The following is a 136196-nucleotide window of genomic DNA, read 5'->3' as shown; positions in this document are numbered from 1 at the left end:
AGTTCATCTTCAAATTCCATGGTCGCTTGTTCTGTTTCCCATCACAACTGCATCTGCTAGCAGATAAAACGTAGGGTATTACCAGTTGCTTATAGATTCGACCTAGAAATACTTTCAGCCAAAGTAGTACTATTATTGATTTATTCAATCATTAAAATCAGATGATATTTTCCAGTTACAGCTTTCTTCAAGTTTTCAACAAACTCGAGCTGAGTTTATACCTTTATGAGTTCCGAGTCCTGAGAGCACTATTATAATGAACTGGGTTATTCACACTTAATAATATATTATTGCCATGGTAGGCTACCTAAATTTCCTTTGACTGGCGCTTAATGGTGGCATATAACAGAAGTTTCCTATAGAGAAATTTCAACTTTGAATTAGCCAATACCAACTGTTTGATCATGAAGATCAACACTAATCTATTTTTATTAAATTTTTAATTAAGAGTAGCATAGATTTTATGCATAATTTTATTTTCTAGTTAATAAATAAAACAAATTCAGAATATTGATTTAGGGCTTAAACAAAATATTTGTGCTTGAATTTAGTTTTATTATTGTTGACTCAACTCAAACTGAAGCTTAAGCTTGATTTCAAACATGAATTTAAGTTATTCTTTACCTGGTAAACGAGTTTAATAAGTAAATTTGAGCAGTTCAATTTTTATCTTAAAGCTTAAACTTTAGATATTAAATTTTAATCAGATTATAATCTTAGTTTGAGTTTTTCGTTTTGGAATTAGGGTGTTTTTAGTGTTGCCAATTTATGTTATACCCAAAGCATTATTTCCTGCCAGTTTCCTTCAAATTCTGCCATTGATGCTTGGTCTTCTTCCCCATAATAGATGCCTCCATAGACTTCTGCAGCACTCTAGAACCAATTTTCCAACTCCTGACGTAATTTCCAGATTAGAAAAGGATTAAACGTGTCACTAATATTGTAGAATTCAACATTGACCATTCAATATTTCATAAATATATTCAACCCGTCATCCTTGTTACATCAACAAGATGTCTTCGCATTCTCTTCCGACATCTTCCCTTCTGGCCCTCTTCTTTCTCGTTGTCTTAACCAGAATTCCGACGATTTTATCCGACGACGATCTGCAGTACTCGGCATGCAGGAACCTCACCCTATTCTACGGAATAAATAAAAGTTCATTTAATTTTGTTTGTTTTAGGTTAGCATAGATAGTCAGTGTATAAATTGTTCTTCTAGACCCTCATATAATATTGGTTTCAGTTGAATATTTTAACTTCAAAAAACAGATTTAATGTTGGAATTATCAAATGATTAAAATTGAAGAGTACCCTCTATTGATTTTTGCTGTATATTGTATTCACAGGGTCGAATTCCAAATTGCAGCTGAATCAAATCATAGGTATGAAACAATTTAATGGGTCATAATTAACAAAAGTTTTATTATTCCTTGCAAAATTCCATTTTTTCAATTAATATTTGATGTCACTTGACAACAACATAAATTTTTAAGGAAATTTTCAAAAAAAAGCAAGTAATGGGGTTATTATATAATTTATTAACAAGGTGCAAATTTTATTCACTAACAATATATGACATATAAATTTAAATGATATTAATTGATTTTGTTTTGAGAAATTAATTGATATGGAGAAGTTAATTTACTGTATTAATCTTCATTCATGTATATAACAGGATTGGCAGTTGGTGTAACCGTTGTTACTATTGTATTAGTTAGCTTCATTGTCTTGAGGTTGAAAAGAAAATCATTGTCAAATCATCCCCGCCAAGGAGACAAAGCAACAATTGAGGCATTTATAAAAAATTTTGGTTCATTTACTCCAAAGCGATATTCTTATAGAGAAATCAAGAAAATGACAAATAAATTTCATGATAATTTAGGTCAAGGAGGATATGGCAAAGTATATAGAGGAAAAATGTCTGACGATCGTTTCGTGGCTGTTAAAATCCTAAATGAATCTACGGGAAATGGAGAAGATTTCATGAATGAAGTAGCTAGTATTAGTAGAACTTCTCACGTTAATATAGTGGCTTTACTTGGTTTTTGTTTTGAGAGATCGAAGAGAGCTTTGATTTATGAATTCATGCCTCATGGATCTTTGGACAAGTTCATTTATAGTCAAGGATCAAATAATCAAAGTCGCCAATTGGAGTGGAAAACTTTGTACGACATTGCACTCGGCATTGCTAGAGGACTCGAATACTTGCATCAAGGTTGCAACACAAGGATCTTGCACTTCGACATAAAACCTCACAATATCCTTTTAGACGAGAACTTTTGTCCCAAAATATCTGATTTCGGTTTATCTAAATTATGTGAAAGAAAGGAGAGTATAATTTCCATGGCTTGTGCAAGGGGAACAGTCGGATATATTGCTCCAGAAATGTTTTGTCGAAACTTTGGTGGAGTTTCTTATAAATCTGATGTCTATAGCTATGGAATGATGGTCCTTGAAATGGTGGGAGGAAGAAAAAATATTGATGTTGGAGTGTCTCAAACCAGTGAAGTGTATTTTCCGTCATGGATTTATGAGCATATTGATCAATCTATGAACTTGAATCTCGGAGGAGTAATAGTTGAAGAGGAAGAAGAAATAATAAGGAAGTTAATTATAGTGAGCCTTTGGTGCATTCAATGTGACCTATGTGATCGGCCTTCAATGACTAAAGTGCTAGAAATGTTGCAAGGAAGCCTTCAATCATTGGTAATTCCACCTAAACCTTTTGTATCTTCTCCTTTACGATCCCCTAAAATCAATGAATAAAAAGAGACTTGGACTGATTGGTTGAATCAAAATCTAATGATTAGTATGATGGGTATAGAAAAGTGACTATACATTGAATCGATAAAAAAACGATTCAATTGCTAAAACCCAAATTGGACCAATAAAAATATTTTTTTTTATATTTTCTTTTCAAAGGTGTGACCAACTTGATATTTGATTCTGTTCAACATAGTTCAATCCATTATGTTTAGCTTTTAACATTAATTATATATATATATATATATATATATATATATATATATATATATATATTTGTATTCTTCATGTCTATTTTATGAACTATGTTTGGGGTTTATAACGATCCCTTTCAACAATGTCGTCTTCAAGGTTTGAACATGTGTCTTTGTGGTACGTAGGGATAAAAATAAAGATATGAGAAATTAACGAAAGTTTCAATGTGTGTATCAGTGTCACTTTCTTTAAGGTTCTATCACCCACCTATATTATGGTATGCAAAAGACTTACTAACAAATAAACTTTTGTTTATTTCAAGAATAAAAATAAACTATGTTTTCTATGTTTTGGGTGTGTCATGCAAAAGAAATTTCACTCCTATTTATAGGAAGTCTCATATCACTTCATAGGGACCTAATTACCCAAATAGATAGTCAATCTTTAGCAATAAACATAATTATTTAATAGATATTTATTTGAATAATTATAACTATTTATTAAAACCAAGTGATATAACTTTTGGTTACTTATAATTTTTATTTGCAACTATAGAACACTATATATTTAAAAATGTTTCAATAGTCTTCCTTAAAATGCAACGTGTTTTACCATTATACGCATCACTTATTGATAACATTTATTATATACTTTATTGTCTTATCATTTTCCTATGATTAAATAAAATTGACTTAATTTGGTTGATTTCCTTAGTTTATTCGGAACTTTTACATAATGTATTGTCATGAGTTATAATTCGGATTTGATGGTTTGTAAAAGAATGTTAAATTCAGAGGATTCTTTTGCATTATTTTCAAAAAAGATTAAAGGATAAATTGGAGGAAAATATGAAAAAACATTTTTAAAGAAAAGATAGGAGATTATAATTGTTTCAAAAGAGAAAATTAATTAAACAAATGGTATTAGGAGCTGATCGAAATATTTATCTAGAGAGAGACATTAAATTAATTGATTTACGAGTTAACATCGACCAATTAAATTAATTTTTTAAATTTTTAATAATTTATTTAATTAAATTGATCAAATAAGTGATCGACCAATTTTAAAAATATAAAACTATTTATCTCACTTAAGGATTGGATTAACAGTTAAACCTAATGACCTTAATTCACTTGGATCATAAAACAATTTCATTCACAATACAAGTTATCTAAAACAAATTATTATTTTAGTAAATAAATAATGATTTATTTAAATTTAATTAAAAATATGTTTATAGATAAATATTTTTAATATCTTTTTTTAAATGCTAAATTTGAGCTCACTTGGAGCCAACACAAATGAATTTAAATAGAATTTTCAAAAATAGAGTTACAACCCAATGGTAGAGAACTTGACTAAAGGTGGTGGACCTTAGAACACCAGAGGAAATTTCCTAATCAAAGAGCTTTGCAGAAAAATTGCAACTAAAACTTGACTAAAAAGATAATAAAAGTTTAGTCATAATCCAAGAGCCGGCAATGAAGAAAATGGCAAAGTTTTGGGTTGCAAGACTTTTGGGTCCTCCGCATGTGTATTGACCAAACTTGATAATTTTAATTACCACTCAAATATAATTAAAATATGATAACGTTAACAACATTATTATTATACGTTAAAACTTTTTGCAAAAGAATTTCAAATATATTAATTATTAATTGTTAAAACTATATTATATAGATATCTTTTTCGTTAACAATAATAACATAGTCAAGTGTTGCATTTACACACTCCAAATTTAAATCCAAATCTAAATTCAAATGGAAGCAAAATCTAGTATTCATTAGTATGAAACAATTTACTGGATATATATGTCATTTGATTTTCTCTCTTATTTAACAAGAAATTACAAAATTAAATGAAAAATATTACTAATTCCATGATTAATATTAGTAAAATTTCTAATTTTAATATCGTGAGTCTATTTAATTTTTACTCTAAAAATCAAAGAATGCTCTAAAAAATAAAAGAAAATTTTAGTTTATGAATTCATGTACTATGAATCATTAGATAAGTTGATTTATGACAGATGACTACACCATCAAAAATTCTCAAGGTCTTGATATTGACTAATAAACTGCCTGTCAAAATCTAGTCATATTCCAAGGGCTGGTAATGAGTAAAACAACAAAGCAGATAATGAGTGCTTTTGGGTCAAATTAATTAAATATTGGCCGCATTTTGGGTTCAAGGACTTGTCTTTGCTCACAAAGCATAAAAATAATTAAAATATAACATACTTGTTAAGGAAATTGGATTATATCTTACATAATTCTAGTTTCAATATTGAACACCCAAATTAACTAGAAAACAATAATACTAAATTAAAACTACTCATAAATTTAGCAAATAACACTATTAAAAATTAAAAAGAGAGAGAAAATATATTAAAGTGCAAATAAAACCAAGGCGGATAGTGTTTTTAAGTCAATCCTATAGTATTCGAAATTGTCCTTGCTTCCTTAATTTCCTTGAAATTCATTTGAACTAAGTTGAGTATGTTTAATGGAGGATGCTAAATCAAGCTAGAAGATCATCATGTCTGGAGATTAGCTCTGAGAAATCACCATTTTCTAATTCATTCTCCTTTACTTATCCTTAGATTTGATTCGACTTTGTTGTTGCTTATATTAAGGATCCTTTGTGCAACAGTGTTGAACTAATTTGTTGGATTATTGACTTGTGTTGAATTCTATTATGGTTTCTTGTTCATTCATTAATTTTATTTTATTTTTATATATTTTTGTTTAATGTTTTATTAATTGATTGGCAACCAATTAATCTAGCTAATTGATTTGAGTTTCAGTGCTCAGATTTATTAGTAGAAGGATTCTAATCCATCATCTCTTCAATTTTAAATCAATTAATCTAGCTTTACATCTTTGATGGATTGTTGGGATAGAGTATCTAATTATTTAGAATCATTCTTTATATTTTTCTGTTAGTATCGGGGATCGATATGTATAAACAATAAACAAGAAAATTGAAAAAATTGAATATACAAATATTTACGTAGAAAACCCTCCGAAGAGAGGATTTAGCTTTTCTCTAAATGAGTAAACAAACGAGAGTACAATATAGAGAAAACAAACTTAAATTTACTAAACGTATAAAGTCAAACCCGAAAACAAAGTCTTAACTCTCAAAAGGGCAAACTCGAAAAAGGGTACATAATTCTCTCCATAATTACCATGAAAATTCTCACAAAAACCTATCTGCGACTACGTCTTGCCGCCCCCAGAAGAAAAACCCTGTAGTACTACATCGTTAATTGTCTTCTTAATTGGCCTATCAAAATAGGAATAAAATGACCCCTTAAAATAGCAGAGTTTTGTAACACCCCAAACTCGGCCCAGAAGTTATGGCCGGATCGGGCATGCCACATCAAAAACGTAAAAAAAATTTCCATTCTAAGTCCAGAAAATCGTACTTGATGTTCAAAAGATTAATTCATTAAGGGTTAAAGTGAATGGAAGTCATACACCGGTAGGAAACCGGAAAAGAGGTGGTGAGTCCATCGGATTTGCTAAGTACCAAGCTCCTTCGATTCAATCCTAGACATGCATACCGCCATTGCCACACCTTAACGTCATGGATATTTCTAGGAAACCGATTCGATTAAGTCATTTTAGGAAAAGTGATTAATTTTGGAAAATACTTTCATTGCGGAAGCTTTGCTTGTTGTCGTGTTATTTTGAAATCAACTGTTGTTTTTGAAAACGCGCCTAAAGCTATCCAATTTCAACAGTTAAAATAAGTATTACCTATCTTAGTAATACATATTAAAACCATCAAAAATAAATAAGCGGCCTTATTACATTTAAAAGCCCAAAACCTCAAACGTAATTAAAAGGATGTCCAGTTCACGGAAGAAAATCAAACTTTCGAGCGGGTGGCCACTCCGAATTCCCTCACGACTCCAAGCCCACTATGGTTGGGGATTTCTGCGTGGATGAAAATAAAAGGGTGAGTTTGGGGAAACTCGGTGTGTAAGGAAAACCCATTCAAAGCCCAAGTCAGCTCAAGCCCATTGGGCCTAAGCCCATTCAGTAATGAGTGGTCTGGGCGAGCCCTTTTCAGATTACAATAAAGCGGGCCTTAGCCCTTATTCAGAAATGATATGGCCCATAGGCCCATTTCAAAATACATGCAACATCAAGAAACATATGCAAGCCCATTTGGGAGACTACTCAACCCACCAACCACTACACTCCACCGTACCAGCCATACACTCCATGTGGGGAATAGCTCAACCCACCCAAATTTAACACTCCACAGATTGCGACCTTCTTTGCTCGATTAACGATAAATTGAGGCAAAGCCTCCAAGACGTGGACAAGCCACTTTCAGTACTTCCTCCGTCAATATCCCAGTCCATGCATCGATAATAACAACATGGCATGCGATAAATAACAACGATCAAACATGCATTTAGGTCAATTTAACCTTAGGGGTATTTCGGTAATTTATCTCTTAGAGGTAAAACTGTAAATTTTCTACTTTTAAAGGTATTTCAATAATTTATCTATTTTAGGGTTTTCATGTATATTCCTACCTTTTACGTACTAATGAATCACTACTGAGGGTTCTTACTGAATTGGGCCGATTGGCCCATCATTCCGATTTTGGCCCATTAAGCCCAAAAATATCGAGGGCACAGAAATCATGCACTTTGCAGTCCAAATTTTGCAGCTTACCAAAAACATTAATCGATTTACCTCACGAGCATTCGCACACTCGCAAATTTACAAAATACCGGTTTTCGGCATTTCGGCTTTTCGAGTTTGGCCGATCCAGACTAAGAAAGAGGGTGTTAGTTACACACCTGTTTGCGACGATATGCTGACGAGATCTACACACGAACCGCCTACAATTGGATTACTAACACGTTAATCTAACTATTCAAATACGAACTACGTATTAACCCCTTACAATATTAGGCCAACCACACCTACAGATCATAGTAAGCTTATAAGAAAACAATAAGCAACTCATTAACAAATTTTTGTCAATATTTACCACATAATCATAATTTCACTACAAGCTGTCTTCCTGAGCAACAGTCACTAAATCATTTATAACTAGAGCTACGAAACTCCAAATCAAGTTCTGTTAATTTTCCTTGAAAATAGACTCATATATCTTCTATCCAAAAAAATTTTCAGAATTTTTGGTTTAGCCAATCAATACCAGATTTTTCTCAAAGTTTCCCATATTTCACTATTTGACTAATCTGACCACTCTTCATTACGAATCAAATTTCTCATTCTACAGAATTCAAAATATGTTCTAGTTTATTCCATTTGAAACTAGACTCAACAAGCTTTAATTACATAATTTATTCAGCTTCTAATTCATCTCTCACAATTTATGGTGATTTTCCAAAGTCACATTACTGTTGCTGTCCCAAGCAGATTTATTACCAAATTCACTCTTTCACACCTAACTTGCATGCTTGTTATTTAAACATGTATATCACCAATCAATCATCACATATCTATGATTTTACTTAAGTATAATCTCCATTTCATCATTTTAAAGCACAACATGTTAGCCAAATTTTCCCCTTAGCATCTAAGGCACATGCATGCTCATTTGTTTGGCTCAACTTCACCTATCTTCCATTTTTCATCAAAAGAACATGAAACAACAACCATTTCCTTCATTTTAATTCATGACTAAATGCTCACAACACAACTAAAAATCAAAATATGCTTCAAGAGTTAAGGTAGAATCAAGAAGAACTCATGAACCTCAAAATAGAAGCAAGGTACCAAGAACTTACCTTCAATTTTCCTCCTCCTAATGACCGAATACTCAAGAGCTTTCTCCTCTCCTTTCTCTTCTCTAACTTTCAGCTATGATGAACAAAGATGGACAAAACTTTGTTCTTTCCACCCCTTTTTCTTTTAATAAAACTTCATATTTCATCCATTTAATTCTTTAATACAAAAGACATGAAATTCTTATCATGAAACATTTACCTAACCCATCATCATGAAACATTTACCTAACCCATTATCATGGAACATTTACCTAACCTATTATCAATTTGTATCAATTTGTACCGTAAATTATGGATATCAAGTGTACATTTTGTCTACAACAACATGATGGCTGGACACTTCATGTAAAATGGGAGGTTTGTCATGCAAATCCTCCTATTTTGCACTCCTATTTATTTGGCCACTTCAATTTAGCCTATAGCATTTTCAAACATTTTCACATAGGTTTTATTTCATAATTTCACCCCCTTTTTCTTATGGAACAAAAATTAACTAAAATTACCGGGTTCTATCTTAAGCTTGGGCCTTCTAGAGGCCCACTAACATAATTAAACCTATGCCAACATTCACAGAATTCCCGAAAATTGGGGCGTTACAAGTTTAATTAAGAGAAGAAATCCACTTTTTGTTGGAAATACGTCACCACATCACGTCCCTGTTCGTATCGTCACGACGTCGTTCGTCATTGCAACATCAGGAAGCTTCTTATTGGAAATACGTCACCACATCACGTCCCTGTTAAGTGCTTGCAAACTATCTGATAAATGCTAGGCACATCCCACACTTAGAATTTAATATTGGAACTACTTCTAGCTCGAATTTACCTTTATTGTAATTATTATTACTTAATATATATGCACTTGTGGTATTAAATATTTGTAGTACACATTCCACCCATATCATTGAGACAATCAATCCTTTCTATTTGTTATCATTACTAATACTACTATGATTGAAATTGAAGTAGAATCCTCAAATTCTCATAATTACGAGAGAGTGGCTTGTTTTTATCCATCTTTGTTAGAGTTGTGTGACTCAAATCCCGTATAATCAAATCTGAAAAGTCCAATGTGCAACTCACTTGTTAAAATATAAAATAAAGAGGCAAAATTGGGAATTTGTGGGGGCTAAGGTCTGAGTTAAATCCATATAGAACTATATTTTTTCTATTAGACGTTGATTATAAAAACGACGCATAACCGTATACCTCTTGTACACTTGTTTTCAACATTAGTGAAATTCTCCTCCTCTGTCGATAGTTTTTTCTAATAAAGGGTTTCAACGTAAATTCTGTGTATTTTTATTTTTCTTTCTTATTGCTTTGTGATCATTCCTATTGTCATTATCGATGTATAGTATAACAAACTGGTATCCAAACATTCAAGTTGCTTGTTTCTATCAAGGTAATGGCGAAATTAAAATATGACATTCCGTTGTTAGATCGCAACACCAAATTTAAAATTATTTATTTATAAATATCCAAACAAATTTTGCAATATATCACACTTCATTTTCATCAATAACCTAAATATTTGTGTAGAAATTGACTGGATTTTACTATCTCAAATAAAAGATTCAGATTTTTCGATGGTTGCTATCTTCTCTGAACAAACTCATATATCTTTATATATACTTCATAATTATGTATTTATGTAATATTGTATGATAATTAGAGTCTATTCATATATAAATTTCAGATAAGTAAATCTGAAATCGGATATGAAACAAAAATATGATATAATCATCATAAATGTAACAAATATGAAAATCACGTAACAATGTACACTATTTTATGAATATAATATGCTTAAGATTTTGATACATTGTTCGTGCAACTAGCAATGAAAATAATACAAAATCCAGTATCTTATAAATTAGAAAATACACATGCCTAATCATTAAAAGTAATATATAATATCTGAGTTTTTGAGTCAAAAGTGTAATGGAAAATTATTTTTCTTAAAAGTTAAATTTTAAATTTTTTGGCTTTTACTTTTCAAAATAAAAATTATCAAAATATTTTTTATATTAATTATTTAAAAGGTATATAATAAATTAGATTAATTTATATTTTATGTATCATTATATTAAATTATGTAAATATAATTTTTATTATATTTGAATTTTAGAATATTTTATATGTCCTTAATTTTATAAATACTTTATATTAATTACTTAAAATTTATATTCATGTCTTGTTATATTAAATTCTTTACAAATAATTTGTATTAATTTATATTAATTTTAACTTTTCACTATAATATCTAAAAATAATATTTTAACCTTCAATCATAATTTTGACAACATTAAACGACCTTCAAAATTAATAAAAAATTAAAGCATTTAAAAAAAACACTTTTAAACCCTAATACAAACAAGGCCTATGAGTGGTGTATCGACACAGCAATTTCCAAGTGATGAGAAAGTTGAGGGCAAGTTGTTAAGGAGCCAAAGCGTGTTAAAGTGTCTCCATCTCTTGTTTCTATTTTGAAATTTTGCATGTCCATTTAATCACTGCTACACCCACACCACACCACACGACTTATGGAAAGGCAATCAACCCTTTCTTCCTCTATCTCTCTGCCCTCAAAATGATTTCTCCTTCTTTCTCATCGTATCTGCCTCTTCCTCTGTTTTGTTTATTATTTATCATGCTTGGTGTTAAAGATATTAGTGTTAGCTAAATTGTTAGTCAAGCTGTTATGAGTAGCTAAGTCTGTTAGCAAGTTTGTTAGCTAAGTCTATTAGCTAAGTCTATAAATACTATTTTCTAAATATACAACAACTCTACCTAGGAGCTTGTTCCGCTACCGCGAATCGCAAGGTTATCGGGTGTAAATGGCTTTTCAAGGTCAAGAAAAACCCTAATGGCACTATTGATTGACATAACGCTTGGCTAGTCACCAAAAATTGTTCTCAAGTTCCTGGGTGCAACTTCAAGGAAACATTCAGTCCGATGGTGAAACCTGCCACTATCCAGGTTATTTTGTCTATTGATGTCTCTAGAAGATGGCCCTTTCGTCAGGTCGATATGAATAATGCTTTCTTAAATGGTTATCTAAATAGTGAGGTATTGATGCAACAACCTCTGGGTTATGTTCAGTATGGTTCCAATGGAAAACCTTTTTCGTGTCGTCTTAAGAAAGCGTTGTATGGTCTTCGTCAGGCTCCTCGCGCTTGGTTTGAGAAGCTGAAGCAGTTTCTTATCTCGGTTGGCTTTGTTGGTTCGAAGTCTGATGTGTCTTTGTTTATTCGGGTTAGGGCTGATTCCACACTCTATGTGCTTGTGTACGTCGATGATATTTTTATAACTGGGAACATGTCTTCTTCCATAGATTGGTTTGTTAAGTTGTTAAATGATGAGTTCTAGCTTAAGGATATGGGTGATCTCCATTATTTCCTTGGGATTGAAGTTACTCGCTCATCCTCCGGATGTCTTAATCTGTGTCAGAAAAAATATATATGGGATCTTCTTGGCTGAACCTCGATAACCAATGCGAAGTGTGCTCATATACCAATGGCTGGCTCGGCTGTTATGTCTAAAGATGATGGCGATCGTCTAATGGATCCAACTGAGTATAGGAGTCTTGCTGGTGCATTACAATATGTTGTTCTTACTTAGCCCGACATTGCGTATGCGGTAAACAGGATCTGTCAGTTCATGCATAGTCCTACAACTATTCATATGAATGCTTTAAAGAGGATTTTACGTTACTTATATGGTACACTTGATTTTGGAATTATTTTTGGCCCATCTGATCGGTTATCTTTAGTTAGGTATGCTGATGCCAATTGGGGTTGGATTTTGATGATCGGCGCTCCACCTCCGGATACTACATCTATTTTGATCACACTCCCGTGTCTTGGTGTTCCAAGAAACAGCAAGTGGTTTCTCGGTCCAGCTGAAGCTGAATATAGGAGTCTTGCTGCAGCCACTAGTGATGTTACTTGGTTACTGTCGTTACTTACAGAGCTCCAGGTTATGCTTGATGATACTCTTCATATTTGGTGTGATAGCTCCAGTGCAGTTGCAGTTGCGGCCAATCCTATTGTAACAGGCCTATTTTGCCCGGCCTGAGCCCAAACCAATGAAAACACAAATATAAAATAAAGTCCAAAATTATTAAAGTCCATTTACAACATCAAAAGCCCAAATAGCCTAAATTTCACCAAACCCATTACATCAACCCAAACCACAATTAAACAGACACAAACCCATATCAAACCCAAACCCCTAACCCAATTCTTACAAGCCTAAAAGGCCCAATAGCCTAAAACAATTCAGAAACCCTAGGGTTTTTGAATCACCTTCGCGCCATACCCCCTCCATGTGCGCCTTCAGCATGCACACCGCCCAAGACGGCTCTGCCTGCGACCTTGCACCAAAATGGCAAAACATGCCTTCGTTGACTCCTCCCGTAACCTGCAAACAAACTAAAGAGAAGGCAAAGCAGAAACAAAGCAAGAAACAGTAAAAAGTAGATAGCAAAAATCAAATCACTTGTATTTTTGGCTATAAAAGGCCCGAGACTCGATTGTAATTTTTTACGAATTTTTCGAATACAAACATCCAAAATCAAAAAGGCAGATTAGAAATTTGGAAAGGTTGTTGTTTTGATCTTTTTAATTTCTTTTAGTTTATTGTTTTTTATTACTTTATTTTTATAAATCTATTTTTAATATAAAATGCATAATAAAAATAAAAAAAATCTCACTGGAGTAACCCCGCGGTCACGTTGTCTGAGATCTATTCTCTGTCATCAGAATTGAGCCTAAAGGGGAGGGAGAGAGACCTTTTCTTTCGTATTTTTTGAGTTGGAAAAGCCTTGCTTTCAGGCCCTCTTAAAAAGAGCCAAGAATTCGGTCTTCGCGTGGCTCCAGCCGTCCGTGGTGGAACCACAACGGTTATGATGACGGCGGCGATGATGGGTTAAGAAACCCTAGCAGAAAAGAGAAACGGGGGGAAGAGGGAGAGAATTCCCATTTTTTTCTTTGAAAAAGAGCAAAATAAGCCTTTTTTGGAAAAATTCCAGCTTTTATATACAATCAAAACGGTGTCGTTTTGCACCTAAAGTCTTAGCGCCAAAACGGCGTTGTATAGGCCGTATCCGCGTGCGACCCGACCCGCTCCAGGAAGATCCGCGCGTTTTTCCTTTTGGGATATTTATCCCCTTGGTCCCTCCACTTTATGGGCTGTTCTGATTAAGTCTTTTTTTTCATTTTCTTTTTGTTTTAAAATTTGACTATGAAATTTATCGTGTGCTTCAAATTAGTCCCTCACCCACTGACTCGCTGAGAATGGGACCTGTGTCCAGAGTTTGGGTTATTTGCCGAATCGGGCCTCGATAGTTTAAGCGCGCTTAATTTTGGTCCCTAGTGACCTTTTCTGTTATTTATAATTTGTACCTTAAATTTCTATTTGGTTTCAACCTAGTCCTTGTCTGTTAATTTATTTATTTATTTATTCAGTTTTTTAGGAACTATTTTTGTTTTATTTATTTTAATTTTGTTTTCATATATTATTTATTTTAAATCACTTTATCATTATGCATTTTAAGTTTATTTTGCACATTTTAAACTATTATTCTTTTAATTTTTTATATGTATTATTTATTTTAAACTATCATACATATTATTATTTTGGAGTTTTATATATATACCTTTTATTTTACACTATTTTATATATAATACTTATTTTAAGTTTCCTATATGTCATTTAGTCACATTATTTCACATGCTAATTATTTTAAATTTTTATTATGTATTGTAAACCCTTTATTATTATTTATTCTATATTTCATATATTACATTGTTTATACATATATATGTATCTTTTATATATATTATTTATTTTAAATTTACTTTTCCTCTGTTATTTATGTTAAATTCCTTCATGTTATTTTAAAATGTTTTATAAATTATTTTAAGTTGCCCTATATATTATTTTGTTATCTTGAATATTAATGATTTTAATTATTTTACACAATTTACTATAAATCGTTTTCTATAGTATCTATTTCAAACTTGTTCTCCTACATATTATCCGTTTAGAATTGTCTTATTGTTTATTTTAAATCGTTCCATCATTCATTTCATTTCTCTTTGATTATTAATGTTGATGTCAAAATAACTTGAGTTGTATGATTATTGCTATTGTGTTTTATAATTCTTTATTCATATTTTCATGTCTTTGTGATTCATTATTATAATATTTATTCAGTAAATTATTATACCATGTTCGATATTGTCATTCATTCTCGTTTCGTTAAAGTCATTTCAAAGTTTATGTATTCATCCAACATGGACCGTTTTATTCTACTCTAAACAAAATAGTGCATGTCATTAAGTGTCATGCTTGTTGTTATTAAAAAACGTTTAAAAAATAATAAGGCAATATTTCGCGTTTTAGAATTTCGAAAAAATCATACCCTAATTTACGGAGTTTTGATTTTCTCGTTAAACCTAAATAGCCAAATATCATTTTTGATTCCAAAATACACGAAGTTTCGATAAAAATTAAAGGCAAACTTATTCCCGAAGATTAGAACGTCGTATCCTAACTTACGAGATGTGGCATTTTGTTATCTCGGGACGAGTGGGCCTTTGATGCTCGTTTCAATATAATTCAAACGTTTTAAAATTAACATTCATAAAAAGGGATCGTATTTTAAAATTTCTCTTAAAATCTTTTCAACTTTCGACATTAAGACGATAATTAATCAATTAGGTGCTAATTTTGGGGGTGACGAGGGTGTTAATCCTTCCTCGCACATAACTGACTCCCGAACTCATTTTTCTCAAATGTCGTAGAACAAAAAAAATCGTTGTTTTAGCAAATCGAGATATTTTATTGAAACGACCAAATTTCTAGGTGATCCGATCACACCTAAATAAAAAGGATTGGTGGCGACTCCTATTTTTTTCGTTTCCAAAATCAAGTCGACACTTATTTCAAAAAAATAGTTTCGACACCTATGTTACATTCAAAATTCAAACATGTTGAGCTTGATCTATTTTTTATTCGTGAAAAGGTTTCTGAGGGCTCAATTGTGGTTGGTGAGGTTCTTGCGTGTGATCGGATTGCAGATGTTCTTACCAAACCACTTTCGGTGATGTTGTCAATGTCGGAAATTTCTTTGGGTCTTACCTCTGGAGAAGTTGGATGAATGTTAAGGATATTAGTGTTAGCTTAGCTAAATTGTTAGTCAAGCTGTTATGAGTAGCTAAGTCTGTTAGCAAGTTTGTTAGCTAAGTCTGTTAGCTAAGTCTATAAATACTATTTTCTAAATGTACAGAAACAAGATTAAAGTCTAAATACGTGAATGGAATTTCTTCATTAAAATTGTTTTGCAGTTTCTCTGTTTTGAAGATTGTAGAACTAGGTTTTGATCAAGATTACCAATATTTCTTCACTTGGGATCCCTGTTTCACTAACCACTCCCGAGTATCAGCGTAAGATTGAGCGTGAGTTCGAGAACTGCCGCAATGGAATATCACTGCTGGGTTTCCTTGCCATGGAGGTGATCGAAAAAAAGAATGCGGAGATCCAGATTTAGAGCGTCAGTGTGACGTTGATATTACCTCGATGGAAATTCATGGTTTATGGTATCGCGTGCTTGAGATCCTATCTGATCGTCGAATCCTAGGAGTTTCCAATAAGGAGGTGATCAACAAAGGCATTTGTCTGCCTCCATTTCCAGATGATGATTGGATCCGAGATTCTCGGGTGTTTACTCCTGGTCCCGGCTTTGCCGGTGTTACTCTGTTTTATGACTGCCCCTCTCCCATCTCAACGGATCTTCTATTCTTTCCTTGCAATAAAAATGATGATTATAGTAATGTTTCGGTAGCAATAGCAAATAATAACAATATCCATCCGCAGAGATGCTCAGATAGTGTCAGTGTTACGATTCTTGAAACCTCCTTGGAAAGCCTCCGCAATCATTCCTGGGATTTGAAGGGAGCCTTGAAAACAGGATTCGAGCTGCAATGGAGGAAGAACTATTCAGAAGAATGCTGGAACTGCACTTCTTCCGGTGGAGCCTGCGGTTTCCACATCTTCGAATATCAAACATTCTTCTGCTACAATACGTCCGGTATGTACTATCCCTTTTTACAGCTGAACAAAAACTATTATTATTTATCATTAGTTTATTACTAGCATTATTTCTCATTGGATTAAACTTGAATACGCAATTAAAATCTAACATCAGTTTTTTAAAATATATTTTAATAAAAATAAAACTGAAATTCAGCATTTGATAGATATAGACTTGCATTGCAGAGACAAGACTTTTCTGGTAACATGATGGAAGATTTAATATATATATTACACGAAATAATTGTGGTAATTGGTAGCCTTACTTATCTTAGTTAGTCAAGTATATATTACATTGTTTTAAAATTAAAGTATTTTTTATATATTTTCATAATTCTTTTTATTATTAATATTTTAGAATTCCAATTGTTAAATCTAATAGTAAAACCATAGTTACAATGATATCTCTTTATTATATGTATCAAGCACATCATATTTATCAATATATATTTAAGAAATTAATTAAAAGTTATTTAGACATCCCACAACATCATCTTTAAATTGAGTTTGGATTATCCCAAAAGGAAGGGAAAGATGGAAGTGACTAAAATTAAGAAATCTTTTGTTGGTTCACCTAACAGTAAAACCCACGCACCAAAATTTTCTATTACTACTATTAATAATAAATCATTGGATTCCAATATATTAATCATTAATTATAAAAAATGTCCTCTATTCATCAACCAATAATAACACCTTCAAGTGTGTTGTATATTACTATTGCATTTACAGACTCCAAATCCAAGCCCAAGTGGAAGCAAAATCTACTATTCATAGGTATGAAACAATTTGTTGGATATGTATGTGATTTGATTGTTACTTTCTCTCTTACATACACAAAACATGTAACTACAAAAATCAAATGAAAAAGTATTACTAATTACATATAGCAAATTCCGAATCATTCCAAAAATTTTAATCGATGCATTCTCAATAAAGAGGGTGAGTACATGCAACAGGATGGAACAATTGTAATAAATACGTGCTCTATTCCACTGCCTAAATGTTAAATTTATTATTTTACCCTTTATTATATTTTTATATACATATTTTAATATTTTTATCATTTATACTCATGACTTATATACATTTGAATATGTTATATATGTATTAAAGTATATATATTAGAGAATTTTATAAACAAAATCATGTTCATGAATAAATTTTAGGATATTAAATGGAAAAATCAAAATAAAAGAAGTGGGTGAAGCAATCTGGAGTAGATCAACATTCATGGATGCATACCATCATAGGGCGGAGGTCAATGAGACAATCTCCACCTTTATCAGCTTCATTATGGTCAATAGTTATTTGATATGTTAACAATTAATAAAACTATAGGAATATTGTTTATTTGACTTATTTTTTCAAATTTCCAAAGTAATCTTTTTCAAACTACAGTTCAAGGTTAGATTTGATATTCTACATTTATAATTATTTGAGTATTACTCACCTGTTGTGATATGTGATTGACAAGAATTTTGTTAAGAATCTTGTTGATAGGAACTCGATTTATTAATCTTGTTATTTGAATTATTATGTTTAATTCGATAAGCTTTATCGTTTAAATGACGAACTTACTAAGGTTTATAAAAGCTTACTCGTGATTTGTTGTGCTTTCTTGTAGATAACATATTGTGGGTAATCGGGTGATCGGATCAATTCGAAGAAATCACACAATCTGAGGTTCTTTAGTAAATTATGAATTCGATTTGGCTTATATGGCATTTAATATGACCATTGATCATATTCCGTAATGTTTCATAAGTACATGTAATTTGTTTGGGTTGTGCATTTTGATGTTGTGGTATGAATAGTTAATGTGGTATGTATGTTTAATTTCATGTTTAAGCATAAGTAAACAAGTATGAAATGGTAAGTGTGGTACAAAGGAATTGAAGGTAAGTTATATTTGAGTGTGTTGTGGCTTGTGTAAAATAACTAAAGTAGTGAAATGTTGGGTAATTAGGGATGTGGTGTCATTGATGGCACATTGGTTAGGCGCCTAGGTTGGTTGTTTAACTTGATTTAAGTAATTGAAAATGTATGCCAAAGTCTTGTGAACATGTGTGTAAGTTTAGAGTTAGGTACTTAAGCATTTGTTTGTGAAATGAGCATGTTTTGAGACATTTATAAGCACACATGGCTTGGGAAACAGGTTGTCACACTGCCGTAAACCTCTAGCATGTTATGGTATAGGCTGATTTACATGGGTATAAAGAGTTACACGGCCTGGCGACACGGCCATGTGACCTTATATTACACAAGCACAGTGAGTTACACGGTCTGCGCACACAGGAGTGTGGTTTGTCACATAGCCATGTCTAGAACCACACGCTCTGGGTTCTATCACAAGGCCGTGTGACCCTTATTTTGAAATTTTTTAGTTTTTTCCTAAACTTTATGATTTGCTTCGAATTGGTCCCTAATTATTCCTAAACTATTTTTAAGACCACGTAAACTTGATTTAAGGTCCATAAATGTATGTATTACTCCAATATGAATTATTTATGAAATTCTATTAATTAATTTGGTAAACTTGAAGCTATTTGTTATTGATTGTTCTAGTTTGTACAGTAATATGTCATAACCCTAATTTGGCGACGGGTACGGGTTATAGGTGTTACATTTAGTGGTTTTAAAGTTACATTTTATTCGATTCTTGGACTGAACGTAACGTGTTTGAAGTTTAGAGAATTACATGCCATATAAACTTATGATAGTGTGATATGATTGATCTGATCTAACCTCTATTTTTGTTACAGATTTATAAATGTTAATAGAATTTGATTTTGATCATACAGACCTTGATGAGGTAAATGGCCCCACAACTGATTTTGCAAATGTTTGATAGGAAAATCAAAATGTCCTTTTGATTTAATGAGTCAGTGGTTCACAAAAGTAGTGCGAGCCAATTTACTAGCCCTACAACCTCTACCCCTTGTTATGTTTCCTATGACATCCTTGGGTCCTCTAGAGACTGAAATAGTTCGACTGTTTTGATTAAATAATCAGAAGGTATTGAAGAATTTAGTGGCAAAATAGGCGATAACTCAACTAGGGCTAGATACTGGCTTGAAAATGTCTAGGAATCTTTTTTGATGATATGGCTTGTTTATTTGATGATTATATTAGATGTGACATGTCCTTGATAACAGGTAAGATTTATAACTGGTATTCAACATTAACGGTGGTTGTATCAAAAGACTAGATTAACTAGAATTTCTTCAGATTTGAGTTCAGAAAGAAAAAATGTCATCAAATGTAATATGGACAGGAATTTGTACAACTCAGTAAATATAATCGAGAAATTGTACCTGTGGATTGTGTTAAACAGTTGTCTACGCCTTAGAAAGGCAAACGTATAGGTTAGAGAAATAACACTGGAATTAAATGTAGTGGGACCAAAAAAATAATTGTTGGATCTGAAGCTACTATATCTGATATTATTTCTAATACGTTCTATCTTTTTGATATTATTTATTGTATTTGCACTAGGTGATACTAGATTAACTTACTTATATATTTGCATTGCATTAGTAATGAATAAGGATATATTTCTTGAGTCAATTGAGTTTGATGTTATAGTCATAATCCACTGGGTAGAGTGTAATAGTTAACTTGGTATATCGAAATTATCAGTTGAGAATCTATGGCTGTGATTTTCCTATTGATCTGATATTATTACCATTTCATGAATTTGATATTAATCTGAGAATAGAATGGCTAAGGTTATACGATGCTGTAGTGAACTATAGACAAAAAAAATTGATCTGTACTATAGGAATGGTGAAAGGATTATGGCTGAGTTTGATTAATTCAGATAATACTAATAGAGTTATTTCAATTATCTCTGTACATAAATTGACTTGTAAATGTTTTATATATATATATATATATATATATATATATATATATGTATGTATGTATGTATGTTTACTTGATAATCAAGAAATGGGATCAAAGATTTATCATTTATCTATTATCAGCGAATTTCTTGATTTGTTTCCTGAAGAATTTCTGGGATTTCTGCTTAAATGTGAAAGTTGAACAAATTCAGGATAAAGAATAAATATATTTTATCTAGTATAGACGACTTGTTTGATCAGTTAAAAGACGTAATAGTGTTCTCGAATATAAATACATATTTGGATGCTATTAGCTACTAGTAAAGATTGTGGCATATTGGAAATTGTTATTGAGCTCAATGTTGCCAATATGAATTTTGGTAATGTTGGAAAAGGGCCGAGTCACAATGGATTTTTCATTTGGATTTCTTTTATCACCAGGGAAGAAATTTTTGATCTGGGTTATGGTTGATAGATTGACAAGGACAACTTTTTTATTCCAGTCAGAACTTATTACTCGCTTGAGAAGTAGCTGAGTCATGTAACACCCTCTCACCCATGTTCAATATCGAAATACGGTTACGGAGCATTACCAGACTTATAACACAATTAAATATACATTTCACATACATTTTTTTAATTCCATGTAATCATCATCCAACATCAACTACATTGTCCCTAATACGAGCCTACGATGCCCAAAACATGCTTTAAGAGTAGTTTGGGACTAAAACGATAACTCAGGAAATTTTTACATAACTTAAAAAACAATTCAAACTACAGGGGACACACGCTCGTGTGGCTCGGCCGTGTGAGAAAGACACACTTGTGTCACAGGCCGTGTGGACATTTGAAATTAGATCACATGGTCGTGTCCCATCCCGTGTCTGACGCTGTGTAACTCCCTAACTTGGGTCACACAGCCAACCACACGCTCATGTGACCAGCCCGTGTGCCCTTTCGAAATGGCCTCACACGCCCATGTGCCATGCTGTGTGCTAGGCTGTGCCAAACCTGTAGGGTATACTGACTTATGCCACATGGCCAAATCACACACCCATGTGCTGGGCCGTATGGAGCATACTGACTTGATTTTTAATTCAACACCAGGGGACATACGGCCGTGTAACTTGACCATGTGTCACACACGCTTGAGACACACGTCTGTGTCTTTGCCCATGTGGAAAAAAATAGTCTATTTACCAAGCCATCTTGCCACCCAATTTGCATAAACCTACACCAAACCAAATGACACAATTCATGGCATAAAAATAGGCATTCAATTAACTAAATCAAGCCTAATTCATGCTAATTCTATACCATCATCCATAATACACTCAAGTTACAAAATGGGCCATTCCATTTATATCAAATTCACATTCACAATTCAACCAAATAAACACTTTCAAACATGCATCATTTTGCCCAAACTCACAAGCATATAACTTTTCAAATATCAGCCATTCACTATAAGCATTAATATAGCAATTATCAACACAAGACAAAGGCCATTTGTATATATATTTACACAACTAAATCAATCAAAATAAGCCATCTCTCATGGCTATACACAAAAGCAAATACTTAACATTTACAAGCTATTTCAAATGACCAAATTCATCACCAAACTATATATTAAAATGACCATAATCCTATACATGCCATATATCTATAAACTTAAATTCAAAAGTACCAAAATGATAGTTGGATAATGTGATGAAGTCTCCAACAATTCCCGAATCCGAGCTAGCTTTGATTTCAATATAAAAACGAGAAAATAAACAAAGTAAGCATAAAGCTTAGTAAGCTTGTATGAAATAAACTCAATTAGTCATAAATACACAATTCAATCAATTGAATATATCAACACATAATTCATATTAGCTAACAAACCTTCCACATATTCAAACATAAAATTAGGTTTGAAATTCACAAGTTTCTTCGATTCAAAACTTATACGGTTCATGTACATACCTGTATGACCTCTTATTAGTCTCATACTCATCCATGTCTTTGATATACCTGTTGAACCATTCGAAATACTATCAAATGCTCAAGAATCTCACACCTAAGTGCTACATACACAGTCGAATCTAGCTCAATCTCATATCACATATAATGCTCACTCTCGAGCTATCAATGGGTCTGCTCACACAAGCTGGCGGTCATAACGAAGCTACACGGTACTGTTCACACAAGCTGATGAGTATCCGCAACACATGCTGATAACTCAGCCACCGGTAGGACATACGGACCATCACCCAAATCACATAACCCCTAATGACATGTCATTTGTATCCTAATCTATTCCTAAGGTTCAACTGAGATTTCTCATTTGTCGAATCATCGTCAAATATGTCTGCAAGGTCGATTTTACAATTTATGCAATATTAAAGCATTTAAAACACAAATATAATAATACTTATTACATACGAACTTACCTCGAATGTAAAAAACGACGAAACGAGTCGATTAGTCCAAAATATTGTTCTTTCCCCAATCTAAATCCATATTTCACTTTTCTTGATCTATATGTAATCAAAATTAACTTACTTAATTATCACTTTATTCAATTTATCCAAAATACACATTAAGGTAACTTTACACTTTGCCCTAATATTTCCATATTTTTACAATTTAGTCCTTATTTCATAAAATTACAAATTCATGCAATTCAATCTAAACCCATGCTAGATGAATTTCAATTAGGTCCCTAGCAGCCCATATTTTTCATTTATTTCACAATTTAACCATGAATTTTACACATTTCATAATTTAATTCCTATTTGGACATTTTACTAAAAATCACTTAACAAATGTTGTTTATCTAACAACAAGCATGCATTTTCTATCATTAAACATCAAAATGCACCTATATTCATCAATGGAAAAACCCTAAACCTTTAATAGTTCTGTAAAATAGTCCCTAGGTTAGCTAGACTAAGCTACAACGATATCAAAAACATAGAAATCATTAAAAACGAGACAAAAATATACCTAAATGAGCATGAGAAGCTTGGCCAAACCCTAGCTTCAAAAATGGCTATTTTTTTCTTTGTGACAATCGGCTAAGGAAGATGACAACATAAAAATTTGGTTTTTGTTTTATCTATTTTACTTTAAATAACCAAATTACTTATTTAACCTTAATTATAAACTATTAAAAATACTTAATGCATGCCCATAAATGTCCATTAACATTAAAAATGGGCTAATTACTACATAAGTACCTCCATTATTTAATTTCATAGCCATTTAATACCTTTAGCTAATAGAACACAAGCTTTACACTTTACGCGATTTAGTCCTTTTTATCATATTAAGCATTCAAACGATAAAATTTCTTATCACAAAATTATTTTATCATACTTTAGACCTCAAAATAATAATAAAATAAATATTTTGACCACAGATTTGTGGTCCCAAAACCACTATTCTGATTTGACTAAAAATGGGCTGTTACAAGTCATATGTGTCAGAAATTGTTAGATCGCATGGAGTGCCATTGTTTATTATTTCTGATGTTGATTCGAGATTTACTTCTAGATTTCAAGGTAAAATTTTCGAGGATAAAATTTCCTAAGGGGAGAGTTGTAACAGCTTATTTTTCAGAGGTGTGGGAAACAGTGGTTTCGAGACCACAAATTCGATGAGTAAGTTCGTATAATTAGTATTTTAATTATACAAGTCAATAATAATTTTATATTGAATTTTGATTTGATGAATTTTAACTAATTGAATTAATGGTTAGTATGAGTGGTTGTTCCGGAAGTCAAGTGGTTTTAGAAGATAAGGTATTAGGACCCCGTTTCTATAAACCTAGCTCGTGAATATTTTTATTAAATATTTACAAAGTCACATTATAGGTTATTTGAAGTTTGGCCCGGTAATTTTAACAATTGGTTGCTTAATTAAGGTAAAAGGATTAAATTGTAAAAGAGGTAAAAGTTAATCACAATAGATTTAAAATAGTAAAGGGATCAAAATGGTGATTAAACCATGGTAAAAAACTCCATGCGGTGATGGATATGATTAATCTACTAGCTTTTGGGTTATTTTCTCATTTAGTCCTACTTAGTTTAAGGTTAAATTGAAATAAAGTTTCATTAACTAATAATTTAAATAATTGAAAGACCAAATGTGCAATTAAACCCTCTTTAGATGGTAATTAAACCATATACTTATATTATGGACATATATGGACACGATTTAGTAATTTTATAAGTTGTAATAAAATGGTACTTTAGTAAATAGTTAAAATATAAGTTAAAATTAAAGAAATTAAATGATAATATGAACATTTTCTTTTCTTCTTTGTGGAAGAAAACCCAAATAGCCATTTTTAGGGTTGGGAAAGCTTCGTTCAAGCTTTAATATCTTATTGGTAAGTGAAATTTCACCCGCTTTTAGTAATTTTTATATTTTTGAGCTTGTATTAGCTTGATTTAGCTAACACGTGGACTAATTTATAAAACTGTTAAAGGTTGTGGATTATTCCATTAATGATTTTAGTGTGTTCTTGAATTTTAATGGTAGATTATTAAACTTGATTGCCAAATATGACTATTTTATAAAGTAGTTTTTGGTAAATTTGATGTTTAAGGACAAAAATGTGAAATAGAAAAATTACATATATCTGTTGTGTAATAACAATAAATATGGACTGTATTAGGGTCCTTGTAACATCTCATTTTTGAGTCAAATTAGAACAGTGGTTTTGAAACCACAAATCTAATGTCAAAAAATTATTTTAATATTATTTTCAGTATTTACAGCATGTTATTTGATATGTGCAAAAATTTCGTGAGCTAATTTTATCAATTGGTTGGTTAATTTGATAAAAAGGACTAAATTGCGTAAAGCATAAAACTTTTGTTCTATTAGCTAAAACTATCTAATAGCTAAAAACCTTAAAGTTAAGGTCCTTATATTGCAATTAGACCGTTAATAGCATGGTTGGACATATATGGACATATATTAATGTGTTTTAAATGATTTTTATAAGGTTAATATGGTAATTCATTAAATAAAGGTTAAATAATTAAAACAAAAGACAAAACATTTCATTCATCTTTCTTCCTAACTAAAATTAAGAAAGAAAGAAGCCATGGATAAGCTTTGAAAGTTTAGCTAATGCATGCTTCAATTGTAAGTGATCTTTGACACGGTTTTTAATGATTTCTATGTTTTTGAAATCATTGCAGCTCAGTCTAGCTAGCCCGTACCTTTAATTTCGAAACTATTAAAGATTCTGAGAGTTGCCATTGTTGAATCTATGTGTTCTTTGATTTTTAATGTTGAATTATGAAAGGTTAATGATAGATTTTTCATGTTTTGTAAAGTGATTTTTGATGAAAATGCACAATAGGGATTAAATTGTGAAATGTGCGAATTATATGATTGAAATGTGAAATAAATAAAAGTTTTGGGCTGCTAGGGACCTATAAATAATTCGGCCAAGCTTGGTTTTATTAAAATTATGTGAATTTTGTGTTTTGTGAAATAAGGAATAAATTGTTAAAAGTGTGAAAGTTTAGGGGCTAATGTGCAAATAAGCCTAAATGTATGTTTTGGACTAAATTGAATGAATGGTTGATTAAATAAGTTAATTTTGAATTCATATAGATCAAGAAAGAAAGAATTCAGATTTAGATCGGGGAAAAACAAGGTTATTGAGTAATCGACCCGATCCATCAATTTCGAATACGAGGTAAGTTCGTATGTATTAAGCATTGTAATAATTATGCTTTTAGTGCTTTAATATTGCATATATTGTATATACGGGACTATAGTTATGTTCGACGACAAATCAGCTATTGGTGGCACTTAGTGTGCGAATCAACATAGTTTCGGCTATATATGGCACCTAGTGTGCGAGATATCGAGTATGACACTTAGTGTGCGAGACATTGAGTATTCAACGGTATTTCGTGTATGTATGAACTTGTTAAGGATTGGTACAAGTATGTACATGTATATTATGAGCTTAAAATCAAAGAAGTTACAAAGTTTGTATATGAGCTTATGAATAAGCAGGTGAAAGGTTTGTTAATAATCATAATGTACATGATAATATATTTGGATGGATGAATGTTGTATTTGTAAATAGTTAAGTTCATATCATACGAGCTTACTAAGCTATGAAGCTTACTTCGTGTTATTTTTTTATGTTTTATAGTGAATCAAGGCAAGCTTGAATCTGGGAGTAGTCGGGAACATCATCACACTATCAAACATCTAACTTGGTACTTTTGAGTTATACATTTATGGTATATGGCATGTATAGGCTAGATGTGGTATTTTGGTTGTGATTATAGCCATGACATTTGGCTTGTAAATTGTATATGTTTTGGTTTGTATATATAGCCATGAGTGATGGCTTATTTTGGTATGTTTGGAATGAATGTGGTTATGGTTTTATAGTTGCTCAAATGGTTAATTGATTTGTGGAGTATAAATGCTTGAGAAATGCCTTGATGAGGTATGAATTTTAGATGTTGTGTTGGTTATTTATAAGGGAGTTATGTGTATGTGAATTATGGTAAATGAACTATATAGATTGATATTGTTTTGGCTTGTATTTGGCTAAGTAAATGGTAGTGATTTGAGATTTGGAATACATGAAATTATAATGGTATGAATTGTGCATTTGGTTGATGATTTTGGTTGCTCAATTGTATGATGAAATGGTACCATTTTGGTTGTTTAGGTAAGCATGAATAACAGTGACAAATTGGCCTTGCAAATGGCCTATTTTTATCGACACGGGCATGTGTCTCGGTCGTGTGTGACACACGGTCATGTTACACGGCTGTATGTCCCCTAGTGTTGAAATTGAATTGAAGTCAGTATGCTCCACATGGTTTCACACATGGGCGTGTGACTGGCCTTGTGGTACAAGTCAATATACCCCCTAATTGGCACACGGCCTAGCATACAGGTGTGTGACTGGCCGTGTGGTACAAGTCAGTATACCCCCAAATTGGCACACGGCCTAGCAAACGGGCATGTGACTTGGCCGTATTGCATAAATCAGTATACCCTCCAGTTTTCACACTATCTGGCACACGGGCGTGTACTCAACCGTATGATACAAGTCAATATGCATGCCCTGTTTCCACACGGCCTGTTCACACGGGCGTGTGACACTTGTATGGTTGAAATTTTTCTAAGTTTCCAAAATTTTCATATGTTATCGGTTTAGTCCCGAATCACTTCTAAAGTATGTTTAAAGCCTCGTAGGCCCTTATAAAGGACCAATTGATTGAGAATGAATGATAATTGTATGAATTGATTGAATGTATGAGAAAAGTACAGTAATGGTAAGTGATATGGTTGATTATTGAGTTGTTAATTACCGTTGATGTTGTAATGGTAATTGATATGGCATATTATATCATCATTTCAAACAAAAATTTTAAGTCAAATTACACAATTAACCTCTATACTTTTTATTTGGAAAAATAAAAATAAAAATAATTAAATTCACTCTAAAAGAAAAAGTATAGGGACTAACTGTTAATACAAAACAAAGATTTTTAGTTGTGTGTGTAGGTTGATAACTTGATATACAGAAGTCAAGTTTCATTTCATTCCTTACTTCTAATTATAAAAGGTTATTTTACAATTTTAAATGTAAAAGTTTCTTTTTATATTATAAAAATAAGTAACTTATTGGGTTTCAATAATTACTATTTTTTAAAAAATTTGCATGCACCTATAATTATTGATTCATATTTTAATTAACATTTGATGATATTTTTACTATTTTAGAGAAAATGAAAACAATGGGAGAGGGTCTCATACTTGGACTAGGTATTATTTGGTACCCATTATTAAAGTATGTTTAAATTTTAGTGCAATCCAATTAATTTAGTTTGTTGGTTTTAATTTAGATTGTACTAACTCTTAAATAGTTTTACTTGAAATTATTTGATTCTAACATTAATTTAATAAAAAATAATGCATAAAAACCAAATAACATATCTTTATGAGAATATTTTTGGTGTTTTAATTTTTTAAATAAAATTTTATCTAATTATTTATTTATTAACATTTTCTAGATATCTAACAGACTGTGCATGTTGTTATTATTTCAGTTCTTTCCACTGCTCTATTTTCTTTTCTCCATCTTAATTGTTTCACTTACTTTCTCCATATATTATATAACTAATTCATTGTTTTCATACTCCATGAACAGGACTGGTGGTAGCTATAACCATTCTCATATGCTTTCTTGTCTTGTGGTTCAAAGGAAAATCATTACTAAATCAAGGAAAGAAGAAAGAGGATGCTAGGATTGAGGCATTCATCAAAAAGTTTGGTTCTCTTGCACCAAGGCGATATTCTTATGCAGAAATCAAAAAAATGACAAATAAATTTAATCATAAATTAGGTCAAGGAGGATTTGGCAGTGTATACAAAGGGAAATTGCCTGACTGTCGTCTCGTGGCGGTCAAAGTCTTAAGTGAATCAAAAGAAAATGGAGAGGATTTCATGAATGAAGTGACTAGCATTAGTAGAACTTCTCATGTTAATATCATAAGCCTACTTGGTTTTTGTTTTGAGAAATCAAAGAGAGCTTTAATTTATGAATTCATGCCCCACGGATCCTTAGGTGGGTTCATTTATGATAGAGGATTGCATCATCGAAGTTGTCGATTGGAGTGGAGAACTTTGTATGACATTGCACTTGGCATTGCTAGAGGACTCGAATACTTGCATCAAGGTTGCAAGACAAGGATCTTACATTTTGATATAAAACCTTACAACATCCTTTTAGATGAAAACTTCTATCCCAAAATCTCTGATTTCGGTTTGTTTAAATTATGTGAAAGAAAGAAGAGTATTATTTCCATGGCTTGTGCTAGAGGAACAATAGGATATACTGCTCCAGAATTGGTTTGTCGAAACTTTGGTGGACTTTCTTATAAATCTGATGCCAATAGTTATGGAATGATGGTCCTTGAAATGGTGGGAAGAAAAAATATTGATGTTGGAGTGTCTCAAACTAGTGAAGTATATTTTCCGTCCTGGATTTATAAGCATCTTGATAAATCTATGAACTTGAATCTTAATAGAGTAATAGTTGAAGAAGAAGAAGAAGAAATAACAAGGAAGTTGATTATTTTGAGCCTTTGGTGCATTCAATCTAATTCATCTGATCGACCATCGATGACTAAAGTGATAGAAATGTTACAAGCAAATCTTCAATCATTGATAATTCCACCTGGACCTTTTGTATCTTCCCTGTACAATCTCCTAAAACTTTAGAACATCATCAATCATTTAAGCTTTGATTTGTTTGATGTTGCAAGTTTAACTCAAACTTCTAATAAAAATTATGATTGAATATTACAATTATTATGAAAAACAATGATTTTTAAAGTAAAAAAAATCACAACAATCCGAATATGCTAAAGCATGTGATCGCATGATAAAATTTGGACAATTTCATATGATGAAATAGTTTTCTCTCTCTCTCTCCTCACCATATGAATTAGATTGATTTCATTCAATAATATACATTTTGTTCGATATAAAATTACGTAAGGCATTATGATGGGTTATCAATTGGAACAATGATTATTAGTAAAGAAATAACAACAATGAATCTGAAGAATTCCTTTGTGTTAATTTGACAGGGATTAAGCAATCAACAACATACTTGGTAGAGTGAAAAAAGCGAAAGTATAAGTAGAGAATAATAAAAAATTAAAAGGTATAAATTGATTTGATAGTAGGATAGGACAGAAAGAAATAAAAGGAAGAGAGAAAACTAATCACTTCAAATTAGAATAAAAAAGGAGAGAAAATGACAAGGTAAAAGTTAAGTGTATATTTTACAAAATTATGCAATTTTTAAAATTTATTATTTCTCTTATTTTTCAACTAAAAAGTTTATATATATATATATATTTAATTTTTTTTCCTAGGGAGTTAATATAGGAAAGAAAAAGTTGAAATGCAAAGAAAATTTCCAAATTTAAGAGCTTTGGAGAAAAATTGCAACTTAGACCTTACTAATAAAATGTGTGTCAAAGTTCAGTCGTAAGTGCTGGCAATGAAGAAAACGGCAAAGCAGATAATGAAGTTTGTGGGTCCAATTAATTAATGATTTGCCCTGTCTTGGTTTCAAACATTTCCTTTCTTCACTGGGAAATCTAGTATGTCCCATGTGTATAATTTTGTATATCATATTATCATATATATAAATAATTAAAATAAAATACCATACCAAAACAAAACAAAACAAAAAAAAAAAGATATGAATATATATAAATCTATCAAAATCGATTTAATATGAATTATTTAAAATTTAGAAAGTATATAAAAATATAATACTTTGAGCTTGATTATTATATATTAGATATTTTTATTAATTAAAATATTTTTAATACTTCACACTCTTAATTATTTCAATTAAAATACCTATTCCAAATTTATCACACTATTTTGTTTGTTAGAAAGGTGTACTTATTATATCAAAATAGATTTTCTTTTTCTATTTTATAAGATATGATTTTTAAAATCAACTACTAAATACATATCGCCAACAGGGTGAACCCACCCTATGACACGATGATAAGTGCATTATTTATTTATTTATTTATTTATTTGTGATATTTCTTTTCTTAAATTATGTTATTTATGTTCTTAATTATATTATTTATATTTATTTTTTATATTTAGGGGATAATTGAAGAAAAGTGAGCTTAAAGTTTATTGTTGACAATTTTTTGCATATTAGAATTTCAACACAGCTCACTTTTAGTATTTCGACCATAATTTAAACTATATGACTCCATTTTGAGCTCATAATATACCAATTTGAAGTGAATTGAAAGATTTAACTAAAGTTATTTCATGATTCAAGTTCAAAAAGCATCAAGAAGGCACCTAAAAATGGCTTGAAAGTTTGACACAAAATTGCCAAAATGTTTTAAAAAATTTTGCTTTATTTAATTAATGACACTTTTGTATTTTCTCCAATATATTATTTTTGTCGTATGAATAGACATTATTAGGTTAGGGCTTGACGGATTGAGACTTAGTTATTTTTTGTTTTATTTTGTTCTTTATTTTATGGATTTTTAAACCCTTTTTTCTATAGTTAGAAGTTTTGTCGAAGTTTGATTTAATAAATTTGTGAGATTTATTTGCACTTTAAATTTTCTTTGTTCTTTGGTATTCATGTATCTTCTATTTTAATTACATCTGCTTAGGTTGAATACTCGGTCGGTGTTTGATAGTTTAGTACGGTTGCCTTATCAATTAAAATAATTAAATCTATAATTGTTTAATCCATTCTAATACTAGCGACAAACTGCATAAGTTGTTTATGTCGTAATTTACATTTATGTGGTTTGGATATGCAATCTAGCTTAAATAAACATCGTTGAGGTGAGTTTGTTGGTTAAAATTAGGTCTCTCTCGTTCTTAATGTTGCCAGTAAGTTAAATCTTGAGTATTGAGTTACAAGGTTATTTATCTGTTAGAGAAGTAATTTTAAACAAGCAACCTATTGGTTATCGAACAGGTAATGCGAGATTGGTTGTTCGATGCTAAGTCAACTACTAGAACTAATTTATTATTACATCGATAATCGAATCTCTAAATCAAACGGAGATTTTACCTTTGACTAGAGTTTTCTCTTGATTTTATTTTACTTAAAAAAAAACTATTTCATTGAAAAAATTTTATAATATATATTTTGAAAATTTATCTATAATAAATTTTAGAGAATAACAGTTCAATTTTTCACTAAAAGTCAAAATTATAAATTCAGTCACTATATATAGTTTAAATTACGTTTTGGTCACTAAATTTTAAAAAGTTACAATATGGTCACTAATGTTATCAATATGTTACATTTTGACTACTAAGTTGTTAATTACTGTTGATCGTGTAATGGTAACAGACATGGCATTTTTTTTTTTTTACATTCAAATTGCACTGTCAAAAGAGAAACAGAGCAGCAGCCAAAGCAGAAAACTTATGGCAAAACGCAGAGAAGAAAAAAACACAGTCCAAAAACAAACATAAAAACCTGCTAATTCTTTAAAACTAAACCTCACCACCAAGCTTTAAACAATTGCATCCGATTTACACCAGCCTTCGCCAAAGAAAATGCCATACCATTACCATTTCTATCCGCCAATGAAAAGACAACGTTTCCCACCGTCAACATAGCAGTCTTAATTTCTGCAAAAACTGAATGAAGCGACCAAGGCCTCAACATCTTGTTAAAACATCACGAAAAAGCCACCAAAGAACCAACTTCAATAAACAAAGACTCTTTTGGCTTCTAATTCATAGCTATAAAGACATCTAAAGCAATCTTCACTGCACCAATCTCAGCCTCCTCAGCAATATTTGCAATGACAACACCAGAGAATATTGCTCTAGCCACCCCCTCCATATCTCTCAAAACTCCTCCACACCCTGCTTTATCTTCTAGTTCAATCCCACATATGTTGAATTTTAACCATCCAGCAGGAGGGGACCTCCAACAAAACACGGCAGAATTGGATTTAACAGATTCCATCCGACACCTGAGTGGAGAAATCCACCAAAGATCCTCCTGCAACAAAATTTCATCATGGATAGATCTAATCCAAAATAAAGCTCTCACTTTTGATAGAAACACCAAGTTTTCCATGGAAACTCTCTTTTTATCAAAGATCAAACCATTTCTTGCTATCCAAATTGTCCAGCAAGCTGCAGTAATAGCAATCAACCATAATCGTTTCCTAAAAAAAGCCATTCGCATATTGTTACATAAGGCAAAGAAATCCCAAAAGCCTTCCACCTGCTTCCATACCGCTTCCCACCACTTGAAGATTCTCCCCCAAAAACCATCAATAACATGGCATGTTAATTTCTATACTTTTTATTTGAAAAAGAAAATTAAAAATAATTAAATTCTCCTCTAAAAGAAAAAGTGTAGAGACTAGTTGTTCAATTTGATGCAAAATTTCCTCTAAAATAACAATATAATGCGCCATATTAACTTACGGTTATAATGTTAATTATAGTTAATAATTCAATGAGAAATATAGTAAATCAATAACATTAGCTTTGTGTGGTATATTGTTTGTTATAGGTAGATACAAATCCAAGTTGAAGCTTACATTAATAGGTATAAACCAATTTTTGGATAATAAGGTGGTTTGAATTAACTATATATCTTCTAATCACACACAAAATACATAATTAATATAATTAAATTGATTTTAAATAAATATATACACTCTTTGTATAACTTGTAATGCTTTTCTTTTAAATTAACAATCATACTTTTAACCAAACTTTTATGACGTATTTTCAAGTTTTTCTTTAATTTTATTCGCTGCTTTCTAATGTTTTTATTTTAATTGAATCCTATCTATCGAGTTAGCAAAATTTGATTAATAATTCATAAACAATATGTGTTGCTGGATTTGTATTGATTTCTATTATATGCTTTATTGTCCTAGGGTTTAACGAAAAATCATTATCTTCTTAAAAAAAAAAATGAAGACGATGCTAGGATTGAGTCATCAAACAAAAAGTTTCGTCTTTTTGCTTCAAAATGACAAATTAAATTCAATGATAAATTAAGTTAAGGAGATTTCAGAAGTGTATATAAAGAAAAATTGCCCGATGGTATTTTTGTGGCAGTTAAATTTTTAAGTGAAATGAAGGGAAATGGAGAGTTATGATTTATGAATTCATGCCGAAAGGATTATTGAACAGGTTTATTTATAGTCAAGAATAGGATAATCAAAATCGTCAATTGGAATGGATAACTTTGTATGACATTGCACTCGGCATCGTTAGAGGACTCCAATACTTGAATCAAGGTTGTAATATTAGGATTTTGCACTTTGACATAAAACCTCACAATATCCTTTTAGATTAGATTTTTTGTCCAAAGATCTTTGATTTTGGCTTGTCTAAATTATGCAAAAGAAATACGAGTATTGTATCAATGATAGGTGCTAGAGGAACTGCTAGATATATTGCTCCAAAAATGTTTTTTTTTTTTTGAAACTTAAGAGGAGTTTCTTATAAATTTGATATCTATAGCAACGGAATGATGGTGCTTGAAATGGTCAGAGCTAAAAAAAATATTAATATTGAAGCGTCCCGAACCAATGAAATATATTTCTCCTCATGAATTTATAATCATCTTGGTCAGTCTACGAACTTGAATATTAATGAAGAAATAACAGAAGAAGAAAAACAAGTAACAAAAAGAATTGATTGGAGTGAACCTTTGGTGCATTCAAACCAATCCATTAAATAGGTCATCAATGACTAAAGTATTAGAAATATTGTAAGGGAGCCTTCAATCATTAGAACATCTTCCATGACCCACTTAAGATGTTACAAACATTTTTTAACTTGAATAATTTACTCATGTTGAATCAGTCATAAGTAAATTTAACAGATTATAGATTGTGATCACATAACTTTTTTAATATTTTTAAATATATCTTAAATGTTAATTGTGTAAACATAAATATATCATAAATGATTAAATGCATCAAAATTTTAAATATATATGTGTTTTTATTATTAATTTTGTGTTCATTAAATATCTTATGTTTGTATATTTAATAGAGGGTAAAAGTATTATGGAGGTTCCTATATTAAGAGTCTAATTGCATCTATTTGTTAAAATTTCATCTATTTGTACTATTAATATGATTAACGGAATAATCGAGACAATGACATGTGACATGTCACGTGTACCTTATGTTACAATTAATTTCGAATTCTATGTATCTAATAATTATGCTACTATTAATTGCAGTTAAGCAATTAAGTTGGTTGTGACTTGGTTATTATATTATCATATTTTGATTTAATTAGGAGAAATTTAGCTAAGGAATGATAATCTGAAGTTATCTAATATGACTTTGTTTTCTTATTCAGACATGAAATCAAGAAGTTCAAAAAAAAAAAAAAACTCTACTTTTATCTTATTATTATTTAATAAGAAAATTAATTGTGATGAAATTGTAGAAATCTACTTCCATCCTGTTAACTTGATTTAAGAACTGCTTGATTATGTTGAATTAAGCTCTTTTAGTCAATAAAAAATGAATTTGGTTCCCATGATAGTGGGATACTCGAATGAGACTCCACTAATGCCCAACCTGAATTCAAATATTTTGCATAAATGTCTGGCTTACCCCTGATCCATGTTTTGGTTGCCCAGTTATAGCATACTCCTATCATCTCCCTGCAGTTTCCATCTAATTATCCATTTCAACTTTTTGTCTTCTTCCAATAGCTTATACACAGACTTTGGCAACACTGTAAAGCCAAGTTTCCATGATGTTAATCTAGAAATTCCATGTATCCGCTTCCAATTTCCTCTATATTTCCAGACTTGAAATATCACTATCATTTACTTTAATAAAATGGTTTCAACATAGACCAATGAAAGTTCCAAAATTCTATCTATCTGATTGCAATTCACTGCAATACCGTTAGTTCTGGTTTGTCTAATCCTCTTTGAACATCCTTTCATAAACTTACTCCACGCTGCATTTCTGTAACATCAACGACATGCCTCTCTTCTTCTTTCTTTTTGCAATACCTTTAGTTTCATACTTGTGGTCATTTAAACATATATTTATATTGTACTTGCAACACTTTTCGAAAAAAAATTGTCTTATATAAATTTAGTATTATTTATCAAATAACATTATTTCAACAAAAAAATAATCACTACACCGAAATAGGGTTTTAGCGGTGTTTTTAGCGGCGTTTGAATAGAAAACGCCACTAAAAATCGAATAGATTGAGTATTAGCGGCGTTTTCAGTAAAGCGCCGCTATAGATCCACCTATAGCGGCGCTTTATTAAAAACGCCGCTAAAAGATTAATGTGAACATGTAAGCTTCAGTTCATTAGCGGCATTTTTCGTGAAGCGCCGCTATAGACCGACCTATAGCGGCATTTTTACGTAAGCGCCGCTAAAAGATTAAAGAGAACGACGTCGTTTTCTTAACAACCAATTGCAAAAAACGCCGCTAAAAATCTACTTATAGCGGCGTTTTTCTAAAAGATTAAATACACAATATGAATTAACTATGGGAAAGTTAATTTCATTTTAGTTACTTAATTATGAAAAGTTACACTTTGATAAATAAACTATTTAGAAGTTTTCATTTAATTAAATTACGAAGATCTTAAAATCAATGTTATGGCTTTCTCTAAACCACTACAGCAAAATTGACTTTTAGCGGCGTTTTTTAAGCCTTTAGCGGCGCTTTTAGGCGCCACTAAAACTACTTGCGGCGATTTTACAAGCGCCGCAAAAAACGCCGCTATAGATGGCGCCGCTAAATTTTGTGGCGTTTATTTGAAAAAACGCAGCTAAAGGTTATGAAATTTAAAAAAAAATATTAAAAAGATCATGAAAAATATAAAAAATTAAAATTCATTATCAAAATATTGAGAAGAATAATGTCCATGATTTAAATATAAAATTTTCTATTAAAATTCATTATCAAATAAAAATAAAAATATAGAATCAAAACTAAAATAAATAATAAAAATTAGATTAAATATAAATATAGAATCAAAATAATAAAACACCAAACTTGTATACTGCCCACCATTATAAGTCACTAAAAGTAAGAAAAACAAAATGACTTAATTCATGGAATTTACGAATGTTAACATCAGACATGAGTTTAAAACTTTGCCTTAATTCGAAAGGATGTTCAAAACCAAAATCCACAATAGATCGAAGCAGCTCCGGTTTCAGCAGAAAGTTTCTGAATCCCGAACTGTGAATTCCAAAATACCCCCTACACCACATAAAAAAGAACATTGCTTTACACTAAAATTAGCAGATTATATTAGAACATTGTTTACCTTAAAAATATGTATAAATTAAAATCAACTAAGGCTAAAATACCTGAGGAAGTGCTTCGACACAGCTGCGATAAGTATAAAGCATTGATGCATCTCCTTCCCATCCTGGATAAGTGTGTTCTGCCATGTCATCAAATACAAGATCAGATACTAAAACAAAACACTAAAAAGTTTATCAAAATTTTGCAATTAACTTTAGACTCTTAACTAGCTTGGGCAAAAAAATAAGTATTTATGCATATAAGCAAAAAGGAGAAAAAATAAAATAAATTGACATACAAGCTGATTGAGAGCTTTTGTGTCCTTTGTAAGAGCAGAAACGATAAGCAGAAGTAATCATGATGTGGTTCAATCATTTAGGTTGTTCCTTGACAGCAAGTTTAGAGAGTTAAAAGGAAATAATTGACTGAGGGTGGATGAAAAGATGGCATTAAGCTAACCTTGTTAGTGTTTGAGTGGTAAGAACATAAAGTGGAGGATCAACAACGCTCTCATCAGCATGTCGCAAGAAAAGCAACAAAAATGAGAGGTTTCGGTGAAAAAATTAACCATCTTTAACCAAGTTTTAATAATCATCAGTGTTCAACACAAATGAAGCTGGCAAGTCAAAGTTTTGAAGCAGAGGTGAAAGCATGTAATGGTCAATCTATATTTGTCAAAAAAAAACCCAAAAAAGGATTTCAAGCACTAAGTAAGACCATTTTCACCAATAAAAAGCAACGTTTTACCCTAAAAGACTAGGGTTGAATCATGGTATCTGAAAAAACTTAAAGAAATAGAAATGATTGTAAAGAAGCAGTGAATAAGAACATTACATACTATGAATTTATATTCAATGTATAAGTTTTTTGCGAGTAATATGTAAAAATAACAAATGACCATTACACATGTGACAATAACACATTAAATCTTAAAATAACAGAACTTAAAGACTAAAATTTTCAAATTCCAAAAGTATAAAAACTAAAAATGACTAAATTAAAGTAGAGACTAAATTAACAAATATAGTGTCTGATAATAGAATTTGAAAATCAACTTATTTGATATTAATTTAAGATATGATATGACATATCCAATGGAACCATTTTAGCTTAACTCCATATTGCATTTAATATTGCATTTTAGCTTTACCCAAAAACGCCGCTAAAGATAATGAAATTTAAAAAAAAAAAATATAAACCGATGAAAACGATGAAAACCGAACATTTGATGCTGATAATTAAAAACTCTTTTGGGAGACAAAACAGAGAAATGGAAGACATTCTTGCTTTTTCTACCAATGTAATAGCAACTACACAGTTTTATAACTACATCATTTCCATATCCCATACCCAGTACCATGGTTCGTTTTTCATGCATGCTTCAAGACTCGTTTCTAAGCCAAGGTCACACCTTCAAAAACATTTTAACCCGATTTTTCATCACTAATATTTTGTACATGAAATAGACATGAATCCCATGAGAATGGAAAAGGAGAAATGATCAACGTGTCACTATAAAGCCTTAGGAAACTGGAAGTATTTTCAGAAATGAGAAAAAAGTTATTTAAAATATAAATTTGTACACTAAAGTTATATCCATTGTCCAACAAAATTTCAGAAAAATTTGAACACATATTTTAGAACTTTAACATACAGCTGCAATCTCAAGGCATTTTAATCTCTACTAGCTTAACAAGGAAAATTGCTGCATTAGTAAGAAAATAACTTAAAGGCCGACCACAGTTCTAAGAGATAATGCGCTAATTTCAACAAAATGAAGAATCAAAAACCAGAATAAAGAAGAACTGAGAAAAAAGAATAAAACCAAACATATAAAGGACCTGTTCAGCGAAACTGGATGTGATCCCGGGAATTGTGCATGCCCTCTAACCTGGTTTCAAAAAATGGCCATACCAGAGCTCGTATTAGATTAAAACTGTAATGAATTATACGCAAACTAAAGAATTAACTTTTAGCCAAAAAAATATAAATAATTAATTGGATAAAAGGTGTACAATTTTTCAATAGTTTTAGTTTTATAAATGAGAGAAGTTCTCCTAATTTTATAATTAAGAGAAAATATTCTTATAGTCTTCGAATATAATATACATTAAAACAGCAGTTTAACAAATTCAAAGACTATTAACTTATCACTTAATAATCCTCCACAAAATTTCCAAAGCTACAGTCAAGAAACAAAGTGAATAAAAAAGCTATGTCCTGATGAAACATCACCAATGAAACTGGAAGAAACATAAACAAGTATACCTCAGTGCCAATTAGTAACAACTTAATGACAAAGCTTAATATAATTTGTAAGACCTACAAAGCTTAATATATATGGTGAAGAAGAAAAGGCAGGCTGGGCATCAGCAAAGATTACTGTTATAATCAAAGAAGATAAACCCATTCATAATATTTATAATAAATAGGTCATTTTGTGCTAAACGGTCAATATATTACACTTTCCAAATGGAAATGAGGAAATGGTACTATGAAGCTTTTGCTAATAACAGGTTTCATTTGTTCTGATGCCCTTATTAAAGTTAAATAAAAAAAAGAGAGAAATTAAGAATACTGCATGGTTGTCCATACAGGTAATGCAGTTGGAGCTCCATCATCATCATCATCATCATCATCATCATCTGCAGTTGCTTCACCATTGAGATCAAGATCAGAAGATCTTTTCCACTTAGGAGTTGGAGGGCAGACAAGAGATTCTGGTCTTCTTTCATGATAAAATGCATAGAGGGCATCAATATAGTCTGGTTTATATATTCCTGGTGGGCGTGCCTCAGAAAAAAATTTATTGCTTGCAGAAAAGGTTAAACAAAAATAGTAAATAGTATTCCATTGTGAATACCTAAAACAGATACTGGAAAAGACTAAAAAAACATACCACCACCAACAACAAAAATTACTGACCCGAGTAACAGACATTGGCTGTGTTCGCATGAGATAGTGAATAATCATGTAGCCAGTGCGGTTATGACCATGAGTACAATGGACAAGAATATATTTATTCGACTTCTGACGTAGGAGAAATTGTGACACCTGATAAACAAGTTACATGGAAGTTTCAGTAAATTGGTCACAACATAGTAGGAGCAAGTAGTTCACATCATACCACATGTAGATCAACAACTGTGCTACATGAATGAGAAGAAGTGGGGATGCATTACCGATTATGACATAAGTTCTAATTTATGTTTGTGATTACAACATAGTAGTTTCTTGTTTTTAGCATAACATGGAAACATATAACCCAATGACCAGCCACAAATTTGGTTGTCAATTGATAAATGCATCATGAGAGTTGGGACTAAATCTATCACAGAAATTACATTTTAAGAAGAGATGAAGGCAGTGATTCTAGTAGATTCTGGAAATAACGGAAAAATATCATAGCAAAAAGTACCTCATAAACAAAGGTATTTACAGACGCATTCTCAGGTACAGCATCCCTTCCCCTACATTGTATCTAGAACACAAAAATAAAAAATTAAGCCAAGGCTGAAAGAAGTAAGAGAAGCATTAAACCATACTCTAATATTTTGCTCACCTTTACATGCTTAATGCCTTTTTTCTTCAGGTCTGTAGTTTGATAGTAACGAGAAGTGTTCGTCGAATCAATCACCAAACCAAGCTGAAAGCACGCATAACAGATAAGGTATTGTTTTCAAATTAACAATCTCATTTTAAAAGTCTTATCCAGTAGAAACCGATAACTAACTTATGTTGGGTGACACACACAAAAGCTGAGGCTCAAGTCCTTCAAACAGACACTTCTAACAAAATCTTGAATGATATAGACATGCCCACCACCTAACCTTGTATAACCAGCTTAGCCCCTATATGCTGTCATTTCTACAGTTAGAAAGACCCAGCATTTATGAGGATTTGTGCTCTTTCACAAGGATTTTAACATGACATTTACATGTTTAAGATGATGATAGAAGAGATCAGCTTTGCATTCCTGGGAGAATCGATGAGGTCTTATCAATGCGAAATATGAAAAGATGATGATAGAAAAGAAATCAAGCAACCAAAAAACAACCAATATGCTACTAATAAATTGCATCTATTCGAAGCATATCCTCTTTATTACTCCAAAAAGAGACCCGCTAGTCAAAGTTCCATGCAAATCAAAGTTCTAAAACCTCAAGTCCAAGTACTGCAATGAACATATATTCCATTTTTCAACTAAATCCAATGAAGAAAAAACCCTTAAATCATAAGAAAACACACACACACAAAAAAAAAATACCAATTGGACTGATAGTTGATCCTCTTTCAGTTGAGACCAAAACTGCTGGTCCTTGTACTTCTGGTTGCTCATCCTAGCAAAACAAAACAAAAACATACACCTACTCATCCCGTGCCCTAGATATTCTTTAAGAGCTTAGACTATCATTTAATCGAATAAGGAGAAGAATCATTCTACCTTAACATTCGCCAAAGCAATTATATAGTTTTAGATGAACTATTGCTGCCAAAATTGTGCAAATAATAAACCAAGCTCAAAATCAGAATCAAGAGAAAACAAAGTTGTACCAATTTACGAGCTAAAAATAGACAACAACTATGAAAATATCAGCCACAGAACATGCTTGTTAGATATATCAAAAATCAATAAATACTATCTCCGTGCGGTGATTTTAGAATTAAAAAGAAAATGAGATCGAACATAAAAGATTTAAACAAAAAATAGAGATGATGCTGCATCTCGACCAATTAACTCTAAAACATCCACAAAAGAAGTAGTTTCTGGACGTTTGGGTTGGTTGATTTTTCTTTTTATCAACTCAAACCTAATTTTGTCTTTAACAATCTCATCTACTTCTTCATTGATTTCCTTTATTTTGGTAGCAATATTATAACGCTTGACAACTTAAGAACCTGAAGAAAAGCATGAAACAAAGGGGCATACCTTCCAGTTACGAACAGAAGCAGAGCCAGAAGGATCTGTTTGCAACTGCTGAACTGCAGTTTCCCACTCATCTAATACATCTTCCATGTCATAAGAAACATATCTGAACTTGTCTAACCAAAGTTTAACCCGTTTGTCCACGTATTCTTTCTCCTCTGCATCTTCAAGCTCCAACCGGTGTGCTTTAAAGTTGGTTTCAAGCCTTTTCACCTCTTTCTCAGCACCTTGCACCAGACTCCAAGCTTCGATTGCTTTATCAATGGTGATTGCAGTCATCTGCTCTAAGATTACCGAAACAGTCGCTTCATCCATATCTTCAAACACAGATCGATATATTGGAAATACAAAATAGAGAGTTGCAGTCGACGTTCAGTGGGTAACTAAAACACTGCGTAGAATTGATTTTGAGATATAGGTACTGTAAAAGCAGTGAGAATCAGTGGATGCGAGTGATGGAATGTACTGTGAAAATGAAAATGAAAAAAAAAGAGAATAAAAGGGACTTCGGCGAAAATCAAAGGTATTTTGATTTGGGGATTTTGGGAAACCGATTTGAGGATATCGAATTGGGGGAAGTTTTAGGGGATTTGGAGATTCAAGGTTTGGGGATCCAGACGTTCGGGGGTAATCTGAATTGGGGAAAGTAAAGGAAATTTGGGGCTCCAAAAAACGACGTCGTTTTCAATCTATTAAGAGATGTTTGTGGCATTTTTTATAAAAACGATGGTAAATCATCTCTTTTGCAGCGTTTTTAAAAAAACGCCACTAAGTATGCAGCCTAATAATTTTTTTCTCTTTTATTATTATTATTATTATTATTATTATTATTATTATTATTATTATCATCATTTACTAAAATGGTTAAATTTTAATTTGGTCTCTCTAATATATTTAAATTTCAATTTTTTTGCATATACTTTAATTTTTAATATCATTTAGTCTATATATTTTATAATATTATTAATTAATCCAAATAGTTAATATTATTAACTTTTTGATTAAAACATTACATGATAATATATAATTTGAATATTCAATCTTAGAGAATAGAGATTGAAATGTGGTTTCCCATTTTTAATCAAAATATCATTCAACTTGCACCAACAATCACTTATATACCCAAAAACTTTAAAATTATTTTAAATAATAGTGTTTTAATTTTTTTATTTAAATAAATATTTTTAAAAATTTAACTAATATTTAAAAGAATTAGATAAAATTTGAAATCTTAAATTTTTTTAAAATTTTAATTCTTTAAAATTTGAAATTATTTAATATATAGATTAAAAACAATCAGTCATATACCCAAAAAACTTTAAAATTATTTTAAATAATAGTATTTTAAATTTTTAACATATAATTTTCACACTAATTATCTTAAACCCTAAACCCCTAACCCTTAACCTATGTCCCTTTAACCCTAAAACCCATACACACCTAAATCTTAAACCCTAAACCACATAACTCAGAAACCCCTAAACTTTAAGCCATAAAACATAAACCCTAAACTTCTACCCTCAACCTCTAACCCTTACCCCTATCATCTAAACTTTAAACAATTAAAGTTTAACATATATTTTATAATTTTGAAATGATTAAATCAAAAATTTTCCACTATTCAAAGGGATGAAGTGCAATTTTACCTTTAAAATTTTTAAAATTTCAAAAACCAAAATGGAAAATTTTTCATTTTAGAGGAGCAGACCCTTTCAACCCCTACTTATCCCCTAAATATATATTAATTATATGGTTTAGGATTTAATTATTCAATATGATTCACTTGAGATTAACATACTATATACCCATGGCCATTAAACCTTAAACCATAAAACCCTAAACCATAGACCTTATATATTAAACCCTAAACCCTAAAATAAATTTAATCAATATTAAGTATTGCTTCCATAATTTATTATGAACATAAGCTTTTACATTAATATCTATGTAGATACACATCAACATCCATATGATGTTTTTTAGGGTTTAAGGTTTTAGGGGTTATAGTTTAGTGTTTATGGTTTTTAGGGTTTAAAGGTTAAAGATTAGTGTTTATGATTTTTAGGGGTTTAGGGTTTTAGGGGTTATATGACTTTTAGCGGCGTTTTGACCATAAACACCGCTATTGCTCTGGTTTTTAGCGGAGTTTTTGGTAAAACGCCGCTATTGCTCTGTTTTTAGCGGCGTTTTCCCAAAAATGCCGCTATTGCTCTTGTTTTTAGCGGCGTTTTACCAAAAACGCTGCTATTGCCCTGGTTTTTAGTGGCGTTTTTAGTAAAACGCCGCTATTGCTCTGGTTTTTAGCGGCGATTTTGGTAAAACGCCGCTATTGCTCTGCTTTTAGCGGCGTTTTTGGTAAAAACGCCGCTAATGTACAATTTTTGCAACGTTTTTTTATAAAACGCCGCTAAAAATGCCTCTAAAGCCCTATTTTCCTGTAGTGAACCTTAATTAACCCCTAACCCCTAAAATCAATAACCCTTTTACATTTCAAACCCTAAATCTCTAGTCATAAACCCTAAATTGTAAGCCTTAAACCCTAAACATTAAATCTTCAATCCAAAACCATAAAACCCTAAACTATAGACACTAAACCCTTAAGCCCTTAAATATAGATTCCTAAATCATAAAACTATAAACCTAATATCACTAGACCCTAAATTATAAAACTTAAAACTATAAACCCTAAATCCAAAACCATAAAACCTTAAACTGTAGACAACAAACCCTTAAACACTTAAATACTATATAAATCCTAAATTAACTCAGTAAGAATAAATAATATAAATATGGATAATATATTGATATATATAGATATTAATGTAAAAGAACGACACAAACATATAAAAATGGAAACCACATTTCAATCTTTATTCTCTAAATATTCAAATTATATATTACCATGTAATGTTTTATTAAAAAGTCAATAACATTAACTGCTTAGATTAATTAATAATATTATAAAAACATATAGACTAAATGATATTAAAAATTAAAGTATATGCAAATAAATCTAAAATTTAAATATATTAGAGAGACTAAATTAAAATTTAACCATGTATTAATAGGAAATAATAATAATAATAATAATAAAAGAGAAAAAAAAGGGAGGAAAAATTATTGTCATAATTAGTGGTGTTTTAGCAAAAAATGCCGCCAATATGTATTAATAGTTTAAACTATGTCGTTTTGAAGCTTAGTTATTAGTGGGGCTTTCTAAAAAACGTCACAAAACATCTATTAAAAGAATGTAAAACGGCGTCGTCTACACCCTTGTTATTAGTGGCACTTCCATAAACGCCGCAAAAGGTGAGAATTACTGGCGTTTTATCCAGAAACGCCACAAAAATCTGTCAACAGATTGCAAAATGGCATCGTTATTACCTTGTTATTAGTGGCGCTTTATATAAAAACGCCACAAAACATTTAAAGTGATTTCAAAACGTCGTTGTTTTGTTGTCTTTTATTAGTGGCGCTTTAATAAACGCCACAAAAGGTGTGAAATGCCGGTGTTTTATCTAGAAACGCCACAAAATCTATTAACAGATTGCAAAACGGTGTCGTTAGTACATTGTTAATAGTGGCGCTTTCTATAAAAATGCCACAAATATTTATTAATAGATTGAAAATGGCGTCGTTTTTTGGAACCCCAATTTCCCTTTACTTTTCCCCAGTTTAGTTTACCCCGACTACTTTTCCTTTTACTTCATCTGTTTCAAATTTCCCTTAAAATTTCCCATTACTTTCAAGCCCTAATTTCAGAAATCCCCTATAATTTCCCCCAAAGAGATATCTTCAAATCATTTTCCCCGAAGTCCCTTTGATTTGCTCTGCTATCAGTAGTTTTCCCATAACCCTAAATCAAAATTTTTAATTTTTGGACCCTAACTGCGTCTGCGTCAGTGTCTGCCTCTTCTTTCCGCCGCTGCCATTGGAATTTCGAGTCCTATAGGTATTGTTACTACTTATATGGACACTTTATTTAGTTTAATTTAGTCTCTTTGAAAATGGATAATGAATGTCATCTTTGTGACTACAATGTGATGTTACTGTTTTTTTCAATCTTGTGATTACAGTTGTTGTTATATTGATGTATATTAAGTTACTGTTATTAATAACCTCAATCATGATTGGAATAATTTGGATATTTTCTTCTTCTTTTTTGTGAAAGTAGATTTAAAAATTAAGTTTTAAATTTTGGAGTTTTAATTTCGATGTTCATAGAGTTTAAGTTTTAGGATTTTGTGTTTCTATTTCAACTTTTAAATTTTGGGAGTTGAGGGTTCAGGTTTTGTGTTTCATACATTCCCCGTTTATGTACGTGAAGCTGTTCTACATCATATCATGATGATGTACAATTGTTATACTTGCTTATTTCAAAGAGATATGGAATTAATATTGAGAAATATCTTGATGCTTTCTCGAATATCTCATGGCCAATGTTGGAGGCATCAATACTTTGCTTCTAAAGCCATGATGGGTTGAATATGTCATCTCTCATTGTTGATCGGGGACAACATTCATGGTTTATTCCTAAAGGAACCCTTAAGCCCTACTTTTGGTACTAATTATTTCTAAAAATATTTGAAAATTTTGATTTATCTATGGAAATGTTGGTATAGGTCATTGTATTCCTTGTTTGAAAAACAAGATAATCTTAAAAGTCGCCTACAGCTTAGCATGTAAATTGATAGGTCAAAGTGCACTTATGGAAAGACATATCTGCCTTATTCCCCTCCCTTCTTCTCATCCCTTCTATAGAGTACATGGAAATTGAAGTTATATCCCATAGTGGAAAGTTTTGCATCTCTAGACTGTGCATATCCAATATGATTAAATAAATGTGTGTATATATATCGATAATCGATTGATATTTTTTTACAAAGGCTTCTAACTTTAATGCTTGAGTATTGACAAGAAGATGTTACCATCACTTATTTTAATTTTTGAGAATGAAATGCACCCACTGTACAATAATTAATTATGACTCGCAAATATTTGATTTTCAAATTCATTCACCACTATAATTTATGGTAATCTAAAACCCAAATTCCTTTTCAGATGTGTGAAGTGCATTTGTGTGTTTTGTAAGTGTTTTAAATTTGAGATTGGTTTGTGATAGGGTGAGATATAGTTGGGTGTTTCATGTGGAGCATGTTTGTTGACTTGGACGTCATAGTTGGGACGTATTATCTCCTTGTTTGTCCATTTGTACTGCAAGTTATGGTGTTTGTTCATGGGCAACTTAGAAATTTTAGTGGTTCTCAATTAAATGCAGCATCATCTTCATCATTATTATTAATTTTATATATATAATTTTACAAATATACTATAGTTATACCTTATCTATGAATAAGTTATTCCTTATTAAGAAAAAATAAAAATTGAATAGCGAAGAGTTTAATTTATAATATATTAAGTTTTTATAACTTGTATAGATTTTTAGTAATGATTAGGAACTTTTATTGATACTCATTTATTATTTTAAATAATATTTCTTGGTATTAATAATATGAAAGTAAAATGATATTGTATATATTTTTAGCCATTAATTATATTGTATATTGAATAGTATGACAAGAGCAGCCAGAAAATTTATTAAAATGAATGCAAAAGTAACTGTTACTTATAAACGCAAAAAGCAAAAAGCAGTTGGAAACTGTACTAAAAGATAAAGTTGTATACTAAATATGGTACATATACTTTAATTCCTTGGTACTGATATAGATAAAGTTTTTATATTTGCTTAAACTGAAATATATTTGGTGCTACTCTTATAATCTTACATCTGTTCTAGGTACTATCGAGCACCTGAATTAATATTTGGGGCAACTAAATACACCACAGCCATTGACATCTGTTCTAGGTACAGGTTTCGTTGCTAAATTTTTTTCCTTATTTCTATGCATTTTCACTTTAAATTACTTAACAAATATTACTTTGTTAACTCCAGCCTCTGTTTGCTAGTGAGAGTGGAGTAGACCAGGTTGTTAAAATCATTAAGGTACGTTTTATTTCAAAATTCTAATCAATAATAGTTTTATCATGATGATTTTGGAAAAATTAATATTTTGGGGTTGCGATTTTGTAAAGATTTAATTGCTGGTTCTGTTTGGAGCAGAACTATTTTGTTTCCAAATTAATTTTAAATTTTTGGCTTTTGAAAGTATTTTTAAATTAGTTACATTATAATAAGTTTTTAATTTGATATGTTTTCTTTATTATTTGAAGTATGAATAAGTATGAATAAGTTTTTATATTTGGTTTAACTTAATTATTACTTGATTCAACTTAAGTATGAATAAGTATGAATTAATTTTATTACCATGTAGCTTGCTTGTCCATTAAAATTACAATAATAGCTGACCTTCTCACCAACCTTATTTTAAATATTTTAAAGATTCAAAGTATATAGGCTGGAAACCTAACGGGTTGCCTTATATCGAGCTGTAAGATATAATGGATCCTCCCTAGGTGTAACAACGCCACGTATGATGAATCTTAAAAAATTCAAAAAGACTTGAAAAAAGTTCTATCGAGCTCATTTACTAATTAATTTTATTACCATATAGCTTGCTTGTCCATTAAACTTACAACAATAGCTGACCTCCTCTCCAACCTTATTTTAAATATTTTAAAGATTCAAAGTATATAGGTTGAAACCCGACGGATTGCCTTATATCGAGCTGTAAGATATAATGGATCCTCCCTAGGTGTAACAACGCCACGTATGATGAATCTTAAAAATTCAAAAGACTTGAAAAAGTTCTATCGAGCTCATTTACTATTGAATATTTATATAACCTTAATTTATTTCCAATTTAATTATAAAAATTAAACTACGATTCTTTTTGATATTATTATATTCAAATTACTATTTTTTATATTAATAATGTTTGATTTTAATATTTAATGTAATACCCCTACCCGTATTCATTGCCGGAATAGGGTACGAGGCATTACCGGAGTTTACGAATTAATTTTTTTTTTTTAATTCAACATATTTTCATGATAGATTCATACATTTATATAAGATAACGTCATCACATATCTATAACTGTGTTTGTTAACCATACTAATGGCTAACTTTACATTCATTTCACGTTAACATTTACTTTGTTAGCTTATACATGCCATTGACTTCCAAAATAAAGTTTCTTTATATACCGAAATCCCGAGGTTGATAAAGGTGATGTGTCTCCACCAAATCCGACCTCCGAGCTCTTAACACTACAAAACAGGGAAAAGGAAGCGGGTAAGCACTTTGTGCTTAGTAAGCTCATGTAACAAGAATTATACTTACCTAATATTTTCAATACAATATAATAAACATTCATATATCCATTCAATGCATTATTACCCTAACATGCACAAACTCAATATTCAAGTTAGTACAATAATTTCCATGTATCAATAATATATATATATATATATATACACCATGATTGATGTACTCATCAATACCATGATTTTCATTCCTTATTATTTTCATATTTATCCCGTTGAATTTATCGAATTTCGATGGATTTTCAGAGGTACACTTTTAGTGTACAATTCGGTCCGTCAATTCATATTCATGTGCGACATTTCCATTTCAGAGAGCACACTCATGAACCTCAACCTTGCAAATGGATTACCACCCAAGCTAAATCCTCGCAATATAAACTCATAGAGTATTGTCGATTACCATCAGGCTAAATCCTTGCAACGACAATTACTCTAATGAGCTTGGATCTGAATTACCAGTCCAAAGCTAAATTGAGACCTAATTCGGATTACCGTCCGGCTAAATCCATTTTACACATATTCTTCGGAGGGCTATATTAAGATAGGATCACCCGTCCGCTAGATCCTTTTTACCGTCAATTCCTTTTCGAAATCCATCGAATTTTCCTTTCATTCAAACGGGATTTCTTCCCATTTTATCAAATATATCAATGTTTCATAAATTTTCATACAATGAACATTCAAATCATATTCATATCAAAAACATGCATTTCAAGCATTTAAGAATATAATTCAAGTTACATGAACTTACCTTGATACTTGTTTGTAAACAAGAAAATCTATTAATCCCGAACTTTTCCTTTCCTCAATCTAGCTTCAGTATTTGAATCTTCTGGATCTAAATAAATAAATTTAATTATCAAATTAATACATTTCATGTTCATATGCAACATTCTCTATAATTCAACTATTATTTATAGTTCATTCAAAGCTGTCTACTTGAGTCATAGTCACTAAATTATTTATAACTTGAGCTACGGAACTCCAAATTAAGATCCGTTAATTTTCCATGAAACTAGACTCATATATATTTTTACCATACAATTTTCATAATTTTTGGTTTAGCCAATCAGTACATTTTATTCTTCAAATTCACCCCTGTTCTGTTGTCTAACAGTTCTGACCCTTCTTCACTAAAAATAAATTATCTCTTTATACAGAATTCAAATGATGTTCTTGTTTGTTTCTATTAAAAATAGACTCATTCAGAATTCTATACATATAAATTTAAGTCCCTAATTATTTTTATTCAATTTTTTATAATTTTTCAAAGTCAGAACAGGGGAACCCGAATTCAATCTGACCTTGTCTCACAAAATTAATTATATCTCAAAATTTACAAATCCATTGCTTACAATACTTCTTCTATGAGAAACTAGACTCAATAAGCTTTAATTCCATATTTTGTTCATCTTCTAATTCTATTCCTACAATTTTTGGTGATTTTTCAAAGTTAGTCTACTGCTGCTGTCCAAACTGTTTTAGTGCAAGCTGTTTATTACCATTTTTCCCCTAAGCTTTTAATAAATGATAATTTCATCCCTACTCAATTAGCCTCTCAATTGAGCTTATTTTTCTCAATTAACATTTTATTCTATCACTTTAAACTAGTTTACAACCTTTAGGAATCAGAATTTCAGAAATAGACTTTAATTCCAAATATTTTCACAATTAGGTCCTAAAAATCAATTTCCATTGAAATTGCCTAATAAAATCATCTCATAAACAAATTAAAGCTTTAATTTCATTCTATTTAATCATAAAATTACAGCACTAAACCATGGTGACTTTCAATTTCATCCATGAAATCAAAAACTAATGAATTTAATAGTAGGACCTAGTTGTAAAAGTCTTAGAAACTCAAAAATTACAAGAAAAAGGGAAGGATTAACTCACTTGGTGCAAAAATTATGAAATACCAGCTTAGAGAACCCTCCTATGGCGTTTTTAGCTGCTGGAATTGAAGAGAAATGAAGAGAAATCTAGATATTTCCTATTTAGTCCTAGTTTTATTTAGTTAATTTTGCAATATTCCAATTTTACCCTTAATTTATCACTTTTTTCTGCTGATTTCATACCCTTGCCGTCCAGCCCAAATAACTTTTGGGTCTAATTTCCTTTTAAATCCTTTCTCATTAGACTAATAAGCTATTTAATCACTCTAGCAACTTTTACACCTATTACAATTCAGTCCTTTTCATTTAATTGACTACCCAAACATTAAAATTTCCTAACAAAATTTTAATACCACATTAATAACATTTAATAAATATTTATAAAATTATTTTTGACTCGGTTTTACGAGATAGAGGTCCCGATACCTTATTTTACCCAATTTCTTCAATAATTTCTTTTTCTAACTAATCACTAAATTGATAAAATTTTCCTATCAATATTTTCATACGATTTTCCTATCATATAAATTTTCAAGCAAAAATATTGAAATAAATTTCTCTTTAAATCGGATTTATGGTTACGAAACCACTGTTCCGATAACATTGAATTTACGCCATTACATTTAATATTTTAAATGTCTTTAAAAGTTATAACTAATTTTTATCAAAATAGTATTAATATTGATCATTACTTAAATAAATTACATAACTTACATAACTCATATAACTTACATAATTTACATAACAACTTACATAACTCACATAACTTACATAATTTACATAACAACTTACATAACTCACATAACTTACATAATTTACATAACTCACATAACGTACATAACAACTTACATAACTAATACATGTAGTTTCATCTAATAATTTCCTTAAAAGCATATAGTTTAAAGTTCAAATTTCATAACTTACATAATCTACATAACTTACATAAAACATAAAAATATATCATATCAAGACTTACATAATAAACAACTTACCCGTGTAACTTATTGCCAATTTTAGACTTCAACAACTACGAAATGGATAGGACTTGGATGAATTTCTCAAAGGCAAGCAACGAGTATCAAAATGGAGTGCAATCTTTTTTAGATTTTGCATTTCACAATTCAAGGCAAGAGAATATGATTCTTTGCCCGTGTGAGAAGTGTGGCAATATTTATTGGCATTATCGTGAAGTTGTCTACGAATATCTAATTGTTGATGGCTTCATTCGGGGGTATAAAAAATGGATTTTCCATAGAGAGTGTACACCTAGTGGAGCCTCTTCGACGATCAATCTGGGTTATCCTTATAGTGGTTACCGTCAGTATGTTAGAGAAGATGACATGGAAGGTATGATGCGGGATGCATTTAATATGCGGAGTGAAGGTTTCCAATCATTTCCACCAAACTATGTTGCATCTGATGATTATAATATCGGTGGGAATACTTTTATGGAAACAAGAAGAAGTGTACCAGATAAACAACCGAATGAAGAAGCGGCGAAGTTCTACACGTTACTTGGTGAAATGAATGAAGAACTTTATGAGGGATCAAAATTTTCGAAAATGTCATTCTGTATTCGCCTTTTCCACTTAAAATGTTTGAGAGGGTGGACCGGGAACTCTTTGACAATGCTGTTAGAGCTTTTGAGTGAAATGTTCCCGTTTGCAAAAATCCCTCAATCATGTAAAGACATGAAGAAAGTGATAAAAGATTTGGGCCTTGGGTACAACAAAATTCATAGTTGCCCAAATGATTGCATGTTGTATTGGGGTGATCGGAGAAATCAACAGTCTTGTCATGTTTGCGGTAAATCTCGTTGGATGAATAGAGATGCAAAAGATGTTAATGAGGATGAATATGGGCCACAGTCAATAAGGAAGACGAACAAGATTTTGCGATATTTCCCGCTAATCCCAAGGCTTCAAAGGCTATTCATGTCGTCAAAGACAGTTGAGTTTATGACGTGGCATCATGATCAGCGAACGGATGATGGATTATTAAGGCATCCTACAGATTCTTTAGCATGGAAATCATTTGACAATAAATTTCCAAGCTTTGCAAGTGATCCTCGGAGTGTAAGGCTCGGGTTAGCATCTGACGGATTTAATCCTTTTAAAATCATGAGCACCTCGTGCAAGATTTGGCCTGTGGTCCTTGTTCCTTATAATTTGCCTCCATGGCTCTGCATGAAGCAATCTTCTTTGATATTATCTATGATTATCCCCAGAGAGAAACGCCCCGGAAATGATATTGACATATATCTGCAGCCACTTATTGAAGAGTTAAAACAATTATGGGCGGGTATTGAGACGTATGATGTATTGAGAAAGGAGAACTTTTACCTACGTGCTGCTTTGCTGTGGACAATTAATGATTTCCCGGCATATGTGAATTTATCTGGTTGGAGTACCAGAGGACGTTATGCTTGTCCTTGTTGTGCTGCTCAAACGTGTTCACAGTGGTTATATAATGGGAAGAAGTTCTGCTATATAGGGCATCGTCGGTGGTTAGATGAAAATCATAGCTATAGATTTCAGAGGGCTTTATTTGACGGTACTGAAGAGTTGAAAAAAGCTCCTGAGCAGACCATTAGATCTGAAATCTTATTCATGTTAAAAGATATGGATTTCAGTTACGGGAAGCTGAATCAACCATCTAATAGGCAAACAAATAGACGATCGAGGGATGAATCTGATGATGAATCTGACGAAGAGGATGACCCTAATGAGGCGGACTTGTGGAAGAAAAGAAGTATTTTTTTTGAGTTGCCTTATTGGGAGCATCACATATTACGCCACAATCTTAATGTGATGCATATTGAAAAGAATGTCTGCGAGAACATCATCCAGACAATTTTAAACGTCAATGGTAAATCAAAAGATAATCTTCAGAGTCGACTTGATTTAGTTCACATGGGAATTAGGCGTGATCTTCATCCCCAAGTACGTCCTAATGGAAAATATTGGTTGCCGCCTACAATTTTTGCAATGTCAAAGGAAGAGAAAGAAATGTTCTGCACGGTGTTGAAGGATATAAAGGTTCCGGATGTGTATACATCAAATATATCTCGATGTGTAAGTCTTAAAGATCGAAGACTATATTCATTAAAATTACATGACTATCACATCTTAATGCAAGATCTACTTCCAGTTGCTTTACGGTGCTGTATGTCAAAGAAGGTAACGTCCTGTATAATTGAATTGTCTAATATAATGAAAGCAATTTGTGGCAAAGTTCTGAATGTTGAAGAACTTGAAAAAGTACAAGATCGAGCCGCTTTGACATTATGCAATTTGGAGAAGATCTTTCCACCTTCCTTCTTCACAATTATGGTGCACCTTGTCATTCATCTCCCTCGTGAAGCAATAAGTGGTGGGCCAGTTTTCTATCGTTGGATGTATCCAATTGAAAGGTGCTAATTTATTTCAAAGGCATTCACCTTTATACCTATAGTTACCAGTTTTGATAATGTTGTATATGGTGTTTAGGTTCCTAAGCAAATTGAAGTCTTATTGCCGTAACAAGCGTTATCCAGAAGGATCAATAGCTGAAGGCTACTTGGTAGAGGAGTGTATGACATTCTGTTCTAGATATTTAGAAGATGTTGAAACAAGATTGAATAAACCAAGTAGAAATGCCGGACTCAATGATCCTAGCTTGGCTGAAACTTATTTATTTCAAAGTTATGGAGAACCAATCGGCAAAGTTGAAATTGCAGAATTAGATGACCGATCTTGGATACAAGCACATACATATGTTCTTTTCCATCACGATGCACTTGAACAATTACGCAAGTAAGTTCTAGAATATGATAAATATTCATCTTTTTTTTTTATTTGTTTACTTTTTAACGAATTAAACATGTTTTTAACATAGTGAGTACAAACAAGTCTTAAGATCTCGTTCACGCTCACGAAGATTACAACATCGCGAGATTAATAGGTTATTCGCAGAATCTTTTCATGAATGGTTAAGCCAAACGGTATGAAACTCAACATTTTATTGACAAATAATAATGTTTTCTCATAACATTTACAATTACTCAATTTACTTTTGATTCAATAGGTTTGGAGTGGGAATGTCGTTAATGACGAAGTTAAATGGCTTTCCCAAGGTCCGAATCGAGTAGTAAAAAGATATAGTGGCTTCATCATGAATGGATTCAGATTTCATACCAAATATCGCGAGAGATTGAGGAGAACTCAAAATTGTGGAGTAGTTGTTAATTCTTTAATTACAAGTTACGCTAGTGCTAGGGACAGTAATCCTGTCGAGGGAAATGTGGAATATGACGGACTTTTAACCGACATTATTGAGTTGGATTACTATGGAAAATGGAAAGTTGTCTTATTTCGATGTGATTGGGCTGATGCTAATACTACTCGCAGAATTAAAAATGATCAGTTTAGTTTTACAATGGTGAATTTCTCTCGATTAATTCACACTGGAGAACATTTGATAGACGAGTCGTATGTATTTTTTTCTCAAGTTAAACAAGTTTTTTACTCGAAAGATCCAATTGATGAGGGTTGGTACGTTGTACTCCGAAACACCCTAGAGACTTGTTTGACATGGGGAATGGAAGTAGAGATGACATCGTTGAAAGATCAGAAACTTTGCCTTTTCCAGAACAAAACTTAAATGAAAATATCCCTAGTACTAGTACACAATTTCAATGGGTTCGTCAAGATGTGGACGAAGATATTTACGATTTATGATGTAGTAAGATTTTATGATTTTTTTTATATGTAATGTTATAATTTTAACATTGGTCATGTTATATAATTTAACTATTTTATATTTACTATTGTTGTTATTTCTTACTAAAATTTTAACTATTTTATGTGTTGCAGGAAAAATGCCTAGAAGAAGATTAAGAGATCTTAGTATTGTACAGAATACTACAAATTCGGAAGAAGTAAGTACTGAACAGCAGACAGTTGTTGGATCTTCAAACATGCCGGAGGCATTCGACGAGTCTGTGGAATTTCAAAGTAATGTTAAGTTTATTTTACAAATTGTATTAAATTTTATTACTGATTTACTTTTAAATTTCAATATAGTAATAATATATTATTTTTCAGCTGAAAATGGTGGGACGCGCAGAGGTCGAAGACGTACGCTCCTAACAGATTTATATAACTTAAATTCTGTCGAGAGTGTCAAAGTAACTAGAAACAACCATGGTCAGCCTGTTGGACAAGAAGCTCGACTTTTAGCAGGCTATTTGGGCATTATAGCACGAAATGCCAATATGTTGCCCATCAACTATGAATCATGGCATAACATGCCTGATAGCAATAAAAATCAAGCTCTCTCTAATATTAAGGTAACAAAACGTTAATGTAATTTATAATCCTTTGGTTTAAATTTCATTTATATTTAATTCCTAAACTTGTGTTTTTTAGGAGCGGTTTGCTTTAGAGGTCTCTGATGCCTATATCAAGAAGGCATTGGGTAAAAAATGGAGAGACCATAAAAGCAGTTTGAAAAAAGAATATTTTAAAAAAACCAAAAGCCTCGAAGAAAAATTGCAAAATGTCCCACCGGGAATGCTGAGGTACCATTGGGAAGATGCGGTTCGATTTTGGAATTCGAAGAAAGGAGAGGTATTATGTACTTGCAAACTCTTATAAATTTTTCGGTTTATAGTATTTACTATATACGTAATAATAATTTCATTATGTAGGACCGTGAGCAAGTTGGAACAAGCGGCAGTAAAAAAAAATTTACGCATTACCAGCAGGTCGAGAAGTTTTGCTTGTGTAGCTCGAAGCACGGTACTATGGATTTATTAATTCTATCAAGTATTAATGATTTTTTACTATTAAATAATATTTTTACTACTATATTGTAGGAAGCCTTGTCTAGTCAAAAAGTTGGACGCCTTCAGCTTTTTGACATTACGTACAGGAAAAAAGATGGAACTCCGATGACATCCGAGGTGCGAAATTATGGTATATTTACTTAATAAAATTTGATTCATTATAAATATTTATAATATTTAATTATAATGTTTTAATTAAATGCTTTTATTAGTTTAATTTTAAATAATGTTATGTTGTATTCCTTTTATTGTATATTTCGTTTCTAACTCTTTGGTGATTTATTAGGAGAAACTAAAAGATAAGAAGGCGAGTATGAAGCGATCGCTTGATCGATAGTTCTGTTAATTTTGAGGATATTGATAACAGAATTATTAATGAAGTTTTGGGTCCTGAAAGGTATGGTTGGGTTAGATTTCAAGGATCTGGTGTTAACCCAACCCAATTTTTTGGATCCACCTCACACCAATACATGCCTTCCGGGAGTCAAAGTCAAGCTAAACTTCAGAGGCTAAAAGATCAGATAGTTCAGATACAAGCTAGCACAGATGAGAAAATTTCTCAACTCAGAGCGGAGGCAGCAGCGAGGGAGGCGGAGGCAGCAACGAGGGAGGCGGAGCAGAACAGCTACAGCTTCAGTCTATGATGACTATGTTCCAACAATTTCAAAATCCGCCATCTAAGACATTTGTTTTCTTGTAACTTTTATCATTATTGTAAGAATATTTTGAATATTCATTTACAATTTATATAATATATTTCTCGTATAATTTTGTATTATTTAAATTTGCGGGTTCTGGTTGGATTTCACAGTATATTTGCTATTTTTTGGTTGAATTTCTTGCAAGAGGGTTGGATATAGGTGCAAAATGCATATTGCAAAACTGGGCAAATTAGCGGCGTTTTTTATATAAGCGCCGCTAAAAGTCCTGGTCTTTAGTGGACTTTTTTTCAACAAAACGCCGCTAATTTTAGCGGCGTTACATATAGCAACGCTTTTTGCGGCGCTTTAAAGACAAAAAAAAAACGCCGCTAAAAGTTTGTTTTCATGTAGTAAATACATAAAAACCAAATAAAACAAATAACAAATTTTTATGATACTATTTTGGTGTTTTAATTTTTTAAATAAAATTTATCTAATTATTTATTAACTCTTTTTCTAGATTTCTAACAAATTGTGCATGTAGTTATTATTTCAGTGTTTTCCACTGCTCTAATATTTTACTTTCTCTATATATTATATCTCCAATTAATTGTTTATTTGACCCGATTCATACTCCATTAGCAGAATTGACGGTAGCTATAACCATTGCCATATGCTTCGCTGTCTTGTGGTTCAGAAGAAAATCGTTACCAAATCAAGGAAACAAGAATGAGGATGGTAGGATTGAGGCATTCATCAAAAAGTTCTGGGTTCCTATACATTGTGTTATTACTTAACTTATATGTACCCTTAAATGGGTTAAGCTAGCCCAATTACTAAAGTTGTAAAGATTTGTTATTTAAATGGGATAAACATAAATTTTTATTCAATGTGTAATTCGATACTTAAACTTTGATTTGATACAATTATATACATGAAATTTTAATTACAATTCAAGTGTATAAATAAAATTTAATTTTAATTCAACTCTACATATTTGAATAAATGAATACATCAATTAATTTTATTTCAATAAATATAATTATTTATGTATGCAATATGCTAACGTAAAATGATGTTATATTGATAATTTTGTTAGTAATTTTGAATTACTATTTAATATATTTATATTTAAATTTAAATAAAACATATAAATATTACATGAAAATTTTATTTTTATTTCTTTTAATAATAAAATTAGATTATGGTATATATTCACACAATTTGGGTGAATTTTCTATTATTATATATACTAGAAATTTTGTGCCTATACATGTAGAAAGAACATATTTAAAACATAGATATATGTTTAAATTATAAATAAAATGAAATTAAAACAGATGAATACAATTATTTATCATAGTATTACCATCGAATATCCTAAGTAGATGTTGAGTTAATTTGTAACACCATATCAAATCCCAATCAACAACATTATTAATATGCACAATTGATAGATGTAATAAAGGTTACATAATAAATTTAAAATATATAAATAATTAAAATAAAGTATTATTATTGAGTGGTAGTTTTAAAGTTTTTCCCAATATAATTGGCATGGGTCTAAATTACACCATATGTATATCTTTATTGTTTTAAATTAAAACAATTAAAATATTCTTGAATAATATTATTTATTTTAAATACAAAAACGTATTTTCATAACTTCTCTAATCGAGTTGGTGCTCGCCTGCGTGATTAACCCATGACACCAATTCAATCCAGAGTTTAAATAATAGTAAGTGTATATATATACAATTGATGGAGGCAATAAAATATACATAATAAAATTAGAATATAAAAAATAAAAATAAATAAAGTTTTAGTTGAGTTGTAAATTAAAATTTTATTAATTCAATTGGCATGTGTTCAAATCCTAGCAAATACATAATTTTTTGTTTTTTAAAGTAAAAATATTATAATACCCTCAAATAATAAAACTTAATTTAATAATGGTAGGGCATTTCTATAATTTTCCTATTCAAGTTGGTGTCTAGTTGACTCGTGATACTAACTCAGTCAAGAGTTTTAATTTTTAACGAAAACACTAAATAAAATATTAATTTTTAATGTTGTTGGCATGACAACTCGCATGACAATCCATGTACACATCATGCTAACATAGCGTCATTTATCTTATATGTCACACTAACAAATAATTCAAAAATTATAAAAATTCAAAAAAAATGTAAATATTCATAAAAATTCAAAAAAAATCAGTATAGAGTATATGAGGACTGTCATACAAGCTGTTGCACTTAAAAACTTAACATTTTAGTTAGTATTTCCATTAAAAAACATATTTCAATTTTTTTTCAAAAGGTTAATGGTCAAATTTGATTTTTTTAAAAATTTAGGATCAAATTTAACTAAAAAATAAAAATCAAATTGATAAAAGATATAAATACTAAGGATTAAATTTGATATTATGCATAATTTAAAAGTGATTTGGAAAGAGGATGAGTTATAAGTTGGAATGATTATTGGTAAACAAATAACGTTGAATCTGGAGAATTTGCTTGTATAACTTTGAGAAAGATTAAAGTACGATTTGGAAACTGGATTTATGATACTAACAAATATAATAACTTTATGTCTCACTTTGTGGCTTCATTATCAACACTGTTTAAAATATCATACGAAAAATATATGCAAACAATTGATAAAATTGAAAAAAAAAAGTTTAAAAGTATCAGTGGAAATTTTCTTTAGCTTTGTGTTACTCAAGCCTATATTCTTGCTTCCACTTCTCCTTAAGGTGGAATGCTCCTCTATCGATATATTTTTACATCCCACAGCTTCAGCATATCGTTTAGTCTTGTTCATCTTCGGTACAAAAACACTCGATCAGTGAGTAATTACACACTCTTTCTAGAGTGGCTATTTCTCGATAAACCTCTTAGCTATCTTTACACCTCTACTTCTTTTATTCCTAAACGGTCATTTAAAGGCCTTAAGTGGTGATCTAAGCTATTTCTCTCTCGACGATAAAATTTATCTCCTATCGTCTCACTGCCGACCTCAACCCCTGTTATGACCTCTCATAAAAATGTCTTATCAAAATGGAGTCATATTCCAAGAGCAGGCATTGAATCAGATAATGAAGTATGTCGGTCCAATTGATTAAATATTTGCCTGGTCTTGGGTTCAGACTTTTCTTTGTTCAGTAGGCAGTCAAGTACATCCTACATGCATACTATATATAAATACAATATAGAAAATAAATAATTAAAATATGATACAATATGACAAAATAAAAAGAAATGATACCATCATTGACATAACATATATAATACAAATTATTTACGTTTCAAATTTATTATTATTAAATTTAATTTTTTTATTATTAAAAATATCACATGTGAACTCTTGATATTGAAGATAATGGTAGAGGTTCATAATCTTTATCGAATTATAGTTTAAATACTTGGTTCGGTAAAAATGGTTTAGATACTTAATTCAAAAAGCGGCATAATTTGAGGGTGGCTTATTAAATCAAACTTAATTATTATTTTTAGATAAATATTATTACTATAGATGATTTTAATTTAATATATAATATCATACATAAATTTTGATTTTAAAAATTTTATATATAAAATTTTAATTTAATTTAATTTTCATATATCACTAATAATATATCAAATTAACGTGATATTATTAAATCTGATTGTCAATTATGGATCGGGCCAAGTTGGGCCAAAATCAAAAAAAATTGCCCGAAACTCGGCCCATTTTCTAAACAGCCTTTTTTTTTATTATTTAAACCCCTTTTTTTGAGCTTATATTTTTACCTAAATTTTTTTATTTTCGAATGAATCTTCAAGTTTAAACGGATATCCCAACCTATAATCAGGTTTAACCATGTTACTATTGATTACCCTTTTTGGGATGGAATCTACTGGAAAGTTGTAGCTTTCCAAGGGTGAAGCTAAGAATGGTGATAAAATTAAGTTTTTAGGGTGGACCCACTTATATATTCAAGAACCTTCTGTTCCTTTTTTAATCTGACGTTCTCATCCACCTAGTTTTGTGATATTCTCATCACTGGCTTTTTCTATCAAGTTCAGTCCATCAAATTTATCCTATATGTTAGAGTGCTCGACATGAAATCTAAGAGTCAAGATCAGTTACTCTCACATTACTTATTAACGAATCATTACCGTCTCTTCAAAAGAGATAATTGTGATGTCATGATTATGATATTCATGTAATTTTTGATAAATTAATGATTTGTTGGTATTAACATTCAAGTTAAGTGGTGAAATATTGATTCATGGGTCCGTGAATTGCTAAGCAAATCACAAACAATATTCATTTTAACCAATTATTTAATCAGTTCATAAAATTTAATGGTTGATGTAAATAGGTCAATTTGCCCGGGCCCGAAGAAGAAACCAAAACACAAAAAAAATACAATAAATGAAACAGTCCATTAATTAAAAGTCCTTTTAACAGTCCAAAACCTAAAATTAATACATGACCCTAAACCCAAAATTAAAACTCCTAAACCTAGACCTGACCCAAAAATAGGCCCAATAAACCCAAATGCCTAAACAAAGAAACTCTAGGGTTTCCTCCTCACATTTGCGCCGCAACCGCAGACGATCCCAGCCCTCGCGCCGTACGACCGCCTTCAACGCCTCCGTACGCCCCACGTCAAGTGCCACATATCCCCACAGCTGGCTCCATACCTCCGTACCTGCAAACAAACGAGGCAGAACAGCAGCGAATGCAAACAAAATAGAAATATTGTATTTTTTATTTTGATTTTCTTTTTTTTCTTCGGCTATAAAGCCGAAATTTTAATCCTTGTAATCAGTTACACAAAAAAACAGATATTTACGCAATCCGCGATAAAGAGAAATCAGAATAGAACTAGAAGGTGATTTTTTTTCCGAACGCCTTGTGTTTCTTCTTTTTTTTCTGCATCTGTTTCATCTTCCTTTCGTGTTTCATATGTTTTCTGCATAATATAATAAAAAATGAAGCATACTTTCAAACGAGCCATCGGGGACCATCTCTTCTTCTTCGAAATCGAAGCTTGAGATGGGTTTTCGGGCTAAAAATCTTACCTTTAGAGCTGAGGCTTAGAGTAGGAGAATGAAACGACTCCATGGGGAGCCACCGTCCATCAATTTCAATGGTGGAATGGGGCAGTCGAATGGTCAAATGGGGGGATGGGAAAACCCCAAAATTTGCTGTGTTGAAACCCTAAGAATTGGGTCTACTGCTTATGGCGAAAAAAAAAAGGGAATAGTAAGCTGCCATTCAATGGCTTTTAGTTTCAAATATTAAGCAAAACGATACCGTGTAAGAAGGGTGGGGGGAGCCTTTTGCGCCTAAAATGGTCTATTTATGCAAAAAGTCCTTCCCCTTGCGCACAGCCTTCAATTTCCGTCCAATTTGCCTACCTTGTGTTTTAAATTTAGCCCTGTAATTTGTGCATGTTTGCGCTTTGGTCCGTATCTCTGCTCTGCGTTTTAGAACTTAGGTTATTTCTAGTTCTAGTCCTTTTACATTGACGTGCATCACACGTTGGCCCTCTTTTGATTATTTTATTTATAAATTAGCCCATTCATTTTAATTGTATTTTAATTGAGTCCATTTGATTTACATGGTCTATCATTTTTTTATCAACTTAATACTTTCTATACATGTATATACATACTTTTTTGAATTAACATGATAATATTAGCTCCTGTTTTTATAAAGTCTTTATTTTAAAGTTTTCTTTTATCATATTGTTTTAAAAAATTATATATTACTTCGCTTTTATTCATATAATATTGTGCATATATAGTTCATGGCAAGACTAGTTTTTTTTTTATATTCTATATATTATTAATTCTACGTTACTTTTACATACATAATTCCTTTTAAACCTACTTGTATATTTGTGGTCGTATTTTTTAGCCCATCATATATATAATTTATTCTCAAGAACACATCTTATTATATATATATTTAGAACCTTTCACGTTTTACATAATATTTAAATTGTCTTTCACCATATGTACATGTTTAAGTTCTAGTCATTTTTCCATATTAATTTAAAATTTGTCGTATTCTTCATTTTTAAATTATTTTATTATTAATCTAAGGTTTTCATATATTATTTATTTTAGATATGTACTATTTGTTTTGTGTTGTTACATATTTTCATTTTAAAACTTGATGTATCCTTAAAATCGTTTTATCATTCTTTTAAAAAAAGTTTTCATATATTTTATATACATATTTATATTTTATCCTCATATTCAATCCTTTTATATATATATATGGTGTATATGTCATTTAAATTATTTTTCTTTTTATATGTATATGGTCATTTTAACTAGATACTCCTAAAAAAACATACTTCGTACATATGAGCATATTTCTTTTATATATATTAAAGTTAACTTATTTCGTATATATATTATTAACCCTATATTATTTTATACATATGATTTCTCAAATTTTTCTTGTATTTCATTATATAGTCCTACGTAATATATCTTCTAAGTAATCATTATTTATATATGTATATTTATTGATACCTAAATTTGATCTATATATTATTAAATCCATGTGTTTCATACATATAGTCTTCTTTATATATATATATATATATATATATATATATATATATATATATATAAGCATGTTCTTAAGTCCATTATACGACTTGTTATAAAATTAATTTAAGCTTGTAGGTATTTCTATGTTTTTACAAATAATTATTTTTAAAAGTCATTTATGTATATATGTTTTATAAATCTATTTAGTGTATTATAACTTGCCATATATCTTTATTATTCTTTCATATTATATACATTATTATCATGTATGCGTTGTCGATTTTAAATGCATTTGTGTCTAAAACATTTTACATGCAATTTGATTCAAATTTCCACTCTATAATCCTCTATTTCAATAAATATATATCTTTACTTTTTATGCAAATTGGTCAACCTATATATTATGTGTTCATTTATTCGTCACTATTTTAAAATCATTTTATACCACATTGGCTTCTAATTGTTATGTTGTTCCTCTTTTTACATCTTGCGTTAATTATTTTATATCATGCTATGCACGTCATTTTGGCACATTTTTATGTATTGTTTTGTGGTGTTGTATTGTTGTAGTATTATTTTCTTTATTGTATTGTATATAAATTATTTCCCATGCATGTTATCATTGCATTATTTATTTGTTCATTATTTTATATTGCCATGTTAATTATTCTCCATGCATGATTGAGATTGAACTATATTTCCAAGCTAATTGTGCTTAGTTGTAAGTGTTTGTTAGTTGGTCAAATAAATCGTATTGCCTCCACTCTTCTATTGTCGTATTTTATATGTACATATTACCCCATTCATCGTTTTCCTTTTGATTTTCGAAATGTGGTTTTATAAAATCCAAATTTTATGATTAATTTCGTTTCATTTCAAAAAATGCATTAATACGTTTTAAGCTAGTTTATAAGTATTCACTTAAAAATTCTTTAAAACGAAGTCGAGATTCGACATTTGGCAATTCGCGGAATAGTGCCCTAACGTGTTGGGTTACAATTTCGCATTTGCTCAAAATAATCGAATATCCCTTCAAAATTTCACTCATGCCTTTTAAAAATTCTTTAAAATGGAGGCGATGTGCGATATTTGGCAATTCGTGGAATCATGCCCTAACGTGCTGGGTTGCAATTTCTCGTTTGCTTAAAATAATCAAATATCCCTCCAAAATTTCACGCATGTCTTCTAAAAATCATTTAAAACGAAGGCAATATTCGATGATTGACAATTTAGGAATCATGCCCTATAGTGCTGGGTTGTGATTTCTCGTTTGCTCAAAACAATCGAATATTCCTTTAGGTTTTCACTCATGTTTATTAAAAACCTTTCAAAACAAATGATGTTCGATGTTTGGCGATTTGAGAATCGTGCCATATCGTGCTGGGTTGCGCTTTTTCATTCGCCCTTTACAATCGAAGATCCCTTCGAAGTTTCATTCACGTTTTCTAAAAACCCTTTTAAACGAAAGAAGTGTTCGATGTTTGGCAATTCGGGGAATAGTGCCCTATCGTGCTGGGTTGCAATCTCTCGTCTGTCCAAAATAATCTAATATCTCTCCGGAATTTCACTCGTATTTTCCCAAAGTGAGGCAATGATCGATGTTTGGGAATTCGAATAATCGTGCCCTACTGTGCTGGGTTTCGATTTTTCGTTGGACTAAATAGTTGAGCATCCTTTCGTGATTTTCAAATTATAAATTTTCGAACGTCGAACAAGAAGATTTTTGACAATCAACTCGGGTTATTCAACTGTTATAAAAAAAAATCACATTTCAAAAACATTTTTAATTTTAGACATAAGAACAGTATTTAATCGATTTGGTACCAATTTTGGGCGTAGTGAGGGTGCTAATCCTTCCTCATGCGTAACCGACTTCCGAGCCCGTTTTCTAAATTTTTCATAGACCAGAGTTGTTTTAGTAGATCACAAATGTTTTATTAAAATAACCAAATTCTTAGGTGACCCGATCACACCAAAACAAAAGGATCGGTGGCGACTCCACATTTCTATTTTTCAAAAGTCGATATTTTCATTAAATTTAAAAATTTTAAATAAAAAGGATGGTTTCGACAGCTTGGAGACTCCACTGGGGACTAGAAAGTCGAGCCATAAAATCGATTTATTTGCTGTGTTTCTGTCAAAAATCGAAAACTTGTTTTGAAAATCATAATTGCATTCATTTGTATGATTGTTATGGTTCAAATCTCGTAGAATAGTACTGCATTTCATTGCATGACCGCTGTAGTCACACCTTCTAAGTGGGGTAAGAAACTACGCTTTCGTGAGGTTTTCACCTTCGCATGGGCTAGTGGATTGCTTCCGGGGTACATCCGTACATATGATTTCGTGAGATTTTCTTCTCCGCATGGTCATTGGGAAATGTATCCCCCCCGAACCGAACTCGATCTATATGAGCCTATAATGGGTGAGGATTGAGGAATCTGCTGGTTCAAGTACCTTATCTCTAGAACCGAACCACATATAGTGAACGTTAGGAGTTATCCTTGGGTGGAGCCGCGTCAAGCCTTAGTACTTACCTGTATATGCGTTGTGATTACCGTTTATGTGCTTGCATTTTATCGATATTATCTGATACTAACCTGTGTTTTGTTTTGATTGTCTTTTTGCATGACATTGCATATTAAAGGAGGTGTTAATCCGTGTTCAATTACTAAGTTAGAAAGTTTGACATAGAGAATAAATTTTTTAGTAAAGTCGAGGATAATGCAGCCGTTCGTGCATGGTCGGAGAGGCAACAATCAGAGAGAGGGGATAGCTTGGCAGAAGGGTATGTATCGAAGCTGCAGGATTTCACTCGTGTTAATGTAGTACAGAATGAGCTGCAAGAATTGAGAGATATTTAGGCTAGTTAGGATACCTTGATTAAGCAGTTGTTTTACCAAAGCTATGGTGACATACCCTACCTGCTAGACATTAGAGTGGATAAGCATTTGTTCCGAGCCTTGGTGCAGTTTTGGAATTCTGCGTACAAGTGTTTCACTTTTGGAGAAGTGGATTTGGTACCTACCATGGAGGAATACACTACTTTGCTCAGGTGTCCAAAAATTCAGGTCCGGAAGACTTATGCCCGGGTTTTTAGTAGTCAGACTTTTGTGAAGAAACTGATGAGCATTTCTGGTATGAGCGAGCCTTGGGTCACTGCTCGGATTCAGCAAAAAGGAGATAGCAAATGTATCCCTTGGGAGAATTTGTGAGATTTGATCTTGACGCATCCAAACGAAAGAAAGAGGATCGACATCTTCACCTTAAGCATCTACAGATTGGTAATTTTTCCCAAGGCTTTGAGGCACGTGGACGAAGCAGTCATTGATTTATTCGATCGCCTTGAGAAGGGAATCACACCAGTATCGACGATATTGGCAAAAACATTCAGATCTTTGAGCTCATGTCAGAAGACGGGTGAGGGACGATTCATTGGATGTGCACAATTATTGATGGCATGGTTTCACGGGCACTTTTGGAAGGTAGAAAAGGTTTCCTATCGGGTCTTTTCCGAAGGTTATTCCCCGTTAAAAGAAGAGGCAGTTATACAAAGGAGAGAGGATATCTCGGAGGAGAAATGGATGGACATTCTTCAGAACCTCAAGGAGGGAGATATCAAGTGGAGAGCTTATTGGATGGTTCCTGATGAGATCATATACCGATGTGGTAACTTTGATTGGGTGTCGTTGTTAGGAATTTGGGGAGCTATCGGGTATACTCCACTGCTAGCCTTGAGAAAATATAAATCGAGGCAGTTTGTACCCATGACCTATGGACTTGCTTAGAGTGAATTCTCATTTAAAGATGCTCACTATAAGAAGAGATTTCGGGAGTTATCAGATGCTTGGAAGCAAACTTGTTGGATGAAGAGGTTAGCCGTCGGTTCCATGGTAACGCCCGAGTATAGCGAGTGGTTTAAGAAGAGGATTAATAATAATATTCCTAGGCCAAGCTTAGAGAATGCTCGACCTATCAGGGAACAATTACAAGTCGCCCCATCAGAATTGGAAATTATAAAACAAGACTTCGAAAAGAAGAGTTCAGAGCTTGGGAAGAAGATCGAATAATTGGAGGAAGAAAAGATGCACCTAAGGTTAGACGCTGATGTACAGAGGTCTGAGGCTGAGAAGTGGAGAAAAGGAAAAACTAAGGCCGAAAAGAATCTAGACAGCTTAAAGACTGACTATAAGAAGCTGCGCCTATCCATGAGGACCGCGGGGTTAGGAAAGTCTTCCAAACAATGACGCCATGAAATTCGAGAAGAAAAGGCCAATACCGACCGGTGGGAAAGGAAATTTCGAGAAGCTCAAGCACGAAACGAAGATTTGGAGAAGAGTCTATCGGAGAGTAGAAATGAGCGAGGTGAATTAAGGGCTAGAGTGGCAGAACTCGAGAAGTCTCTGCATCAGTACAGAAACCGTAACACCGCAATAGAGTTGAGGGCAAGCTTGAGCAAGATAGAAGAAATGAAAGGAAGAATAGAAGAGTTAGAGGCATCACTGCAAAACTGTGAGATGCGGATCCAGTTTTTCGAGGCAAACAAGGATCGTTGGAAAGAGCAGCTTCACCATGAGCAAGACTAAGTCAGAAACAGAGATTACCTTATGGGGGAAGCCATAACCTAGATTCGGGAAGTAGCGGACTACTTGCAAACTTTAGCGGTTCAGGCGGACACACTGAGCGTGAAGTATGAGTAGGAGTCGGATCCCGGACAAGAGCTGGCCTCGTTGCTTAGAAAAATTGATGCCTCATTTGCATTCATGCATTTGCATTACATCATATCATTATGCATTAAAGGTCATAAGAGTTTTCTAATTAATTAATTAAAAATTATTTCAGTAACCTGGAAACCAACGAAAACCAACCAACCACACACCCCTACGGTACAAGAAAAAAATCACTGGATAAGAGACTCAAGAAATTGAAGCAGATGCAAAAAGACATACAAGAACAAATGTAGTCCCAGATGCAAGAGCAGCTAGCCAAGATTCAGCGAGAGATGAAAGAGCAAATGATGGAGTCCCAGAGGGAAATGATGAGTCAGTTATCCCAATTGTTGTTGGGAGGAACAGATAAGGGAAAGGGCCCCATGGACAAAATTGAAGAAACTAATGAAGATCCTCAATACCCCCTGGCTTCACTCCGACACATGTACCGATGAAGCCCGAGATTAATCTACCGAAACCATCTATCACGATCATGCCCCAACAAGTTCAGGCCGGAGCTTTAATACCAATGAATTTTCAAACCGGCCGAAGTTTGTCAACAACCCGAACTATCCGCCCGTTCCCGATTGGACGAAGTTGCCGACGAAGAAAAGGCAAGGATAGATTCGTAAAAATAATTGGAAGAATGGTGTAGATGGCTCGAGGAGAAATTCAAAACCATGGAAAGCGCGAATCATCATCAAGGGATTGATGCCAAAGACCTGAGTCTAGTCCTAGATTTAGTCATTCCCCCTAAATTCAAAATGCTCGAATTCGAGAAATACAATGGAACAAGTTGCCCTGAAGCCCACATCACTATATTCTACAGGCGAATGACGAGGTACGTTAACAATGACCAACTATTAATCCACTGCTTTCAAGATAGTCTGGTCGGGGCGGCGTCTAAGTGGTACAACCAATTAAGCCGCTCTAGAATTAATTCGTGGAAGGACCTAGCTCAGGCCTTTATGAAGCAATACAATTATGTGACAGACATGACCCCTGACAGAATCACTCTCCAGAACATGGAGAAGAAATCGAATGAAAGCTTCAGACAGTACGCACAAAGATGGAGAAAGGTGGCCATACAAGTTCAGCCGCCACTTCTAGAAAAGGAGACGACGATGCTCTTTATAAACACCTTGAAGGCCCCTTTTATCACTCATATGTTGGGAAGCGCCACCAAGAGCTTCTTCGACATAGTGATTACGGGGGAAATAATTGAAAATGCTGTGAGAAGCGATAAGATAGAGTCGGGGGAGAGTGCCAGGAAGTCGGCCCCGAGGAAAAGAGATAATGAAGTGAACAACATGAGCACATTCAACAAGGGGCAATCCAAGTCATTTACCGTAAATCAACCCAAGACGGTGACCACCAATCAACAAAGCTCTGTAAGACAAGAACCCAATGCAAGGGAGAACACAGAAGGGCCACAATTCACCCCTATACCCATGACATATAGAGAGTTGTACCAGAACCTGTTCAACGCTCATGTGGTGTCCCATTTCTACCTAGAGCCACTGTAGCCCCCATATCCCAAATGGTATGACATAAACGCCCAATGTGAATACCATGCGAGAATTACCGGGCACTTGATCAAAAATTGCATGACATTCAAGAAAATAGTCGAGAGACTCATTAAGGTGGGGATCGTAAGATTTGATGACTCAACCACACCCAATGTAGCAGGAAACCCACTCCCCAATCATGCCGACCAAGGAGTGAATGGGATAAGTGAAGGTAGGAACAAGAAGACCAAGTATGAGATGGCAGAAATCAGGACCCCGTTGAGGCGGGTATGGAAGGAGATGGCCAAAAGAGGATTGATCGTGTTGGATTCAAGGGAAGAAATCGAACAAGAGAGAAACTACTGTGAGTTTCACGATGAGTTGGAGCATAAAATCCAAGATTGCATGGAGTTCAAAGCCTTAGTGCAAAACATGATGAACAATAAGGAAATTAAATTTTATGAAGAAGCCAAAACCCCCATAAAATGAGATATATGCGCATCGGAAGGAGAATCGATGGCACAGAATCGAACATCTAACTATCCAGTGGTGATCATTTTGAGACCCAAAAATAATGAGGCTGGAGTACAAGTGCCACCGAGGGTCATAATCCAAAGACCTGCAGTCTTCCCCTACAAAGACAGTAAAAAGGTCCCATGGAATTATGAGTGCAGTGTGACGATACCGGGAAAAGAGAGTCCGGTTGACGCTTCAAGAGGGGACCAAGATGGGGGCTCCTATACACGTAGCGAGAGACGTTACAATACAGTAAATGAGGAGGCACAGCCTACAAAAGGAAAAGCCCAGGTGGTCGAGGAAATGAAGGGAAAAGCAACCAAACCTGTTAACGAGCCAGTTAACGAAGAGGAGGCCAAGGAGTTTCTAAAATTCCTAAAGCATAGCGAATACAGTGTGGTGGAACAGCTACGTAAACAACCAGCCCGTATCTCGGTGCTGGCCTTACTTCTAAGCTCGAAAGTTCATCGCAGCGCGCTAATGAAGGTCTTGAATGAAACGTATGTTGCCAATGATATCTCCGTTAACAAGTTGGACCGCTTGGTTAGCAGCATCAGTTCCGACAACTATATCTTTTTCAATGACGATGAGATACCACCTGGAGGCATGGGGTCGACTAAAGCTTTGCATATCACCACGCGCTGTAAAGGGTATACGCTGCCAGGAGTGCTGATTGACAATGGGTCAGCTTTGAACGTCCTGTCATTGACCACGTTGAATAGGTTACCTATAGACAGCTCTCTCATGAAGGAGTGCCAGAACATCGTGAAAGCATTTGATGGCACAGAGAGGAAGGTGATGGGCAGAATCGAGGTACCTCTTCAGATCGGGCCAAACACGTATGAGGTGGATTTCCTCATAATGGATATCAAGCCTGTAATATCCCGAATTAGGGCCTAATCGGAATAGTGATTTCGTGACTACAAATCTGAGATAGAAATAATTATTTTATAATTATTTTGAGGTTTATGATATGATTGAATGATTGTGTGAAAATTTCGTGATGAAATTCTATGCATAAAATGCTTAAGTTGAGATTAGGGACTAAATCAAATAATTTGAAAAACTTGTATTCTAGAAGTTTTTAGTATGAAATTGCTTTAGAATATTAATGAGGAGGTCTTAAATAGCAATTTGACCAATTTCTAAGTCTATGGAAAAAAAATTTGGACATGGATGGAATTTTTGGAAAGTTTAGTAGTAAGGGCATTTTGGTCATTTGGATATTAAATGAAATTATGTAGTATAGGAAGTTGTAGATAAAACGGAATAAAAACGAGGTATCGAGACCTCAAATTCATAAACCGAGCCATAAATATTTTTAGAAATATTTATGGAGTGTAAATAAGTTAGTATTAAAGTTTCACAAGAAATTTTAAGATTTGATGAGTTAATTAGGTGAAAAGGACTAAATTGAACTAAGTGCAAAATTGTGAGATGTGATTAAATAGCTTAAGTATTTAAAAAGATGGATTTAAAGAGCAATTAGACCCAAAGGTTAATGGCTGGACGGTTTGGGTATGAAATAAGCAAGAAAACAATGTAAACAAGGGACAAAATTGGAATTAGCATAAAAGTTAATAGTTAAAAAATGATGTAATTGAAAATCTAGACATTTCTTCATCTTTCTCAGCCAAAACGCTGTAGCAGGTCTCCTATGCTGGTTTTTCATATTTTTGCACCATGTAAGTTCAATTTTTACTATTTCTTAGTAATTTTTATGTTTTTGTGACTTTTACAATTAGGTCCAATCATCTAATTCATTAGTTTTTGATTTGGTGGGTGAAATTGGAAGTTACCCTGGCTGAGTAAGGGCAGTATATGATGAATTATTATGAAATTGAAGTTCTAATTTCATATTAAGGTTGTTTTATTAAGTCATTTTGATAGAAAATGGTATTTAGGACCTAATTGTGAAAAAGTTGTGAATTAGATGTTGGTGTTGAAATTGAGAATATCAAGGGTTGTGAAATAATTTATAATGATAAAATAAAGTGTTAATTGAGAAAAAATAGTTCAATTGATGGGTGAATTGAGCAGGGACTAAATTGTAAAACTATAAATTTTAGGGTAAAAGTGTAATTTCGAAATTTGAACAGCATAAATTGTGAAGTGAAATAGAAATCAAATAAATGCTAATGAGTAGAAATAATTTATATTATAGATCAAGAGAAACGAGATTCAAGTCGTGATCGAGGAAAAAAATAAAGTTTACGAGGAATAGGCTCGATTGCTAATATTTTATATCGAGGTAAGTTCATATGATTTTTAATAATGCAATGTGTAATTTAATGTTTTGAAATGAAAATTTCATGAATGATATAGTATATTATTGCACATAAAATGTCATTAAATTGTGATAATTGTAAAATGATATTTGAATAAAAGTATAAATTAAATGGAACAACGGACTTGAGTACTTTCATTCAAGTGGCTAAGACGAATTGATTTGAAAAGACCATGGTTGGACCATGGCATCATGTGAAATGTGATTTCAGATAAGACCATAGCTGGGCTATGGCTTCGAGAAATGTGATATGTGCTTAGTATAAGACCATATCCTAGATATGGCATCGGTGTGATATGTGCTCTTGTATAAGACCATATATGGGATATGGCATCGTGTGATATGTGATCCGTGTAAGACCATGGCTGGGCTATGGCCTCGGTATGTGATATGTGACTATGTGCAAGACCATAGTTTTACTATGGCATTGTGATAATGAGGTACTCAATTCGTAATCGTTCCCTAATTTGATTATGAGCGAAAATGTAAAATGGCCGAAAAGATTAAGAATTGGTGAATACTATGAAAATGACACGATTTGGAATAAGTTCTTGATACTTGATGACATTGAGATTATGGATCTATGCTTATGAAGCATAATTATGTGTTCTTACCATGATGGATGAAATGATATTGTATGGATTTAGTGAATAATAGTAGTGAATGAATAAATATGGCCTTGGCAGTTTTGGGTTACTGCAGTAGTGTATATTTTGAAATTCACCATAAATTGTGGAAATTGAGTTAAGGGCTGAATAAAATATGAGATTAAAGCCTGATGAGTCTAGTTTCATATAGAGGAAACGGTACATGCAATTGGACTTTATGTTATGAGATATTTAAATTGTTGTGAGACAGAGTCTGAATGACTTCGAGATCCCTTGTTCTGATTTTAGAAAATCATTAGAAATTGTAAAAAAATAATTATGAGTTTTAATTTATATATTTAAAATCCTTATCGAGTCTATTTTCAATATCGATAGACGGGAAGATCATCCAAGTCCCGAATTATGAGATAAATAATTTTTAGTGAAGAGAGGTCAGAACTGTTGGACAGCAAAACAGGGGAAACTTTAATGAATAAACTGTACTAAATGGATAAACCAAAAATTATGGAAATTTTATGGAAGAAAGGTATATGAATCTAGTTTTAAGGAAAATTAACGAAACTTAATTTAGAGTTTCGTAGCTCCAGAAATAAATTATTTAGTAAATGTATCTCGATAAAACAGTTTAAGCTGAGTATGTATAATTGTACAATTGTGGTGTTTTATCTTAAAAGCATGTTGGTAGTTGCTTATTAATTTCATATGGACTTACTAAGCATTTATGCTTACTCCCTCCTTTTCATTCCTTGTAGTTTTGACAAGCCAGCTCAGAAATCGGGAACGGTCGGAGGCCCACTCACACTATCCGTATACCATCTTGGCATAATGGCTTGTATGTTTTGAGTATGGCATGTATAGCATTATAATCATTTTGTATATATGGTCTTATGATATGGATATTGAGTGGTATGGAAATGCTTGGTAATGATTAGCCATTGGAATGGCTAATCATGATCATATTTGGTGTTATGTATGCTAAATTGCTAGCTAATCCATGGAAACCATGAAATAGGCAAATTTTACCATAAAATAGATTCAGACAGCAGCAGTGACGTGAGTTTGAAAAATCATTAAAAATAGTAGAGATATAATTAGTTGATGAATAAAATATGTAATTGAAGAATTATGAGTCTATTTTCATATGGATGGAACAAAACATGTATATGAGTTATATTTTATGAGAAGTTAAATTTTTTGTGAAATAGGGCCAGAGCGATTTCTGGATCCCCTATTCTGATTTTGAAAATTCACCATAAATTGTACAAAGATAATTAGAAGTCATGCTTTATATTTACAGATTCCTTATTAAGTCTAGTTTTATTAGAAACAAACGGCATAGTCATTGAAACTCTGTACAGGGAGATATCTGATTCGTAATACACAGAGGTCAGAGCAGTCGAACCCTAAAATAGGGGAGACTTTAACTAATAAACTGTACTAATTGGCCCAACCAAAAATTCTAGAAAAAAATTTAGTAGATATATATATGAGTCTAGTTTAAGATAAAATTTACGGAATTTGATTTCGAGTTTTGAAACTCGAGATATGAATTTTTTAAGCAACTATGACGCAGTTGGACAGCTTGTCCGAATTTGTTTAAGTGCTCAAATAAGTTTAGTAATGCCTCGTGCTCGACTCCGACGACGGTCTCCGGTAAGGGGGCCTTACAAAGCCCTCATACAATTGCTTGTTAGGGAGGCCCTGGATACATTCAGCTGGGGCCGTGCCTTCCTCATTGCATCAAAAATTGAAGCTAGTATCGGAGGGGAGGTTGATAACGATCAAGGTTGAGGAGGATATCATTGCAACTGTGAGTAATAATGCGCCCTATTTGGAGACAGATGACGAAGCAATCGAATGTTCATTTCGATCTTTGGAATTGTTAACGCGACCTTCATCACCGAGGGAAGTAAGATTCTGGTGCCAAAATTGTCCAAAACCACAAGGATGAGCCTCCAGTTGACGATTGGAAAAGGGGCCCTACCCGGAAGAGGACTTGGGAGACATCTGCAAGGAAGGGTTGAAACGCCAATGCTGAAAGACAAGAGAGACCGCTTCGGCTTAGGATTTAAGCCGGACGTGAAACAAAGGAGGAGGGAGCTAGAAAAGAAGCAAGAAAGAAGGAGAGCACGGTTAACGGGGGAGGAAATCAAGTGGGAACCAATGATATTTCCCCATATATCAAAAATATTTGTGTCCGAGGGAATCATTCATCCCGAGGGAGACACGCCAATGACGGGAGCTATAGAAGAAAGGTTGGAAAGCTTGGACATCAACGTCATGTACGAAGAGGAGACTAGAAGAGAAAAATTATTGGGCATTTGCCGTTACACACCTGGAAGTGTTCTGGACAACTGGACTACGGAAGAGATTCCTGTAGTTTTTAGAACGGATTCAGAGTAATATCCAAAACACACTTATTGCTCTAGGCCTAGGAGTAATAAGAATCTTTTGTGAAATAGGCTGATGTTTAAAACCGTTATTTCAATAAAATGCACGGTTATTATCATTTTTGAGCAAATGTTCTCCCATCCTTTCAATTTCATCCATAACCATACAAATGATTACTTTCGGATTCTTTTATTCTTGAAATATTCTTTCATTCGTCATTCATAATCATACCACGCAAATAAATGTTTCGAATTCTTTTGATTCTTTGTATCTGTCTTCATCCTCATAACAGGTCCCCATATATCAATGATACGAGTGACACTGCTAGTGACTCAGAATTTTCTTTTGAGCGAGATGTGTGTATGGATGATTCCCAGGATTTTGAAGATGACCAAGGTTGTAACCTATCTCCTGATTTGTTGAGAATGGTAGAACAAGACGGGAAACAAATCCTACCTCACAAAGAATCAGTTGAAATTGTGAGCTTGAGAGAAGGACAAGAGGTGAAGATTGGAACATGTGTCACACAGAGATGAAGCGAGACCTCATTGAATTACTTCAAGAATTCAAATATGTCTTCGCATGGTTATACCAAGATATGCCCAGGTTGGACACTGACATCGTGGCGCACCGACTTCCCATAAAAGAAGAATGTAAGCCAATTCAGCAAAAACTCCGAAGAATGAGGTCTGACGTCTTACTAAAAATAAAAGAAGAGGTTCGATAGCAGTTCGACGCTGGATTCCTAAAGGTGGTAAAATACTCAAATTGGGTAGCCAACATCGTCCCTGTCTCTAAGAAAGATAGAAAAGTACGAATGTGTGTGGACTACAGAGATTTGAACAAGGCCAGTCCGAAGGACAATTTCCCACTACCTCATATCGACACCCTAGTGGACAACACGGCGGGACACTCACTGTTTTCATTCATGGACGGTTTCTTCGGATATAACCAGATCAAGATGCATCCTGAAGACATAGAGAAGACCATATTTGTAACCATGTAGGGCACGTTCTGCTACAAAGTGATGCCGTTTGGACTGAAGAATGCGGGGGCAACTTATCAAAGAGCCATGGTAACCCTGTTCCATGACATGATGCATAAAGAGATTGAGGTTTATGTTGATGATATGATCGCTAAGTCTCGAACAGAGAAGGAGCACATACAAGTCCTGAGAAAATTATTCTTGAGACTGAGGAAATTTCAGCTAAAACTCAACACGGTAAAATGTACCTTCAGAGCCAAGTCTGGAAAGCTTCTCAAATTCGTGGTCAGTGAAAAAGGGATCGAGATCGATCTAGACAAAGTCAAAGCCATACAAGAGTTATTTCCGTAGCATACTCAGAAAGAGGTTCAAGGCTTTTTAGGAAAATTAAATTACATCGCTCAGTTTATTTCGCAATTAACCAAGAAATGTGACCCTTTCTTTCGCCTCATCAAGAAACACAACCAAGGTGAATAAGATAAAGAATGCCAAAGGGCTTTTGACAAGGTCAAACAGTACTTATCCAACGCTCCAGTGCTAATGCCACCTAACCCCGATAAGCCATTGATACTGTATCTGGCAGTATTTGAGAATTCTATGGGATGCGTACTAGGTCAGCACGATGAGTCGGGAAAGAAGGAAAAAGCTATTTACTATCTTAGTAAAAAGATCACGGAATGTAAAACAAGGTACTCGCCGATAGAGAAGTTGTGTTGTGCCCTAATTTGGACAACCCGAAGGTTGAGGCAGTATATGTTGTATCACACCACTTGGCTCATCTCAAAATTGGACCCTTTAAAGTATATGATGGAGTCAACAGCTTTGAATGGAAGGATGGCCCGATGGCATATTCTACTTTCTGAATTCGACATAGTCTATGTGAACCAGGAAGCAGTAAAAGGAAGTGCAATAGCAGATTTTTTGGCCAGTAGAGCTTTGGAAGACTACGAGCCTCTGAACTTCAACTTTCCGAATGAAGACCTAACGTTGTTGCGACCGCTGGAGAAGGTGATCCGGAAAAACTTCCTCGGAAACTGAACTTCGATGCGGCGTCAAATGCTGTGGGTAATGGAATTGGGGCAGTCTTGGTGTCCCCAAATAGAGATCATTATCCATTCATTAGTAAATTGGATTTCGATTGCAACATGGCAGAATACGAAGCGTGCATCATGGGAATCTGTGCAACCATAGAACGCAAGATTAAAATGCTAGAGGTGTATGGGGATTCTGCGCTAGTGATTTATCAACTCAAGGGAGAATGGGAGACCAGAGACCCCAAGTTGATCGATTATCGAAAACTGGTCCTGGAATTGGTTAAAGAGTTTGAGGACATTACCTTCCACTACCTTCCACGAGACGAAAATCAGATGACTGATGCTTTGGCTACCTTAGCTTCCATGATCAAGGTGAACAAACAAGAAGATGTCAAACCCATCCGGATGAGCATTTATGAAACTCCAGCCCACTGTTATAATATTGGAGAAGGCAAAGAAAAAGAAGATCACCCTTGGTATCACGATATATTGCAATACGTGAAGAATCGTAAATACTCGGACCAAGCAAGCAAGAATGACAAAAGAACGTTGAGAAGATTGGCCATCGACTACATCTTAGATGGGGAGATCCTATACAAAAGGAGAAAGGATCAGGTGCTATTAAGATGCGTAGACGCTGTAGAAGCTAAGAAAATCTTGAAAGAAGTCCATGAAGACGTCTGTGGGACACACGCTAATGGTTTTACAATAGCCAAGTAAATTATGATATTCGGGTACTATTGGTCCACCATGGAAGGAGACTGTGTCAATTACGCCAAGAGATGCCATAAGTGTCAAATCTACGGAGACAAAATTCATGTGCCTCCTTCACCGCTGCATGTCATAGTTTCCCATGGCCATTCTCTATGTGGGGCATGGATGTGATTGGACCAATATCCCCGAAAGCTTCCAATGGGCTTTGTGGTTATCGACTACTTCACTAAATGGGTAGAGGCTGCTTCGTATGCTAGTGTTACAAAGTCGGCAGTGAGTAAATTTCTAAAGAATGAGATCATATATCGGTATGGAATGCCAGAGAGGATCATATCTGACAATGCATTAAACCTGAACAATAGTACGATAGCAGAAGTCTGCAGTCAATTCAAGATAAGACACCACAACTCGTCGCCATATCGCTCGAAGATGAATGGGGCAGTGGAAGCAGCCAATAAAAACATTAAAAAGATTGTGGGGAAGATGACCAAGACTTACAGAGATTGGCATGAGAAGTTACCGTTTGCCCTCTTTGCTTACCGAACATCAGTTAAAACCTCAACTCGGGCAACACATTTCTCTTTAGTCTACGGAATAGAGGCAGTGTTGACAATCAAAGTCGAGATCTCGTCTCTTCGAGTGTTGTCGGAGTTAAAGTTGGATGAAGCAGAATGGATCCAGTCTTGATACGATCAATTAAACTTGATTGAGGAAAAGAGACTAAGAGCTATCCGTCATGGTCAGATGTACCAAAAACGAATTATGCGGGCTTATGACAAAAAGGTTCACCCTAGAGAATTCCATGATGGAGACTTGGTTTTGAAAAAGATCCTTCCCATACAGAAGGATTTTCGAGGAAAATGGATGCCTAATTAGGAGGGGCCTTACGTGGTGAAGAAAGCTTTTTCCTGAGGAGCATTGATTCTAGCCGAGATGGATGGTAAAAACTTGCCCAATCCTGTAAATTCAGATTCAGTCAAGAAGTATTTTACCTAAAGAAGAGGGGGCCAAAGTGAAAACCTACAAAGGGTGTTCAAAAAAAAAAAAGGAGAGGCCAAGGTGAAAACCCGCAAAGGGCACTTTGAGACCAAAGGGGTTTTTGAGTTGAAAACGCGAAAACGGGCGGCTCAAATTTTAAATATGGGGCATGTGGTAGTCTTATCCTCCCGAAATCAGCAAGACAGGAGAACATTACACCTTGGAGCATCAACAAAATACGCGGGATCTCCTGAACACACATTTGGTTCGAAGGAGCCTTTGAGGAATTAGAATAGTGAAGCTCGTGCTGCGATATCTGGGGGGCACCGTTTTCTCATTCTATTTTTCACCTTATCAAGATTCATTATCCTATGTATTCACATCAAATTTTGCTTAATAAAATTCCATTTGTCCATTATGATAATCTCTTTCGAGCATCTTTGTTGAAATCATGATTTTTGGACTTATAATATTCACATAAAAAAAGTTATACATATTACTCTGGAAAGTCTCTAAATAGTACAAAGACTTGAAACAGGGCCACTAGTCAGGACTAACCAGGTTCAAAGTTGGAAAACATTGAGAAAAGAGTAGTCCAAATTATGACTATTTCTTCAAATTTTCTGTCAGAGATAACGGCTAAGCAAGAAGACGCGATAGAACATCAATGATGGAACCCAGACGAATTATGAGCAATGATACCTTAAGCGTTTAAAAAGGAATCACTCTCATAACATTTCTACATTCATAATCATTCATTTAGTTAGGAGCACTTGATTCATTTCGATCATAGCATTTTAATTACTTGACATAAACACCACGTATAGTCAGGGGCATTGGATTCATTTTGATCATGGCACCCTAATTATTTGGCATACACAGATATAGGAAACCAATTCTACAAATCATGTCTTTAGAAGACGGTGTAGCAATATTGGCGAATCCTACAGATCTTGTTTCCCTGAAGTTGCAGTGAAGCAAATCGAAGACGGTGAATCTTAGCTTCCTGAAGTTGTAGTAAAGCAGATGGGAACCACCAACCTAGCTCCCTAAAGTTGTAGTGGAATAGGTTGAAATTTTAGATCTCGTTTCCCTGAAGTTGCAGTGGAGCAGATCGAAGACGGTGAATCTAAGCTTCCTAAGTTTGCAGTGAAGCAGATTTGAGCCATCACCCTAGCTCCCTAAAATTGTAGTGGAGTAGGTTGAAATTTTAGATCTCGTTTCCCTGAAGTTGCAGTGGAGCAGATCGAAGACGGTGAATCTAGGCTTTCTGAGATTGCAGTGAAGCAGATTTGAGCCACCAACCTAGCTCCCTAAAGTTGTAGTGGAGTAGGTTGAAATTTTAGATCTTGTTTCCCTGAAGTTGCAGTGGAGCAGATCGAAGACGGTGAATCTAGGCTTCCTGAGTTTGCAGTGAAGCAGATTTGAGCCATCACCCTAGCTCCCTAAAGTGGTAGTGGAGTAGGTTGAAATTTTAGATCTCGTTTCCCTAAAGTTACAGTGGAGCAGATCAAAGACGGTGAATCTAGGCTTCTTGAGATTGCAGTGAGGCAGATTTAAGCCACCAACCTAGCTCCCTAAAGTTGTAGTAGAGTAGGCTGAAGATTGTAGATCTTGTTTCCCTGAGATTGCAGTGGAACAGATCAAAGACGGTAAATCTAGGCTTCCTGATGTTGCAGCGAAGCAGGTTTACGCCACCGACCTGGCTCCCTAAAAATTGTAGTGGAGTAGGCTGAAGATTGCAGATCTCGTCTCCAGTAGAGCAGATCGAAGAGAACGAGCCTTAACCCCCTAAGTAGTAGGGCAACAGGCCGGAGATTGCAAGATCTTGTCTCCCTGAAGTTGCAGTGGAGCAGATCGAAGTCACAATCCTTATCTCTCTGAAGTTGCAGTAGATCAGGATAAAAACACATGAACCGGGTCTCCCTAAAGCTGCAGTGGAGCATATCGAAGTTACCTGAAGAAAAGAAACGCCAAAGAAATCATGGTTTCACAAAACCGGGCAAAATTGGCCCTCTTTGAAGTCTTTGCTCTATTCTCATTACACGACAATGAGCAAAGAGGGGCAGCTGTAAATAGGCCGATTTGCCCGGGCCCGAAGAAGAAACCAAAACACAAAAAAATACAATAAATGAAACAGTCCATTAATTAAAAGTCCTTTTTACAGTCCAAAACCTAAAATTAATACATGACCCTAAACCCAAAATTAAAACCCAAGACCCAAGTCACAAGCCCAATGACTAAACCTAGACCTGACCCAAAAATAGGCCCAATAAGCCTAAATGCCTAAACAAAGAAACCCTAGGGTTTCCTCCTCACATTTGCGCCTCAACCGCAGACGAGCCCCAGCCCTCACGCTGTACGACCGCCTTCAACGCCTCCATACGCCCCACGTTGAGTGCCACATATCCCCACAGCTGGCACCATACCTCCGTACCTGCAAACAAACGAGGCAGAACAGCAGCGAATGCAAACAAAAGAGAAATATTGTATTTTTTATTTTGATTTTCTTTTTTTCTCCGGCTATAAAGCCAAAATTTTAATCCTTGTAATCGGTTACACAAAAAAACAAACATTTACGCAATCCGCAATAGAGAGAAATCAGAATAGAACTAGAAGGTGATTTTTTTTCGAACGCCTTGTGTTTCTTCTTTTTTTTGCATCTGTTTCATCTTCCTTTCGTGTTTCATATGTTTTTTGCGTAAAATAATAAAAAAGGAAGCATACCTTCAAACGAGCCATCGGGGACCATCTCTTCTTCGTCGAAATCGAAGCTTGAGATGGGTTTTCGGGCTAAAAATCTTACCTTTCGAGGTGAGGCTTAGAGTAGGAGAATGAAACGACTCCATGGGGAGCCACCATCCATCAATTTCAATGGTGGAATGGGGCAGTCGAATGGTCAAATGGGGGGATGGGAAAACCCCAAAATTTGTTGTGTTGAAACCCTAAGAATTGGGTCTGCTGCTTATGGCGAAAAAAAAGGGGAATAGTAAGCTGCCATTCAATGGCTTTTAGTTTCAAATATTAAGCAAAACAGTACCGTGTAAGAAGGGTGGGGGGAGCCTTTTGCGCCTAAAATGGTCTATTTATGCAACAAGTCCTTCCCCTTGCGCACAGCCTTCAATTTGCGTCCAATTTGCCTACCTTGTGTTTTAAAATTAGCCCTGTAATTTGTGTGTGTTTGCGCTTTGGTCCGTGTCTCTGCTCTGCGTTTTAGAACTTGGGTTATTTCCAGTTCTAATCCTTTTACATTGACGCGCATCACACGTTGGCCCTCTTTTGATTATTTTATTTATAAATTAGCCCATTCATTTTAATTGTATTTTAATTGAGTCCATTTGATTTACATAGTCTATCATTTTTTATCAACTTAATACTTTCTATACATGTACATACATACTTTTTTGAATTAACATGATAATATTACCCCTTTTTTATAAAGTCTTTATTTTAAAGTTTTCTTTTATCATATTGTTTTAAAAAATTTATATATTACTTCATTTTATTCATATAATATTGTGCATATATAGTTCGTGGCAAGACTAGTTTTTTTTATATTCTATATATTATTAATTCTACATTACTTTTACATACATAATTCCTTTTAAACCTACTTGTATATTTGTGTTCGTATTTTTTAGCCCATCATGTATATAATTTATTCTCAAGAACACATCTTATTATATATATATTTAGAACCTTTCACGTTTTACATAATATTTAAATTGTCTTTCACCATATGTACATGTTTAAGTTCTAGCCATTTTTCCATATTAATTTAAAATTTGTCGTATTCTTCATTTTTAAATTATTTTATTATTAATCTAAGGTTTTCATATATTATTTATTTTAGATATATATTATTTGTTTTGTGTTGTTACATATTTTCCATTTTAAAACTTGATGTATCCTTAAAATCGTTTTATCATTCTTTTAAAAAAAAGTTTTCATATATTTTTATATACATATTTATATTTTAATCCTTTTATATATATATATGGTGTATATGTCATTTAAATTATTTTTCTTTTTTATATGTATATGGTCATTTTAACTAGATACTCCTAAAAAAACATACTTTGTACATATGAGCATATTTTTTTTATATATATTAAAGTTAACTTATTTCAGTATATATATTATTAACCCAATATTATTTTATACATATGATTTCTCAAATTTTTCTTGTATTTCATTATATAGTCCTACGTAATATATCTTCTAAGTAATCATTATTTATATATGTATATTTATTGATACCTACATTTGATCTATATATTATTAAATCCATGTGTTTCATACATATAGTCTTCTTTATATATATATATATATATATATAAGCATGTTCTTAAGTCCATTATACAACTTGTTATAAAATTAATTTAAGCTTGTAGGTATTTCTATGTTTTTACAAATAATTATTTTTAAAAGTCATTTATGTATATATGTTTTATAAATCTATTTAGTGTATTATAACTTGTCATATATCTTTATTATTCTTTCATATTATATACATTATTATCATGTACGTTGTCGATTTTTAAATGTATTTGTGTCTAAAACATTTTACATGCAATTTGATTCAAATTTCCACTCTATAATATCTATTTCAATAATTATATATCCTTACTTTTTATGCAAATTGGTCAACCTATATATTATGTGTTCATTTATTCGTCACTATTTTAAAATCATTTTATACCACATTGGCTTCTAATTGTTATGTTGTTCCTCTTTTACATCTTGCGTTAATTATTTTATATCATGCTATGCACGTCATTTTGGCACATTTTTATGTATTATTTTGTGGTGTTGTATTGTTGTAGTATTATTTTCTTTATTTTATTGTATATAAATTATTTCCCATGCATGTTATCATTGCATTATTTATTTGTTCATTATTTTATATTGCCATGTTAATTATTCTCCATGCATGATTGAGATTGAGCTATATTTCCAAGCTAATTGTGCTTAGTTGTAAGTGTTTGTTAGTTGGTCAAATAAATCGTATTGCCTCCACTCTTCTATTGTCGTATTTTATATGTACATATTACCCCATTCATCATTTTCCTTTTGATTTTCGAAATGTGGTTTTATAAAATCCAAATTTTATGATTAATTTCGTTTCATTTCAAAAAATGCATTAATACGTTTTAAGTTAGTTTATAAGTATTCACTTAAAAATTCTTTAAAACGAATACGAGATTCGATATTTGGCAATTAGCGGAATAGTGCCTTAACGTGTTGGGTTGCAATTTCGCGTTTGCTCAAAATAATCGAATATCCCTTCAAAATTTCACTCATGCCTTTTAAAAATTCTTTAAAATGGAGGCGATGTGCGATATTTGGCAATTCGTGGAATCGTACCCTAACGTGCTGGGTTGTAATTTCTCGTTTGCTTAAAATAATCAAATATCCCTCCAAAATTTCACGCATGTCTTCTAAAAATCATTTAAAAGCGAAGGCAATATTCGGTGATTGACAATTGGGAATCATGCCCTATCGTCTTTGGGTTGTGATTTCGTTTGCTCAAAACAATCGAATATTCCTTTAGGTTTTCACTCATGTTTATTAAAAACCTTTCAAAACAAAGGATGTTCGATGTTTGGCGATTTGAGAATTGTGCCATATCGTGCTGGGTTGCGTTTTTTCATTCGCCCTAAACAATCGAAGATCCCTTCGAAGTTTCATTCACGTTTTCTAAAAACCCTTTAAAACGAAAGAAGTGTTCGATGCTTGGCAGTTCGGGGAATAGTGCCCTATCGTGCTGGGTTGCAATCTCCCGTCTGTCCAAAATAATCGAATATCTCTCTGGAATTTCACTCGTATTTTCCCAAAGTGAGGCAATGATCGATGTTTGAGAATTCGAATAATCATGCCCTACTGTGCTGGGTTTCGATTTTTCGTTGGACTAAATAGTTGAGCATCCTTTCGTGATTTTCAAATTTTAAATTTTCGGACGTCGAACAAGAAGATTTTTGACAATCAATTCAGGTTATTCAACTGTTATAAAAAAAACCACATTTCAAAAACATTTTTAATTTTAGACATAAGGACAGTATTTAATCGATTTGGTACCAATTTTGGGCGTAGTGAGGGTGCTAATCCTTCCTCATGCGTAACCGACTCCCGAGCCCGTTTTCTAAATTTTTCGTAAACCAGAATTGTTGTTTTAGTAGATCACAAATGTTTATTAAAATAGCCAAGTTCTTAGGTTACCCGATCACACCAAAACAAAAGGATCGGTGGCAACTCCACATTTCTGTTTTTCAAAAGTCGATCCACCCGTATTTTCATTAAATTTAAAAATTTTAAATAAAAAGGAAAGTTTCGACAGTTGAAATTTGTCAGTGAATCTCTCTCATATTGTTCTTCTAAACCTCATAATCTGGGTTTCACTTGAATTGGAATTATTAAATGATTAAAATTGAAGAGTATCCACTGTATTGATTTTTGCTGTAAATTGTATTTACAGGGTCCAGTTCCAAGTTGCAGCTCAAACTAATCATAGGTATGAACCAATTTAATGGGTCATAATTAATGAACAAAAGTTTTATTATTTCTAACAAAATTCTCTTTATTAATTAATATTTGATGTCACTGCAAAACAAGATAAACAATTTTCCAAGAAATGCAAGTAATGGGGTTATCATATAATTTATTAACTATACGTACAGAATTTATTCAAAATATCATTTTAAATTATATTGTGAAATTAATAGATGTGAACTTAATTTACCCAATTAATCTTCATTCATGTATATAACAGGATTGACAGTTGGTGCAACCGTTGTTGCTATTGTATCAGTAAGCTTCATTGTCTTGAGGTTCAAAACAAAATTATTGTAAATTCATTCCCAAGGAGACAAAGCAACAATTGAGGCATTTATGAAAAATTTTGGTACATTTGCACCAAAGCGATATTAATGACAAATAAATTTCATGATAATTTAGGTCAAGGAGGATATGGTAAAGTATATAAAGGAAAAATGTCTGAAGACCATTTTGTCGCAATTAAAGTCCTAAATGAATTTAAGGGAAATGGAGAAGATTTTATGAATGAAATAGCTAGTATTAGTAGAACTTCTCACGTTAATATAGTGACTTTACTTGGTTTTTTTTTCGAGAAATCGAAGAGAGCTTTGATTTATGAATTCATGCCTCATGCTTTGGACAAGTTCATTTATAGTCAAGGATCAAATAATCAAAGTCGTCAATTGGAGTGGAAAACTTTGTACGTCATTGCCCTTGGCATTGCTAGAGGGCTCGAATACTTGCATCAAGGTTGCAACAAAAGGATCTTGCACTTCGACAAGAACTTTTGTCTCAAAATATCTGATTTCGGTTTGTCTAAGTTATGTGAAAGAAAAGAGAGTATAATTTCCATGGCTTGTGCAAGAGGAACAATCAGATATATTGCTCCAAAAGTGTTTTGTCGAAACTTTGGTGGAGTTTCTTATAAATCAGATGCCTATAGCTATGAAATGATGGTCCTTGAAATGGTGGGAGGAAGAAAAAACATTGATGTTGGAGTGTCTCAAACCAGTGAAGTGTATTTTCCATCATGGATTTATGAGCATCTTGATCAATCTATGGACTTGAATCTCAAAGGAGTAATAGTTGAAGAGGAACAAGAAATAACAAACAAGTTGATTATAGTGAGCCTTTAGTGCATTCAATATGACCCCTCTGATCGACCTTCAATGACTAAAGTGCTAGAAATGTTGCGAGGAAGCCTTCAATCATTGGTAATTCTACCTAAACCTTTTGTATCTTCTCCTTTACGATCCCCTAAAATCAAGGAATAAAAAAAGATTGAATTTATAATATGATAGATGTAGAAAAGTGAATAAATATTGAATCAGTCAAAAAGCAATTAAAAACCTTTTTTTTTTTGTATTTTTTTCAAAGGTGAGACCAATTCGATCTTTGATTTTGTTCAACATAGTTCAATCTAGGGGTGTTCAAATTTCGATTAATATTGAATTAGCCGACCGAACTGATCTAATTTGGTTAATCAGTCGGTTAACCAATCTAATTCGGTCGGAGGACGATTAGTGATTTTTTAGAAGTTCGGTTGTTGGTTAATTTGGTTCGAAATCGAATAATTTACCGAATTAATAATTAATAATAGAAATTATATGTAGTTTTAATTCGGATAATTTGTTCAAATGAACATTATTAATTTATTTTTTGATATGTTTTATACTTGTTTTAATAAAAAAACAAAAACATATAAATTTCGATTAATTTGGTTAATCTATCGAATTAACCAAAATTTGATTCGGTTAATTTTTTTGAAAAATTTTGCTTTGATTAACAATTAAAGGATTAAAAAATTCGGTTAATTCGATTAATACTAATTCAGTTTGGTTAATCGTTTGAACACCCTTAATTCAATCTATTAAATTTAGCTTTAAACATTTATCATGTACTTTTTTATATTGTTCATGTCCGTTTTATGAACTATGTTCAGGATTTATAACTATTCCTCTCAACAATGTTGTTTCCAAAGTGTACCATAACAACCATGATAACATTTATTATATACTTTGTTGCCTTATCATCTTCCTATGATTAAAAAAATTGACTTAATTTGGTTAATTGCCAACTTTTACATAATGCAGTGTCATGAGTTATAACTTGGATTTGATGGTTTATAACATAATGTTGAATTCAGAGGATTTTTTTGCATTTCTTTCAAAAAGATTAAAGGATTAATTGGAGGGAAATATGAAAAACATTTTTAATGAAATGAAATTATAATTGTTTGAATCAAATTAATTAATTAGACAGATCGAATCAAGAATTAGTCGAAATATTTATCTAGAGAGGTATCAAATTGATTAACTCACAAGTTAATATGAAACAATTGAACCAATTTTTAAATTTTTTATAAATTTTAATAATTTATTTAATTTAATTGATCAAACCAATAACCCCACCAATTCAATTATCAATTCAATTTTAAGAACTTTAAATATAATAAATTTTAAATGATATTTGGGTTAACAGTTTAGCCTAATGAGCCTAATTCACAACTTGTATCATAAGAAAATTTCATTCACAATACAAGTTAATCTAAAGCAAATTATTATTTTAATAAATAAATAATGTTTTTATTTATATTTAATTATAAAAATATATTCATAGGCATTTTTAATGTCCTATTATTTTTAAAATATTAAATTTGAGCTGACTCGAGCCAACCCAAATGAAATTAACTAGAATTTTCAAAAATCGAGTTACAACCCAGTGGTGGACCTTATAACTCAAGAGGAAATTTCCTAATTTAAGAGCTGAGCAGAAAAATTGCAACTTGACTAAAAAGATAATCAAAATTTAGTCATAATCCAAGAGCCAGCAATGAAGAAAATGGCAAAGTTTTGGGTCCTCCGCATGTGTATTGACCAAACTTGATAATTTGAGTTACCACTCAAATATAATATCAAAAAATAATTAAAATGTGATATGATACTTTAAGAGCATGATTATAATATGTGAAAATATACATACAATATGAGTGTGCGTGTGCGACTTCCCAAATCTAGCCTCCAACTAAAACTAGAGACTGAAATTTCGACTAACTGCTACGGCTTGGAGTATTATTCCCAGTTATGGTTAGAAATATACAGAGCAAGAAAGAGCAACTGGAAAGTACTTGACTTCAGTCCCAGTACTGAAAGACGTGACTTCAGGAGTTTCTTTCGGAAGGAAAGACTTCGTTTACTTCCTGCAAATTTTTTTTGTAAGAACTAGTAGAAAGAAAGGAATTAGGAAAAAAAATGGGTAGGCCTTCTGAGCAGTCATAATGATAAATCATAAATATGGGAATTTTCTTCATATCAACAACTGGTTCTGTATGAAATTCATACACCCATTTCTAGTAGGACCATAGCCGAAATGTTCGAGGTCTGTACCTGCAATTGTTTGTCAAACTCGGTGTTTTGTTGTTTTCCTAGCTCACTATTTGATGCCACTGAATGCTGACGTTGTACTCTTGCACTAAAGCCATCCCAAATTAGACATGTTTCAAAACTTTTAAAATAGTTTGCTGCAAATGATACCGTCATGACGACTTAGTGGCTTCCATCAAGGGGGCTTATGTGCTAGAGAACCTGAAAATCAGAAAAGGCCGAATACAGTCCTCTCAAGCATGGCATTATAACACAAACTATGCAATTCAAAACCTGCAAATCTACACATGCTCGTCCATAATAGTTATAGCTGCACCAAGGGATAACTTGATGACATCAACCCAGTAAGAAAAACCATTGGTTGGGTGACCTTCATACATGACTGATATTCAGGGCTCAAGAACTCCCGCCATGGATTCAGGATAATGTTGTAGGTCATCATCACAGTAGCATTCAGCACGGTTTTTCATGTGTAGCAACTAGCATCCCAAGCTTAAACTGTCTGAATCATACTTGCAGAAGTAATAAGCTATCTTGTTTAAGTTTCCCCACATCGCAGTCAAAAGCTTGGATAACTCGCCATACATTTCTGACATCAATGCACAAAGGGACGCTCATTCTTTTGGCTCGTGCAACTGTCTCATCTAGAATTCACTCCTTATTTTTGCCTGTATACATGATAAACTTGAATCAAAACCCTAGCAATAGAAAGTTCCATGATTTCAAGATTTTCAGTTTGCAAGATACCATGAGCCACAGTCATATAATATGATGATTGACTAAAGAGGAAACTTTCAGGAGATCTCATGATCCATAGAACATAAGTCAGTGGCTTATCACCCTTGTGGACTAGCAACTCCTTGTTCCTCCAACTTGGCCTAAAGTTTCAATAAATCAGTTAAACAATCTAATTGGAAAACATATATAAGCTTTGCTTTAATGAAGAATAGAGAGCATCACAAACTATTTTAAGAAAACATAGGCATATGACTGGTGAGAATAAAATTTGTTTGGAAGCCAGAGTTTAGCCAGGTTGGTTCATGGAGTTATCATTTAGAGGTGCATCAAGCAGGTTTGGATTCAAATCCTGACATTTCTATCCCTTCCCTTACCCCCACTCTATGGCCTCCTTTATAGTTTATACCAAAAGAAGAGAACAAATATTATTTTCTTACCAGTTTGAGTTTCAAATCTAAGATTGCCTGTCGTCGCTGATATGCAAAAAACTTCAATGACTGATAACCAAGAACAACGAAAAGAAATCATGGTTAAGCCTAGAAATATACAACAGAATAAAGTGGAAATTTTCAACAAAAGGGTAAGAACAGAAAAGTTGTGATTAGCGAGCAAAAACAAAGAGCTTACTCCGATTCTCTGTAATTCAATAGACCTTTGTAATGCTTCCCTCTTAGTTAGGAGATGATCAGTCATTAGCTTCGAAGGGCGTCGATAGTTTTTCCCACGGTAGATGATTATGGCATGACCTTCTTTTAGCTTCTCCACTGAAACCAAAATCCCACCACTCTCCGCTACAAGCATTTTTGCAGTATAGATAACTCGTAGGAATGCTCTCTGCATTGTGATTACCTTGACAACTTCTCTGTGCTTCCAGTGTTGATGTACTCCTTCTATGACGCCATTAAAGACCCCACGCCTACCTGAACCATATTAAAACAAAAACAAAACAGAGATATTTAGGTCCAGCCAAGGATGCTGAAGGAAAACCAGCAGAAAAGCTATCTAAAATTTGAAAAACCAAGGATTTGAAAGATAAAGAATTGATTGGCAACTAGGAGAGCTTCACAGTCTTTCCCTCACCAAGCACTAAGCAACTACTTAGCTTCAGTCCAATCTTCCGCAAGCATTCTCTCTCCTCTTCAGTAATGGTTTCGAGATCCAAATCTGGCTCAGCAGTTTGCCATGAAGAATTCAACTTTGCTAGCTTTTTAGCTGACTTCTCTATCTTTCCATTGAGCTACAAAGAGAGAATTAAGATTGTGTCAACAAACGGCAGTCCAAAGGATATAATATGATCATACGCAGGAAAATGATGCGTTTGAAACGATATGATGTTGGCCAACACCAATGCTAAACAAATGGTTTTACGAAGGGATATTTGAAGGGAAATCCCCTCCAAATCCATGGAAATCTAACAAAAATTTGAACATACCTTTGTCAGACTCACACCCGACTCTAACATGGTTTTAAAAACAGAAATATAATTGGAAAGGGATCTTACAATTGCAAGTTTGCGTTCTTGGTTTCTCAATTCCCTCTCTAAGTTTTCCTTTTGAGCTTCTATTTGAATTTCGAGTTCATTATTTTCTTTTTCCAGGACTCCATATTTGGTCTGAATATCCTGAAATTCTGCTAAAGTTCCTACAGTGCTAGTCTTCGCCAAAGAATCATTAGCAACCTGAAAGGTTTCGGCTACTTTGACTCGAGCACCTTCTTCAATAAGTTGGCATCTCCTGAGTGCCATTTCTCTCTCCATTACAGAATTAGCAACACCTTGAGGAAGGAAGTCCTTCCCCCGGTAGAATATTATAAGGAACTTATTCCTTAGTAACAAAACTCCCCCCGTGAGATCCTGCAGAGTCAAGACTTATTAGTCATAGTAAATATACAGTTGTTGATAATCATAAACGTGCATGCATGTCATGTGGAAAAACGTATACAGAATTCCAGGCTTGGTAGGCTACGCAGTGATCCTTCTGAACTAATTTACTTGGACTAGAGTATGAGCAAGGTTGAAGCCGGAAATAGTGATTTGGGGAGCTGGACCAACTTCGAACAAGGTCTTTCAAATTCCAAATAGTTTGACCCAACCCAAATTAATATTTAGAAAACAGCAAAATAAATTAAATACTCAATTTGGATTAGATACCATAATTATTTAACTTCTTTATTTTTTACCTTTTAACTATAGAATAAAAATGTTTAACACAATTATTAGTAAAAATGTATTCATTTAATTGATTGAAAAGATTAATAGAGAGAATCAAGCTAATAATAATGAATGGATTTAACATAAAAGTGTTACCAAATTTGTTATATCAAACAAATTCTACAAATGAAATCAATTATTTTTTCAAAAAAAAAAGAAGATAATTTTACTTTATTTTAAAATGATAATGTAAAATATTTCAAATTACTTAAATTTAAGGGGGCAAATATAATTTTTCCTTTTTTTACTTGATAGTATTTAAAATACTTAGGAAATTTGAAGGGGGGAAAGGTACCTCCGTACCTGCCTGCCCCAGGTACGAGTGACAGATGAGTATATTCTAACACAGGTATGGTCTGATTATTTTAGTTTTTCCATGTATTTGGAGGGCCTTGAAGGTCATATCCTTATATCTATGTGTTGGACACAAGTGTAGAACATGGATACTTCAAGATAATTTTTTCCTTAAATCGAGTTATGTGTCATGCTAACAACAAGGTGTCTGATGCTGTTCTCTTAGTTTAGACATTTATACAAGCCTGATACAACTTAGATATGTCATATACGATGATTCTTGACAAAATAAAAACAGAACTACCCTATGTTTCTCCGACTCTTCATTTGTTTTGAAGTACCCATGTTTAACACCCATGCCCAGTACATATTCAAACATGAGGATAAAGATATGATTCTCCAAGAACCCTCCAAATAAATAGAAAAACTTGGAAATTTTTTAACATGCCCGTGTCAGACACACATGTATCAGACACTCACATCCAAGTCCGAGAAACCTAGGATCTGCCCATGGTTATAAACAGAGCAAATTTCAGCGCGATGTGTTCATAACAACACAAAAGAATTACAGGCTTACCTTAAGCTCATTAGCCATTTGCTCATTGTCAGTATTTTGTACCCCCCACTTTATAGCAATCTTTGCTATGAGACTCTTTTCCCATAATTTCAAGATAGAATTGGCCAAGCCTTGAAGGTTCCTATTCCTCCCTGCAGCAAGAAGAATAAACCGGTATCAAGAATTCTGAAAATTGCAAACACGAGTGGAACACAAATTGACTAAGCATACCTCAGTAAATGTTTTGTTATGCAAGATTTAGAACATCAAATTCTTCATGTTAATACTAATGTTGAATGCAGATTTACCCTTGAAATAATTTCTCAATAATTAACAAGCACATTTTTCAGTTAGACTAGAATAGATTACTTCCCTGTCCCTTAGTTACTTAAAATGGTAAGGATACTACATGCATATGTCATAAGCCTAAAGTACTGCATGTATGCCAAGCCAATGTGTGTGTAAGTTCTAGTCAATAAGTTTATAATAGGTAAGGTGATACCGAGAACAAAGTGAAAAGGTAAAGGATGAGCGAGCTTCCTCAAATTCGTCAACTCCTCATCTGTCAATTTTGGTCTAGTTTTAGGAGGAGAAAGTCTTGTTGGAGGCTTAAAGCCAGGAACCACTTCTGGAAGCAAGTCAGCATCAACTGGTAATGGCTTTCGCATCCACCAGTCAATAAAGCGAGGTCCTAAACCATCCAATAATCTATCAGTTTCCCTCTCATACAGTGATCCAACTACTGGTTGATTATTCTCATCTCTGTCTTCTCCATTCAAACTTCTCCTCCAAGTACTTGCATTAGATTTTTCTGGAGACATAGTAGTATTATTGTCTGAGGCCAAGTTATTGAATACTCTTTGACCATTTGAAGTCAGCCAGTGGTTCTGTCCTCTATAAACAACAAGAATATCTTTCTTGCACCATACAACCAAGCCCCCAGTCTTCATCTGTCATGTAACGAGATATAACAGTCAGAAACTTCGACAAAGTTAAATCCTGAATGTGTTGATGTTCTAGACCTAAAAAACAATAATGATAAATGAATATTTATAATCTTTAACAACAACATCAAAAACAATATAATTTGTATACGAACAGAATAGCATTGAACCTTTCATCACACGTTCCAAATATTATGAAATTGAATACTATAGTTTAATAATTAGAAGGCCAAATATGAGAGTTCTTAAACGAATTCTACCCTGAAATCATTTGTTTGCATAAATTTATTCATAAAAATACAAAAACATGATTAACAATAAACATCTTTGAAACTTCTTATATAAAATGCAAAAGGAAATTAGCAGAAAAACAAACCTCAACAATTTCACTTGCTCTATCCATATTTCTACACAAAGGAACACCAAATTTAAGCATAACAAGCTCATTGTTCCCCCAAGCCAACCTTATCTCATCAACAACATCCTGAGTTACACCAGCTTTCATCACCTTAACCCATTTCCTCATCCTCGTAGCCTTTTTTCTCAGTCTCTCAAGCAAATCGTTATCAAGAATAATCTCAGCCTGTGTCAAAACTTTCTCCTTTTTCATCCTCCTAAACACAACTTTCTCTTCTTCTCTGACCCACGGCATTTTCCTATCAAATTTTTTCACTTCCCCATCACTTCCAATCTCCTCCAACCAATTCCCGATCTCAAATTCTTCAAATTTCCCAATCTGGGTATCGTCTAAAGCTCCATTCCCTTGTAGCTTTTCCACGTCTCTGATGATCTTTTTCATCACTTTCTTCCCTCTCACCCCGCTTTCCTTTCCAAACAATGCCTTTTCAGGTGCCTTTGAATTGTTGTTTGAGCTCCTTTTAGTAGTGGGTTTTGAAGCATTTAACACTTCATCGGGTTGGAGAAGGAGAGGACCCTTCATCCATGGAGGTGTTGGCATCTTAATGGGGCCATTCCTGTGGGTTTTTGAGACTGAGAATTTGGAATTTTTGTTGAAAGAGTGATTTCCTTTCTGGGTTTTGGAAGGGTTTTGGGTTGAGTTGAAGGAAGAAAAGAAAGGAATGGGAGATTTTAAGAGAGTGGTGAACATGAGTGGTAGATGGTGACTCAATAACAAGTTAGCAAAACTTGGACAGCTCTTTATTTTGGTTCGTTGGTTCTGTTTTCTATATCTTTAGAATTTAAATATAAAAAAAGGTTAAACTCAGTTAAGGTCACTAAGTTATTAGTATATTTATATTTTAGTCACTAACCTTCAAAATGTTACAAAATGGTTACTAAACTATTTAAATATTTTTATTTAAGTGATTGGGCTATTAAGATCGCTATTGTATGGCTTATACTTTAAAGTTGAATGACCAAAACGTAAACCTACTAATAGTTTAGTAATATTAGGTGTAGTTTACCTAATAAAAAATAAGCTACAAGTTGAGGCTACTATATTTGTTAAAAGGTTATATACATATTTATCTAAATTTGTTAATTTATGTAACGGCCCCAAATTCTCGAGTCAACATTTGAGTGTTTACATGGATTGGCAATGGATAAATTTATTTTGGGATTGGGTTTTTTGTTGGAATTAATTTGTGTGAATTTTAAACCCTTTTTATAAGAAATTAAGGATGTTAGGAAGCTTGTGTGAAGTAGGAGAAGATGGATGGCTAATATGGTGATTTTACCATTTTTGAATAAAAATCTTTTGAGTTATAGGATAAATTGGATTTGTCCTATTTTCCCTTATATTATAATCAGGCTATTTTTTTTTTTTTTTCCTTTTACATCTTCATTTTTATTTTTCTTTTTCTTATTTCCTTTATCTATTTTTTCCCTTAGAAAGTTTTTTAGAAGGAGAGTTTTTTAGAAGGAGAGAGATTTGAGTGGGCTCTTATCAATTTTTTGCATCCTTCAAACCTCCCCTTTAAATCTATTATTCAATCTATTATTCGGTAGATTTTTTAAAATATTTTATAAAAGTTATTTTAATTAAACATACATATATTTGAGATTTTTTATTTTTCCATTGTTTAATTGAATTTATTTTTATCTATAATTTTATATTTTACATTGTTTTGCATATATTAAAAATATTATGTTAAATTCAGATCCATTGCAACGTCATTTTTAACTACATGACTACTAAGTGAGTATTTTTATTTAAAATGTGACACCAACAAAATTGCAAAAAAAATTAACAATATTAACAATTGGACTTAATTTTCAAATTTGAAAAGTAAAAGACTAAATTCTTGAAAATAAAAGTATAAAGATTAAATTACAAATCATGAAAAGTACATCGACTTATGATATATTTTAACATTTATACTACAAAACATTTATTATTAATATATTTATAATTGTAATAAATATTTATTATTAAAATATTAATATTGAATATTTTCAATAATATGTGAATAATATTATTAAAATTATTTTTAAAAATTTATTATTAAAATAAAATTGAAATATTAAATAATTTATTTAAATAATAATTATATTTATTATATTAATAATTTATTATATGACTAAATATAAATAATTAAATATCTATGTTTAATAATATTAAAAATATAATATTTTAAATATTTTAAAATAAAAATAAAATTTATTATCAATATAATAATATTAAACTTGATTTAAGTTAATTTTATATAAAAATAAAATTATCCATAGATGAGCTGAAAGGGTAAGTCATTTTACAGAAAAAATAAATTATTTTACTTGACACAGTAAGTCATTTTCCGTAAAACCTTTTACATGTAAAAGGTTTACATGTTTGTTTAATTGAAAACAACTTTTATAAAATATTTTTAAGAAATCTACCAAACAACAGAAAATATTTTACACAGATTCATCCAAACACTAAAAAATATTAGTTTTTCCAGAAAAAAGTAAATCATTTTGCAGAAATCATTTTCCGAAAGTCATTTTCAATAAAACAAATGGAGCCTTAGTTGTGAAATCTGCTGGAAACAGATTATTACATGAACAATAAGTTCGAAAATTCACCATAAATTCTGTAAAAAAAATTAAGAAGTAATCTATACATCGTTGTAACTGTGAGTCAGTCTAGTTTCGTTTAGAACAAATGGAGATCAATTTCGATTTGTATTTTAAAATATATGAACTTTTGAGTGTTGAAAGGTTATAAAAATCTGACAGCAGAATTCTTATAAAACAAATTTAGTAGTGACTTTGAAAATTCACCAAAAATTTCATAAGATAAAATAGGAAGAGAGCCTTATATCTCTATAACCGTACAGAAGTTTAATTTTGTTTAAAACAAACGATGCTCAATTTAGAGTTACATATTAAGAGTTATTAATTTTTGAATGAAGAAAGGTTAGAATGTCAAGGTAACATACTGTTACATCTCTTTAGTTAATATTTTAGCTGGAATAATAAGCAAGTTGAAACGAGTATGAGACTCGAATGTCATGGTTATATTTTTGTAATTATATGTTTGATGCTTTGTTTGCGCTTAGCCTTCAGGCTCTAACCTAACTAACGACCATGAGTGACGCTCGATATAACCTTATGGACACCAGGGATTATTTGACTAGCGGCCTTGAGAGGCGTAGGACTATCCAGATACCCGATTATTTGAGCAGTATGTGTAATCTAACAAGTTTGACAAGTTTGATATGCAAGTGATTTGGTTATGTAGATTTAATGACTCATGTTTTAAATTATTCGATACTCATGTCATATTTCTATGTATACATTTGATTTGCATGTTTATATTTATGAATTGCTTGAAGTATGGTAGATTTGTTGCGTACCACTGAGCTCATAAAGCTCAATGTTTGAATTTTTTTAATGTTCAGATTTGTAGGCTTTTGTTCGTGTCCGAGGAACATCATCGACGAGAGACACCTAGCATCACGTATTCAGAGTACAGTACCTTATCTATTAGTGGTCATTGTATTCTTAAGGCCTTACTTGTATTTTTTTTTTGTATGTCTGTAACTCATTTATTATTTTTTTGTTGTTTTGACTATTTTGATATACGATGATATTTGAGCTCCACATATTTTGTGTAACTACTTTTATTACTATTTTCAGTATAACTATGTATGATATTTTCTTTTATATAAAATGTATTTAAAATTATTTAAAAATTTTACTGAGTTACTCCAGTGACTTGATGTAGCATCTTAGTATTTGAGTACTCCATATTTGGGATTAAGGTGTTATAATTTATACTTATTTGATAACTTTTTTGTTGGTACCTAACTAACACCGTTAAAATATACTGACATGGCATTGACGATCAATAACAAAGTGATTATGGTAACACCACATTTTGAACAATTTCTATAAAATTTAGCGGATAAATTTTTATTTTTAGTTTTAATTTTTTAGGTGAAAAAATCACAACTAAAAACAAAAGTATAAAAAAAATGCAAATTATCCAATGTGCAAATATTGAAGGTTAGAATTTTAAAATCAAGATTGAATTGACATAATATATATTTAAAAGGGTAAACTACAAAAAAAGTCACTTTTGTTTGCCTCAGGTTATATTTTAGTCTCTTATGTTTGAAATGTTACATTTTAGTCACTTATATTATTATTTTGTTACGAAGTGATCACTCTTTCGTTAAGTTCCGTTATCTCCCTAACGGTAATCCTACGTGGCAGTCCAACTAGATTTTATAGTTAATGAAAGTTGGTAATATTGTAAAGTTATTTTTAATACTCGGTTTTATAACAAGCAAACACCCGGAACAAGAAAGTCCAAAATTCGCCCTCAATGTTTGCACATTTTTTAATGTAAGTCCTTATACAATTTACATACGTAACTCGGAGGACATATGAGTATATCTGTTAATACATATTTCATCCGGCTAAACTATCTGTTAATTGTAAATCAAATGCATAATTTAGTCGGATGAAGTATGTATTAACAAATGAACTGAAAATCTAGTTGGACTGCCACGTAGGATTACCGTTAGGGAGATAACGGAACTTAACAGAAGAGTGATCACTTCGTAACAAAATAATAACATAAATAACTAAAACATAATATTTCAAACGTAAGTGAGTAAACTGTAACCTGAGGCAAACAAAAGTGACTATTTTTATAGTTTATCCTATTTAAAATTACTATTATGTTTTTTTTTAAATTTTCACACAATTAAATTATTAAAGTGATAATTTTATAATTTTTGATAGATAATTTTTCATAATTTGTGAGAAAAACATGTTTAGTGGTACATCAGCCCGAATTGAAGATTATTTATTTTGTCCAAAAACCGGCCTGGACAAACCGAGTTTATCAAACAGGAGGATAACCTTAGTTTCAACCCAAACGCCTTGCGGTTCTAATAATTGGGCATAGCGGAAAGGCAGGAGAGAAGACATGGGAAATCAAAAGCAGGAAGAAGATGAAGACAACAGAAGGGAAACAGCGATCGCTTCTACCCGTTCTTTGCAACCCAACTTCAAGCCTGTTGGTGTTACTACTCAACAGCTTTCTAAATTCCAAGTAATTTCTTAATATTGATTTTCACATGATTTTGCAGCAACCATTTATCTTTTAGCAGATTGTTTTTTTAATGGAATCGAGATTAAGGGTAGTGAAATCTTGGGTTTTGTTTATGATTGAAGGAACTGAACCCTAGACACTTCTCGTGGATTTAAATTGCAGTGGCATGTTTTCAATCTGTCGAACTTATCTTAATTTGTTGCGGGTGTGATGAATTGTATTTCAGTAAATATTGGTAATGAAATATCAGTGGCGGAAAGAAGCAAAACCTTGACCATTGTGCCTAATATTACATTACGATTGCTATACGAGTCCCCAACCCTTTTACCATCTTTGGCAGATACGTCATGCGTTTTTAGTTCATATTGATTTCGGGTGAAATAAATGTAAATTTTGTAGATAGCAATGATAATCCATAAAAAGCAACCATAGAATTGCAATACGATTACGTTTCAAGTCCCTGTAACTTTTTATGGAATTTAGATGATGGGCAGTGAAATCCTTGGCTTACTTGAGATGATGGCTATATTGCTAACTCTTCGTTTTTCTTGTAGATGATGACAGAACTTTGACATTGATAGGCTTTAAAACCTGTTAATTTGGTATGTTTGTTTAGGAGTTGAATGGGCAATGTTGTTTAAATTTAATATGCTTCCTTTTCATGTCCGATACATATCCGAGACATAACCCTTTAAGAATTTCCTAAATACTTGGAAAAGATTTTAAAAAGTTAAACATTCGTATCGAACACTTATCCATACTCGACACTCACACTCAAATCCGAGTAATCTAGGATAGAAGGAAGTGTTCTGTTTTTTGAATGTTCCATTTATTAGTTATCTCTGATTTTCTCTTAATCTTTCTTTTCCATTGCATAAATTACTTCTAACCCCCTGAACATTGCGTGTAATAGGAGCTTCACAGGAGGCGTTTACAAATAAAAGCGAAATCAAAGATTCACAAGAAACCAAAAGGTACCCGTTGTTATTTATATCATCCATGTTGCTTGACTCCATTTTTCTTGAAGTATTTGTATTCTACACCCATGTTCAGTGGATATCTGAATATAGTCTCTAAGAACCCTGTAAATGCATGGAAAAACTTGAAATTTTTTTGAATCTATCTGTTTCGGATCCATACTTGTGTTCGAGTGTTCGGTAATCACAAAAATAGTATACTATAATCAATAACTTTCTATTGTTGGATTTTTGGTTCATCACCCATAATCTCTTGTTCTATTCGTAGATCAAACCAAAAAATTTTCATGCTGAATACCTGAATAACTCATCATCTGCAATTGTTTCTTCTAATTATAGATCAAGCCAAAAGATTTTGTGCCAAATACATGAATTCTGCATGTTCTCAAGAATCAGATTCAAACACCAAAGTTGAAGATGAAAGTGTTCCAAACTCAAAGAGCCACAGTGAAGATGATAATCCCTTTACACTGCAAGACAATGATGCTGTGCAACTTGCAACAAAAAAGCGGCAGAAATTGCATTGGGGGTATGTTTCAAACTTTCACCTTAGACTGATCCTTAGCATCAACTCATTCATTAATCGAAAAGCTATGTTACCGGCACATTCTTTTTAACTTTCTACTTTCCAAACATTAGTATAGGGGTATGATCCTCCCATTATATGAAAAAACTCAAAGTTGAGCATAGCGTGTTGGATGCATATCATATCTGATATTTAGGCCCCGAATCTAGACAACATTGCGGAGAAATATATTAATAAGCAAGAATTGCTGCTCCACCTGATGTGCTTATATCCTATTTATGTTACCTGAATTTTTTTTTTTTTCAAAAATACTCGTTTTTGACGCTGCATCCAATATATATTCAGATATGGATATGAATATAGAGATATGATCTTATCAGATATATAAAAAAATGTAAATTAAGTACACTCGTGTCAGACATATGTCCATATCTAAAATTCATTCTTGAGTACGGATAACATAACTCTTACGTAGCATCATGAATTGCTACTCTATTTGACATATTGTCTAGTATATTAATAATTTCCTATGTTATGGTTTGTTCACAGGCTTGATACAAAGGAAAGATGGGAAAGGAAAGCCAACATGTAGATTTATTTCTGAATAAAGTACAGCTTTGAGTAATTATTGTTTCGACTCTTATTTCCTTTTCGGATTACGGCACCTCTGAGGCATATGCTAGTTGTGCATCCAAAAATTCTTAATTTGGTGAATGTAAATAGCGCTAGGACTATGAAACAAAGGATAACGTAACACAAGTAAATCCTTTCGTTCTAACTCAAGTAAAAGGTTAAAATCAAACTTGAAATATATCAAGTCTAATTTCAGAATGAATCAACCATCTCAAGATTTGAACATGTTTTCTTGATTATTGAAAAGTTACTACAATGTGTATTATATTGCTGAAAATTGTAATGAGCAGCAACCTTCAAAATATAGAGATATAACCTTTCAAGAATTTTCCAACTACATTAAAAAAATACTTAAAAATGGAACATTTACATACTCATATCCAACATTTCTGAAATCGAGTACCGAAATGAGATTAAAAGGGATGAAAATTTTACAAAGCAGGAAAATTAATCTCGACAACTTCTTGGAAATGACGATTTCTTGGAGGAAACTAGATAACATATGCTTGCATCTGAATTCAATTTATTTATATAATCAACCTTACGAGGTAAGGTCCAACAGGTTTCCCATTCTCTTATTCCCAAGTCAATGCCACTTCTTGTAAAACAAAACCATAAGCTTGCATATTCTTATTACTGAGAGACCAAACCAAGAAAAATCCTGTTCCTAAATCTCAGACAGCTTCTACCAAGTGCTAGAAGCCTAGAACACCAATGCAGGTTACTATCAGAGTTTACCCAAAGATTTGTGGAAAAAAGTCTTACCAAGATAACGGAAACAATCCATGTGACTGCGCTTCATGGGATGAACATTAACAAGGCACGGAGATTATTCTCTGAATCAAGTTGTCGGATTAAGAGCAAGCTCAATTTCTTCCAATGATCGCCCCTTAGTTTCTACAACATTACCAGCCATAAACAAGACAGCAAGAAGACAGACAGCGGTGAATACCAAATAAACTACACTGATTCCAAACTTGTCCACAACACTCAGGAAATACAGGCCGATGACAAAGTTTGATATCTGTTACAACAGAAAATAAAAAAAAAAGGTTCTGACATGAAAGCGAGAAATACACAATTGAAAGATGAATCCTAGATAAAATCAGCAAACAATTTCATATCATTTTCTTTTAAAGGAAATCTATGCAATGGAGAAAGTCATATGAAGAAAGAACCATTGTCACATTATGATTATAGTGTCATATCAAAGTATCTATATGTGAATTTGCTAGCAGGGATATACATGCCAATGTACATATGTATCAAAATGTTTTGGCAATTTTTTATTGCTACTTACCCAATGCATGCAAAGCGATAAAGCCACTGCTTTTGCTCTAATTCTGGAAGCAAATATTTCCGGAAGAAGAAGAGCAGGCACAGGACCAGCACCAAGTGAAAACGATAAGACATAACTGTGTAAAAGAAAAGGAAGCCAGCTTTAATTCTCACTGGTCATTTGGAGGCGACAATGATTGGAGGCATCAAAACAATTAGAAGCTTTGAGGAGATTCATTAATTGCAAGAAAAGGTGTTAACTCACAGAACAGTCCCAACAACGGCTAGAATGCCAGAGTAGGGGGCAAGAACCTTCCAAGTGAATGACAATGAAAGCAGCAACATTGAAGCACCCTTCACAAGCCAAATGGAAACCGAAGAACATGATAAGGAAAAAAGAAAAGATTTATTAGTTATAAGAGAATCTGATGAGAAAACCATGCATCATTTCATTTTGTAATTGTGAGCTTCACATTTCGTCTCAACCAAATTAATATCCCCATCGTGTTTTAAAATTTAATGCCATCAATATTGGCAGAAACAACATCAATAATAACAACACTGTATGCTAGGATCTCTAGCCCAAAACTTGATTTCATCAAGGTAAAATTACTTGCAGTTTAAGAAACTTGGTTATAATGTAGCAATTTAAGAGTTTAACAATAGAACCCATACTCTCTGATTTGAAAGAATGAACCTTTACAAAAAAATAAAAAGCCTACCATTCCAGAAAAACTTGTGATTAGAAGACTTTTCCTTCCTTGTCTGTCCATCAGAGAGGATGCAATAACTGTGCCTGCAAGAATTTCACATGTCCAGATATGTTTTAAAGAGAGGTGTCAAACATGGGTACTTCAAGAGAATAAAGAGTCGGAGTGACATACATTAAATGTCCTACATGAATGTCGGTCCCCCCTCCCCCAAAAAACATATGCTTTTTAAAATGATAAAAGACTTACCAAAGACATTTGATGCACCAACAAGAGCACTTGCGGCAACATCAGATGCAATTCCAGCACTACGAAAGACAGCTGTAGAATAATAAACTACAGCATTTATCCCAGCAAACTGTTGGAAGAAGAAAAGTGCAGCGCCAACACTCACAACTGCAGCAGGAAATAAAGTTGAGAATGAAAATTATCATGATACAATAGAAAGTATATGAGCTGTGATTCAATAACCAGAAGAAATCCATACTATTTCGATTTAAGAAGACATGAAGTTCAAATAAAGGAATTATATTACCTCCTCAGCCCTTAAGTTCATCATTATAAATCATCACGGCATTAAGACAACACTACCGTAGGACAAGGAAGGTGGTGATGATGATTAAACAGAACCTAAGCCCATTAAGGCATTAAGACAAAACTATGGTAAGGCAAGGAAAGTGGCGATGGTGATTGAACAAAATCTATTATTTTTCAATAAAATTTTAAACCAAACCCAAGCCTTGACATTAATTACTCATCATCATTGGGTAACCAAAAAACACTAGATTGACTAGTGCTGTAACAACTCTTCAGAAACAAAGAGTATACTAGTTGACAGTATGTTTTGAGAACATAGACCCTTCAAGTTCATTTTTTATGTGCTACAATATTTTTAAAATGAAATACTATAATTTTCTAAGATTACCATCTGATCCTACTGGTAGTGTCCATTAGCAATACTATTAGGAGCATACTTATCTATGGGCCTTATAGCACCATAAATATTCGATATTCAGTTACAGTTACAGTTACAGTTACAGTTAGCTTTCAATATTCACGCATACCTTTCCAGTATCGCTTACTAAATAGATCAATCCATCCTGCTTCTGGTTCTGTAGAACCCTGTCCTGCAGTCCTTAACTCATACATAACCTCAGGAACTCTTTCTTTCCCATATAGTGTTCCTATGGATTTTTCTGCTTCGGAAATTTTCCCTTGCTGCAAAGTTGATGTATTTAAACAATAATAGTCGATATTATAAAAATATATATAGATATCAATGTGAGATGAACAAAATTGTAAAATAGACTGAATAGCCCAATAAGAAACCTGGAACAGCCACCGAGGACTTTCTGGGGAATATGTCATTCCTAGAGCCAATAAAATAGAAGGGATAACAGCAAGACCAAACATTCCCCTCCACCTATAGAAAAAAAACTAAAAAAGATCAAAACAGTTATGGTAAATGCTTAAGCAGACACAAATTTTAGTTGCAAAAGAAATCCAATGCACATAATACATAAAATTAATACGTATAGTGATGAAGGCATTACCTTGACCTATTAACTCAATCTAATGAAATAAAGATTGATCGGAAAGAATATGAAAAAACTAGACATTCCAACTAGTAGGATGGAGCTTTCTTTTATTACAACTTTTGTGGGGAAGGGGGATTTGGGCCAAGCAGTTTTGAGGTATGCACGCACCTATCATGGATGCAAATGCTCAGGGTCGCACAACTATTATGGTAGAATGACAGTAAATGATGGAAGACGAAGAAGCCTAATCCCACACCATAGACCACATGAATCATATTACACCATTGTGGTTTTTTTTTTTTTTTCCTTTTACCAGATTACCAAAAGAAATATTACTTTTTATCCTTTCCACCCATGACTTATTGGTCAGGCATCATGCCTTTGCACCAACAAAACATACGAAGGAAACAAATTTAATATATATATACATATATATATATATAAATGCAGCAAAGCAAGTAAATCCTCCATAATTTTCCATCAACAGGTGCAAATGATAGGGAGAAAGGTCTTCAAGACTAGAAAGGGAGAATTTACAACCAGATATGGTTATGTAAAAGAAAGAACTTTTAAGCGTCTCTGCATTTGTACCAAATTGAAGCACGGATTTTAGACAGTTTACTAAAATTCTTAATAAAAGTTAGAAGAGGCAATCTCTCAGGATGCACATGATATTGCATGCTCAGCAGTTTTTAGACACATAGTGAAAGAAACAATTTAACATAGCAAATGCCAAATGACATGATATGTTCATAGCAAACATGTTATAGAAGTGCTAGGATAATATACCATACTGGGCTCCGTGATAAAGGTAATCCAGCCACCAATGCTGCAAGAATCCCAATACATATAAAAAGTTGGTTTACAGATCCAAGTGCACCACGGATATCAGTTGGTGAGATCTGACAAATAGAAAGAATGTAAGCAGCTGTTTCCAGAAAGCTAGAAAATCAAAGCAATTAAGCAAACAATAAAGATCAGTAAATGTTACCTCAGATATGTAAAGTGGCACAATAGCAGATGTTATACCAATACCTATACCAGCCAGCAAGCGGCCAATTATCATAGTCTGGACATTCTGTGCTATAGCACTGAACATTCACGTCATTTTGAAATATTAGTTTGCAGCAAAGTTGTGAGAGTTAAGAAGCTAATAGTTAATGAAATGACACAAACGTAAGAACTGCTCCAATGATTAGTGGAATGGCATCTAATTGAAAAGTCCTTGTCCGGCCGAACTTATCTGCCAGTGCTCCTCCAGTAAATGAACCAACTGCAGCAGCAGCAAGGAGGGTGCTGACAACCCATCCTATGAAAATTAACGTAACAGCATTATATGCTAGTTGGTCATTACAAAAGTTGGATAATTTATAGAGTAGGCATATAATCAAAATAATCAAAAGTGAAAAGAAGAGGGAAAAACAGCAAGCCAACAACTTGTGACATTGCTTGAATGATTACATGTGAAGCCACTTCACTTTTATAAACAAAAGACACCAGAAGAGATGGATGGAATGCATTAGTTGAATGCCCTTTATTTCACTTAAATTTCACTAAATGATCTTCGGCACTAAATGTGCTATGGGAATTTGACTTATCAGACACCAGAATACACACGTACAATATTTCAGGAAAAAAAAAACCACCACCAACAACAAAGAAATGTAACGGAAAAGAAAGCAGAGATTGAAGCATGGTAACTAAAGATCATGAGACATGCCTTGCATGACAGCATTTTGAGCAATTCCCAGATCCTTAGATAGATAATCAAGAGCACCATTTACCACCCTGTAGAAAGAAAAACAAAGGGGCAAGATTATACGAGTGTAGCATTATCAAAAGCCATGCACAAATCCACAAACATATAAGCATAAAAAATGTAGCGGGCCACCTGCCAAAATATTGATTCTGAATTCTTTGCTTAAATTCCAGTACAAGTATTATTTTCTAGAATATAACCAATGGAAGGAGTCAACTGCAGTGTTCAAATATTTACAAAATACTGGAACATTCACAACCATCCATCATTGCAGGCACCACAGAGTTTTTGGGACTCGCATAAATAAACCATAATCAACCTCTGTGAAGCTTTGATATTACTGGTGAGCATACTATATGTTTCCACAGCACAGATTGCTCAAGTATATCACTTAGATGCTAACAACAGTAAAATGACAAGTGTAGAACCCAAAAGAAAAAAGAGGATGTTCCTTCTCAATTTAACTGGAACATACCCTAGATGGTAACCAAATAATATAGCTCCCAAGCAAGCAACGCCAACAAATGGTAAAACAGTCCCAGTAGATGTCTCGTGAGGGTTGATTGGTGCCAGATCCTCAACATCTCCACCTGCAGTTTAGTGTTCCAATTGACATTTGTACAGATGCAGAGAAGCAATTGTAAAAACTAACTTCTTTTGCAATTATTATAAAGAGTCTCAGATGCATAGAAAATGATCCATGCATGGGTGATAAATTTTAATAGGAAGTACAGTATGTCTTCTTCCAACAACAGACAAACACGCCAGTTAATCATATCTAGCTGGAAGCATCAAACTAGTATTCATCCATCAGCACCAATATAACCAAGCACAGATTAATGTATTTTAGTGGAAAGAATAGCATTGGACATAAGAACAAGTCAGTTAATACATCTGCAAGATAAAAAAATGTAACTAGCTATCCCCTACAGGCCTACAACATCTTCATGGTGCTATAGAAATTATATGGCCACCACCAACCTCATGAAATAAAAATTTGTACGATTTACTCATCACCAGCAAAAGAAACAAAATTCCCTTTGGCTTTGCTTTGGCCATTGTTTTTGCGACTTCAATTTTATGTTCCGAATCAGCAAGCACTTTTTGATACAAAACAAAGTAATACTCCAAAATTGTCAAAGTTAAAAGTTGGCTAAATACTCAAAGGGGAGCCAAACCTTTTAGGGGTTGCTCAAATAAGGACCAAACTTGCGTCTAAAGTTCATTTTTCATATGCATAAAATATTTTGAATATGCGATTAATAACATTTTTTAAAATGTGGGTAATTCTCGGGAGCAAATTAGAATATTCTAAATATGTGATTAATAACATTATAAAAAAGAGAGAAAGAAACCTGAAGCTTGACCTTTGACAGATCGAAATTTGATCAAAGAGCGAGCGACGGTTTCAACATTATCTCTAGCACGTGCGAGCTCAGCTCCCATTGAAACGGCACCAGAGCTTAAACCACTGCAAATAGAACCCCTTCGGATGCAAAGATTACGAGTCAAAGTTGACTTCCGTTCCTTAAATTCACGAAAACAAGGCAGATCTCTCCGTTTTGAAATCTTAACCTCTAAATTTCCTTTGATTAAATGTGTTGATGCCTGCATTCTGAATTAGCTAATTCACCAAACGATAAAGACTGTTCAACCAACAAGTAAAAAACAGTCCGAAAAGGCGAAAAGAAGAGCATTAAATCCAGAAATAAATATAATAAAAAAAACCGAATAAGTGAGAAATGAGAATGAGATTTACCGAATCCAAAGACGAGCCAGTTTCTGGGTTCTGTTTGGATGGTGGAATTCTGATGGAAACCCTCAGAAAAATCCGTCGAACAAATTTGGTGGAAAATTCAATTGATTATTATTCTCTTTCTTTTACTTTTCATATTTTTCCTTTCCATTTCTAGAAAACTAAATTAATTTGATTTTATATTCCAGAGAATCGAAGTCTAGGAAGAAAAGAAAAAAAATGCAGATGGAAACTGAGTTCAGTGGGTGTTTGTTTGTTTCCATTGAACTGTGATTACGTGGCAGGGATTTTGGATTTAGATTTTCAGTTGCGTTGGCGACGGCTTTGGCGCACGTGGGGCCTCTTCCTTCGGTGACCTTCTTTATGTATTTTTTCTCTTTTATTTAACTTTAGAATAAATATTAAAACTACATATTTTTATTTAATATGTTATTTAATATGTTAACTTTTATTTTATGTAATTATATACTTGAACTTTTAATTATGATTTAAATATATGTGTAAAATTTTAATTTTAATTTAATTTTATATAATTAAAAAATAAATGTATTATATTTCTATATGTTGAATAAATATATTTATTTATATATGCAATATGTAAATGTAAAATTATATTATATAAACAATTGTTTTGATAATTAATAAAAATTAAATTAAATCAAAATATCATGTATAAAACTACATATAATCAAATTTTATATATAATATTTTACGTTTTTTAAAATTTTTCTTTATTTAAATTGAATTAATTAAAATGATTTTTTTCAAACATGAAATTTCATAGATAAAACACGGAAAAATAAACAAGCATACAAAAGGGCATACGTGGGACGAAAGACAAATCAATCAACAAGACTCTAAGTGATATTTTAAATAAGAGTTAATATATAATTTGGTCATTGAATTTGTTTATTTATATTTGGTTGGCTTTTTATTTTTTTTGGATCTAATTAATTCTTGAATTTGTATTGCATTAATTAAGTTGGTACTTTCACGCTAACATTATTAGTTGTGCTTACTCGATATTACCGAAAGGTCCATGTGACAAACATAAATTAAAATATATATAAATTATGTTTGCCACGTTGGATTTTAAGAGGTTATTATATGTCACAATCAAATTGATTAAAAATATCACATCAGTATAAATTAACAATATTAGTGTGAACGGACTAAACTAGTTAACGAAATACAAGTTCAAGGACCAACTAGATAAAAAAAATTTTAAAGATCAACTAAGTACAAATAAACAAATTCAAGGGCAAAATTATTATAACCCCTTTAAATAATAAGTCCCCAAACTATTCAACCGTGAAGGTGAAAGAGGGAACAACACCTTATAAGGGCTTGAACTATTAATAAAGAAGTCTCGAAAATACACATTAACCCTTTACCAAGAATGTTTTCTAACTTCCAAATGGAAGAGAGAGCAAAGGGGCAACACCAGTAGAGGCTTGAGTTCAATCCTCTCGTCTTCCTTACTTTCATACAAAGACTCGAACTATTTGGAATCCATGATGCAAAGTCTCACTTCCTTTCTCAAAACAAAATTGAACAATAAAAGGACGAAGACCTCAAACCTATGTTTTATGTCAAATTAAAAATTAAAATTTGATTAAAAAATTTATTTATTTACCCTGCGATGGCCAAATTGATTATATAATATGATATTGGAAATGTAAATATGATGAAAAAACTAAAATAAAAAGTTTATAATGTGAAATAATTTGAAATGTTTTTATTATCTAGAAAAATAAAATATATTATACTTATTAATTAATGAATAATAATATTGTATAGACGTAACTTTGTACGTAAGATTATCATACAATAACATAACCTTATACAAAGTTAATTTATAAAACAATACAACCCTCGAAAGGGTATCTCATTAAAAGATACATTATATTTTACAAAAGATACAACTATATAGTATTTATATAAAGGATTTTCTAATCTTCATTTTCACAGTTCTACTTGGATTTTGTTGCATCTTAGAGGCATATTAAAGCTTTAAGGAAAGTATTCTTCACGTTTCAAAGGCATTCATATTTTTCTAACATTATTTTCATTTTTCTTATTTTATTTTTTTTTCTAACAAAAAAATGTCATATCGTCAAAGAGGAATGTTATATCGTCAAAGAGGGAATCGTCGACCAAGTTACTACAGACAAAGGATCACTCATCCCAAACCCGAACCATTGGCTGCATGGGAGAAAAAATTCTGTATAGAAGTGGGTGCAATGCCATGGGAAAGATTTGTTGAAGCAAAGAAGAACTTGATTGAAAATGACAAAGTGTTCGAATGGGATGATTCGGCTGGTTTAATAGCTTTCCAAGAAGCTAAACAAAGATTTTGGGAAATTTATCATGGTTTTCCATGTGAGAACAAGTTGCCAAATAATGCAGCAGATTTGTATATAGATAATATTGATTGGAATTCTGAAATTGACGCTGAACTTTTCTCAGAAATAAAGTCCCTTACAGATAATGAAAATGAAGAAAAAGACAATACTAAGGAGATTGATTGGTTTTCGATTCCGCTAGAAGAAATCCAAGCTACTGGATGGGACGAATATGAAGAACCTGCACCCCGCTTACCTAGTATAGTTGGATCACCATAGTTGGATCAAAGAAGAATAAGATCATAATAAAATTGGCAAACTTTGGCTAAGAACTTTATTATTAATATTTGATATCTTCATCATATTCTTAAGGACTTATTGTTATTTTTGAAGCAAATACTTATTGTTTTTGAGTTTATTATGATTGATTGAATAATATTATGCATGGCGGTGACTAGTTTGAACACTAATGATTATTATCATGTGATTGAATAATATTATGCATGGTAAATCAATATATATATATATATATATTTACAATTTCTAATTCGAATACTAATGATCATTACCATGTGTGTATAAATTGGTTTTGTTTTACTTTGCTTATGCTTGGTGTTCTTCATGCTCGGCGGCTCTACAATAACAAGAAGGTATAAATTTGCTTATTATATCAACTGAATGGTGCATTACATGCTATTAATTCTTATATGTCAAGGCAATGCTATTATTGATGTACATGTATCATTGGTAGTAGGTTGAAGAAGCAGGGGAGACTATCATCGCATACATTCACCAGTTGATTAGAATGTTCTTGTTCGACGGTATTTTTCAGGTAACTTTGATTTTGTAGTTGCATACTACGCCAGAGAGTTCTTTTGTACAATGATAGTATCAAATGATATTATTTGATCTGCTGCATATTTTGTAGGTTGCTTGTTTCCTGTGAATGAACATGCCGCAAGAACAACTAGAAACCTTTATGTGCGTGGAGTCCAACTTAAGAAAGGATAAAACAAGCCGAGGACATGATATCTAAAAGATGAAGATATTATTATTGGTTAATTATATGTATCTATAGATACACTGAATTGTTGTTGCAACTTTCCTGCCATCTAGCTGTCCTTATGGCAACAAGGTTTTATGGCAATTGCAGCAGTTGGTGAAACGATGAAAAAATTACTAATCTTTAATAAAAAAAAATATTACGATATAATTATTTTTTTAATAATTTTATTATACAAATACTTACAAAACAGGAATCCTTTTCCTTGTCTTGTATAAACTCAACAAGTTCCTTCACTTTAAATTCATATTTTATATAATAGTATAATTCAAATAAAATTATTTTAATATAGACAGATCATCATCTATATATTCAATTATATCAATATCCGAATTAAATTAACACTCTGCCTATAATTCAGATAAAAGAAGGTTTGTGAATAAATGAATAAATAAAAACCAACAGGTGTTAGGCATGTATAAATGAAGCAATGGTATATATGAGATGGGATCAAATGATAAGAATGTAACGGCTGATTAATATTCCCTAACCTTTTTTTTCCCCATTGGGACCCACGTCAAAATAAGAACGTTGGAAATCATGTTAATAAAATGATTCTTAACATAACAATAAATAAATCCTCTTTGTTTTTCTTCTTCTTTCTCTTTTTATTTGACCGTTGCAAACTCAAAATCTCTCTTAATATCATTTCTGCAAAAAACCTTCAAGTTCATCAAAAATGGCCGACACAATCGATTCTCTGCACCAAACCCATCTTTCAAATCCTTCTTTTCAACCAATTTTCTATTCCCTGGATCCTATTTCTCTCATTCAGTCACTGAATCATGTTATGGAAAGAGGTCCCAGATACCAAGCATATGCAGATTTGAGAGAAAGCAAGCTCAGAATGAAGTTTGAGAAGCTACAAGAATGGGAAGAAATGGAAGTTAAACAAGCCCCAGTGAAGAAACAAGTGAAATTCAGTTCAAATTCGGGGGTTTCCACGAAACGGTCCTCTGTTTTGATTCAATCGGTGCCTGATTTTTCATCCGCTTTACGAAAAGAAAACAGGAAGCCACCGGTTAACGGTTGGGTTGAATCGACGCCGCCGAAAACGGAAAAGAGTTGGTCTAAAGCGAATGGGGTGTTTTCGAATTCGAAGCAACTACAATGGGAAGAAACTGAAATGAAGCGAACCCCAACGAAGAAACAAGTGAAGTTCAGTTCAAATTCAGGGGTTTCTAGTAAAGAGCCCTCTTTTTTGGCTCAATCAGTGCCCGATTTTGCCACCGTGTTAAGGAAAGAGAACCGGAAGCCGCCGGTTACCGGCGGGAATGAACTGACACCGCCGGCAAGTGGAAAGTATTGGTCAAATTCGAAAGGGAGTCAGTCTGCAAATGCAGGGGAGAAGAAGAAGGCAAGGTTGGTGATGGCGAGGAAGAGTTATGCAAGTATTGAAGAATTGAACGCCATTAATGGCGTAAATAGGGGAGGGAAGAGTAGAGCCAGATTAATGTAGGGAAGAAAGGAAATAAGAAAAAAAGCTCTGAATTTCAAGGTTTATCGGTACTTAGTTTCCACGTTTTAGAGAGATTCTTTCATTGCTTGGTTTGTTATGTTTACATGTCGAGTGCAAATATAAGAAGAGCTTTTCTATTCGGTATTATATTGCTGATATTTCTTTGTGGATTATTAAATCCGGGTTTAGTACATTTGATTTATGTAATCATTTTTTTTTCAAGAAATCCCGACAAGATATACACTTGAGGCTCGCAAGCTACTAAAATACAACACAAATAGTCCTCAACAAATAGGCCATTAAATGAAGGGATATTTACCTTCCAATTTAGGCAACTATTAATGAGTAGTTCTTCAAGCTAATCATTTGTTACAGAAGAGTTAAAAGTTACATTGAAGATGAAAGATTATACAGGTACAAATGCTCAATATACAATAACTCCAATGGCCCCGAGCAGAAATACCATCCTCCATCCCTTCCTATGTTACTCGGGACACAGATAATTCGAGGGGAATGAAAAAGTCAGAGTAACATGGTTCCCATCTATGACCCATTTTTACAAATTTACCAGCTTGTTTTTTTATCAGAAATGGAAAATATAATTTAGTGAGATAGCATGTCATCATGATTTACAAAAGATACTCACAGATCATGCGGCATGTATGCAATTCAAGAGGAAACCAGGTCGTCTACCATTTCGTCAACTAAAGTTTGAACAATATCCCAGCCCATTTCAGCACCAGATCATGCGGCATGTATGCAATTCAAGAGGAAACCAGGTCGTCTACCATTTCGTCAACTAAAGTTTGAACAATATCCCAGCCCATTTCAGCACCAGTTTCGTATGCCTCGATATCAAAATCTGTCCATTTCCCAAGTGAATAACTCATCTCCCATTCTATTAGTTCATCAGGCACCATCCCAGCCAGTTTTGTCCACTTTCTAACTTCATCTGCAACATCTCGAATCAGCTTTCCTGAGTTCATGCAATATGGAAGACTTCTCCATGCTCTGAATCCGGAGTTACAATAACGACTGTATTTGGAATCTATACACTCTATTGCACAGTCAAAAAGAAATCCTCTAAGCTGATAGTTTTCTTTGATCTGTTCGATACCAAGAACAGACTTAAAATCTACCCCCATGGCAGCTACAAGAGTTTCAACTTCTTCGTGTATATAGGGTGCCAAGAAAAAATCATCTGTCCCATCCAAATCCCAGGGAGTCAAATTTCCAAACAACAGTTCAGCTTTTAAGATAACCTCCTTACAATGGATAAGCTTGTCATCGGATAATCCAAAAGCAAAGTTACTGACAACATGCATCAAAACAAATATTCGGTGGACAAGATCGATGATCATCTCACTAACATTTGTCACTTTGTCCAATGAAGTTGCAGAATCCAGAAGATCCGCATCGGGTTCCATTGGTTGTGGTTCATTGTACAAGTAACCCATGGAATCTGGTTGTAACCTATGTCCTGGACCAAGAGGTAAAAATGAAAAGGCACTAACATGAATTATCTATGTTTTTCGTAGAGGGGAACAGAAAAAACACAGTATTAAGGTGGTATGGAAAATAAATTATTAAGCCGATCTAATCAGAGAAGTGCATGAACTCATATTAGTCTGCATTTTCTACTACTACGATACCGAACAAGTTCCTTGAATAGCATACACATTTCTTGACAAACAAAAAATATAAGGGTGCGTTAAAGGCTTAGAATTTGGTTTTTTTCCTTACCTAAGCTTTCGTCAAGGCTGCTGGAAACACAACTATCGTTCGAAAATGAAGCTTCAAGAACAGAACCAGGGCTAAAATGATCACCATGGCTAGTAAACCCGACTAAAGTCCCTTCAGCCTTTGCTTCAGTCTAAGACAACAAAATAAATTTTAAAAAGAATTATAAATGGCAACAATAGCTGCTATCACATGCACAAACCCTCAAGCAAAACACAAAAGCTTCAGATAGGCATAAAAAACACACTAATATCCAAATAAAATTAATCAAATTTTGAGTAAAAGCAACAGAAAATATACAGATTTGCAAGAAAATTAGGGGTCATCATATTTCTGGAAGAATTGTCTATCAAGTAAATTAAAAACTAGATATATATAATATAAACTCTTTGACAGTTGCATGATACCTATCAAATATGAACATCCATAAAGATTACAGGGAAGGAATCAAGTCAATGACCTTTAATCTGAAACAACTGTAGCTATGCTACATCAATCTTCTTTTATGGAGGAAATACGCTACACCAATCTTGCTTCAATTCAAATGGGTTGAATATGAGGTGAAGTTTTGAGTTAAATTGCAGAATTGACAAACTCCAATTAATCCAATTCATAAAGACAAAACTAATTCTTAAATTAATTTTTACCACTTCAGGAGCAACATGGTAGTTTATTTATCCAAATGTAATACAATGAAAAAGGTCCTTCAAAATCTTAACTATCAGTACAAGATAACTTTGTTTTTGCTCTTCCTACTCAGGGTGGGGATATTATACCCTGGATCGGGGACACTGATCCTGCTCAAGGAATATAACTGCTGAGGTTCTTACATGCATTTTATTGGAAATATGCATTACCCCTGAATTATTGAGGCACTTTTCGTTGTAAGAGACATAAAAATGCAAGTTGTGACCAAGAAAACATCAAATTCGAAAAGATTATACATTTCACTGAGAACCGCATAAACCGGTGGAAGGAGATTTAAGTGCCTCAGATATAAATACCAACCTTGGAACCAATATCTGAACTGAAAAGGTGACCATTCCGAGAGTTAGCCTTCCCTGAAGTTAAAGCAGAAATTAGCTCCTGCAGAATCATGGCAGTTGATCTCTTTGGTAGAGTACAGCCAGTTTTCTGCTCATCCTCCTCTTGAGAAGTCAATTCCTTCAACTTTTGTACCAAAAGAACACTTAAAGCATCTCCTGTTAGTGGCAAGTTCTTCGGCAAAGATATTTCTCCATAATGGTTTTCCATCATTTCACTTCTTTGGAGGGCAATGCTTTCATTTTGGTCCTTTCTTTTATCCTTCAGTTCTGTGGAAATGCTATGCTTTTGCTTTAATGGAGAACTGAATGTGAAAGAAATAATATCTGTATCATTTTTTTCCTTGGCTCCCTTACCAGTTTCTCGGCACGTTGATCTGCTTTTAGAACATGTCTGATCTACACTACAAGCTCCATGTACCACTTCTCGTCTAGTCACTGGTTTGCATTTACTGTTTCTTTCTTTTCCAATTGCTGGATTGATGAAACCTTCAGTTTCAGCTTGCCCATTAACACTATGTGTTCTCCTCTTTCTTACCGGAGACCTTAACTGAGACAAGGAATCATCTTGGCCACTGCAAGATTTTCTCTCAATGTCAATAGGAGAGCTATCCACTTTGACTGGCACTCTATGTCGGGTGTGACTACTTAAGCTTCTGTTCAGGGCAACAAAATCTTTGACCCCACCAACAGCATTTGCACCAGAAGCAGCTTTCCTACTTCGAAGAGTACTTAGTTTAGCCTTTGCCGGGATTCTATCCCTGTCTAACGATGTATGATTCTGACTTTGATTCCTCAGCTTGAAACCAACAGGAGGCTTTTCATTCTTTTGAAATTTTCCAGGTTGGCTTGTTGAATGCCATTGAGCTTGAGCTCTAGCGTCTCTTCTAAATGTACCAGGTTCATTACCAGACTGAACAATGTCCTCTTCTTGACCAGTAAAAGATAATGGTTGGTCGTGGCTTCTCTGAAAAGTTACCTCTTTCCCTTGATCGAACAAGATCAGGGAAGACCTTGGCCAACTCTTTTCTAATCCATGCAAAGAAGCATCTACAAAATTTGGCACAGAGGACAGACAAACAAACTGCTGATCCTCCAACTTTGCTCTAGACTCCACAACATCGAGCAAATTGCCACAGTTCTTGCATGATGTTGGGCCAACCAAAGACTTACCAGCACTAACATTACAAGCAGATTGTTCCAACATATCTGGTGAAACAATTGCCTCAGTTACAACCTCATTCTTACTTGAATAAGAAGTAGGACTTGGATAAGCAAGAGTATATTTCGCTTTACTAGTAGCTTGCAACCCTGGTTCCAAAATTTTTGCAGCTGCATCGATCAACCTAGATGTCCTAGAGGCATTGCGCGCAGAAGAAATCCTTGGACTCTTAATCGGAGAAACAAACTTTTGATGATGATGATGATGCTTCTTTGATCGCAACAGAACACTCTTAATTTGTAATGCCTCAGCTCCAAATCTAGTGACCATCCGTCTATCATATGGCTCTATTTTCTGAATCTTCTGAGGTCGAGGCTCGATTTTCGAGCTACTCTTAGCTAAATCCAAATCTTTCCCACTGTTCCCACATTGAGAAATCACAATTTTCTCATCTTTAACATCAGGATTACTACCTAAAATCTTGGATTTCTTATGAGACTTATCTCTATTCAAAGCTGGCATGGATTCTAATCCCATTAGCCTAGCAATCAAACCAGGAGCTTTCATTTCATGCTTTTGATCCACTTCACTACTAAAATGTTTACCATTTTTCTTCACATTTGGAAAACCCCCACTGTTCTCATCAGCAATCTACCAAAATCCATCATAAACATCAAATTTTCCATCATTATATTAGCAAAATAAGTGACTAATTTATGAACTAAAATACACAAAAAAAAATCTAATAAATTTCCAAGAACATACCAAATGCAGCTTGGATTTGGGCATTTTTTCATCTCCTCCAAAGCTCTTTGAAGCTTTGGTACGAGCTGAGAAACAACGACAGTTGGTTATAAATTCAATTAAAAAAATATAATTTTTTAAAAAAAATAAAGAAAAAAAAACTTACTAGGAGGGAGTAATTTTCTCGAGAAAAGTTTCTTCTTCGCAAATCTTTTGTTCCAATCAAAGAGTTGAAAGAAAATGCCAACACAACCACCAGACCTATGAGGCTTCTTCTCCGTTATAGCCAGAGATGACGGCGTTTTCCCCGTTTGTTCATTCATTTTTCTTACCACCGACACTCAAAAAATAAATACCCAGAAAATTATTAAAAATCCAAAAAAAAATACCTAATAACCAGAAAAAAAGTTTATGTTTTAATCATTTTGACAAACAATCAAAACCAACCCCATTCCAAATCCAACCTGCTAAAGAAAAAGCTAAACCTACTGAAGAACAAAGAGAAATGGAAAGAGCCATTAAGTATAAGAAAGCAATGAAAAGGGTCCGAAAGTGACGAAAAAGGAGCAATGCAGCAAAAGAACAAGAGGAATCTACAAAGAAAAAACAGGGAAAAAAGGCCGTACAATAATGGAGTGCCAAAGAAGAGCAGCGAGAAAATGACAGCAAAGAGATGAGCAGATAAAAAGAGGAGGTTTTTTTTTCGCTTTTTAGTGTTACTATTTACATGTCTTGACGCAAAGGTAAAATGATTCGTTTCAGAAAAAACGAGAAGGAATTATGGGATAGAAAAGGGGGGTGGATTATTGGATTTGAAAAGACCGAGCAAATGGAAGGGATTTTGGATGGAACTGATCAAAGTGTGGATTCGGCAGTGAAAAGAGAGAGCTCTGAAAGCGCCTAATCTGCGGTCGCTGCTGCAGATCAGTTTCACGCGCACTGCTAAAAGGCCTTCTGTTTTGTGGTCAATTTGTCTGTCAAATCCAACGACAAAAAGTGTTTTTTTAAGTAAAAAATACATACAAATATATATTCAATACCAACCAATTAAATTAGATTAAAAACTAACAAATCATCAAACTTAATAACCTGCCCACATAATTACCCTTAATGTCAATTCCAAGTATACAATTTTTATTAAAATTTAGTATTAACCGAAAATGTAAATATATCCAATTAATATTTATAAGGCATAATAACTTTTTTTCCTCCAATTTAAAAAAAATTCATTTTGACCCTTTTAAAATACCCATTTTAAGAATTGTCAACATTTCCTTTTTTTCAATCTTAGTACCAAGTCCAACATTTTGTTTTCCTTTTCAAACCACCATTTAATTTGAAATGGACAGAGTGCTGTTTATCATATACTTGTATTCAATAATATTTTAATTTTATTATTAAATTTTCATTGTTGTAAAAATCTTTTATTTAAATTATTGACCTTAGATTTTAACAAAAATCTCTTCATCATAAATTATACTTTCACTTTAATTTAAATTATTTAATTTTAAATAACATTTGTATTGGTATTTCAATAATACAAAGTTGAAATTTATCATTATAAAATAGATGTATTAAATTTTAATATTTTTATTTTCATTTGAATTTTTAATTTTTTTAATTACAAAATAGTTTATATAATTTAACTATGACCAACAATTTGTATAATCTATTTTAAATTAGTTACATGAAATAAAATTTTATTATTTATTTAATTAAAAATATACACATAAAATCGAATGTAACGTGAATGACATTAAAATTAGTAATAATAAATTGAATATTATTATATAAAAACTTTCCAGTATCCCCAGTCACAATTTTATTAAAAATACCAAAAATATTATTTAAAAGAGAATATAAATACAATATGATTACATAATACAAATATATCCAAAGTATAGTAGCACACAAATACATAAGAAGCGTGAGTTGATTAGGGTAAGACTACTTGGATTCATGAATGTAAATAGTAAATATCCAACTCAGAGTAACAAAAGACAAAAAAGGAAGGAAACAGAGGGGACAGGCTGTCTGTGATGTATAAAGTCTACGTCTCTCTGTCTCCCTATCTTCCGCTGTCTTTACGGATATCTACTCTTTTAGCCTTTTCATTTTCTTTACACTAAATCTCTCCTAAGCTTTCCCATTTTTCTATTTTCTTTTACTTAGTATTTTAGGCTTAATATAAAAAATTGCCCTAAACTATGTTATACTTAAATTTATTTTTATAAATAAATAAATAAATAATTCCTTCTCTCAACTTTGTCCAAACAAAGCAATCAAATTTACGTGGAATTACCAGCTTAAAATATTACATTGACAAAAAATAGAAAAAAAAAAAAAAGTATAAGACACAGGTAACATGAATCTACCAATAATTAGAAAGCGCCAACATTTTGAGTTAGCACTCTATCAATACTTACAAAATTTTTATAATATCAAAACTAACCTTCAAAATTTCAAACTAATAAAAATATATTGTGATGCATACACAATGTGAATGAAAACAGCCATGTCAATGTTATACAAACTCAAAGTATGACTTTCATTAAAATGGTTTGATTGATAGGATGTTTTAGATTTAATTTTTAAAAATTTTAATATAAAAAGTTAAAAATAAACTATATATATATTCTTATTTACTGCTTTTGTGTGAATAATAATATAGATAATATAGATGCTTTGTTTACTAATAAAGGAGTTTACATTAATAACGCAAATCAATAATAATAATAACGGAGGTGTGAAAACGAAATGTTGCTTTACCTAGCAAATATCATCATCATAATTTTTATTTGAGTTGTATTATTACAATCTCTTTTAAAAATGGCAAACTAGAACATTCTCTCATTCGGTCACAATGGTGGAAGATCTTTTAAAAAAGTTTATCGCAGATCGAATGAACCTCCTGACTCGGACGACCCCATCATGGATGATAAAGGGATGAAATTGAATGATGCGAATGCAACCAAAGGCTCGTGGATGGACATGTTATTGGGCAACTCGTCAAGATTGATGGAAACATAACAAGAAGAAGACTTTGAGTTGGTTGATGGAGACGCTAAGAATGAGGTCATTGATGGTATTCCGAATATTTTCCTCTCGTATCGGGTACATAGTTTCATTGCCAAGCGCATGGCACGGATGGTGATTATGAAATTGCTTGGGAGGAGACTGTCGTTTCTATCTATATCGAATAAGTTACAACTACTATAGAAGACAAAACAACCACTACAAATCCTTGATTTGGAGAAAGATTATTTCTCAGCGAAGTTCCAAAACGAAAATGATTACCTTTACGCCTTGTCTAGAGGCCCTTGGACTATCTTTGGTCATTATCTCAATGTGAGGCCATGGACACCTTCTTTGTCGACTAATCAAGCTCTGCCTCATAGCCTTTTAGTTTGGATTCGACTATCAGGATTACCTAAAGGAATGTATGCCAAAAGTCTATTAAGGTTCATTTACGGTGCTATAAAACCAGTGGCTAAAATTGACCAGAACACTGAGAACAATTCAAGAGGTCAATTTGTGAAGCTTGTGGTGTATGTGGAATTGGGGAAACTACTAGTTTTAAAAGTTAAAATAGATGGTAGATCACAACAGGTAGATATGAATCCTTACCTCTAGTATGTTTTGAATATGGGCGGTGAGGGCATACTTGTGAAAATTGTTCTCATAAATAGGAACATAAAAATACAGCGAAGATGGAGAGAAGTCAGAAATCTGAGCAAACGTCGGGGTTACAGAGGCAGGTAGAAATGGAAGATTTTGGTCATTAGATGATTGTTAAGCGAAGATAGAGAAGGAAAAATCGTCCATTAGAAGGGCGGAATGAAGGTAAGGACAATAGCACTACCGTGGTTTAAGATTTGATGTCTTAAGCGACAATCATGGCAAGGATTCTAGGATTTTAGAGATAGAGATGATAATGGATTTAGTAGGGGTGCACACTGTGGAACTACAATCACAACAAAATTTATTAGGATTGTGGAGGTTGTTAATAAACCTAGAATTAGTAGAAAAGGGACGTTGAAATCTAAAGGGAAAGGAATTCTCTTAGAAAAAAGGTCGAAAGCTATAGTTAATAAACTCAAGCCGACTAATAAGGTGGGGGCATCTACATCGAGGCCGTAAGGAAAAATCCCTTTGATGATGGGTCTAAAATGGGCGCAATTATTTTGGATGATTCTTTATAGCCTATACAATTCCAAGCTATTAGCCCAAATCTAAATAATAAGAAAACCATGTTTGTTAAACTGGGAAACAAAATGAGGACTCTAAACATAAGTGAGGCAGGTGGTTGTGAATCAACAATTGATTTGAAATAGGGAGTGGAGATTGCCATAAATAAACAAATACGAGAAGTTATAGAAGATAGATTGGGTGAAAATTCGAGGCAAGATTCGTCAAAGTTTAAGGGAGACGACCCTTCATTGGTTTCAATGACTCTTGCTATAGAAACCATTCATCATGGACCGAATGAGGAGGTTGACAATGATATCTCCATGTCAGGTGAATCAAATTTGGCGATTAATGAGGCGGATAGTTCTATAATGGATGTCGAAGCTCCTAATAGTTGGATTTCTATTCGTATCTTATCTTTTTTTATAGTTACAGATTTGAATCTAATGTTTTAGAATTGTCAAGGGTGTGGGCACCCATAATTTCATAGTTTTTTTAAGGAATATAAAAGGGAGTCTTGTCCTGATTTTGTTACTTTGTTTGAAACTAGAATCAACGAAGGTAAGGCAGATTTGGTTATCTCTAAGCTGGGTTTTGATAACTCGTCTCATGTTGAAGTAAACAGATTCTCGGATAGCATTTGGATTTTATGGTAGGATGATGTTAGTATGGAAGTTCTTAAAGTTCATAACCAATTTATTCATATGCGTATTAAGAATTAGGGTATTCAGTCACTATTCCTTTACTCTGCTATCTATGCTAGTCCAAAACATACTTAAATGGTACAATTATGGGACCTACTAAGACAATTTGCGGAAGGGGTGGAAAAACCTTGATTACTAGTAGGGGATTTTAACACAATTATGTATAGCGAGAAATGATAAAGAGGTTCTAAATTTGACAAGAAGGGTTGTAATCGGTTTTGTTTACTCGATTTCGAGAATGGGTTGCATAATATGGGTTTTAAAGGTTCATGATTTACTTGGAACAAGGGGACTATTTATCAGAGACTTGATTGAGGACTTTGTAATGATATTTGGCTTTTTTTTGCATCTGGTTCAACTGTGAGACATCTTCATAAACTAAAATTTGACCACCTCTCGATTCATGTTACGACCAATAAGGTGATTGCGGAGAGAGTTGTGCAGCTCTTTCGTTTTCTTACTAGTTGGTTGATGCATCCAAAATTTAAAGACGTGGTCAAGGAATTATGGTGAATGGGTGATAAGGTTATTGGTAATTTAGAGTCTTTCACTCAGTTGGCATAAGCATAGAACAAATTGGTGTTTGAAAATATTTTCTCTTAAAAGAATCGTGCTACACAAGAATTGAAGAAAACCCGATGTGCATTGGAGATAAGAAGTACAAGAAGACGTAGGAATCATGAAGCAGTGGTTTGTTTGGAAATAAAAAATATCCTGAATCAAGAATAAATGTGATACTTCTAAAATTTTAGGAGTGAATGACTTTTAAATAGTGATAGGAAAACAAATTTTTTCTTAGTTTGACTTTAAAGCAGCGGAATCAGAATAGAATCGAGGCGTTGAATATTGATGATATCGGATGGTGCTATGACAAGGAGACTTTGAAGAATCATACAATTGGATATTTTAAAAGTCTATACTCCGTGGAGAAGTATGCGATTGGAAATTCCCTATTAGGGGACAATTTCTAAAAATTACACATTCACTTATCCAAATTCTTGAACCTGAGGTTTCAATGAAGGAAGTTAGCAACTCTATGTTTAGTATGGCACCTTTTAAAGCGCCAAGAATAGATGAGTTTTATGCGAAATTCTTTCAAGCAAATTGGGACATAGTTGGAAGTAGTATGTACAGGATGGTACTTGATGTCTTTTTGGGGCAGCAATTTGATCCCAATATTAATCATACTCTCTTGGTACTTACACCAAAGAAATTTGATGTAGAGTCCATCCAACTATTCAAAACAATCAGCTTATGCAATGTATTGTATAAGGTGATTACAAAAACAATTGTCATCCATCTTCGACAAGTGATGTAAACTCTAGTAAAGCAAAATTAATCAAGCTTTATACCTTCACGTAATATTTTTGACAATATTATTATCGCACAAGAAGCAATTCATACTATGAAAACCACTAAGAGTAAGAAGGGATGGTTGACGGTTAATGTGGATTTAAAGAAAACATATGATAGGGTTCAATGAGATTTTTAGAAGACACATTACAAGACGCAGGTCTGCCTATTACTCTTATCCGTACAATAATGCATTGCGTAACTTCTTCATCCATGCAGTTACTTTGGAATAGAACGTTCACTGGTAGTTTCAAACCAACAATAAGGGTTATACAAGGGGACCCTTTATCACCGTATCTCTTTTGTTTTAGGAATGGATCCCCTTGGTCACTTGATTGAAATTGCAGTTGAGGATGGGAGTTGGGGGCCTTTGTTTCTATCACGCCGAGGGTCTGGCATATCACACTTATTCTTCACTAATAGCCTCATCCTTTTTTGTAAAGTAAACAGGAAAAATGTCGAGTGTCTTTAACATGTATTCAACTCCTTTTGTCATTTCTCTAGACATCATATGAATCATCAGAAAACTCAAGTATTGTTCTTGAATAATGTTTCAGATGATGTCTCCATTATGATTTGCAACATTTTTAGTTTCACAAAAATGAATGATCTAGGGAACTATCTAAGGGTTCCTTTGTTTTACAATTGTGTTGGGGTTGGAACTTTTGGGTTTATTTGGGTAAGGTTTGTAATAGACTTAATGGTTGGGAGGCATGAAACTTTCACTAGCTCGTAGTTTTCTATAGAGTTCAACTCAGTTTAGTAGAAAACCATTATTAGTTAATTGGGAAACTTGTTGCAAATCCTAAACAAATAAAGGCTTGGGTATTTAGATATTGCAATACCAGAATAAACTATTCCTTATGAAGTTGGGATATAAGCTATTGGCTAACACGGAAGAATTCTGGGTTCAGATATTAAGGAACAAGTACAAAGTCCATAGTTTGTTTCTGAACATAATACACCAGAATAATTGTTTGTATATTCAGTGTTCTATATGTGACACCCCTAACCCTTATTTGTCGTCGAAATAGGGTTTCGAAGCATTACCACACGCTTATGTGCCAGGTCGTGTACCTTTCGAAATGGCCTTGCACACTTGTGTGCTAGCCGTGTATCTCACATGCCCGTGTGTCTAGCCGTGTAGACCTAAAATGTGCATTAAACAACAAATTTACTATTTTCTACATGCTTGGGCATTAAACAACTCAAAAACTATTCGTTTAACCTATTCAAAACATGAGCAAATACATTAAAAATATACCAAAACAATCATCTTAGGTGCCTAACCAATGTACCCTCATTGATACCATGTTTATATCATCAAAACATATCATTAATGCATCATTCAAATTAAAATTATAAACATGCCAAAATCCATCAATTTGGCCTAGCTTATATCTATCTAAAACATTAACTTAAATTCACATGCACATATCAAGCTTTGGTTCAATTTACCATACCATACTATGACTTCAAACACAAACACATGTTTAGATATATACCAAACCAACATTACACTTATAACCTCATTACAATCCATCCAAAAAGTAACTATCATTTAGACATCCTAGGTACATGCAGACACAAAAGATAAACATCACCATATTTGAGTTCGGGATCATTGTTGGATGCTAAATCTGTGATCAAAAGAGAAGTACCTAATCTGCGCACATAAAAACAAAACCGTACGCTAAGTAAAACTCAATGATATTTCTATGATTCGAATATTTAAAGACAAGATATTGCAAATATATAATTGAAATATAAACACATATTAATATTTAAAAATCACAACTACCATATGCCAACCCTTTGAATTCATACATAATAGCATATCATTTCATACTATATTCAACTTACACATGCTATCATATTTCATTTGTTTCACAAATATCTCAATTCTTCTCATACTTGCTATATAAATAGCTTTTCACATATCAAACCACATTTCATTTTAACAATTGCTTTATCCATTCCATATCCACTTCATGAATACATAACTCATGGATGTCATTTTCATGCTTCAAAACACTATTCCATTTTCAATTCTCATACAATATCATCCAATATCAATCATAGTACAGCTTTATTTAATTACCCCTATTAGCACGACTCGGACTCGGGTAGATACACGAATCCAACCAACACACCAGTTTGGCACCTAGTGCCTCGTCAGATAAATCCAAAGTAATATGCGCCCAACGCTATATATATTGACACCCAGTGTCTCATTGGTTAAACTGGAGTAAATTGGAACCCAGTGCCTCATCGACTCGAAGTCAAAGAAGTCTCTGAACTCTTCCTATCCTATGGCATGCCATTTATATCCGACTCAGCCCGATACAGTTAATAGGGTTTAATTTCACATTCCAAATACAACCAATATCCAATTATCATATTTGCACATTATCACATTTACACATATATATTCATTTCTATTCAAATAATCAATACATTCATAATATATATATATATATATATATATATATATATCAATTCAATACATTTCAATCAACTTTAATTCAATTTAATATCACAGTGTCAAATACTTACCTCAACCACTTACCATATTCATTAAATCAAAATACAAAATTAGTAACTAGGTTTGGATTATAGAAATACAAATCGTGAATTTCGAGCTATTTGACGTCAATTTTATCTTTCCTCTTTTTAGTCGAGAATTCTAGTACAACGTTAGCTATGGAATTAAAATAATTAAAATTCATCAACGTTAGCTATGGACAATTCAATTTCATATTGAATATTTTAATTTTTACTTAATATTTGCCTAAATTTCAATTTAGTCCTTAAACCGAGACTAATTTTTATTCTTTAGAATTAAGTCTATATTTTTATACAAATTTCACTTTAAACTAAATTTAACTTCCTATTTTCACTTAAACCCTTAAATTTTTAATTTTTTACAATTTAGTCCATATTACTCAAAATTTACAATTTATTTTACAATTTATTCCTTTTTCATTTCTAGCTTAAAACCTATCAATTTAATCCCTAATACTAAAATTATTCAACATTAACAACATTTAAAAGCTTAATAATTGCTAAAATTTTAACATGGCTCGAGTTGCCATAGGTACTGGGATTTCAAAAACATAAAAATTATAAAAAATGACTAAATTGACTAACCAATTGAACTTTAAACCTTAGAAGTCCCTAGGCCGTACGTCTTTCTCCTTTCTTTTTTCTCTTTTTTTTTTTTCTAATTGGTATGTTCTCTTTCTTTATTTCTTTTTTGTTATACTTTAATTTATTATTATAATATGATACATATATATACATTTACTTAATTATTAAGATTTCTTAATATTATAACAATTTTTATAACATAGGTATAATTACTACATTGGCCCTTTGACTAATTTTTAATCTATAATTCAACTTTCATCCTATACGCAATTTAGTCCTTATACCTAATTACTTTTAATTTATGCAAATTCATTTAACTGAAACCTAATTAACAACACAGCTAGCTTCGTAAATATTTATAATAAATATTTACGAGTCCTATTTACAGAAATGAAGTCCCGGGAATGTAATTTTTGACACCTTTGACTATCGGGTCGTTACACTGTAGCTAATATATGGGATGAGGTTAATAAGGTAGTTTTCTGGGTAGTGGGTAATGGCAGCTTGATTAATTTTTGGAGTGACGTTTGGCTCAAGAAAGTGGGCATCATTCGACATCACTACATTAGCCTTGCACCTATTCTCGATTCTATTCGTGTTTGTGATGCTATGGTAGAAGGGATATGAAACGTTCAATAGCTTGTTTCGGTTCTCCTAAAAAAGATAATAGAGTGGATATTGGCATATAACCCTCCATATTTGGAAGTAGGGGAGGACTACTTATCATGGAGATGGCTATCCGGAGGAAAATTCTCTTTATCAGAATCATATAATAATTTAAATAGTATAAGTGGCCCAGTTGGAATGGTAAGTGATGAATTCACATGGAGAATTAAGGCACCACAAAGGGTTCAAATGTTCCTTTAGTTATTAGCCAGAGACCGACTCTTGATGAATGAAGAACGAACCAGGCGAGGTATGTCCCACTTTCCTTACTGTGATTGGTGTGGATTAGGTGTTGAGTTAAGTTTACATGTTGTTAGGGACTTTGGTCTCTCAAGATTGGTATAGAGATTTGTTGTACCTAGAAGCAAATGGGATGTCTTTTTTAGCTTACTGATTGTTAATAAAGATAGTATTGGTTCCTAATATGGTGAATGTCCCATTTTCTTCTTTATCATGACTTGGTTTCTATAGAAGAGTCGAAATGATTCTATTTTCAATCAAATGAGTCATAACAGCCATTCGAACATATCTTTTGTTGGAGCTTGGACAAGGTCTATTTTATTAAAAAGGTGACTGGAAATTGGGCATGTAATTTCATGACAAAAGGTCATTGGCAATTCCTGTATTAGTGATGGGTGAAAGTAAACATTGATGGTTCGGTGTCAACTTTTAAACCAAAAGCAGCCATAGGTTGAGTGGTGAGATGGTTGGATGGTAGCTGGATAGGGGGTTTTGAAATGGTGGTGGGTTTATCAAATATCTTTCAGATTGAAGCCCGAGCACTACTTGAAGGCTTAAAGTTTGCTTGGGCAAAGGGGTACCCTAGAGTGGAGATTGAGAGTGATAATTCAATATTGGTAACCATTATTCAGAATGGTCTAGCAACAAATAAGAACTACAATGAAGTTAAACTCGTTCAAGATTAGTGCCTTAAGAGTTGGGAAGTGAAGTTTTGACAGATACTGAGAGAGAGTAACAGGGTGGCAGATTGTCTCACAAAAGAAGCCAGAGGCGAATGTGAGGAGTTTATTAAACAACGATAACCATTGCGTTTCATATCCCTTGTTTGAGGGTGTCTAGTTTTGATATAATTTTAGCTTAATACCTTTCCTTTTTCACCAAATAAAATAAAATAAAGGAGTTTACATTTTAAGAAGTAATTTTTTGTTTTGTCGTAATATTTTCATGTTTGATTCATAAAATTATCTTATGTTTTTAAATATAGGGATAATAATATCACTTTATCCTTTAGGTAATGTAACTTTATTTTATGACATATTTACCTACTTTTAATCAAAATTTTTCTATTCATTTTATGAATTCTTTTATATGAATAAATTTTAAAATGATTAAAATATGATGTTTTAAATTAATACATTACTAAAAATATCGGTTAACATGTTTAATATAAATAAAATATTAATCTAATTTAAAATGATTTAAAATACTTTTAAATACGAAATAATAAAATAAAAGAAATGGAGATTAATGTATTCAACTAATGGGTAAATCATTTCATATCATATATTTCAATTAATGTTGAAGGAATTAAATTTATTTTTAAAATATAATAAAAACAATTAAGTAAAATATTATTTTTAAAAATATCAAATAATAAAATAATTTATATTTCAGCTAAAATAAATAATATAAGATATTTAATAACATGCTAAATAATATCACATTTAACGAATCAAATTTATGAAATAATTATTAAGGAGATAAGTGAAATATTAAAATAATTATGGGAAGTGTGTGGTTTAATTTATAAAACCATGAATTTGAGAATTCCTAGGTTTTTATGTCTCCTAAACGACAGAAAGTATTGTAAAGAGGAATGGGGTAAGATTGGTTTGACCACAATTTGTCTTAAGCAGTAATTGTAAATCCAAGTCACGTGACTCTTTACAAATCTCTGCATTCAATTTCAAATAAGTCGGTCCATTTTTTTAACTTCAACTTCCAAACTATACACTATATTATACTAAATTTTAATTATAAATACATCTTATCCACAATTCATCAATTTAATTTTTAATATAAAATTACGCATAAAAATTTAAATCTTACTACATATAGGCATTTTATATAAAAATAAGAGAAATAACTTCAAACTAATCATTGATATGATTTTACTATAAATATATTTTAAAAATTGAACAAATTCATCCGGGTTTCTATTAAAGAGGCCCATATATGGGTAGAAGTTGAAGCCCAAGTTTTTTTTATAAAACTGAAGGATGGAGTTTTTGTTATGGTTTTTAATAAATTTGGAATGGGCTAAAGAAAAGGTCAAAAGAAGTTGGGCCACGGCCTCTATTTCATTTTGGGAGCACTGAAATTAAATTTTAAAACTTCAAATTCTCTCTCTATATGTAATATCATATTTTTAAAATTTAGAGCATGTTAAAAGTTAAGTACCACTAAACTTATACTGTAAAATCTTTTAATACATTACTACAATTAAGCATCGAATATTGATTGATTTTATATTTAAACAAAATCATTATTTCACAATTTTATTTTTATTAATATGATATGATTTATTTTATTTTGAATAAAAATTAAAAGATACTAGTTTAAATATTTTAATTTTTAATAAAATGGAAAAAAATATTTTACTTCAAAAATAATATTTTAAAAACAAAACCAAACACTTTAAAAAAATTGATCACATTTATTATATTTTTCTAGATTTATTAAAATATAAAAGACATAAATACCCTCAAAAGAATATTTGCTCCTTTCTAAAAGGAATATACTTTTGGTAAAATCATAATTAAGATAATATCCAGTTAATGGGTGACACCAACTCAAACAATCCCTTAATATCTACCAGATTATGGTACACTCATGATGTGAGTGAAAATATTTATGTAGCAAATTCATAATATATATATATATATATATATATATATATAAATCAAATGGGACTTTAATTGAAAAGATAAAGTTAATACAGTGAAGACCAAAATATTTTGAGTTCAAATATTATAATTCTCATAATGTGTATATATATTTAGGTTTATTAAAATTTTATAATTTTTCTATATTTCTATATATTTTATAATTTTTCTAATTTTTAATAAATTTAAGTATTTTTATATTTTTATTAAAATTTAATAATTTTTATTTTATTATTTTTTTGCCACATGTTACGTCATGGTTGTGACACGTGGTGTCTTTAATTGAAAAGAATTAGGAGTGGTTAACTTTAATGATTAACTGTTAAAGTTAATGGTTAAGAAACCTTTTGATGCATTTTGAAAGTTGAAGTACTCAATTGAGTGTAAAAAAAAAAAAGAAGAAGAAGCTTAATTGCATTATTTGAAAAAGTTTAAAGACATTTTTGATGTATTTTAAAAATTCAAGTACCCAATTGAGTAAAAAATCAACAACTTAATTAGTTTTAAAATAAATTAAATAGCTTTAAAAATAATATTGTTTAAAAGAAGATCAGATTTGAATCCAGTAGTTGAAAATATTGTGTTCCTGGATTTGATAATTTCATAATCGCGCATTATCATTAATTTGGTGGGAGGGAGTTAGTATAAACGGAATGTGTTAATTGCATGTCACTAATATCAAATCTTATGCAGCACATGGGTTGGCATGCACGTGCATTAAAATGTTTTGTCTAAGGTTTCATAAATTTGGTCTGCCATGCACATGCAGATGCATTAGAAATGATATTTTAAATTTAGATTGCATGCATTCCAATTTTAGATGAAATCAAAGTCAATATTTACTTTCATATTTCTTCCATGCCATTGCTTCTATTCCATTCACTCCAATATCATTTCTACAATTTGTATATATAATAGGAAGAGATTTCATTCTTTGTCTTTAATGGCATTGTTGATAAGGATGGAAAATTTGTTTTCTTCAATGTATAGCCTTGATTTTTCTCATGTATAGTTGCTATGGGTAGATTTTATATGCTTCTGCTTTGTATTAATTTAATTTAATTTTATATTCATAATTATATTGTATTTATAATTCTCTTGTATTTATACTTACAAACACTAAAAAAATTATCTTTTAAAATAATTAGATCCATTTGTTACCAAACAACATAGATTTTGCAGCTATGAAACTCAAAATTTTAAAAAGGAAAAAGAAAAAGAAAAAAGTCTAAACTAGAGGTGTTTAGGGTGGGATAGTTACTCAAAGTTTTTAAAAGTTAATTGTATAAATTTAATTCGATCCAATTTAGAAGCTTGCTTTATTACCAGAATTGTTCATGGTTGGGTCGGATTTAAACATTATATTAATATACTATATGTTTGCTCAAGCCCGGCTCAATCCAAAATATGAGCCTAAAATATAGTTTAAACTATTTTAGTTTTATCTAAAAATACTATATTATATCTGTAAATAGTTAATCTAAACTTATTTCAATTTTTTTAAATTTTTAAAAAGTATTTATATTATTTTAGACTTAATAATTTAATAATTTTATTTATTAAAATTATATATATAAGCATCTTAACAATTTTTATCTTTACATAATATAAGATATTATAAACATTGAAAATAGGTCAGTATGCCTTAAATATTTGAGTTCGAGCCTAATTTATATTTTAAATAAGTTTAGTTTTTTTTGCCCAAGCCTATTTTTTAGACCTAATATTTTTGTCAAAACCCTTTCAAATGTCGACAAGTCTTCTAGTTTCAATAGATAATCTAACCCATGAATGGATTTATTTATTACTATAAAAAATTGAATAATATTTTTATACTTAAATATAATAATAAATTGTAATTTAGGCGAAAGCACATCCACTTGAATCAAAATTACCAAAGTTTCCAAGTACACATGAAGACACACAGCTCATGGCCAATTGGATATGCATATATATGCGAAATTTCATAAAGTTGAACTTTAGCAGAGTCGGCGTTCTGTTTGTTATTTTTAAATTATAATAATACACATTATATACTTTTTAAAATGAAACAAACGCATTAATTTATTTTTAAAATTTTAATAGAAAATAATACTCCTTTTTAAAATCAGTGAAAAGAAATTAAAAAATACTACATAAATTTTTTCCTTCCATTTAAAAAATTGATAAACCAAAACCAGTAGAATTCAGTTGAAATTTGTTAAATTATTTATGACCTTTGGTTACACTTCAATTCCTTTTTCTAAGAAATAAAAATAATACTAAATTAATCATTTTTGGTTAAACTACTTAACAAATCCCTGTACTTAGTTTGAAGAGAAAATTAATCTCTCTATAATAAAAAGATGAGAAATTTTATCCTTGCACATTTAATTTTGAAGTAAATAGATAACATAAAACAGCTAATTTAGCCATATATGTCATTTTCTTAAATTAAGGAAATAAGTCGATTTTGGAGAGAGTGTGTGAAAGTGTGTCTAACTCAATCTTCTTCTTCTTCTTCTTCTTCTTTTAATTTTGTTAGGGTTAGGGGTTTTTTAGAAATTAAGGTTTAGGGTTTTAAGAGTGAAACCGTGAAAATTTATAAGTAGATTTGAGGGGTTAGGGATACGATAACGCGTCCTAGAACAAATACATACCATATGTCATACTAGGATAGAACCATTACCTTAGAAACCCATGCTATGGAAGTCAGGTTTCGGGGTGGCAGTGCTTGGTGCGATCATAGGTCGAAGTCTAAGTGGAGGTCCTAGTCGGCAGCCGTAATATGGTCACATGTTCGAGTATAACCGGGGGTCAATTCACGGTTGTTATGCGGTCACAAGTTCAAGCTTTTTGGATACCCGCAAATGATGCCTTATATATACCATACATAAGATTGATGTCATAGTCAAAGGGAAAAACGAAGGGGATTTCCAGTGTAAATTCTATTGTGTATAGAATTTTAAATTACAAATTATTGCATAATTATTATAGAAATTATAAAAGATGAGTTAGGGTAAAATGGTAAATACCCAAGTAGATATTTTAAGGTGCAATATGATGGGTAAAAGTGTAAAGATGGATGGCTTGAGGACTTATTAGCAAATTGACCATTCAATAAAAAGGTGAGGTATTTTAGTGGAAATGTGTAGAAAAGTGGAGAAAAGATTATCATCTTTTCACAACATACCAAACCATCACTCACCCCCCCCAAATCCATTCAACTTTTCTTTTATTTTCTTCCATGTCCTTCTTCTATTGTTGAATCATCCAAGCTTCAAACCTTCATTTTCCTTTGAAATTTCTTTAGTAAAAGCTAAAAAGAAGATTAGTTAGCAACTTTATTTCATGAGGAAACTTCCATAGATGGGTTAAAAGAGATAAATACATGAGTTAGGGTTTTGAGTTTTCAAAGAGTTAAGGTAAGGATGATGGAAACTCTCATAAAATACATGTTTATTTTCATAATCTAGCATAAAAAGTTATTTGATTTTAGTTTTAACTTATAAATGTTATATGTTGTTATGAAATTGAAGAAAAAGAGAAGAAGTTTGAGGAAATAAGTGAATGGAAAGGAAAAAAAGTGGCCAAGGAGTAGAAGAGAAAAAAACTCATCATCCAAATTTTGGTTGTAAGTACTTCAAGTAGTAATTTTGTTTAAGTTATGTTAGTTAGATAATTATCTTAATTAAGTAGTTTAATTACTAAATTAATGATATCATAATAAGTATTTAGTAGGGTAAATAATGTAAATATAATGAATTTTGACTATGGTATACCATTATAGGACGTATTGTATAATGAAAAAGGACTAAATTGAAAGAAATTAAAATATGTTATGATATTATGAATATATGGAAAGTGAGTTTAAATGAAGTGATGTAAAAATTATAGTATTGTATGTGGTAAAAGTGAAGAGAATTTACAAG

The 136196-nt window shown here is 32.4% G+C and overlaps 9 protein-coding genes, 4 long non-coding RNA genes and 1 pseudogene across 19 annotated transcripts; 9 read left to right on the top strand and 5 right to left on the bottom strand.

Annotated features, from left to right (window-relative positions):
• Positions 1 to 1664: 1664 nt before the first annotated feature.
• On the top strand, positions 1665 to 2800 carry LOC108471736 (PR5-like receptor kinase). Its single transcript, XM_017773311.2, has one exon. The coding sequence runs from the start codon at positions 1665 to 1667 to the stop codon at positions 2766 to 2768; it is 1104 nt and encodes a 367-aa protein (XP_017628800.2). The 3' UTR covers positions 2769 to 2800.
• Positions 2801 to 17573: 14773 nt separating this feature from the next.
• Positions 17574 to 18735, top strand: LOC108473131 (uncharacterized). The gene is made up of 2 exons (XR_008274740.1): positions 17574 to 17621; positions 18472 to 18735. It is a non-coding gene; the product is annotated as an uncharacterized LOC108473131 (long non-coding RNA).
• Positions 18736 to 28479: 9744 nt separating this feature from the next.
• On the top strand, positions 28480 to 29965 carry LOC108471735 (PR5-like receptor kinase). The gene is made up of 2 exons (XM_017773310.1): positions 28480 to 28507; positions 28893 to 29965. The coding sequence occupies exons 1-2, from the start codon at positions 28480 to 28482 to the stop codon at positions 29963 to 29965; spliced, it is 1101 nt and encodes a 366-aa protein (XP_017628799.1).
• Positions 29966 to 37230: 7265 nt separating this feature from the next.
• LOC108471043 (uncharacterized) lies at positions 37231 to 43178 on the bottom strand. Of its 4 annotated transcripts, XM_053022221.1 has the most exons (9): positions 42482 to 42594; positions 41996 to 42040; positions 41819 to 41891; positions 41114 to 41197; positions 40970 to 41032; positions 40147 to 40605; positions 39393 to 39442; positions 37614 to 37690; positions 37231 to 37503 (listed from the first exon to the last, which is right to left on the bottom strand). In XM_053022221.1, exons 2-9 carry the CDS (start codon positions 42001 to 42003, stop codon positions 37457 to 37459), a joined length of 861 nt encoding a protein of 286 aa, XP_052878181.1. In that variant the 5' UTR covers positions 42004 to 42040; positions 42482 to 42594; the 3' UTR covers positions 37231 to 37456. The 4 variants fall into 4 exon arrangements, with proteins under 4 accessions (XP_052878181.1, XP_052878180.1, XP_052878179.1 ...); XM_053022220.1 differs by lacking the exon at positions 41996 to 42040 and having other exon boundaries at positions 42482 to 43176; XM_053022219.1 differs by lacking the exons at positions 41819 to 41891; positions 41996 to 42040 and having other exon boundaries at positions 37231 to 37535; positions 42482 to 43178.
• Positions 43179 to 62542: 19364 nt separating this feature from the next.
• LOC108472490 (uncharacterized) lies at positions 62543 to 63537 on the bottom strand. The gene is made up of 2 exons (XR_001869553.2): positions 63204 to 63537; positions 62543 to 63094 (listed from the first exon to the last, which is right to left on the bottom strand). It is a non-coding gene; the product is annotated as an uncharacterized LOC108472490 (long non-coding RNA).
• A 9527-nt stretch (positions 63538 to 73064) lies between these two features.
• Positions 73065 to 75276, top strand: LOC128283452 (uncharacterized). Its single transcript, XR_008273800.1, has 2 exons — positions 73065 to 73109; positions 75072 to 75276. It is a non-coding gene; the product is annotated as an uncharacterized LOC128283452 (long non-coding RNA).
• Positions 75277 to 87347: 12071 nt separating this feature from the next.
• On the top strand, positions 87348 to 88229 carry LOC108471734 (PR5-like receptor kinase; annotated as a pseudogene).
• Positions 88230 to 89788: 1559 nt separating this feature from the next.
• LOC108470379 (chloroplastic group IIA intron splicing facilitator CRS1, chloroplastic) lies at positions 89789 to 96256 on the bottom strand. 2 transcript variants are annotated; one of them, XM_017771656.2, is made up of 11 exons: positions 95456 to 96256; positions 94638 to 95085; positions 94157 to 94287; positions 92578 to 92928; positions 92157 to 92313; positions 91704 to 91996; positions 91514 to 91573; positions 91086 to 91216; positions 90717 to 91006; positions 90342 to 90539; positions 89789 to 90154 (listed from the first exon to the last, which is right to left on the bottom strand). In XM_017771656.2, the coding sequence occupies exons 1-8, from the start codon at positions 96185 to 96187 to the stop codon at positions 91175 to 91177; spliced, it is 2214 nt and encodes a 737-aa protein (XP_017627145.1). In that variant the 5' UTR covers positions 96188 to 96256; the 3' UTR covers positions 89789 to 90154; positions 90342 to 90539; positions 90717 to 91006; positions 91086 to 91174. The 2 variants fall into 2 exon arrangements, with proteins under 2 accessions (XP_017627145.1, XP_017627144.1); XM_017771655.2 differs by having other exon boundaries at positions 90342 to 91006.
• A 4073-nt stretch (positions 96257 to 100329) lies between these two features.
• On the top strand, positions 100330 to 102923 carry LOC108474086 (uncharacterized). Its single transcript, XM_017775987.2, has 4 exons — positions 100330 to 100585; positions 101499 to 101559; positions 101902 to 102091; positions 102638 to 102923. The coding sequence occupies exons 1-4, from the start codon at positions 100460 to 100462 to the stop codon at positions 102678 to 102680; spliced, it is 420 nt and encodes a 139-aa protein (XP_017631476.1). The 5' UTR covers positions 100330 to 100459; the 3' UTR covers positions 102681 to 102923.
• A 115-nt stretch (positions 102924 to 103038) lies between these two features.
• Positions 103039 to 110063, bottom strand: LOC108474083 (plastidic glucose transporter 4). Of its 3 annotated transcripts, none has more exons than XM_017775983.2 (14): positions 109766 to 110063; positions 109362 to 109630; positions 108482 to 108596; positions 107968 to 108035; positions 107424 to 107556; positions 107239 to 107338; positions 107037 to 107149; positions 106039 to 106132; positions 105774 to 105927; positions 104959 to 105105; positions 104722 to 104795; positions 104265 to 104353; positions 104022 to 104136; positions 103039 to 103745 (listed from the first exon to the last, which is right to left on the bottom strand). In XM_017775983.2, exons 2-14 carry the CDS (start codon positions 109618 to 109620, stop codon positions 103563 to 103565), a joined length of 1644 nt encoding a protein of 547 aa, XP_017631472.1. In that variant the 5' UTR covers positions 109621 to 109630; positions 109766 to 110063; the 3' UTR covers positions 103039 to 103562. The 3 variants fall into 3 exon arrangements, with proteins under 3 accessions (XP_017631472.1, XP_017631475.1, XP_017631473.1); XM_017775986.2 differs by having other exon boundaries at positions 109374 to 109630; XM_017775984.2 differs by having other exon boundaries at positions 109362 to 109621.
• LOC128284102 (uncharacterized) lies at positions 109642 to 110280 on the top strand. The gene is made up of 2 exons (XR_008274414.1): positions 109642 to 109853; positions 109951 to 110280. It is a non-coding gene; the product is annotated as an uncharacterized LOC128284102 (long non-coding RNA).
• A 1587-nt stretch (positions 110281 to 111867) lies between these two features.
• On the top strand, positions 111868 to 112386 carry LOC108471733 (uncharacterized). Its single transcript, XM_017773307.1, has one exon. The coding sequence runs from the start codon at positions 111868 to 111870 to the stop codon at positions 112384 to 112386; it is 519 nt and encodes a 172-aa protein (XP_017628796.1).
• Positions 112387 to 113732: 1346 nt separating this feature from the next.
• On the top strand, positions 113733 to 114855 carry LOC108473745 (uncharacterized). Its single transcript, XM_017775477.2, has one exon. The coding sequence runs from the start codon at positions 113850 to 113852 to the stop codon at positions 114627 to 114629; it is 780 nt and encodes a 259-aa protein (XP_017630966.1). The 5' UTR covers positions 113733 to 113849; the 3' UTR covers positions 114630 to 114855.
• Positions 114856 to 114994: 139 nt separating this feature from the next.
• Positions 114995 to 120300, bottom strand: LOC108473744 (uncharacterized). The gene is made up of 6 exons (XM_053021664.1): positions 119945 to 120300; positions 119485 to 119658; positions 119340 to 119404; positions 117378 to 119225; positions 116373 to 116502; positions 114995 to 116109 (listed from the first exon to the last, which is right to left on the bottom strand). Exons 2-6 carry the CDS (start codon positions 119639 to 119641, stop codon positions 115394 to 115396), a joined length of 2916 nt encoding a protein of 971 aa, XP_052877624.1. The 5' UTR covers positions 119642 to 119658; positions 119945 to 120300; the 3' UTR covers positions 114995 to 115393.
• Positions 120301 to 136196: the final 15896 nt, after the last annotated feature.

The sequence above is a fragment of the Gossypium arboreum genome, chromosome 11 (assembly GCF_025698485.1).
Source record: "Gossypium arboreum isolate Shixiya-1 chromosome 11, ASM2569848v2, whole genome shotgun sequence".
Taxonomy (NCBI): Eukaryota; Viridiplantae; Streptophyta; class Magnoliopsida; order Malvales; family Malvaceae; genus Gossypium; species Gossypium arboreum.
This window is presented reverse-complemented; position numbering and strand designations above follow the sequence as displayed.

Excerpts from the sequence above, each read along its gene's own strand:
- LOC108471735 (XM_017773310.1), top strand. The coding sequence starts at position 28,480 with ATGGGAGAGGGTCTCATACTTGGACTAG. Across the intron at positions 28,508-28,892 it reads GGGTCTCATACTTGGACTAG|GACTGGTGGTAGCTATAACC; the intron begins GTATTATTTGGT and ends CTCCATGAACAG.
- LOC108474083 (XM_017775983.2), bottom strand. The coding sequence starts at position 109,620 with ATGCAGGCATCAACACATTTAATCAAAGGAAATTTAGAGGTTAAGATT. Across the intron at positions 106,133-107,036 it reads TTATCACGGAGCCCAGTATG|GTGGAGGGGAATGTTTGGTC; the intron begins GTATATTATCCT and ends TTTTTTCTATAG. Across the intron at positions 105,928-106,038 it reads GTCCTCGGTGGCTGTTCCAG|CAAGGGAAAATTTCCGAAGC; the intron begins GTTTCTTATTGG and ends TCAACTTTGCAG.
- LOC108471736 (XM_017773311.2), top strand. The coding sequence starts at position 1,665 with ATGTATATAACAGGATTGGCAGTTGGTGTAACCGTTGTTACTATTGTA.
- LOC108471043 (XM_053022218.1), bottom strand. The coding sequence starts at position 42,793 with ATGGATGAAGCGACTGTTTCGGTAATCTTAGAGCAGATGACTGCAATC. Across the intron at positions 41,033-41,113 it reads AAGGCATTAAGCATGTAAAG|ATACAATGTAGGGGAAGGGA; the intron begins GTGAGCAAAATA and ends TTTGTGTTCTAG. Across the intron at positions 39,443-40,146 it reads GAGCTCCAACTGCATTACCT|GTTAGAGGGCATGCACAATT; the intron begins GTATGGACAACC and ends TTTTGAAACCAG.
- LOC108471733 (XM_017773307.1), top strand. The coding sequence starts at position 111,868 with ATGTCATATCGTCAAAGAGGAATGTTATATCGTCAAAGAGGGAATCGT.
- LOC108473744 (XM_053021664.1), bottom strand. The coding sequence starts at position 119,641 with ATGAATGAACAAACGGGGAAAACGCCGTCATCTCTGGCTATAACGGAG. Across the intron at positions 119,226-119,339 it reads CCAAATCCAAGCTGCATTTG|ATTGCTGATGAGAACAGTGG; the intron begins GTATGTTCTTGG and ends GGATTTTGGTAG. Across the intron at positions 116,110-116,372 it reads CAGCCTTGACGAAAGCTTAG|GACATAGGTTACAACCAGAT; the intron begins GTAAGGAAAAAA and ends CTCTTGGTCCAG.
- LOC108473745 (XM_017775477.2), top strand. The coding sequence starts at position 113,850 with ATGGCCGACACAATCGATTCTCTGCACCAAACCCATCTTTCAAATCCT.
- LOC108470379 (XM_017771655.2), bottom strand. The coding sequence starts at position 96,187 with ATGTTCACCACTCTCTTAAAATCTCCCATTCCTTTCTTTTCTTCCTTC. Across the intron at positions 92,314-92,577 it reads AAGAACGCAAACTTGCAATT|CTCAATGGAAAGATAGAGAA; the intron begins GTAAGATCCCTT and ends CTCTCTTTGTAG. Across the intron at positions 91,574-91,703 it reads TTGAATTACAGAGAATCGGA|TCATTGAAGTTTTTTGCATA; the intron begins GTAAGCTCTTTG and ends CTTGGTTATCAG.
- LOC108474086 (XM_017775987.2), top strand. The coding sequence starts at position 100,460 with ATGGGAAATCAAAAGCAGGAAGAAGATGAAGACAACAGAAGGGAAACA. Across the intron at positions 100,586-101,498 it reads AACAGCTTTCTAAATTCCAA|GAGCTTCACAGGAGGCGTTT; the intron begins GTAATTTCTTAA and ends TGCGTGTAATAG. Across the intron at positions 102,092-102,637 it reads CGGCAGAAATTGCATTGGGG|GCTTGATACAAAGGAAAGAT; the intron begins GTATGTTTCAAA and ends GTTTGTTCACAG.